Source organism: Crinia signifera, chromosome 1 (genome assembly GCF_055691185.1).
Source record: "Crinia signifera chromosome 1, ASM5569118v1, whole genome shotgun sequence".
NCBI classification, from domain to species: domain Eukaryota; kingdom Metazoa; phylum Chordata; class Amphibia; order Anura; family Myobatrachidae; genus Crinia; species Crinia signifera.
Window position 1 is genome coordinate 457311141 of NC_139217.1, and position 117711 is coordinate 457428851.

General features: G+C 47.6%; 1 protein-coding gene across 1 annotated transcript; it reads right to left on the reverse strand.

Moving 5' to 3' along the window:
• Positions 1-22120: 22120 nt before the first annotated feature.
• LOC146021482 (methyl-CpG-binding domain protein 2-like) lies at positions 22121-96514 on the reverse strand. Its single transcript, XM_083155200.1, has 7 exons — positions 96129-96514; positions 77155-77314; positions 55547-55684; positions 46943-47033; positions 32352-32529; positions 26373-26517; positions 22121-22606 (listed from the first exon to the last, which is right to left on the reverse strand). The coding sequence occupies exons 1-6, from the start codon at positions 96236-96238 to the stop codon at positions 26400-26402; spliced, it is 795 nt and encodes a 264-aa protein (XP_083011326.1). The 5' UTR covers positions 96239-96514; the 3' UTR covers positions 22121-22606; positions 26373-26399.
• Positions 96515-117711: the final 21197 nt, after the last annotated feature.

Genomic DNA, 117711 nt, shown 5'->3' on the forward strand with positions numbered 1-117711 from the left:
CCCTGTCACATGCAGCCCTGTCCTCACTGACACATCACTCATCTCCTGATATACTCTGTGCTGCTGAGGACTTTGCAGTCGACCATTAGCAGCCGACCAAGTCTTTGTCGATCTAGACATCACCAATCTTCTGTACCATAACCGGGTCACAGGTGGCGGGGACGATATTGGGTGTGGCAGCCAACACATCATCGACATAGTCGACATGGACACCATCAAAGTGTGCTCGCCATGCTGCGCTCAGCACTCATATATATTCTCCCACCACGCCGTAGTGGGGGATAGGACATGAAATACCGCCTGTCGGCACATGTTGGCTCAAAAAATGTTAAAAACTCTTGTCGACCTTCTCATTGTTGACCTAATGTTTGTGTTGACCTTTCAACCCTGTCGACCTTAGCAATGTCGACCTATGTGTCGACCTTCAGTGGTCTACCGGATTCTGTTTAGGTAAATTTCAGTAAACATTTACAGCTATTACATATGGATCAAACAACCTAGGAATGTACAGTAATTATTATTCAAGGAAAAGGTCGACATGGGTCTAGGTCGACAGGTCATTAGTTGGACAGGTCATTAGTTGGACAGGTCATTAGTTCGACATTGTCTAGGTTGGCAGCCAAAAGGTCGACATGGGGTTTTTCACTGTTTTTTGAGGCGATATGTGCCGACAGGCGGTATTTCATGCCCTACCATCCACTAGGGCATGGTGGGAGAATAAAATAGTGCCCGGCGCATAGCGAGCGCTGCGAGGGGATGCGGTGCACTTTAAACTGTGTCCATGTCGACTGTGTTGACATTCAGGTAAAAAAAACTGTGAAAAACCCCATGTAGACCTTTTCACTGTCGACCTAGACAATGTCGAACTAATGACCTGTCGAACTAATGACCTTTCGACCTAGAACCATGCTGTAGACCAAATGATCCCAACCCTTATTCAAGATGACATTTACATAAATTAGCATAGGACATACGCCATATTTCTGTTTGTGCTGTGATCTATCAAGCTTTCATTTTATTCCATTGAAATGCTAAGTGAATCCAAATGACTGTAATATGTTCTCAGTTTCTGGCTTCCTGTACTTTCACACATTCATCATTGGACCGATCATTTAGACAATTTTATTTGTGAATTCAATTAAAGGAAACCAAACAATTCAATTTCCTTATGTTTTCATTATTCTGCATTTAACATAGTGAGGGAAATTTACTCAAATGGGACTTCTACTTCACATGGGATGTTGCTCTGGGCAACCAATCAGATACGATCTATTATCTTCTAGAAGGTGTTACATAAATAAGGAGTAGATTCTGATTGGTTGCCCATAGCAATATCTCATGTGAAATAGAGTTCTCATCTTAGCAAATTTCCCCCATTTACTTCTATTTTGCTACTTAAATCCTAGATCCCACTGGGAAAATGGCCGCTGTACCATTTTCACGGAGACCAGCGCATGTGCAGTAGACTCGGGGCAGTGCTAATATACCCTAGTGCCCGGAGCCTACAGGGCTGATGGCTAGAGAAGGGGGCACTATCGAGTCTGCACACGAACCTCTCTAGTAGTGCCTCTGCATTGGTACCTTGGATCACATTTGCGTATACCCAGCATCTGTCATCGCACCCCCCACCCTCCCTGCCCACCATGTGTCCCCCTTCTTTCTGCCCAGCATACACCGCCCCCCATGTCATACCCTCCAACATGACCCATCCCATTAGGTACAAAATGCTCTGTTCCTGGACTTCCCTGCCAGTGACAGTTACAGATGTGAGCCTACAGCACAGTCCAATATTCAAAGAGGGGGGGTCACATCAACTCTCAGTGATGTTTGGGATGGCAGCTGGTGTGGCTCCCCTTTTTGAATATTGGACTGTGCTGCAGGCTCACATCTGTAACTGCCACTGGCAGGGAAGTCCAGGAACAGAGCATTTTGTACCTAATGGAATGGGTCATGTTGGAGGGTATGCCATGTATGCCCATCATCGGTCTGTCCAGCATCCATGTCCCCCTCCCTCTGCCTAGCATCTGTCCCCTCTCTGCCAAGCATCTGTCCTCCTTTCCCTGCCCAGCATCTATCCTCTCCTCTCCCGGCCCAGCATCTGGCTGCCTCCCTCCTATCTCTTTTTCCTTGTACCAAATCTATCATATCTTAATTCCTCACAACTCACTGTTCCTCTCACCTTTCCCCTTTCGTGCCTTCTCTCTCCTATTCCTCTTCTGTTCTCCTCACACGTTATGTAAAAATAAATACATTTTCCGCAGACTCACTAATTATATTGTGTCCTTTGTCCCTTTGACGCATAACGTCATTCAAAAGTACAGAACAAGTATTCCCATATAGAGGCACTAATGGACTAACAGTCCCACAATTCACATAAAGTCACTGATTTTCTTTCAGCGGGTGATCATTAGCAGAAAAACATAACTTTTATTAAATATAATTAGAAAAGCATGCAAAATATCTCAGTAAAGTGACAAAAGTGGAGTGAATTAAAAAGTGACTCTAGTGCTTTCTTATTACAATATCCTTCATTCTAACCTTGATTATATCCATATGATTGAAAATTCTAGTTAAAGACCATCAAAATGACGGCTTCTGCACTGTATTTTCCCTTTGACAGTTTTTAGCCCACAAACGCCCCACCCCTAGTCCCTATCTGCTCCTACCTCCAATCTCTGTCTTCACAGCTCCCTCTCTCCATGTACAGCAAGTTTGAAACAGATCAGTGTCCCTGCAAAATTTGCTTTCACTTTCGGTTATGACAACTTTTAGGACACAAATAAATAATTTGGTCCGTCTAGTGGCCACTAGTGGTCAGTGGTGGTACTTCACCTCATAAAGGTGAGGTGTAGTTCCCAACCTTTTTTCTATCCCGTACCCCTTGATTGGGCTTTTCATTTGTACCCCCTCCTCTCATATCGACAGTAGTTTCGAGTGGAGTGGAAGTGAGCGGTATATGTGTCCTTATATTAAGGAGTAGCGGAGGAGTAGTGTGTGGTCAGGAATCGGGTCCCTCTGGGTCTGCCTGCTGGCTATAGGATTGTAAGCTTGCGAGCAGGTCCCTCCCAGGGCCGGCGCCACCACTAGGCAGCTCTAGGCATTTGCCTAGGGCGCCGGCACCTGGAGGGCGGCAGTTCGCCCCTCACCCCCAGCATGGTGGGTTAGCGAACTGTGGTACCTGTGTAACTAGCGCTAGTTATTTTCTATTCACTGTAGGGACCCCGCCGGCTGCGGCCAGCTTGTGCACAATAACAGCGCCGCAGGTTCCCCCGGCGGCACGGACACCCCTGCACGCACCAGCACTCAGCAGGGCCGCCGGGGACGCAAGTTTTTTACACAGGTACTACCCCACCCCCCCCGGCACCGGGGCGCCATCACCCCGACTCGCCTGGGGCGCTCCGTTGCCTTGCACCGGCCCTGGTCCCTCCTATTTATTTATTTATTTATTTATTAACAGTTTCTTATATAGCGCACACAGATTACGCAGCGCTGTACAGAGATCATTTTGAACATTCACATCAGTCCCTACCCCAGTGGAGCTTACAATCTATATTCCCTACCACATGTACACGCACACGCAGACATTCTAGGGTTAATTTTTGTTGGGAGCCAATTAACCTACCTGTATATTTTTGGAATGTGGGAGGAAACCGGAGTACCCGGAGGAAACCCACGCAGGCACGGGGAGAATATACAAACTCTGCACAGTTAGGGTCATGGTGGGGATCGAACCCATGACCTCAGCGCTGTGAGGCAGTAATGCTAACCATTACACCATCCGTGCTCCTATCTGTAAATACCCGGTTTGTTGTATGACTGTTTCCAATTATAAAGCGCAACAGAATTTGCTGTACTGTAGAAGAAACGGTTAATAAATAAATAATACTGTCTCTGGGGTTCCCGCTATTGCCCTGCGCTTCCTCCACCCGAGTCAGCGTGGGACAGATGACCGCTGATGTCTGTGGGCAGAGCGGGTAGCTCCCAGCGGATTGCTGGTTGGACAAAATCAGAAGGAGATGCTGAAAATGCTGCAGAATGACCCCGAAATAACATGATTAGGTCCGTCTCCATGGCAATAGGAGACTTCTTTTTCCGCCATTACCATGCACCGGTCTCCCTCTGTGTCTGAGCCGCAGCTGGGTAAGCAGGCATGCTGTCCGTGCACCACTCTCCCTCTGCCTCTGAGCTGCAGCTGGGTAAGCAGACATGCTGTCTGTGCACCACTCTCCCTCTGCCTCTGAGTCGCAGCTGGGTAAGCAGGCACGCTGTCTGTGCACCACTCTCCCTCTGCCTCTGAGTCGCAGCTGGGTAAGCAGGCACGCTGTCTGTGCACCGGTCTCCCTCTGTCTCTGAGCTGCAGCAGGGGAAGCAGTCGCGCTGTCCATGCACCGGTCTCCCTCTGTCTCTGAGCCGCAGCAGGGGAAGCAGGCATGCTGTCTGTGCACCGGTCTCCCTCTGTCTCTGAGTCGCAGCTGGGTAAGCAGGCATGCTGTCTGTGCACCGGTCTCCCTCTGTCTCTGAGCTGCAACAGGGGAAGCAGGCGCGCTGTCCATGCACCGGTCTCCCTCTGTCTCTGAGCCGCAGGTGGGTAAGCAGGCACACTGTCCGTGCACCACTCTCCCTCTGTCTCTGAGCCGCAGTTGGGAAAGCAGGCACACTGTGCACCGGTCTCCCTCTGTCTCTGAGCCACAGCAGGGGAAGCAGGCACACTGTCCGTGCACCACTCTCCCTCTGTCTCTGAGCCGCAGCAGCGGAAGCAGGCATGCTGTCTGTGCACCGGTCTCGCTCTGTCTCTTAGCCGCAGCAGGGTGAGCAGGCACACTCTCTGTGTACCACTCTCCCTCTGTCTCTGAGCCACAGTAGGGGAAGCAGGCACACTGTCCGTGCACCGGTCTCCCTCTGTCTCTTAGCCGCAGCAGGGGGAGCAGGTACGCTGTCCATGCACCACTCTCCCTCTGTCTCTGAGCTGCAGCAGGGGAAGCAGGCATGCTGTCCATGCACCACCCTCCCTCTGTCTCTGAACCGCAGCAGGGGAAGCAGGAACACTGTCCCTGCACCACTCTCCCTCTTTCTCTGAGCCCCAGCAGGGGAAGCAGGCATGCTGTCCATGTACCGGTCTCCCTCTGTCTCTGAGCCGCAGCAGGGAAAGCAGGCACACTGTCCATGCACCACTCTCCATCTGTCTATAAGCCGCATGCGGGGGAAGCAGGCACGCTGTCCGTGCACCACTCTCCCTCTGTCTCTGAGCCGCAGCAGGGGAAGCAGGCACACTCTCCATTCACCGCTTTCTCTCTGGGGACCATTTACCAAATAATATTTGCCGGCATTGCCACAAATATTAAGGAATGTATCATGGAGGAACCACAACACAAATCTCTGATCCCTGCTGAGATCCCTCCTGCCCTGCTCGCAGCCTCATCCCCCATAGGTTTCTATGGGGGATACGATGCTGCCCGATGTAGCAATATCAGGCAGCATTGTTTTGGCACTACTTCTGTGGGCATTATGTGTACAAGGGGCACTGCTTTGGGCTTTGTGCATAAGGGACACTACTATGTGGGTTATTGTGAATCAGGGGCACTATGTACGGTGTAATGTTATTGTGCTACTGTAAGGTTTAATTGAACTGCTGGTACTATTATGCGGCTATGCCCCTTCCCTATGATACCTTTATTTGTGTGTGCTGTCCCTTTATTAAATATGGGAGGAAGGGCACAAATTCAAAGTTTGCAGGAGGGCACCAGTCATTCAAGCACTTGTCACAGGGACATACACCCTGAGCACGCAGGCAACTGACAAAGATCGAGGTGAGAGAGGATAGTGACAGGCAGTGGCTGGCTATACTGCATTTTGTGTCACGATCTGGGTAATTAAAGACTGTTTCTTACCACTCAGATGCCTTTCCATACTGGTGCTGTTCTCTGGGTTCAAACTCCATTTGCACTGTTCATACAGTGTGCAAGTTAAAGTGCTCCCTCTGGCTTCTCCGCAGTCTCCTTGCGCCTCTGTCACTGCCGTGGCACAGCATGCTCCACTCTGGCGGATGCGAGTCTCACCTCTCCATTGCAGTCCGCACCTCCCTTGATGTCACAAGCCGCAAAGTGCCAAATCTACCGTTGCTGAGACCTAGACCCGGTTCTGTCGATTAACTCTCTGTGTACCATTCCAAGTCAATTATCCTTCGGTCTCCAGCCAATTACATAAGCCCCTATTGATTGAAGTTTAAGACCTTGTGGCATCCTAAGTACCGTATGTACCTAATTCACTAAGGAAAAAATTGGCAACTATTGTAGGTAGAAGACCCTCCCGATGGTTCTAGGGATCTCATACAATTGTGTTGGAGTTCCATAACAAATGCTTAGTGTAATGCTGGATCTCTAGGGGTTTCACAATAATTTGCACATTTGCAATAGAAAATAATTGCTCAATATCCGCATTGTGTTCAGTTAATGTCCACCTTTCAATCAGGCCACCTATGTCCTGTGGAGTCCGCATTATACCCTGCAATAAATGTCTTGTTATGAATAAACTGTAACACTGCATTAGTAATCCATCAATTGAGCCAATGCAAATCTGCCTCCACACTTCAGTGATAGAAAGCTTGTCTGACCTTACTTGCTGCACCTAGCAGGATATAATGAGGACTATGGATTTATCGCTCGTGTACTGTCCTTGAACTTCAGGTCTATGCTAAACATTGATAATACCACAGTGCAGCGCGTAATGTCGGGAGAGCCTACTGTGTTTACAGAACAAAACGCATCAATTATATGTGTAGCCAGGCTGCCGGTAGCAGGACCAGAGATGTCACACTGGGTGTATATACCAAGGTTCTTTTGCAGTTTAGACACATACGGGCCGACGTAATGGCATACGAATTTGCCCGAGGTGCGGGATGCTGGATGATCTCAGACATTTTTTTTAAAGCGGCACTCAAAAGCATGCCTTGTAAATGATTGGCACTTTAAAGAAACATCCAATATCAGCCAGCATTCCACACCACGGACAAACATGGGCCCCATGGTATCAGAAGTACGGGCCGATTCAGCCCTGTCCTCGATGGAGGAGGGCTGCACAAGAACATAGGAAATAATGCGCATGTGCAAATCCCCACAGCGCTTTCGCCGGGTCCCTCGCTGCCTGGTCGACAGGTGGAGGGGGCATTTTGTAGTGGGTATCTGGCGTTTCATGGGCGCATGCACAAAAACTGCACGCCCACAGATACCATGGGAAGACCCGCTGTGAACTCCGGTGTGCCCGGTTTGGGCGGATGATGACGTCAGTGCCTCCACAAATTTGCAGAAGACCGGGCATCTTAAAAGTAAGTCCTGGCTTACTTTTATCTGCGGGCGTACGTAAGCAAATGTGTACGTGTACACATCCGCTTGTGCATTCGGCAGGACAGCGTTAACCTGCTCGCTTGGTGGCAATTATACGCTGCCAACGTGCAGCTCTGAATTGGGCCCTATCTTGGAAAAAAGGCAGAGAGTTTTGAGTTTATAAAGTATGTAAAAAATACAAAGAGTACTATAAAAAAATTCTTATGGTTAAAACTCTGGAGTAAAACGTCTATGGCAGGTGAGGCAGTGCCTCACCTGGCTACCTTTTCTGCCCCTCTCTTATCAAAACTCAGCGAATCTCCAGCAGTGTATACTGCTGCACATGTGTATAATGCCGGTATGTACCCCTGGGCTCATATATTGTGTGCAAATCTGGCTCTGGTACTTTCCAGGGACTCCTCAGCCATTTTCCTCACCGCACGTCCCTGGTCTACACATGCACCGTCTCAGTCCTTGCACAGTCCGTGGTATGTATGCGCGAGGCCTGCTAGCAAAGGAATGTCACTGTTTAATATTGTATCTATATATCTATACTGTACTGTATTATGCCAGAATGTTTCTGGAGTGTGGGAGGAACTGGAGCACCTGGCTGAAACAGAGAGACTGTACAAACTCCACACCTATCATACAGGGCTCTGGTAGCATTACTAACCACTAAGCAGCAGTCCTGCCCACTAGTGCACAGCGAGGTTCCGGCATGCTGTAGCATGCCCCCTTATCTGAATTACCCTCGCCAATGTTTGGAGCTCTGTGTCTATCACAATGTATACCGTGTGGAGCATTATCCTAAATTACATGTAATGCCTATTTTCTGTTGTCTTGCCTGATGCGCTGTATCAAGCTGTGTGCCTTTCACAATATATTCAGTGAAGTAAACAATAACATTTGTGCAGGAACAGAAGAGAAATAATGCTGACAGAAATACATTTCTAAATCTGCAGTAAGAGGCAGCGGAGGTCTGATGATACACAGCGAGCAGCATACTTAGGCCTGATTTCACCCTCAGCTGAGTTTCCGCACGATAATAATGCACTCTACTCGGATCATGACAGGTGTGACTGCAAACACTAAGGCGTCCTATAGAATGTTTGATTTAATCACACAGTGAAAAAAAAAAAGCTTCACACAAGACAAAAAACAACTACAAAAGCTAAAATGCAATGCACTAAGACTATCAGAGTAAAATAGTAACAAAGGTAAAATCAAGCTTCATTAAGAATCAGGGAAAGTCACCAAATGAAGCAGCATTTCACATTTCCATTTCAATGTGACCACAGGCTCTCGTATGTTTTCGGGAATTCCCAGGGTAAATAGATTTTTTACAACAGGGATGAAAAAGCTGAACATTGTGACACGTGAAAATTGTATTTCACTCTGGATTTTGCCCCTAAGCCGCAAATTCAGAAATCTTTCCAAACACGCCGTCAACGGTGATGAAATATATTTTAAACACGTTTCGTAATTTGCAGAAAACAATTAAGTGATTCAAGAAGAATAATGATGGAACAGCTTAAATCAAATAATATATTTTTTTGGCGTGTCATTCTGTGAAATTGAGCATTTTCGGATTTCATTTAAAAAAGAAAAAAAAATAACATTCGGTTCCCCGAGCTAAGGTGAAGATTTCAGTGTTGTTGTGTGCATTCATGAAACTTTTGTTGCAGAAAACCCAATATCTATCCCCATAAGACTCTTGGCAGGCCTGGTGCCTCATTTTCAATTTGTTCTCGGTCCTGAGGTTACTGAACTGAGAAGGCTTTAGATTCATAACTCTGAATTACAGGAAACATCCAAAAAGTGTTGAAATCCATCTTTGTGAAGATTATGGAGGCGCGGAACTGGCGGTGGCCCTGTGTTCAGGAATTGTGATTAGTGAAGAGTGAATGCCTTCCCGTACATGGCAGCATTGCAAATATTGTGCAAGGAGGACAGATTGGAGGTATTTGTAAGACCGTTCCTAAAATACACATTGCTGCAGGCTCCTACCGGGAGCATTGGCAGATTCAGCAGCTACAGTATAAGCAGGCAAATTTAATAGCCCCGTAGTAATGTACAATAAGGATACAGGTTACGCCTGTGTATATCCCTCCTCACCAAAAAACAGCGTGGGTCCAGGTTCCGTCATTTCCCATCTATACATGTGTTCTACTGAGAATAACAAAATGAAATAATACAGACTATATTATTATTATACAGACTGCTGCAATCAAAGTGACCAGATTGATCTTCAAAGTGGAAAATGTACTGCGGGTATAGGTCGTTATACTCTGCCCACTGCTTGTTATACACTGCCCACTGCTTGTTATACACTGCCCACTGCTTATTATGCACCACCCACTGCTTGTGATGCACCTCCCACTGCTTGTTATACTCCACCCACTGCTTGTTATTCACCTCCCACTGCTTGTTATGCACCACCCACTTCTTGTTATACACCTCCCACTGCTTGTTATGCACCACCCACTGCTTGTTATACACCTCCCACTGCTTGTTGTACACCTTGCACTGCTTGCTGACAGTGTGGTGTCGCTAGTGGACTCCTTCAATTTTTAGGAACCACAATCTCCCGGGACCTTAAATGGGGGCCCAACACTTATACTATTGTTGGAAAAGCGCAGCAGAGGCTATTCTTCCTTAGGCAACTGAGGAAGTTCAACATCCCACAGAAGCTTCTGCTCCTCTTCTACTCCGCAATTGTGGAGTCTGTACTGTGCTCCTCAATATTGGTCTGGTACGGTTCCGCCAGCGAGAGAGACAAATGCAGACTCAAAAAAGGTATTCAGAACTGCGGAGAAGATAATCAGGACGGATCTTCCCTCTGTCCAGGACCTGTACCTGTCCAGAGCAAAAAAGCGGGCAACGAAGATAGTCAAGGACCAACTACATCCTGGCCATGGCTTGTTTAACCTGCTGCCATCAGGCAGATGCTACAGGGCTATTCCCACCAGGTCCACCAGAAGCCTAAAAGTTTCTTCCCTCAAGCGGTTCACCTGCTGACACGTGAACTCATGAACACCTCACTGTCTAGTCGCGCCATAACCCTTTGCACATAATCTAACACGGTGTCCCCTCGGAATAACTTTCTATATGACTGTACATGTTCCCCCACCTGTTTATATTGTTTATTGTTTATACTATGTGCTGTTTACTTGTTACCCACCTGGCTGCTGCACAGCAAACTGAAAACAAATTCCTAGTATACACAAGTATACCTGGCCAATAAAGCTGATTCTGATTGTTATACTCCACCCACTGCTTGTTATACTTTGCCCACTGCTTGTTATACTCTGCCCACTGCTTGTTATACTCCACCCACTGCTGGTTATACTCCATCCACTTCTTGTTATACACCTCCCACTGCTTGTTATACTCCACCCACTGCTTGTTATACATCTCCCACTGCTTGTGGTCATTAAGGGCATCCAATAAAACATTTCCCTTAGCGTTAATACTTGACCTATCCTTCCAATTTATTTCCGGGTAGTTGAAATCAGCCATAATGATAATGTCCCTTTTACCCTCTGTACCATCCTATCAAGAGCTTTGGGAAAATGATTTTTCCAACAAAGAGATCCAAGTGAAGTGGGTCAAAATTTCCCAGATGACCAGTGTATGCTCCAATAGCATGAGACACAGTACAAACTACTTTTCAGGTGGTACAGATACCCTATTATTTTATACCTCTGCTGGAGGTGTGGTAAAAACCAAGGGACACTGATACACATATGGTGGAACTGCCCTTTGATTACCCATTATTGGGAAACTGTTATGCACCTGGAGATATTAGGTATTCCAGTTCGGGGACGGGGAAACAACGTGTGCAGCCACTAAAACAGCGAGACTCCCGGCTACATGCAGTGGGCTCCCTGCATTACCCGTGAGCCTCGCTGTTTGACGGAATCCTCGCTGTCCTCTGACAGCGACAGTTCCCCCGGAACGTGACATAGGGTGAGCGGCCGGCGCAGAGGTTAAACGATGAGGGTCGCCTGTTTTCAGCGATCCCCGCCATTTAACCCCCATCGCCGCCCGCATTGAATACGGGACAAGGACTTGGTACCTACAGAAACAGTTTGATTGATCATGGTAGTAGTGGCTGTTGCCTGTGTCAGTCCTGCCCTGGTAAATGCTACTGTGGCCTGTTACTTTAAATTAGAATTAAAAATGTTTAAAATGTTCTTGATATAAAGAATTGATAAAAATAGGAAACAATTTATTATTACGGGTCATTCATGGGGGGAGAAGTAAGGGGTGGGGTGGGGGCAGGGCACCTTAAGTGCGGGAACCAAGTCCCTCCTTCCCAGCCAATGCCATCTTCTCAGTGATATTTGGAAAGATGGCGCCTGTGCACTAGACAGCAAAGACTCTGATACAGTACCATCAAGGATCAGGGGCCATCTTCCCGAAGATATCTCTGGGGAGATGGTGCTGGATTTATGTTTATGTCTACCCAAGTATGCAGTGGTCTCGATACCACCCAGCATCAAAGGCCCGGAGAATTAGTACCCGCTCCCCCTGCCTTATGATGTCGCTGCATCTACACAGCAGCGGTGGGGGAATATCTGCCAACATCCCTACCACCCATCTGGGTGGGACAGAGACCTTAAATTCATATTATATGGCTATAGCCCTGATACATTACAAAACAGCCTATCCGGGTACATCCTACACGGTGACAGATTGGCACAATCTTCCCCGGCTGTCTGCTTGCACATCTGACAGGCACAGGCTCAGGCTGAGACGTTTTTGTGTGATCAGAAGTATCAGACACTACATAAGATACCGGGTTTGACTGAACTGCAGTAAGGATTGAAGACGCCATTGATTGGCTGCTCAGCTTGTCCCAAAGGCCTCTATTGAAGACACATTTTATAGGATTGCAGATGAAGATTGTAAACATTACGGCTTCCTATGAAATACACAGAGACTGGATACTGCTGGTGGGATATTGTGCAGATGTTTGGGTGTTACAGTATACTATCAGCCAAGAGGGAGGGGTGCCAGGGATTAGGCAGCTTCTACTGCACCATACTACTGATGGCCATGGTCTTCTCATTTATTTCTGCATTTTGTGGGAATACATCCATAAACCCGCAGGACAGTTATACAGAGATTTGCTGCACTGGAATTTCCTAAAAAAAACCTGAAATTCCAGATACTACCAGAAGCAGCGCTAGACAATGCAATGATGAGTGGGATGTTATAGATACGGAGATAGCAGAGATTGGGGTATGAGTACTATTATTATTCATTTTGGTACTCTTTACCTAGCACGGCGCCCACGATGTCCATCGCGGTCATCGGGGGTAAAAAATCGTGGCCATCGCATGCACTAAAAAACCGGGTGCGACGCGATGCCCGCGATTTCCAATATGGATCAATGTTAAAAGTGTGATTGGACGCGATTTTACTGTTCAATGCCTCAATGCCCGCGATTTTTCCATAGGAAACAATGTTAAATGGGCCACAGAGCCCTAATAGTCCCCCTGAAGTCTGAAATGGCCCCCACAATTGTTAACGTCACCCCACGATCAACGTGAACCCGAAGCGTGGCGAGCGCAGCGAGCCCGCGAGGGGCGGCGGTACGCGTCCTCCGACCTATTCATACCCCCACTATCCACTTCGGCGTGGAGTTGAGAATAGAATAGTGTGGCGAGCGCAGCGAGCCACCCAGCCCGAAGCGTGGTGAGCGCAGCGAGCCCCGCGTGGGGACGCGGATACCTGTGAAGCCCGCGAAGGGACGCGTTTACCTGCGCTCGCCACACTATTCTATTCTCAACTCCACGCCGACGTGGATAGTGGGGGTATGAAAAGGTCGGAGGACGCATACCGCCGCCCCTCGCGGGCTCGCTCGCTCGCCACGCTTCGGGTTCACGTTGATCGTAGGGTGGCGTTAACAATTGTGGGGGCCATTTCAGACTTCAGGGGGACTATTTGGGCTCTGTGGCCCATTTAACATTGTTTCCTATGGAAAAATCGCAGGGATTGAGCCATTGAACAGTAAAATCGCGTCCAATCACACTTTTAACATTGTTCCCTATGGGAAATCGCGGGCATCGCGGGCATCGCGTCGCACCCGTTTTTTAGTGCATTTGATGGCCGCGATGCCCGCGATGGGCGCCGTGCTAGGTAAAGAGTACCTTCATTTTTTATATGTTGCAACGAGCAGGGCCATCCTAAGGCCAAATTTTTGGGTACGTACCTATTGGCGCATGAACAAATTACGGAGGTGTGATCTCATGGGAAAAGCACAGTTGTAGTGCCCCATACACATTATGCCCACCATAGTAGTGCCCTTTAAATATTGTGCCCACTGTTGTAACAACCCTTAAACATTATGCCATCATAGTAGTGCCGCTTACATATTATGCACACGGTTGTAGTGCCCCTTAAACATTATGCCCACCATAGTAGTGCCTATTACATATTATGCACAGCGTTGTAGTGCCCCTTTAACATTATGCACACCACAGGAATGCCCCTTACAAATTTTGCCCACTGTTGTAGAGACCCCTATACATTATGCCCTTCATAGTAGTGCCCCTTACATATTATGCACACCGTTGTAGTGCCCCTAAAACATCATGCTCACCATAGCAGTGTCCCTTACATATTATGCCCAAAGTTGTAGCGAACCTTAAACAGTATGCCCATTATAATAGTGCACCTTACATATTATGCACACCGTTGTAGTGCCCCTTTAACTTTATGCCCACAATAGTAGTGCCCCTTACATATTATGCACACCATTCTAGTGCCCCTTAAACATTATGCCTACCATATTAGTGCTCCTTACACATTATGCCTACTGTTGTAGCTACCCTTATACATTATACCCATCATAGTAGTGCCCCTTACATATTATGCACTCATTGTAGTGCCCCTTACATATTATGCACACCGTTGTAGTGCCCCTTACATATTATGCACACCATTGTAGTGTCCCTTACATATTATGCACACCGTTGTAGTGCCCCTTACATATTATGCACACCATTGTAGTGCCCCTTACATATTATGCACACCATTGTAGTGCCCCTTACATATTATGCACACCATTGTAGTGCCCCTTACATATTATGCACACCGTTGTAGTGCCCCTTACATATTATGCACACCGTTGTAGTGCCCCTTACATATTATGCACACCATTGTAGTGCCCCTTACATATTATGCACACCATTGTAGTGTCCCTTACATATTATGCACACCGTTGTAGTGCCCCTTACATATTATGCACACCATTGTAGTGCCCCTTACATATTATGCACACCATTGTAGTGCCCCTTACATATTATGCACACCATTGTAGTGCCCCTTACATATTATGCACACCATTGTAGTGCCCCTCACATATTATGCAGACTGTTGTAGTGCCCCTTACATATTATGCACACCATTGTAGTGAAAGTTAAATATTATGCCTACCACATTAGTGCCCCTTACGTATTATGCACACTGTTGTAGTGCCCCTTACATATTATGCACACCGTTGTAGTGCCCCTTACGTATTATGCACACCGTTGTAGTGCCCCTTACATATTATGCACACCGTTGTAGTGCCCCTTACATATTATGCACACCACTGTAGTGCCCCTTACATATTATGCACGCCGTTGTAGTGCCCCTTACATATTATGCACACTGTTGTAGTGCCCCTTACATATTATGCACACCTATGTAGTGAAAGTTAAATATTATGCACACCTATGTAGTGAAAGTTAAATATTATGCCTACCACATTAGTGCCCCTTACGTATTATGCACGCTGTTGTAGTTTTTGTTACACTATTCCCACAGTTGTAGTGCCCCTTACACATTGTGCCCATCATGGTAGTGCCCGGCAGCAAGGACTTCTGGGAGTTGTAGTTAATTTGACTTTTCTTCACAGTTCTGTAGTGCAGTACGGTGCGGGACATGACACGGAGGTACCAACACCAACTCTGCCTGCTCTGCGAATCTCCTGACAGGTGGCTTTATTATACATGTCCCTGAGCTCTCCTGTATGCAGCACCCTACTCAGCTGCGTACCCAGCGTATGTGTAACATGGGCCCTGGCAATAAGATTGTGGCTAAAAATGTGGTTCTACGTATCCGTATTTTTATAATTTACAGATGTGAGGGTTACGCCCCACAGGACAGAAGCTGCGTCATTGGCACCGCACTGGAATGCAGAAGAAATCTATTCTGCAGATTTGTATAAATCCTTTATTTGAGAATAATATACCAACGTCAGTCATTCCCCCGGCTTATTTCTTTTACGCTAGTGAACAAAACCCTGAGATTGCATTATAGGTTATATTTCTGTCTTCTAAAATACATGTAGCAATCAAAGAAATTAGAGGGTATAAGGATTATAAATCAAGAAACTACAGGAACGGATTTTACAGCGCCGCTGGTATCAGTGTAAGCCGGAGTCAGTAGAAAATAGGAAGAAATTCAAGATCCAAAATTGCAGATTGCAAAACAAAAGACTTAAAAATCTGGAGAGTGCCATCGAATAATTGTGCTCGGTATTAATAAACGTCCTTAAGAGATGTGCTTCATTCGGTCTTTAGAACAACACAATCTATTAGGAGTTGGGGGGGACTTATGCAGAGGAAATGAGTCTGGTCTCTGGGTGAAAGCTACTTTAACCTGCAAAGGACATGTGGTGTGATTGAAATGTTAACATGCCCCATCATTCAAAATTAGGCACTTTAAAAAAAAGTTGGGTGATACTGCCATCTGCTGGTCAAAAAATATAATTGCAAGGTTTCACTTAAAGGAAAATAATGACATTTACTGCAGCTCTTTTTGTGGAGGAACACAAATATTAACTGTGCCACAATGAAATGAAAACCTTTTTTTCTCATGGCCGTTACTTGAGGTAGCTCTGCGGCGTACAGCATAATTCCTCGCCGTCGTCCAAAACGCTAATTAAAATTCACAGTTAGATTAGGCTGCCAGCGCTGAAGCACAGACCTTGTAGTATAGCCAAAGACTCTGGGTTTTCGCGGTTGCCATCTGCTCCTTACAACTGGCCACTTTGATACTGACCTACAGCTACAGAGACATAAAACTTTCCATAGTGTTTCTACGTTTTGATGGCGCAGGCAGATAAGGGAAAAATGCTGTTTCTTTGATGCAGGACTTAGATTGGATACTCAGGCTTAGCGGGGGATAGGGATCTGTGATTGGTCTGTCGTCTGGATTGCCGCATAATTAGCGCAGTGGACAGATGTACAGTATTAGACTGCTGGGATGAAATGGAAAACTTTCAATGGAAAATATATTCGTACAGACAGGAAGTGGTTTCGCTAAATTAACTGCCAGATTCTAATTTCCATCATTTTCTATTCATGGTTTCATTTTTTTATGGAGTATCTGTGATATTGTTATAATACTTTGTATGCTGGTGACAAGTCACCTTATTCGTACAAATATATCAGCCTTTCAGCCCTCCAGCTGTTGTGAAACTACACATCCCATCATGCCTTGCCACAATTTTTCTATTAGGGAATGCTAAAACTATGGCAAGGCATGCTGGGATGTGTAGTTTCACAGCAGCTGGAGGGCCATAGCTTGGACTTGCCTGCGTTAGGAGGTACACCTTGACACTACAGATCTGAGACGCATTTGAATTTATTATCACCAATTGATAACCACAGGTCTGAAACTGTTTTTACGATAAGCATAGAGTGATAGTCCCATTGTTTGGACATACCCCAATATACATCTACAAGTGACTAACGAAACGCCCCTGGTGAAGTCTCCACGGAGATGAAACGCGTAGGGTACATCTGTGTTTCATTTCAACCCTTAACTGGAACAGGGGCTGAAGAGCTATTCATTGTGTAAATAGGATGACAATCCTGATTTTATGAGAAAAAGACTTTAATAAAACATTCATATGGACTATTACACGTTTGATTGGACTACAATATTCTTATTTATTAATATTAAGGCTTCTGTAGGTCCTATTTAACAGATCTAATGATAGGGCACCAACCTACCATTGTTGACTTGTGGCCACAACACCGGCACTGGATTACCAACACTGCTCTCAATGCCAATACTAGAAACCTGAAGGATGGCATCCCTACTGTAAGTCTGCCAGGGTGGGATAGGGTTGGGGAGGAAGGTTAGGGTTAAGCATTTTACTGAGGCCTGTCAAAACTGTCAGCACACCTGTGCACATACAGTCATGGATTAGTGGTGATGGTCACACAGAGGATTTAGGTAACTGACAGGTAGCCAACGTGGGGGGGGGGGGGGGAGAATGAGTGTTGGTTACACAAATAAAGGCCCGTCAGAATCTTTTCAGGGTGTGCCAAAATCAGCCGCATTTGGACTAGCCCCGGGATCTGAAGCCAGACGTTCGGGGCTTGATTCCGAGGTGCAAGCACGTGACCAGTTCTGGGTCCAGACAGAAAGGGGGCCCAGGACCGGTGTTTAGAAAGTAGAATTTGTCATAAACAAAGTTCCCATTTCCCTTGAAGCAGTGTATAGAGGTCGTAGTGCGGCCAGTGCTGCAGACACCAGAGGTCTCACCAGGCATTACAGGTGTTAAGGGGGGCCCTGCCTATTCTGTCAGTTCGATTTGGGTGGGGTTTTACTTCAAAGTGAGATCTATATTGCAGTGTAGAAATAAAGCAGCCAGTATTTTCCCTGCACAGAAACAAAATAACTCACCCAAATCTAATTCTATCTGCACATGTTACATCTGACCCCCTGCAGTGCACATGGTTTTGTCCATTTGAGAAGGAATTTGATTCTGAGAGTGAACCAGAATAAGACCCATTGTCTATAAGCTGCTAAACAAGCTATGGGTCTATAATAAATGAAATGTATTTATACAGAAATGACTGTTAAAAAAACAAATGGTATGTTCGCCGAGCACAATCCTCTTCCCCCAGCCCCCAGTGGTTACTGCCGCAGCTGCAATCTATCTACTGCATTACACCATTGGATAGGCTGCGCTCACCGGGCAGTAATGGAAACGCTGACACTGCAGGGTGTATCATAAATATACCTTTGTTTTATATTTATTTGTGGTCAATAAATCACACAGAAAAGCAAGGACCTGGATTTAATCAGTGGTAATAGACCTACAACACATATAAGTCACCTTATGTAGAAGTCCTTTAGTTGTGGAACAGATGGGTGTGGATAATTACGTGGACATGATTTGGGTCGACCACTGAAAGTCGACACACTCAAAATCTCGACAGGGTCATTAGGATGACACATGCATCGTGTCGACATTGGGAAGGTCGACATGGGTTTTTCTCATTTTTTGGGTCGCGAATGTTGACACCAGTGGCGGAACTCCCAGAGGCAATGGAGACATTGGCCTCCGGGCACCAGCTAGTAAAGGGGCACATGCTGTAGGGCTGACTTAAGGGCCATTCATTCTTTTCACTCACCGCCCGTTCCCTGGCCAATCAAGTCCAGCGGAAGTGCTAGCGGCCAATCACAGCGCCAGCTGCTCTGTCAGTCCTGCAGTAGTTTTAGACAGAGCAGCGCTGGCTTTGTAAAGTAGCTCTGATGCGGCCTGGCTGTGACTTCAGGTGACGCGGCACCACAGCATCCTGCCTGCGCACACAGTGCCCCCAACACAGCACTGAGGCAGTGGGCACTGTAGGGACTGCTAAGGAGGGACTGGGAGATGTTTTTCTTCAGATCCCAAATGGTTAGGTATTTTTTGCGGAATGTGTTTTGTGTTTAGAACAGTGCATTTTTTGTGGGGAATGATGTGTTTTTATTTTGTGGGAATAATGTGATTGTTTTGTGCGGGAATAATGTGTTTTTATTTTGCGGGAATAATGTGTTTTTTCGTGGGGTATAATGTGGTATTTTTTTCTGTGGTGGATAATGTTTTTCTTTGGTGGGCGTTAATGTGATTTTTTTTCTCTGTAGGGGATAATGGGGGGGGGGGGGCAATTTATTTGTGGCGCATGCCCACAGTTTGTCATCTATTTGAGCTATTCAATTGCTTCTGCAATCAGACACCCATTAGCCGCTTACATCATTTTTTTTTTTCCGCAAACCTCTGGAGGTGCAAGAAAAAAAAATTGTCCATAGTTTAGGCGCCCAAGGCACCCAAATCATAACTTTAGACACCCAGTCAAGATCTTTAGATGGGTTTGCATGGCCAGTCCCAGAGCTATCAGGAGCATTACCTACTAATGCTGATCTGAGACAATTATACCCCTTTCACACTCGCAAGAATATCCCGGGTTTTTGAGCATCCCGTGTTGATCCCGGAATCTACCCAGGTCAGGACCTGGGTAGAAATCCCGGAATGCTCATCCCAGGATATTGCTTCTAGACCCTTTCCCACTGCGCGTTCATGTGCATCATACCCGGGATATTTTTGCGAATGTGAAAGGGGTATTATTGATACATATCTATTTGTATAGAGGCCCAGCAGTTGGCGTGCATCACAATAGAATTGAAAATGGGTGCAATAACTATTAATATTAACTTTTAGGGCTTTTTATCAGAGCCAGTCCCAAAAAATGAAGATTCCTATGAGCTTAACGATAATCACTAAGATCATAAGAAGTAATGTGATTGATCACATTGCAATTACATCACTTTGCCCCCTACGCGGAGGCTGGGGGCACCACCATCTTTTTTGCCTCCAGGAGCCTGGTAGGAACTTACGCCACTGGTTGACACACACACAGTCGGTGCTATGCGTCCACTCACCATGCTTCGGGCACACTATTCAATATTCTAAGCCCATTTACACCTCACAGTAGGTAATTACTAAAGTGCCCAGTTACTGCCGTCTGAAGATTGGTGAATTGTTAATAAATTGGATTCTAATTTACAGTGCAATATTCTGACATACTCTCCTTCCAAATACTACTGTTCACCTCTGTCTGACCACGACTTTGTATATATATATATATATATATATATATATATATATATATATATATATATATAAAACTTTGAGAGATGATTTGAACCTTACCTAGGTCTAACGTATGTCGGACATAAGGGATAATCTAAAATCTGTCCGTAGGAGATAATACTGTATCCAACATTCACCAATCCTTATTAATTCTATATATGTATGTAGTAACTGAGCCCTTTAGTAATTACCTACTGTGAGGTGTAAATGGGCTTTGAATATTGTGTACCCCATTAAGCAGTTATTGCGGGGTAGGAGAGATCAGTCTGGGTATGCAGCATAAACAATTCACACTGGGCGAAGGGTAGTGATCCCGTCACCTGCCTGATTGTTTACCGTTGCGACCGCTCCAAACTACAGCCGCTGATCACCTGCTGCCGGAGAACGTGTGAGGTGTGTGCCCGTGCATGGCCTCAGTATACAGGTTGCTGGGTACTTCTGGGGTGTGGTGACAGACGTCAGGAACCGTACTCTTCAGCAGAGGGTTCCGTGTACAGCGCAAACCCGGAAACACACAGTTACACTATTACAGATCAAAATGCATTTGTAAGTGGGGAGGGGGTACTGGGGTGTGCACACGGAGTGAGGATTTATATCCTTTTTAATTCACCGAGTTTGTGTCTATGTGTGTATGTTTTGTGTCTTCATTTCGCAACCTTTTAGAATAATTTAATAAAAGTTAAATTTTTTAAAGTAAACTCTTCAGGTGCACCGCCCAGAGACACTCTGCTCTTTTTTTCTCCATTGTTGTATTTTATACACAACCTATCCAAACGTATTGAATAAAAGTGGTTCATACACTATAACTGGTGCTTAATAGGCAGTAGGTTACCCCACCAGGGCCGGATTAAGGGAGGGGCGATAAGGGCGGCTATTCCAGGGCCCCACAAATTCATCAAAGCCTCCTACTGCTCTCGAGTCAGCCGTTGGGACACCCAGTGCGCAGAACCCTTGCTCAGGCCAAACTTTTCCTGCAATATCAATAAGATGGATCCTGAAGAAGATGCCCATCTCCTTCTCACCCCGGCATCCACTTCAACCATGGTCCGCACGGCAGCAACGGGATACGGTCACTAGGTCTACAAGCATTGGGTCAACAACCATTTGGTTGACATGCATGAAGGTCAACATGGGGTTAGGTCAACAGGGTCATTAGGTCAACACTAGCATTTGGTCAATATGGGGGAAGGTCAACAGTCAAAATGGGGTTTCTTCACGGGCACAGGTCGGCCAGGCCAGATATGCCTTTTTCCATCACACCGGCGAGTAAGTCCAGGGCTAAGCAGTCTGCGATGACTGGGGCCCAGTGTAAAAATCATTTGATGGTGAGCCTCTTATGATGGGTTTTGGACATATTCCCATGGCTGCGAATAAATGTGCAGTCGTACACATACAACCGCACAGCCTACATTCATTTGCAAGGCGGGACTTCACTCTAGCGGGGCGATGACTTCATTGAACGCTGGTCGCTGCAAATTCGTAGCGGTGTGATCAAGTCTGAATTGGACCTATAGTCAGAGATCATAGTTAACAACTACAAGATGGGGTGGTATTCAATTGTTATTTTGCACCTGATCTCACATCTAGAATGATGGGAGATCGTAGGGCGATATTCAATTGATCATATCATGCTCTTTGTGGCCAGGTTTAGCCAATCAGTTGTGCATTTCAGCTCAACACCCCCCAGGGACAGCAAGCTGAAGTGCTGGTGAAAAACAATTGAATTGTGTCTACGTTACCTCTGAACTGCACGAACGATAGATAGATAGATAGATAGATAGATAGATAGATAGATAGATAGATCTTTTCAAACCAAATATATCAAGATGATCAAACTCACAGGACAAAATCATTGCTTATTAAAAGGTCTTTATATATATATTTTTTTTAATTTAAATATAATGCGGCAATAAAAGTACACAATTCTATCAGCTGAGGTATAAAAAGGGATTTAAATAAACTGAAAAATATCTATAAACGCCAATCAGAAATTCAAGAGACATTATTGGTTTATCACACCAATAATAATAATAAAAAATATGTGCTCAAAACACCAGCTGGCTCTTTCCTGATATTTAAAACATACGTTCGATTAATAACAATAAAAATAATAATAATATTGCTTTACATTAAAAAAGTCAGACATTCGGCAGACAAAATAAAGACGGTTTTTCCTTTCAATAATAATATAGATCTGTACATCAAAAATAGAATTCTAGGAAGGCATCGGATTGTTGCTATAGACAAAAAAAAAATAAAGTCCTATATAAATGTCCTATATAAATGTGCTTCATCGGGGAACGTAAGACCACGGGATCGGGGACGTTTGTTTTTATGGATTTATTTTAAACGGTGATTGTACCTAGAAGAGAAAATAAATAGAAAATTATATTGTAAGATTTTAGTAAAGAATAACAAATTCAACAAGCACAAAACTGTGGTGTGATGGTTTGGCATGCAGGGTTAATACTGGCTGCTTTTGCATGTAGCCCGCAAATACTGGATAGATTTATTTTCTAGATTTACATAGAAACATAGAATTTGACGGCAGATAAGAACCACTTGGCCCATCTAGTCTGCCCCTTTTTTAAACATGTTACCTCAAACCATATTTGATCCTTATTTTTTTGTAAGGATATCAATATGCTTATCCCAAGCATGTATAAATTGTACTACTGTATTTGCGTCTACCACCTCTGATGGGAGGCTATTCCACTTACAGTATCTACTACTCTTTTTATGAAGTAATTCTTCCTCACATTTCCCCTGAATCTTCCTCCCTCTAGTGTCAGTGCATGTCCTCGTGTTCTGCTGCTCCTCTTCCTGCGAAGAATGTCTCCCACCTGTACCTTGTTAAAACCCTTGATATATTTGAAAGTTTCTATCATGTCCCCCCTTTCCCTTCTCTGCTCTAAAGTATACATATTAAGAGCTTTTAGTCTTTCCTGGTACGTTTTGTGATGTAGGCCATGCACCATTTTAGTTGCCCTTCTTTGTACAGTCTCTAATGTATTTATATCCTTCTGGAGATATGGCCTCCAGAACTGAACACAATACTCTAGATGAGGTCGTACCAATGACCTATACAGTGGCATTATTACTTCTTTCTTTCTACTGCTGATACCTCTCCCTATGCAACCAAGCCTCTGACTTGCCTTCTTCATTGCTTTGTTACATTGCCTACCTGCCTTTAAGTCCCCTGAGATAGTGACACCTAGATCCCTCTCTTCCTCAGTAGTTTCCATTATAGTGCCATTTATACTATATTTAGTCTTTGGATCTTTGCAACCCAAGTGCATGATTTTGCATTTTTTGGCATTAAACTGTAGTTGCCATGCTCTTGACCATTCCTCTAATCTACCTAGATCATCAATCATTTGTTTTACCCCTCCTGGTGTGTCTACCCTGTTGCATACCTTTGTGTCATCTGCAAAAAGGCACATTTTACCCTCAATTCCATTTGCAATATCACCAATAAAGATATTAAAAAGCACCGGTCCAAGTACAGATCCCTGGGGTACTCCACTTGTAACCTTTCCCTCCTTTGACTGTACTCCGTTTACTACAACTCTCTGTTTTCTGTCCTGCAACCACGCTCTTATCCATTCAACTATCTTAGAATCCAATCCCAAGCTTTCAAGTTTATTTAACAGTCTGCGATGTGGGACAGTGTCAAAAGCTTTACTAAAGTCTAGATAAGCTACATCTACAGCCCCACCTTGATCTATTACTTTAGTCACCCAGTCAAAAAAGTCAATAAGATTTGTTTGACATGATCTTCTCCCAGTAAACCCATGCTGTTTTGGATCCTGTAAATTGCTGGTTTTGAGATATTCTACAACTCTTCAGTTGGAACTTTGAACGCTCCCCACCCAAATCTAAGTAGTATATATATTAAAGCTTCTAAGCAAGCTAGCAATCAGATTCGTATTATCATTCTTTAGGGTGCAACAGGCAAATTGGCAGACAGAATGTGATTGGTTGCCACTGGCAACATCGCCTTCTTTTATTTTTAGAAGCTTTCGTAAATGTAGCCCTAATTCTCTCTGCACGTGTTACATCTGCCCCACCTGCAGTGTAGCATGGTTTTACCAGGTACAAAGGGTCTGATTCGGACCAGATCGCTGGTCTGCGTATACTCGCTGCCTAGCAAACAGGTAAGCACCGCTCGCCGAACTCCTGCCCCCCAATGCCCCCTTCCACCCCACGAATCCCCTCGCTAGCATGCAAGGGGGTGTGTGTACGCACACACCCCCCCACGCATGAGGCCGCCTGGCCCAAAAAATAATTTGATGGTCGACTGCCGTTCGCTTTATTATGCCCGCAGAGCCACAAAAAGGGGCAGGCGCTGACATCAGGTGACGAGTCATGTGACGTCAGCCAGCCGCCCACCCCGAGCAGGCATCGCCACATCTGTGCAGGGAAATGCCCAGCGTTCGCCTGCTGCTGCCCCCTTCCCTCCCCTCCTCAAGCCAATGGCTCGGTGAGTATGAAACGCGTCAAAGCTGTTCGCTTTTGGGGTTGCGCATGCATATATTAGTGCATGCACCTGCGCAGATCCACGAATACCAGGCAAGGGGATGAATTCGGGGCCCGAACAAACCGGTCTGAATTGACTTCTAATTAAGTCACATACAGGTGAGAATCGGACAGATCCAGTACAATGCGCACATCACCATTACACTCACCAGGAGAATGGCGGCACACATCACCATTACACTCTCCAGGAGAATGGCGGCACACATCACCATTACACTCTCCAGGAGAATGGCGGCACACATCACCATTACACTCACCAGGAGAATGGCGGCACACATCACCATTACACTCTCCAGGAGAATGGCGGCACACATCACCATTACACTCACCAGGAGAATGGCGGCACACATCACCATTACACTCACCAGGAGAATGGCGGCACACATCACCATTACACTCTCCAGGAGAATGGCGGCACACATCACCATTACACTCACCAGGAGAATGGCGGCACACATCACCATTACACTCTCCAGGAGAATGGCGGCACACATCACCATTACACTCACCAGAAGAATGGCGGCACACATCACCATTACACTCACCAGGAGAATGGCGGCACACATCACCATTACACTCACCAGGAGAATGGCGGCACACATCACCATTACACTCACCAGGAGAATGGCGGCACACATCACCATTACACTCACCAGGAGAATGGCGGCACACATCACCATTACACTCTCCAGGAGAATGGCGGCACACATCACCATTACACTCACCAGGAGAATGGCGGCACACATCACCATTACACTCACCAGGAGAATGGCGGCACACATCACCATTACACTCACCAGGAGAATGGCGGCACACATCACCATTACACTCACCAGGAGAATGGCGGCACACATCACCATTACACTCACCAGGAGAATGGCGGCACACATCACCATTACACTCACCAGGAGAATGGCGGCACACATCGCCATTACACTCTCCAGGAGAATGGCGGTACACATCACCATTACACTCACCAGGAGAATGGGAGCACACATCACCATTACACTCTCCAGGAGAATGGCGGCACACATCACCATTACACTCACCAGGAGAATGGCGGCACACATCACCATTACACTCACCAGGAGAATGGGAGCACACATCACCATTACACTCTCCAGGAGAATGGCGGCACACATCACCATTAAACTCTCCAGGAGAATGGCGGCACACATCACCATTACACTCACTAGGAGAATGGCGGCACACATCACCATTACACTCTCCATCAGAATGGCGGCACACATCACCATTACACTCTCCAGGAGAATGGCGGCACACATCACCATTACACTCACCAGGAGAATGGCGGCACACATCACCATTACACTCACCAGGAGAATGGCGGCACACATCACCATTATACTCACCAGGAGAATGGCGGCACACATCACCATTACACTCACCAGGAGAATGGCGGCACACATCACCATTACACTCACCAGGAGAATGGCGGCACACATCACCATTACACTCTCCAGGAGAATGGCAGCACACATCACCATTACACTCACCAGGAGAATGGCGGCACACATCACCATTACACTCACCAGGAGAATGGCGGCACACATCACCATTACACTCACCAGGAGAATGGCAGCAGACAGGTCGATTTATGTCCAGACGGCGATCTCTGTGTTATTGGCGGTCTCAGCAGCACGCGCCAGGATGTCGGCCATTAGAGCCTCTTCTAATGTCTTCCGTACATGCTGGACTCTCTCTTCTTGTTTTCTAGAACATACAGAATAAAACACGAGTCAGGAGACATTGGGGGTGATTCAGGTTGGTTTGCAAAAGCAAACTCCTCCTTTAATGGACAAAACCAGGTTGCACTGCAGTTGGGGCAGATGTAACATGTGCTGCAGAGAGAGTTAGATTTGGGTGAGTTATTTTGTTTCTGTGCAGGGTAAATCCTGGCTGCATTATTCTTACACTGCAATATAGATATAGGTTTAAAGTACAAACCCCACCCAAATCTAACTCTCTCTGCACGCGTTACATCTGCCCCACCTGCAATGCAGCATGGTTTTGTCCATTAGAGAGAGAATTTGCTTTTGCGAGTGAACCAGAATCAGGCCCCTTGTCCCCTTTGGCCCAGTGGGCTTGGTCTTGACAGTCATCAGTGTAATAGATTAGTAAAAGAAGAAAAATAAGCGCATAACACAGGGGGCAGATGTACAAAGCCTGCTGAAGTCATAAGGTGGAGGGTGATAATGCAGTAGCCAATCAGCTCCTGTCATTTTTTAAACTCAGTCTGTCACATGGCAGTTAGGAGCTGATTGGCTGAAACCAGACAAAGTCAAGCAATATGGGGCCTGATTCAGACAGCTGGGAATTTGCAGCCAGTCAAATAATCGAAAGGTTGCGCATTGGCAGGGTCCGCGGTGCGAATACACGGGGTCCCCCTGCTTATGGACCATGGGAAAGCTAGCCCTCACTGGCCGTACACAAGGTGATTTACAGGCCTCGGGTGTTATGGTGCCCGGCCGCTAGGCAGGAGGATCTCTGACCTCTGACCTCATCAGCGGCCTCCTTCTCCCACGGCCTTCGCAGCGCCCAGTGAGTCTAGACTACAAGTGTACGCAGCTTTAGCGAGCAGGTTTGAATGACCCCATAAGTAACATGTTCGGCCTACTGGCATGGAATAACATAAGACTGGCTTGAGTACAGATTTGTAACCCGGTGGTGTAGACAGGCCGCAGATAGAGAGATCAGTCACTGGCAGAGGTTGCTGTGACTTTGGGTGACACGTCTGGGTTCTTGGCAGCACAAGAGACAGGAAACAGCATGTCCAGGGGAGATTGGCATCGCTGCCCTTTATTGTATTGATTGATTGATCTGCCTGCACGCGAGGCATCTGCATAAACGGCTGCGCTTACACTGTCCCGGGTGTGTCGGGGGGTAAAGCGTAACCCTGAGGAAACGGTGATACAGGATACATTACATAGTGTATACCCCCAGGATTACAGGGACTATAACTACATGCAGTGCTGGACTGAATCCCACAACAATTACATAATAAATATATACGTCATAAAGTCATTTAATAGCGGCAATTTGGTGGGATGCGACGATTACAGAATAGTGAGAATCTGCGCTAGGATAACCTTTGGATTTTCAAACGAATTAATTTTTCTTCTTTACAGAATTGTCCGGGGGTTATTCAGACCTGATTGAACGGCTGCAAATTTGCAAGTGAGCGATTACCGATATACCGCACATGCATATAGCCCGTAGTACGCATTCGCAAGGCCATCCTGCTGCTTTTTTTAAATCGCGGGCTGTGCGCAAGTTGACAAGAAGCCAGCGTTTGGGGGGTAGTATCTGTAGGTTTTTGGGAGTGTCCAGGACTTTGAGTGGAGGGTGTGTGATGTCAGCTCCAGTCCCGGTCAGTCTGTTTCTATGACAGCTGCTGAGTAAGTCCTGGGCTACGCACAGACTGCACACACTGGGGAATAAATATATGGTGAGCGGCGTGCCCAGGTGTGTGAGGGGAAGTCATGTGACATCAGCTCCGCCCCCGATCAGCCTGATTCTATCACAGCTGCTGAGCAAGTCCTGGGCTACGCACACACTGCACACACTGGGGAATCATTATATGGTGAGGGGTGTGGCCAGGTGTATGAGGGAAGTCATGTGACATCAGCTCCGCCCCCGATCAGCCTGATTCTATCACAGCTGCTGAGTAAGTCCTGGGCTACACACAGACTGCACACACTGGGGAATCATTCCATGCTGAGGGGCGTGACCACGTGTGTGATGGGAAGTCATGTGATGTCAGCTCCAGCCCCGGTCAGCCTGTTTCTATCACAGCCGCTGAGTAAGTCCTGGGCTACGCACAGACCATACCTCCCCACTGTCACGATTACAGCGGGACAGTCCCGATTTTTGGGTCCTGTCCCGCTGTGCCACCCGTGTCAGGCATTGTCCCGCTGCGGGGGGTGGCAGTTGGGAGACCCCCCAATCTAATAGAATAGTCCGCCCCCTTTTCGGACGCTGTCCCTATTTCATCAGCACAGAAGTTGGGAGGTATGACAGACTGCGCACACTGGGAAAACGATTAGATGGAAGCAGCTTGCAAATGGATTTGTAAGTTAATCGCCGATCCAGCTAATGAATTTGCAGGCTTGCACGGGGCGTGATGGCACTCTGACTGGGCGGGGTATATCTGATCGCTCTGATATTTAGCAGAGCAGGTCTGAATAACCCCTATAGAGCATACACACTGAACAATATGAACATTACTTTACTACATATACCCCTATGAATCTATACATGAAGTGCTTCAATGTTCCAATACAAGCTCTGTTCTGCTCCATATACAGACTCAGCCGCACACACAATATACAAGTTTTATCATCCTTGTCGTATTGCGACTAAGATGCATTTTTGGCACAGACGCCCACTGCTTGTAAAGTTGCCCAGGGTCTGGCGGCTGGCATGGGAGTTGAGCAGAAATGAGCAAGTAACTGTGCACCTGAGCAAAACCATGCTGCACTGCAGGTGGGGCAGACGTAACATGTGCAGAGAGTGATAGATTTGTGGGGGTGGGAGTCTAAGCGGAAATTTAAAGTACAGTGTAAAAATAAAGTTGCCCAGTATTTCTGGGCTACATGCAAAAACAGCCTGTATTTACGCTGCATTTGGCATTTTCTGGATGTTCTCCGGCCGTTGGGAAGCAGGGCCTCTAATCCTTGTCACCGCACCGCCGAATAAGTCCTGGCTTAATCAGCGATGCGATCAGGGGGAAATCTATTCTGCAGGGGGGGCATAGTTTGCCTTATGGCCGGTCTCCAAATATACACAGACCAGCGATCAAGTTTGAATGAGGCCCTTGGTTCTGTTATCCAGGTGTTTATTAGTACAGCGGAATATGTTATTATTTCAGACACGCATGTAAAATCTGCTTGTACATCAAGTCTGCTAACGCGCTGCTTGTTCGGGAGAGAAGTTTTGGCTGACACGGAATATATATATTTATTTTAACAGAATCTCTTTATTTAGAGGACACATGGGAGATTTTTTTTTTTACCTTCAACCCAAAAGCATTTTTACAGCGTCTTTATTATCACTCTCAGCTCATCCGACATAAAACTTTTCCAATCCCACTGGTGTTTATATATGTAACGCAGCCGGATTCTTTGTCTTCAAGTGGTATAAATCTGCCATCCGTTGTGTACGGAAACAACGGAAGGGAACCACTGTGCAAATGCCCCAGAGATTCCTTACACAAATCTCTGGCTACAGGAGACTGATCACTAACATAACAGTTTGCACAGCGGAGCATAAAAGACATCTGCTTCCGAGCAGATTACACAGGGCTGTATACGCAGGCTAAAAACTTTTAAGATAAGAAAAGAAAGGCTGTTTCTAGGTCTCCTGCGAGATCAGGGAGGACTATGGGAAACCGCTGCTGCAGCGTACCGATGTGTTCTTATACATTATTGGCACAGCCCCTATCGGGGCGAGCAAGATCCTGGGTGGGTCATTTACAAAAAGCGGCAATCTTGCACTAAATGTGCATCTTGTTCCCAGAAACTAGAAGTAACAGAATTACTTTGCTAGAGTACAGTGATCAATTTGATGTTCGGTACTTTTACGAATAGGGATGGCTATTGACCATCGATGATTCGTAATCATCAATGGTTTATGGCCAATGAAGAATACTTTTGCAATCAATGGGGGAGAACCAGTTGGTTTCCCTCCATCGATGGCAAACCATAACTGAATTTTTTTTATTTTCCCCAATGGGCCGGCATCCAGAGCATAGCCCCGCCCTGACACCTGTGAAGCTCTGCCCCAGGTTTTGATTGGTCCATGGACCAATCAGTCAAAGGAAATGGATCAACATTGATAGTTAAAACCATCGATGGTCGGTTACACTATCGCAATCGATGGCAATCATTGATGGCGACCATGCAGATGGCCATCCCTACGGTAGAGCTCGTCAGCGTCGTTGTCGTTTCTAAGAGTGGGTAAGGCTAGGGTATGGGTGTGGATTTCCCGGCCTATGTACCATGTATTTCTGACGCAGCATCGGATCACACAAACCTGCAGGAGGAGTCTGCTTACGCTGCGGTACGAACTGCGCCCATCTCTAGCCAGTCATGTACCACATCTCTATTCAATGACCAATGATCTGTCAGAACGGCAGCAAGGGGAGGGGACAGGATTCTGGTCCAGTCACAAAACTCCTCCTGTAGCAGAAATGACTTTCAGCATATTCTCACTGCGCTGGGAACACACAGATTTTGTTAAAGTTCTGTTTTGCGCTAAAGTTTCAGAGGTGTCGTTTAAATGTAAATGAAACTTCAAAAAATGTTTTATCACCAGGATTAAATTTAGATCCATAATTACATTACAGTTTAGATTTGTGTTCCTTATTCAAAGACTTGCAGATGACAGGCATCTATTGCAACTATATTCTATTCAGATTTTTATTTACAGTATATGGAGCTTTTTTCAAGTAAGATTCAAAGCAAACATGGTAAAAAAAAATATATATAACTGACATAGAAGTGGTAAGGAAACAGAAGCTTACTGTAGAGATTAAAAAGGTTTAATTATATATCAAGGTGCAGAAGACTGAGCAAGTAATAACGGTTTTAAATAGATGTTTTGACTTTGAAATATAGAAGAGAGTATTTAACTTTATTTTTATTGACAATTACTTCAATAACATCTTGCTTATTTTTAGTCTTTAATTATTTAACCCTTTGAGTGCCAACATCTGTGCGAGCGATGTGCAAAATATCCGCTAAAAATACCAGCGTCGTTCACATTTGTTTTATAAATTCAAATAAGAAATGTTGGGTAAAAAAAGATTATATTTCCTATATAAGGTAACATTGCAGGTCATTACGATGAATACAAATATTTGCCTGGCAACTGTCACACGTATATTGACAAATTCACTTGGCACTCAAAAGGTTAAAGAGCGAATTATTTTTGGGTGGTCTGAAACACACTTGTCTCAGATGACTTGGGACCTGTGCTGCTGAATGAGACATAACAAACTGATCTACCTGTTTAAATAACCTTTTCAGTTGGAGACTTGGGGGGGGGGGTTAATTCAGAACTGAATGCAATCTCTCACGAGCAGGGCCCCCTCACCTCATGTGCTTTTTGAAGAATTTATCTCTGCCACTGTTATAATGGCATCAGCCTCCACTAACACTCAGGCACGCCTGCAGTTCCCCAGACACCCCCAGCGTTTTTTTCTGGCACGCCTGCATTTTTCTTAGCACTCCCACTAAACTTTCGGTCTCCGCCCCCCTGAGGCCTACTTCCTGTCAATCACCTTGGGAAAGGTGTGTGAATAGAAAGAGTAGCATCACAGCACTGCCTTGAGCCTGCACACTGCGAACCATATGAATGCGTAGTGTATCAATAATTAGCCGCTGAGGGATCAGGTCTGAATCGGGCCATTGGGATCAGCACCGCTGTCAGACACTTCCAGGAGCCTCACTGACTTCTTCCGTTCACATCATCGTATAGTCAAGCCTGGCGATAACCTGTCCAGACCCGCATGGGACAAACCGCACACATGCACCTCAGACACTCACCGGATATCCTCATCCGTGACGATAAATGCTTTGCAGAGCGGTTGTGACGTGTTCAGCCAGACGGACGGGTTCTTCTCCACCGCTGCAGACAGCTGTCCTGTGATTGGTGCAGAGCTAGTGTGCAGCGCGCTAGCAATGGCGGAAAGAAGAGTGTTCTCACTGCTGCCTGGGCCAACACCTGCCGGGGAGAACACACAATTACTGGTCAGCCCTACAAGTGCGCAATACGTTATGAACACACCATATACAAATATGTTTTAATACTGAGGACTTTCTTCACGGAACGGCTCAACCAATACAAATGGTTCATTACAGTAACATTGATATTCGGATTCAGTTCTTGATGAGGAAAACACAATATAAGTACAGTATGTTATGTATCCCATCCTTGCTGGCGGGTCGCCAGAACGTACGCGCTGGCGACCCGCCAGCAGCCTCGCCAGCGAGGAGACTGAGACGCACGTGCGTCTCACGCGCACGCGCGTCTCAGTCGCTGGCGCGACGGAAAACCCTGTCCGTCTCCGCCTCAGGGAGACGGACAGGGTTAGGGGGGGTTAGGGGGGGTGCGGGCAGGCGGCGGGGACCCCGGGTTACCGCCGGCAAGCCGGCGGGGACCCGGGGGAACGGATCGAAGCGCCGTCGGAAGGGGACGCGCGCGCCTCTCGTGCGCGCGCGTCCCCTTCTCACCATCGCCATGGCGCTGGCGGGGGATGGCGGCTGGCGACGCCAGCGCCATCCCCTGCAAAGATGGACCCTGACCCTGTAATTTCTAGAACACTGAAATGCAATATACAGCCTGTATTGCACCTTACACTATCAGGCGGTATCACATGACGAGCGCCTGAGGCCTCTAGGCAGCGGAGGGGGCCCAACAACTGCCACCAACGGATATTCCAAACAGACTCACTGGCAGTTGATGCGACTCCCCTATTTGTATTTTGAACTGTGTTGCAGCCGCTACTCTGGCGCCACCACTAGAGGAGATCTTTTCATGGGATACATGGTTATGCCCGCATGGGAACGCAGGCGTGACGAAGACTACAGGGGGCTGGCAGCTGACATCACATGACGTCACAGCCCGCCCCCTGTTCGGCAATCTCCGGCACAGTTAAAACTCGGATCGGACTGACTTATCTGCGAGCGGGCAAAACATTTTTCCATAGTCAGAGACCACCGGCGGATATTTCACCTGTATGGCCGCATCTTAATGGACTTGTCAGTGAACGCATCATCCGCGTGCAAATGCAGCATTCGCTATTTGAAGGGGGGTCGGCATTTGCTTACCTGGTGGGCAGCATTAACCGCTCGGTAAGCCACAAATTTAACGCTGCTAACGCAAGCTGAATCACCCCCTAAGTGCCCATTTGTGACAAGCTACAGAAGGAACCTGCAGGTATTATTAGATGATGCTATTGTTACTGTGCAATATAGATCCATGATTGCAGAAGTGCAGCAGTAACTGGTGTGGGCGGAGCGGTGTCTCCTGTGTACTGGACTAATGATGTCATGTGTACTGGACTAATGATGTCATCTCGTGTCTCATGTGTACTGAACTAATGATCTCATCTCGTGTCTCATGTGTACTGGACTAATGATGTCATGTGTACTGGACTAAATATCTCATCTCGTGTCTCATGTGTACAGGACTAATGAGCTCATGTGTACTGGAATAATGATCTTATCTCATGTCTCATGTGTACTGGAATAATGATCTCATCTCATGTCTCGTGTACTGGACCAATGATCTTGTGTGTACTGGACTAATGATCTCATCTCGTGTCTCATGTGTACTGGACTAAATATCTCATCTCATGTCTCATGTGTACTGGAATAATGATCTCATCTCATGTCTCATGTGTACTGGACCAATGATCTCGTGTGTACTGGACTAATGATCTCATCTCGTGTCTCATGTGTACTGGACCAATGATATCATCTTGTGTCTCATGTGTACTGGACCAATGATCTCGTGTGTACTGGACTAATGCGCTCATGTGTACTGGACTAATGATCTCATCTCGTGTCTCATGTGTACTGGACTAATGATCTCATCTCATGTCTCATGTGTACTGGAATAATGATCTCATCTCATGTCTCATGTGTACTGGACCAATGATCTCGTGTGTACTGGACTAATGATCTCATCTCGTGTCTCATGTGTACTGGACCAATGATATCATCTTGTGTCTCATGTGTACTGGACCAATGATCTCGTGTGTACTGGACTAATGCGCTCATGTGTACTGGACTAATGATCTCATCTCGTGTCTCATGTGTACTGGACTAATGATCTCATCTCGTGTCTCATGTGTACTGGACTAATGATCTCATCTCGTGTCTCATGTGTACTGGAACAATGATCTCATCTCGTGTCTCCTGTGTACTGGACTAATGATGTCATGTGTACTGGACTAAATATCTTATCTCGTGTCTCATGTGTACAGGACCAATGATATCATCTTGTGTCTCATGTATACTGGACCAATGATCTCGTGTGTACTGGACTAATGCGCTCATGTGTACTGGACTAATGATCTCATCTCGTGTCTCATGTGTACTGGAATAATGATCTCATCTCGTGTCTCATGTGTACTGGACTAATGATCTCATCTCGTGTCTCATGTGTACTGGACTAATGATGTCATGTGTACTGGACTAAATATCTCATCTCGTGTCTCATGTGTACAGGACTAATGATCTCATGTGTAGTGGAATAATGATCTCATCTCATGTCTCATGTGTACTGGAATAATGATCTCATCTCATGTCTCAATGTGTACTGGACCAATGATCTCGTGTGTACTGGACTAATGATCTCATCTTGTGTCTCATGTGTACTGGACTAAATATCTCATCTCATGTCTCATGTGTACTGGAATAATGATCTCATCTCATGTCTCGTGTGTACTGGACCAATGATCTCATGTGTACTGGTCTAATGATCTCATCTTGTGTCTCATGTGTACTGGAAGAATGCACTCATGTGTACTGGACTAATGATCTCATCTCGTGTCTCATGTGTACTGGACTAATGATCTCATCTCGTGTCTCATGTGTATTGGAATAATGATCTCATCTCGTGTCTCATGTGTACTGGACTAATGATGTCATGTGTACTGGACTAAAGATCTCATCTCGTGTCTCATGTGTACTGGACTAATGATGTCATGTGTACTGGACTAATGATCTCATCTCGTGTCTCATGTGTATTGGAATAATGATCTCATCTCGTGTCTCATGTGTACTGGACTAATGATGTCATGTGTACTGGACTAAAGATCTCATCTCGTGTCTCATGTGTACTGGACTAATGATGTCATGTGTACTGGACTAATGATCTCATCTCGTGTCTCATGTGTACTGGACTAATGATGTCATGTGTACTGGACTAATGATCTCATCTCGTGTCTCATGTGTACTGGAATAATGATCTCATCTCATGTCTCATGTGTACTGGACCAATGATCTCGTGTGTACTGGACCAATGCGCTCATGTGTACTGGACTAATGCGCTCATGTGTACCTCATGTGTACTGGACTAATGCGCTCATGTGTACTGGACTAATGCGCTCATGTGTACTGGACTAATGATCTCATGTGTACTGGACTAATGCGCTCATGTGTACTGGACTAATGCGCTCATGTGTACTGGACTAATGATGTCATGTGTACTGGACTAAATATCTCATCTCGTGTCTCATGTGTACAGGACTAATGATCTCATGTGTAGCGGAATAATGATCTCATCTCATGTCTCATGTGTACTGGAATAATGATCTCATCTCATGTCTCATGTGTACTGGACCAATGATCTCGTGTGTACTGGACTAAAGATCTCATCTCGTGTCTCATGTGTACTGGACTAATGATGTCATGTGTACTGGACTAATGATCTCATCTCGTGTCTCATGTGTATTGGAATAATGATCTCATCTCGTGTCTCATGTGTACTGGAATAATGATCTCATCTCATGTCTCGTGTGTACTGGACCAATGATCTCATGTGTACTGGTCTAATGATCTCATCTTGTGTCTCATGTGTACTGGAAGAATGCACTCATGTGTACTGGACTAATGATCTCATCTCGTGTCTCATGTGTACTGGACTAATGATCTCATCTCGTGTCTCATGTGTATTGGAATAATGATCTCATCTCGTGTCTCATGTGTACTGGACTAATGATGTCATGTGTACTGGACTAAAGATCTCATCTCGTGTCTCATGTGTACTGGACTAATGATGTCATGTGTACTGGACTAATGATCTCATCTCGTGTCTCATGTGTATTGGAATAATGATCTCATCTCGTGTCTCATGTGTACTGGACTAATGATGTCATGTGTACTGGACAAAAGATCTCATCTCGTGTCTCATGTGTACTGGACTAATGATGTCATGTGTACTGGACTAATGATCTCATCTCGTGTCTCATGTGTACTGGACTAATGATGTCATGTGTACTGGACTAATGATCTCATCTCGTGTCTCATGTGTACTGGAATAATGATCTCATCTCATGTCTCATGTGTACTGGACCAATGATCTCGTGTGTACTGGACCAATGCGCTCATGTGTACTGGACTAATGCGCTCATGTGTACCTCATGTGTACTGGACTAATGCGCTCATGTGTACTGGACTAATGCGCTCATGTGTACTGGACTAATGATCTCATGTGTACTGGACTAATGCGCTCATGTGTACTGGACTAATGCGCTCATGTGTACTGGACTAATGATGTCATGTGTACTGGACTAAATATCTCATCTCGTGTCTCATGTGTACAGGACTAATGATCTCATGTGTAGCGGAATAATGATCTCATCTCATGTCTCATGTGTACTGGAATAATGATCTCATCTCATGTCTCATGTGTACTGGACCAATGATCTCGTGTGTACTGGACTAAAGATCTCATCTCGTGTCTCATGTGTACTGGACTAATGATGTCATGTGTACTGGACTAATGATCTCATCTCGTGTCTCATGTGTATTGGAATAATGATCTCATCTCGTGTCTCATGTGTACTGGACTAATGATGTCATGTGTACTGGACTAAAGATCTCATCTCGTGTCTCATGTGTACTGGACTAATGATGTCATGTGTACTGGACTAATGATCTCATCTCGTGTCTCATGTGTACTGGACTAATGATGTCATGTGTACTGGACTAATGATCTCATCTCGTGTCTCATGTGTACTGGAATAATGATCTCATCTCATGTCTCATGTGTACTGGACCAATGATCTCGTGTGTACTGGACCAATGCGCTCATGTGTACTGGACTAATGCGCTCATGTGTACTGGACTAATGCGCTCATGTGTACTGGACTAATGATCTCATGTGTACTGGACTAATGCGCTCATGTGTACTGGACTAATGCGCTCATGTGTACTGGACTAATGATGTCATGTGTACTGGACTAAATATCTCATCTCGTGTCTCATGTGTACAGGACTAATGATCTCATGTGTAGCGGAATAATGATCTCATCTCATGTCTCATGTGTACTGGAATAATGATCTCATCTCATGTCTCATGTGTACTGGACCAATGATCTCGTGTGTACTGGACTAATGATCTCATCTTGTGTCTCATGTGTACTGGACTAAATATCTCATCTCATGTCTCATGTGTACTGGAATAATGATCTCATCTCATGTCTCGTGTGTACTGGACCAATGATCTCATGTGTACTGGTCTAATGATCTCATCTCGTGTCTCATGTGTACTGGACTAAAAATCTCATCTCATGTCTCATGTGTACAGGACTAATGATCTCATGTGTACTGCAATAATGATCTCACCTCATGTCTCATGTGTACTGGAATAATGATCTCATCTCATGTCTCGTGTGTACTGGACCAATGATCTCATGTGTACTGGTCTAATGATCTCATCTCGTGTCTCATGTGTACTGGACTAAATATCTCATCTCATGTCTCATGTGTACTGGAATAATGATCTCATCTCATGTCTCGTGTGTACTGGACCAATGATCTCATGTGTACTGGACCAATGATCTCATCTTGTGTCTCATGTGTACTGGAAGAATGCGCTCATGTGTACTGGACTAATGATCTCATCTCGTGTCTCATGTGTACTGGACTAATGATCTCATCTCGTGTCTCATGTGTACTGGACTAATGATCTCATCTCGTGTCTCATGTGTACTGGACTAATGATCTCATCTCGTGTCTCATGTGTACTGGAAGAATGCGCTCATGTGTACTGGACTAATGATCTCATCTCGTGTCTCATGTGTATTGGAATAATGATCTCATCTCGTGTCTCATGTGTACTGGACTAATGATGTCATGTGTACTGGACTAAAGATCTCATCTCGTGTCTCATGTGTACTGGAATAATGATCTCATCTCGTGTCTCATGTGTACTGGACTAATGATGTCATGTGTACTGGACTAAAGATCTCATCTCGTGTCTCATGTGTACTGGACTAATGATCTCATGTGTACTGGACTAATGATCTCATCTCATGTCTCATGTGTACTGAAATAATGATCTCATCTCATGTCTCATGTGTACTGGACCAATGATCTCGTGTGTACTGGACCAATGCGCTCATGTGTACTGGACTAATGCGCTCATGTGTACCTCATGTGTACTGGACTAATGCGCTCATGTGTACTGGACTAATGCGCTGATGTGTACTGGACTAATGCGCTGATGTGTACTGGACTAATGATCTCATGTGTACTGGACTAATGCGCTCATGTGTACTGGACTAATGCGCTCATGTGTACTGGACTAATGCGCTCATGTGTACTGGACTAATGCGCTCATGTGTACTGGACTAATGCGCTCATGTGTACTGGACTAATGTGCTCATGTGTACTGGACTAATGCGCTCATGTGTACCTCATGTGTACTGGACTAATGCGCTCAAGTGTACAGGACTAATGCGCTCATGTGTACTGGACTAATGCGCTCATGTGTACTGGACTAATGCGCTCATGTGTACTGGACTAATGATCTCATGTGTACTGGACTAATGCGCTCATGTGTACTGGACTAATGCGCTCATGTGTACTGGACTAATGCGCTCATGTGTACTGGACTAATGATCTCATCTCGTGTCTCATGTGTACTGGACTAATGATCTCATGTGTACTGGACTAATGCGCTCATGTGTACTGGACTAATGATCTCATCTCGTGTCTCATGTGTACTGGACTAATGATCTCATCTCGTGTCTCGTGTACTGGACTAATGATCTCATGTGTACTGGACTAATGATCTCATCTCATGTCTCATGTGTACTGGACCAATGATCTTGTGTGTACTGGACTAAATATCTCATCTCATGTGTACTGGACTAATGCGCTCATGTGTACTGGACTAATGCGCTCATGTGTACTGGAATAATGATCTCATCTCATGTCTCGTGTGTACTGGACCAATGATCTCATGTGTACTGGTCTAATGATCTCATCTCGTGTCTCATGTGTACTGGACTAAATATCTCATCTCATGTCTCATGTGTACTGGAATAATGATCTCATCTCATGTCTCGTGTGTACTGGACCAATGATCTCATGTGTACTGGACCAATGATCTCATCTTGTGTCTCATGTGTACTGGAAGAATGCGCTCATGTGTACTGGACTAATGATCTCATCTCGTGTCTCATGTGTACTGGACTAATGATCTCATCTCGTGTCTCATGTGTACTGGACTAATGATCTCATCTCGTGTCTCGTGTACTGGACTAATGATCTCATCTCGTGTCTCATGTGTACTGGAAGAATGCGCTCATGTGTACTGGACTAATGATCTCATCTCGTGTCTCATGTGTATTGGAATAATGATCTCATCTCGTGTCTCATGTGTACTGGACTAATGATGTCATGTGTACTGGACTAAAGATCTCATCTCGTGTCTCATGTGTACTGGAATAATGATCTCATCTCGTGTCTCATGTGTACTGGACTAATGATGTCATGTGTACTGGACTAAAGATCTCATCTCGTGTCTCATGTGTACTGGACTAATGATCTCATGTGTACTGGACTAATGATCTCATCTCATGTCTCATGTGTACTGGAATAATGATCTCATCTCATGTCTCATGTGTACTGGACCAATGATCTCGTGTGTACTGGACCAATGCGCTCATGTGTACTGGACTAATGCGCTCATGTGTACCTCATGTGTACTGGACTAATGCGCTCATGTGTACTGGACTAATGCGCTCATGTGTACTGGACTAATGCGCTGATGTGTACTGGACTAATGATCTCATGTGTACTGGACTAATGCGCTCATGTGTACTGGACTAATGCGCTCATGTGTACTGGACTAATGCGCTCATGTGTACTGGACTAATGCGCTCATGTGTACTGGACTAATGCGCTCATGTGTACCTCATGTGTACTGGACTAATGCGCTCATGTGTACAGGACTAATGCGCTCATGTGTACTGGACTAATGCGCTCATGTGTACTGGACTAATGCGCTCATGTGTACTGGACTAATGATCTCATGTGTACTGGACTAATGCGCTCATGTGTACTGGACTAATGCGCTCATGTGTACTGGACTAATGCGCTCATGTGTACTGGACTAATGCGCTCATGTGTACTGGACTAATGCGCTCATGTGTACTGGACTAATGATCTCATGTGTACTGGACTAATGCGCTCATGTGTACTGGACTAATGATCTCATCTCGTGTCTCATGTGTACTGGACTAATGATCTCATCTCGTGTCTCATGTGTACTGGACTAATGATCTCATGTGTACTGGACTAATGATCTCATCTCATGTCTCATGTGTACTGGACCAATGATCTTGTGTGTACTGGACTAAATATCTCATCTCATGTGTACTGGACTAATGCGCTCATGTGTACTGGACTAATGCGCTCATGTGTACTGGACTAATGCGCTCATGTGTACTGGACTAATGCGCTCATGTGTACTGGACTAATGCGCTCATGTGTACTGGACTAATGCGCTCATGTGTACTGGACTAATGCGCTCATGTGTACTGGACTAATGCGCTCATGTGTACTGGACTAATGATCTCATGTGTACTGGACTAATGCGCTCATGTGTACTGGACTAATGATCTCATCTCGTGTCTCATGTGTACTGGACTAATGATCTCATCTCGTGTCTCGTGTACTGGACTAATGATCTCATGTGTACTGGACTAATGATCTCATCTCATGTCTCATGTGTACTGGACCAATGATCTTGTGTGTACTGGACTAAATATCTCATCTCATGTGTACTGGACTAATGCGCTCATGTGTACTGGACTAATGCGCTCATGTGTACTGGACTAATGCGCTCATGTGTACTGGACTAATGCGCTCATGTGTACTGGACTAATGCGCTCATGTGTACTGGACTAATGCGCTCATGTGTACTGGACTAATGCGCTCATGTGTACTGGACTAATGCGCTCATGTGTACTGGACTAATGATCTCATGTGTACTGGACTAATGCGCTCATGTGTACTGGACTAATGATCTCATCTCGTGTCTCATGTGTACTGGACTAATGATCTCATCTCGTGTCTCGTGTACTGGACTAATGATCTCATGTGTACTGGACTAATGATCTCATCTCATGTCTCATGTGTACTGGACCAATGATCTTGTGTGTACTGGACTAAATATCTCATCTCATGTGTACTGGACTAATGCGCTCATGTGTACTGGACTAATGCGCTCATGTGTACTGGACTAATGCGCTCATGTGTACTGGACTAATGCGCTCATGTGTACTGGACTAATGCGCTCATGTGTACTGGACTAATGCGCTCATGTGTACTGGACTAATGATCTCAGGACAAAGCACTAAAAGATGTAAGTGGTGCACAGTAGATGTTCCTGCATACACCTATTCTCAAATCACGAAATATAGCCCGGTGTAGGGTGCTCTGCCACTTAGCTGCACCAAAACACAAATCCTATGTACCTAATAAACAATAAGTGATCAGAGGCACAGGGCCTAATTCAGACCCAGTCACAGATCTCCGAAAATCGCAGATTGGAGCTCAGGACCAAAAACTGGAATAAAAAGTATAACTGAAGAAGAGTCTACAATCTAGGGTACACGGTGAAATAACAGGTCCAATGTAAGTGACCCGCTCCATGCATCAGTATAGAAGATGTCACTTTACATCAATTCCTTTGCTACAAAAATACCTATACTTGTACAAACTGTAGGTATCCTCCAGAGGCGTAACTATAGCACCGCAGCCCCCGCGGCCGCGGGGGGGGGGGGCGCTGTGCATGTGTGGGCGCCGGGGGGCTGTGGTGCTATAGTTAGCCCCCTCCCGTCCGCCCATCTGCCGCCCGCCAATCCGCCGCCTTACCTGACTTCACTGGTCATTCTTCTGCTAGTGAGACGGACCACAATAAAATGTCCGCCCCATATAGCAGACCGTTCTCTGAAACTGTCTGCTGTATGGGGCGGACATTTTGTGTTGGTCCGTCTCCCTAGCAGAAGAATGAAGCCAGCAAAGGAGCCGGGACGGGACCAACAAGACAGGTAAGGCTGCGGGCGGGGGGTGCGGCGGGGGGCGCCCCCCATTAACGGCGGGGGGGGCGCCCAATTCGTAGTTACGCCACTGGTGTCCTCAAACATCTAGCCACATTGCTCCATGCAGAGCAGGATGTCCATTGCCAGAGAACTGCGCCAAGTGGTGTAGCGTCTTTTTCGCTTGATTGTACATCATAGCCCCAATAAAATGTGCGTTATGAGACTGCGCTGATTAATTTGATATTTGACACTTGTATATCTGTTTGTTACTGAGCCTACATCTGTAATTGAAGGATTGGGCCCTGATTCTGGCTCCGGACTGAAGACAGGGTGGGCGGCTGACACATTTACATGGGAATGCCCAGCTTATGCATAGGGACGCCCATGAGACGCTGGGCATTCCCATGTTGGAGCACTACCATTAAGCTCAGTGAAGTGATAATGTGGCTGGTTTTTATCACCGGCCAATCAGCTCCTAACTGTGAAATTACAGGCTTGGTTTGAAAAATGACAGGTAGGAGCTGATTGGCCGGTGATAAAAAAAAAAACAGACATTTTATCACTTCACCGAGCTTAATAAATCTACCCCTTATTGCCTGGGATTCGGTATGAAATCCCGAAGGTCAAAATCCTGACAGGGTCAAAATCCCAAATGGGTTAAAATCCCGACAAGGACAAAATCCCGACATTTAAAATCCCGACAAGGTCAAAATCCCGACATTTAAAATCCCGACAAGGTCAAAATACCGACATATAGAATGTACAGGTAAAACAGTCAGGATGACTTTCGGTCAACAGGTCGCGAGGTCGACATGGTTTTTTTCACTTTTTTTTTACCCGAATATCGACACAGTCGACATGGACACAGTTGGAAGTGAACCGCGATGCTTCGGAAACGGTGCCTCGCTGTGCTCGGCACACTATTTTATTCTCCCACCACGCCCTAGCGGATGGTAGGGCATGAAATACCGCCTGTCGGCACATGTCGGCTCAAAAAACAGTGACAAAACACATGTCGACCTCGCGACCTGTCGACCGAAAGTCATGTTGACTGTTTCACCTGTACATTCTATATGTCGGTATTTTGACCTTGGGATTTTAAATGTCGGGATTTTGTCCTTGTCGGGATTTTGACCCTGTCGGGATTTTGACTGCATTCCATCTCCATATGAAAGATCACTGTTTGACTCTGGCGGCTGATGCCTGGGAAATTTCCGTGGTGATTATACCATAGTCATGCTTTGTATGAAAACTAGTGAAGTCCTGGTGACCATCTTAGCGGGCAATTTACCTCCTTTCTAATACCCCTTTCACATCGCACTTTTAAAACGGTATATTGCCGTTTTTTTTCCATTTTAAAACGTTTAAGGCTGCAATGTGAAAGTGCCAGAGTTGATTTACCGTTAAAGTTAACCGGTATTTCAACACGGTTAAAAAGCAGAGTCCTACACGTTTTAAAGCCGTTTTTTTGGCAGTTTGAACAGCTCTATTTCAATGGCTTGAAACGTGTCCCTTGGGGGTTAAACGAGTTGAATGTTTGAATGGTATTAAATGATTTTTTTAAACGGTTTTCACCTGCAATGTGAAAGGTCTCAAGGCTCAGACCCGTTTTAAAGTCCCATTTAAGAATACCGTGTCATTACCCATTTCTGCAATGTGAAAGCAGTATTAATATTCTGGATACCATGTTTTAACATTGTTATTGTGAATCAAATCTAAACTTTTCATATTATTATTATTAAACTGGACTTCACTATTATTTGCTTTATGCTTTGTGTTTCTCTTTGATCTAGAGGAATGTATGGTTACAAGTTGACCTATAGGGAGAAATTTAACAGAATGAGAGCTTTGTAAGAAATCTCCAGTTTTTGTAAAGCGGCAATCATTTACACTGCAAAATCAAACTGGTTTTGTTGTGTAAATGATTGCCGCTTTAAAAAAAATATATGGAGATTTCTTCCCAAATCTCTCACTGTCATCATAATAAATTTCCCCTATAATCTGTGACTAACAGGGTGGCGCCACACTATAGTGATTGTCTAGGATTGCCCTATTTTTGAATTTCACCTGTAGAAAGGCTGCCATCCGGTGTGAATACCTTGTGGGTTTACAAGTATTTTTTTTTTCACAGCACCACTAATATTGTTACTGTAACTATATCAGCGGTTCCGCAAATCAACAAATCCCTGGGTTAAACACTCGTTCAGTGCCGCCATCGGGACATACTTGCCTACTTTTGAAAACTAGTTTCAGGGAGATTATAGTTGTCAATAGAATTTTGCAAAGCACCCCCATTGAGGGGGCGTGTCATGCACCACCCAAAGGGCGTGTCTAGTTCCATATATGGAGAGATTCTAAAAAGAGATTGTGAACGTGGCACCTAGAAGCGTGGGTGTGTGCTGCTACATCTGAGAGGAATCTTTTAAAATGACTTATATCTAAATGTAGATGAGAACCCAAAGCAGTTAGTAAGAGATACTATACTTGGTAATGTGCTGGGAAATGGTGCTGATGATTCAATGCAAATGTATCTATCTCTCATTCCTTTTTTCCCAAAAAAATTTAACAGTGTAATGTGGGCTAGGTGACATGAGGGAGATTGGTAGACTAATGAGGGAGAGAGGGAGATTGCTGCTATGTCAGGAAGTCTCCTGCCGAATGCAGGAGGGGAGGTAACTATGATGTAACAGTGTAATTTGGGCTAGGTGACATGAGGGAGATTGCTAGACTAATGAGGGAGAGAGGGAGATTGCTGCTATTTCAGGGAGTCTCCTGCAGTATGCAGGCGGGGAGGTAACTATGATGTAACATTGTTATGTGGGCTAGGTGACATGAGGGAGATTGCTAGACTAATGAGGGAGAGAGGGAGATTGCTGCTATTTCAGGGAGTCTCCTGCAGAATGCAGGAGGGGAGGTAACTATGATGTAACAGTGTAATGTGGGCTAGGTGACATGAGGGAGATTGCTAGACTAATGAGGGAGAGAGGGAGATTGCTGCTAAGTCAGGGAGTCTCCTGCAGAATGCAGGAGGGGAGGTAACTATGATGTAACAGTGTAATGTGGGCTAGGTGACATGAGGGAGATTGCTAGACTAATGAGGGAGAGAGGGAGATTGCTGTTATGTCAGGGAGTCTCCTGCAGAATGCAGGAGGGGAGGTAACTATGATGTAACAGTGTAATGTGGGCTAGGTGACATGAGGGAGATTGCTAGACTAATGAGGGAGAGAGGGAGATTGCTGTTATGTCAGGGAGTCTCCTGCAGAATGCAGGAGGGGAGGTAACTATGATGTAACAGTGTAATGTGGGCTAGGTGACATGAGGGAGATTGCTAGACTAATGAGGGAGAGAGGGAGATTGCTGTTATTTCAGGGAGTCTCCTGCAGAATGCAGGAGGGTAGGCAGCTATGGGGTATTGCAGTACGCTGGCTTCCCGGCATGGTTACTGCAATGGTGCCGGGCACCTGTAGAAGTCAGTAACCCAGAGATAACCTTACAAGCCCATTTATCAATGCTTTTTAGCTATTTAAAGCTTGTTGCATTGTAATTGTATGATGTAATAGTGTAATGTGGGCTAGGTGACATGAGGGAGATTGCTAGACTAATGAGGGAGAGAGGGAGATTGCTGCTATTTCAGGGAGTCTCCTGCAGAATGCAGGAGGGTAGGCAACTATGCATCGGGACCCACCACACACGCAGTCAATGACAATATTTTCAGGTTTGGCTGCATGTTCAGGTGATGGGAGTTATAGTTAATGATCCACGAGAGTGTGCGTCATAATGAGGGTACACACTGATGATGTATCATTTAACGAAAATGCTAAATTATGGGGAAAGTGTCATAAATAGTTAACAGAGGAAAAAAGTGTCTGAACTGAGAAAGAAAACCACAGTGCTTGATACACAGCAGGCGTCTCGCACCCTGTGTTGCAAATTGGATAGGTGCATAAGGATACGTCTGTATCAATAATAGAACGTAATGCATTAGCTAAAATCAGCATAGAACTCCACATTCTATTTATAGTCTAGCAATAGATTAGGTAACCTACATCCGTGGCGGTACTAGAGTCATACCTTGCAGGCCCTTAGGAAGTTCCATAGACTTTAGAACTTGTTCCGTTACATCTGATGCACAGAGTCCCTCTAGTCTCTTCTCCCAGAACAGCTAAAATAAAATATAAAGATCATTTATTTTCCAGGAACCTCAAGGAGTCTTAAGTTTTACTTTAGCTAATTACCTAAACAAAAGTGTCTCACAGAACATGCGGCATGTGTCATCCTAGAACATTCTTATCGCAACGTCCGCCAAGCCCTGGTAACTGTGTAGCAGAACTGTGTGGGCCCCATAGCAACATTGTAGGGGCCCCTGTCGCAATGCTTCCATATCTCTAGTGCGACAGATATTGGTAGCAGGTCACTTACACCCCCATAATAGTTCCTTCGTTCTTTGTCTGAACCAATGTAGTGCCCTAATTTATATTATGCACCACAGTAGAGGCATAGTTTGTTTTATAAACCATAGTAGTGTCTTGGTTTCCATTATATCGATTATGTGACATTGTAGGGCTGTAGTACACATTTTGTCAAACAGAACCCCCAATTCATATTATGCCACAATATATTGCCTCCACTTTATATTGTGCCACATTACAGTACTCCAGTACATATTATATAACATTTGAATACCTTCCCGTTTATTTTATACCACATTACAATGAGCATGTCCAGAGCCAGAACTAGCTATAGTTATATATAGCTATAAGTTTGTAAGACCCCCTATGGGCAATGGTGAAAATACATGGAAAGGTGGCCCCTCTCAACTCTGGGCCCCTTAGTAGCTGCACTCCCTGCACCTATCGTAGCTTCACCCCTGTATATCACACATGTAACTGTGACAGGGAAGGTGGCCCCTCTCATCTCTGGGCCCCTTAGTAGCTGCACTCCCTGCACCTATGGTAGCTACACCCCTGTATATAACACATGTACCTGTGACAGGGAAGGTGGCCCCTCTCAGCTCTGGGCCCCATACCAGCTGCACCCCCTGCACCACTACACCCCTGTATATAACACATGTAACTGTGACAGGGAAGGTGGCCCCTCTCAGCTCTAAGCCCCATAGCAGCTGCACTCCCTGCACCTATGGTAGCTACACCCTGTATATTACACATGTAACTGTGACAGGGAAGGTGGCCCCTCTCAGCTCTGGTCCCATAGCAGCTGCACTCCATGCACCTATGGTAGCTACACCCCTGTATATAACACATGTAACTGTGACAGGGAAGGTGGCCCCTCTCAGCTCTGGACCCCATAGCAGCTGCACTCCCTGCACCTATGGTAGCTACACCCTGTATATAACACATGCAACTGTGAGAGGGAAGGTGGCCCCTCTCAGCTCTGGGCCCCATAGCAGCTGCACTCCCTGCACCTATGGTAGCTACATCCCTGTATATAACACATGTAACTGTGACAGGGAAGGTGGCCCCTCTCAGCAACAATTTTATTAAATTAAATTCAGTGTACTCTTTTGGCCACTAGATGTCGCTGTTGCACATGCAAAGTGTTTTGGAGGACAGCTACTGTATACTGCATGTAGCCTGTAAACACCTGTAGGTTATGAAACAGTATTCTGCAAGTTTGATACTTTTTAGGCATTCATTAAGCATTATACATATAGGCAATGTTCAACGGGTGTGGATCGTTTTATCGACCACACTTAGGTCGATAGTCATTAGGGGTCGACATGCAACTAGGTCGACAAGGTTCTAGGTCAACATGGTTGAAGGTCGACACGTGTCTAGGTCGACATGGAACAAGGTCGACATGGGTTTAGGTCGACATAGCGTTAGGTCGACAGGTTGCAAGGTCGACATGTTTTTTTTTCACTGTTTTTGACCCGAATATCAACACAGTCGACATGGACACAGTTGGAAGTCAATCGCAGCCCCTCGCATCGCTCGCAATGCTTCGGGCACACTATTTTATTCTCCCACCACGCCCTAGCGGATGGTAGGGCATGAAATACCGCCTGTCGGCTCAAAAAAACAGTGAAAAAAACCATGTCGACCTCGCGACCTGTCGACCTAACGCTATTTCGACCTTGTCCCATGTCGACCTAGACACCTGTCGACATTCAACTATGTCGACCTAGAACCCTGTCGACCTAAGTGGGGTCGATAATATGACCATATACCTGTTCAACAAAACGCAGCCAGTCTATTGAGGCATGAACTCAGCCAGTGGTATTACTGGTAATTGGTAAAGAGACAGGTGAATATTGATTCAGGCAATAATGTGAGAGTTGGGTGCAGTGTAACGTGCACCAAGATAGGACGACAGTGACTTCTCCAAGCTGTTCTGGCTGCACCTACTCTGTAGAACACCCTCCCTCACACAACACTGTCCTCTAGCATCCAAACTGAAAAAAGTCTGTCAGCTTATTGCATTCCAGAACCACCCGAATAACCGCGCACTGTTCTACCAAAGCAGCTCCCTCCACACCAGCGTTTTTCAACCACTGTGCCGGGCACACTAGTGTGCCTTGAGCTGTTCACAAGTGTGCCCCCAGATCTAGAGATGCCCAAACCAGTTTACAGCCACCACCAGTTCAACTGTTATTTACTGGTCTCTTCTTTACATGTAAAGGGCCAATGTATTTTATTTTTGTTACCTGTGGGGACCAGTGTGATTGTTTTCTATATGGGGGGCCATTAGGTTGTGTTTTTTTTCCTGTGGGGGCCAATGTGTTTTGCCCTGTGGGGACCTCATGGTGTGCCATGGCAATTTTAAAATCTTATTTAGTGTGCCGTAAGGTAAAAAGTCCACACAGAACTGCCCGCTGACCCCATGCCAACACTGCTGCCAGCCTTTGCAGTCTCTCTAGACCAGAGGTTCCCAAACGTGGTGCCTTCACTCCAGGTTTACGGATATCCATGCCGACTTGTGAAATAAGGCCACGCCCAGTTTCCGTCACTGTGGGGGCATGGCCAGTGGCTCTGGGAGCAGCTGGCCACGCCCCCAGCCCCTCTGCCTCCAGGAACAGATGCGGCTATTGAGTCTATTCACCGCAGCGCCTGACAGGGGGATTTCCCAATTGCCCCCACTGCGGGACACTGCCAGCCCTGGGCAGGATGCGGGACAGTCCCCCCAAAATACAGAAAAATCGGGACAATTGGGAGGTACGATCAAAGTTAAAGTAAAAACTGTCACAGCAGTTTTAAGCCCACAAACGCTCCACACCCAGCCCCAGAACCTGTTCCTTCCACCAAATCTCTGTCTTCTCAGCTCCCTCTCCCCATATCCAGCAAGTTTGGAACAGAAACCGTGTCTGTGCAAAAATTACTTTCGCTTTCTGTTATGACATCTTTTAAAGGAGTAATTTAGTCCGTTGAGTGGCCTCTAGTGGTCACTGCAGGTACTGTAGATGAATCTCATCCTCATGTATCAACTACCTACTGTATATAGAATGTGTGAGCAGGGCCCTCTTACATCTGTCTGTAACTACAGTAACTGTAAAGTGCGCTGGAATATGTTGGCACTATATAAGTAAAGGTTAATAAAAATATAAGTTAGCTTAATGTTTGTGATCATTTAGATCAGTGGTCGCCCACCCGTCACTCGCGAGCTACTGGTAGCTTGCGGTAGCGATCCGAGTGGCTCGACCACTCTGCGCCCACCTGCCCGTCCCTCCTTCGCCCGCTGCCTTCCCCAATCCCCTGAGACAGACGCTAGAGGTAATATCACCTCTAGCGCCTGACAGCGCGCACAGCGCTAGGCGCTCCCGCTGCAGCACTATGCTCACTATCAGATGCTAGAGGTGATATTACCTCTTGCGTCTGCTGTCCCCCCCCCCCGCTCAGCCGCCCGTCCAGTCATCTCTGCAAACGGACACTCCGCTTCCTAACAGCTATTCTGCTCCCCCCACAGGCTACGGTGCCTGGACAGTGCACTCCGCTCCCCCGCAGCAAGAGGTTAAAACAGCCACTGCCCAGACCAGCAGACAGGCATCAATGACAGCTGCTGGGCATCCTCCCTTTGTCACTGTAAGTGTGTGCACTACATGTTTGGTGTCACATGTGTATGTCTGTGTTCTATATATGTGTGTGCATTTATGCATGTATATATGTATGTATTCTATGTGTGTATATATGTATGTGTGTAGTACCATAAAAGTTAAATACGTTTTGAGGAGCATTTTTTTTTTATGTTTTTAGAATTTAGATAATGAAAGGTGCAAGGTTGGTGAGGGGGACGGAAAGGTACAGGGGGGACAGAGAGATGCAGGGGGTACAAAGAGGTGAAGGAGTAATGTGTGGACAGAGACATGCAAGCGTTACTAGGGGATGGAGAAGTGCAGGGGGGGAAAGAGAGGTGCAAGGGGGACGGGGGCTGAAGGGGTGCAGGGTGGACGGAGATGTGCAAGGGTGATGGGAGTGCGGAGAGGTGATGGGGTGACATAGTCGTCCCACCTCGACATGCCGTAATCTGATCAATACTGTATTGTGTTGAAAAATGTCTCTATGGTCCATAAAGAAATATTTCAACACAATGATTTGATTACACCAGACTCCAGAGACATATATCCCCCATGCCACCATAGTGGAAAAAATGGGGGACATGGCCTCCCAGGAGTACCACGGTAGTAGGTCATGCCCCCTAATTTCGGGCAGATGTCCCTTCTCTAACTCCAGTGTTGGGAGGTATGTATGCGGCATATTGGACATTGCAGTGTGGCATATTGTGTCAGGGGCATTGTGGTATGTGGCATACTGTGTCAGGGATTACAGTGGGTGGCATAATGTTTAAAGGGAATTTATTGTTTATTAGGCAGATTTTTTTTTTTTTTACTTTTACTTCAGGCGGTTTATGTTGTCTCGAGTAGCTCAGGCCCCAAAAAAGGTTGGAGACCACTGATTTAGATCCTGCGTTCTGGATAAACCGCAGTGATATGCAACAACTATCCAATCCCTCCGAATATCTGATAGGTGGGAATCGGATTGGTAGATTTACATCCACACACACTGCATTAGGAGCTCATGCCACATGCCACATAAGCTGATCGGATCAGGGTTACTGCCAGCCACTTATAAGAACCGGACCGGCGTCTTCGGGGAAATAACCTGCGTGAGAAACAAACTTCACAGCGATACAGTGTTTCATCAACCACAAAGGGAGAGATCAGAGAGTGTGTATAGCCCGGGGGGGGGCTTCCTGCAGGCGTGTCTGTTTGGTAAGCCACAGGATTCACAAGCGCCCGATGCATTGCTAACCAATGGCTTCCCTCCCGGCTCAGTATAGCCCTTTATAAAACCGGTATGAGTCACAGGATCGACTAAAAGAAGGTCGACAGTAATTTGGCTGACAGTCATTTGTCGACACACTTAAAAGGTCAACATGGCTTAGTTTGACAGGGTTAAAAGGTCGACGTATGTCGTAGGTCTATGTCAAGATACGTCGACATGGACACGGTAAAGTGAATCGCGTCTCGATCACATGGCTCCTGTGCTCCAAGCACAGTGCCTCAGTACACAAAAACTGGCGTCGACCTTTTTTCATTTCGACCTTTCTCACGTCGACTTATTGTATAGGTTGACCATTTCACCATGTCGACAGTTTCCATGTGCCGACCAATAGTGGTCAGCCTATTTATTGTCGACCTGCCGAGCGCAATCCCGTATAAAACAGTGCCCTAAGTTTATGATCACTATGGAGGCGACTGCAATGAGAACCGTTCTGGGGAAAAACAGAACTGCATGAAATCGCCTGTTGAAAACTCAGCCACACACTGCTGCTAGGTTGGGTATAAGGAATGGAATATAGATAGGGATGCTGCAGAGTTACTGAATTACAGTCAGTCAATAGGAGCGTCCAGTGTGGGGATTGTAATCCGGCAGCGTGATTATTCTGCAATCTGCATTAAAATCATTAGACGGAAGAAATTATACATTTATTACAATGCTGTAACCTGTAGCAACCAGATATAACAGAGTGAGGAGCAGATCAAATCTAAAGAAGTCAATCACCCTGTAAATCGGGCCCCCCGAATTTGCGTGCTCATTGTCGTCAGTAGGCACTTGCACCAGGCCATACTTGTTCCACAGAGATCTGTCTGAACACAGGTGGATTTATGCTGACATGGCCCGCAGCTGCGTCGGCACACCCTCACTGAACTTTGCCTACGCCCTGTAAGTTCCAGCCTGCTCCAGGCCCTGGGTTCGCGGTTGTAATAATTCCAGGCATGTTTTAATTTCCGGGCTACAGTGCCACCTAGGGGCTGTGACAGGTTACACAGCAACAAGCTAAGAATGATAGAACATCGAACAGCCATAAGGTATAGGCTGCACTCTGTGGGGTATATCTAATATCATGGGAGTGCTATTGAAGATGGGATGTTGCCCATAGCAACCAATCAGATTCTACTCCTTACTTATTTAGCACCTTCTAGAAGATAATAGATAGAATCTGGTTACTATGGGCAACATGCAATCTTATTAAATGTACCCCTATATTTGGTAAGGTCTACAACCAAGTGAGCAAAAGGAGCTTGCCCAAATCTAACCATAACCTCCCTCCCCTGCAGCAGCCTAACCCCAACCTCCCCTCCCCTGCAGCAGCCTAACCCCAACCTCCCCTCCCCTGCAGCAGCCTAACCCCAACCTCCCCTCCCCTGCAGCAGCCTAACCCCAACCTCCCCTCCCCTGCAGCAACCCAACCCCAACCTCCCCTCCCCTGCAGCAGCCTAACCATAACCTCCCTCCCCTGCAGCAGCCAAACCCCAACCTCCCCTCCCCTGCAGCAGCCTAACCATAACCTCCCCTGCCCTGCAGCAGCCTAACTCTAACCTCCCCTCCCCTGCAGCAGCCTAACCATAACCTCCCCTGCCCTGCAGCAGCCTAACTCTAACCTCCCCTCCCCTGCAGCAGCCTAACCATAACCTCCCTCCCCTGCAGCAGCCTAACCCCAACCTCTCCTCCCCTGCAGCAGCCTAACCCCAACCTCCCCTCCCCTGCAGCAGCCTAACCATAACCTCTCTCCCCTGCAGCAGCCTAACCATAACCTCCCCTCCCCTGCAGCAGCCTAACCCCAACCTCCCCTCCCCTGCAGCAACCTAACCATAACCTCACCTCCCCTGCAGCAGCCTAACCCAACCTCCCCTCCCCTGCAGCAGCCTAACCCCAACCTCCCCTCCAGCAGCCTAACCATAACCTCCCCTCCCCTGCAACAGCCTAACCATAACCTCCCCTGCCCTGCAGCAGCCTAACCATAACCTCCCCTCCCCTGCAGCAGCCTAACCATAACCTCCCCTGCCCTGCAGCAGCCTAACCATAACCTCCCCTCCAGCAGCCTAACCATAACCTCCCCTCCCCTGCAGCAGCCTAACCATAACCTCCCCTGCAGCAGCCTAACCATAACCTCCCTCCCCTGCCCTGCAGCAGCCTAACCATAACCTCCATGCCCTGCAGCAGCCTAACCCCAACCTCCCTTCCCCTGCAGCAGCCTAACCATAACCTCCCTCCCCTGCAGCAGCCTAACCATAATCTCCCTCCCCTGCAGCAGCCTAACCATAACCTCCCCTGCCCTGCAGCAGCCTAACTATAACATCCCTCCCCTGCAGCAGCCTAACCCTAACATCCCTCCCCTTCAGCAGCCTAACCCCAACCTCCCCTGCAGCAGCCTAACCATAACCTCCCTCCCCTGCAGCAGCCTAACCCCAACCTCCCCTCCTCTGCAGCAGCCTAACCCTAACCTCCCTCCCCTGCAGCAGCCTAACCCCAACCTCCCCTGCAGCAGCCTAACCATAACCTCCCCTGCAGCAGCCTAACCATAACCTCCCCTGCCCTGCAGCAGCCTAACCATAACCTCCCTCCCCTGCAGCAGCCTAACCCCAACCTCCCCTGCAGCAGCCTAACCCCAACCTCTCCTGCAGCAGCCTAACCATAACCTCCCCTGCAGCAGCCTAATCATAACCTCCCCTGCAGCAGCCTAACCATAACCTCCCTCCCCTGCAGCAGCATAACCTCCCCTGCCCTGCAGCAGCCTAACCATAACCTCCCCTGCAGCAGCCTAACCATAACCTCCCCTGCCCTTCCGCAGCCTAAACATAACCTCCCCTCCCATGCAGCAGCCTAACCATAACCTCCCTCCCCTGCAGCAGCATAACCTCACCCTGCCCTGCAGCAGCCTAACCATAACCTCCCCTGCAGCAGCCTAACCATAACCTCCCCTGCCCTTCCACAGCCTAAACATAACCTCCCCTCCCCTGCAGCAGCCTAACCTCCCCTAGAGCAGCCTAACCTCCCCTGTAGCAGCCTAACCATAACCTCCCTCCCCTGCAGTAGCCTAACCATAACCTCCCCTGCAGCAGCCTAACCATAACCTCCCCTGTCCTTCCGCAGCCTAAACATAACCTCCCCTCCAGCAGCCTAACCCTAACCTCCTCTGTAGCAGCCTCACCATAACCACCATCCCCTGCAGTAGCCTAACCATAACCTTCCCCGCCCTGCCACATACTAACCCCAACCTCCCCTGCAGCAGCCTAACCATAACCTCCCCTTCCGCAGCCTAACCATAACCTCCCCTGCCCTTCCGCAGTCCAACCCTAACCACCAGACACAGCCTAACCGCCCCTGCCAAAGCCCAGTATATCCTACAAGACAGAAGTTCTGACTGAAGTCTTCTTACCTGGCGAGGCTGCTCGATGACGCGCTGGGGGTCGGATTTCACTTTATTGTTAGGGTGGTTGGTTATTTTGGTAACTGGTTGCTTGAAGATGGAAGCCGTCTGACGAATCGGTAAGGACGTGTTCAAGTCTGGTTTACTCTACCAACAGAAGAAAAAAATAATAAATTAAATTACAACTGAAGTCTAATGTTGCACAATAATAAATATACTGTTTACTAGAGTTATCCCAACAGGCACGTTCTCTCTTACTGTACATATAAAAGATCCCTATGAGTATCCTGGCATAACCTCTATATTGTCATTGCGCGTTCCTAAACACCATATAATTAAAAGAATAATGCAACAGTAAACTTTTTTTTTACCTAATTAAAATCAAGACACTCTGTATACTAAAATTCACCGGCATAACAGCCAATGGGGCAGCTGTATTAAGCGTTAATAAGAGATAAATGCAAGGGTGATAAAGAGAGGTAAACGTCCAGCCAATCACATCCCAACTGCCATGTTACAGGCTGTGTTTGAAAAAAGTCAGTAAGGAGCGGATTGGCTGGACGTTTATCTCTCCTTATCACCCTTGCATTTATCTCTTGTTAAGGCTTAATACATCTGCCCCGTTGTTTGCAAACGGATCTCTGCCTGAATTGGCCGGTTCCTGATATTTGATAGATAGGTCATTCTTAACCTTCTTTGGCACCAAGACAACTAATTACGCACAGCACAAATTCTCCAAACTGTAACTACGGAACTACGTATTGCAATCATGCCAACGTGTACTGGCTGACATGGGAGGACGATCATTTGTGACCGGTCACAGGTTTCTCGTTTTCACACTTCATAGAACTTGTCATCACATAGAGAGGAAGTGATACCACAATGGGCACAGAGCGCGCCCCCAGATTACTCAAACATGTAACCAAAGCAGCTCTGGTGGGTGGCAGCTGCAAAGATCGCCACGTATGGCAGGACTCACAGTAACAGGAAGTATGGCAGGACTCACAGTAACGTAACAGGAAGTATGACAGGACTCACAGTAACGTAACAGGAAGTATGGCAGGACTCACAGTAACGTAACAGGAATTATGGCAGGACTCACAGTAACGTAACAGGACTCACAGTGACACGCCCACGAGTCCAGCACTGCGGCTCGACTCGATGGTGTGCTCAACAGAACCATCACATCACCCACAGTCTTCAGCCACAATGTCTACATTCATTATATCGCCATTGTTGTAATGCAGACATTAAAAATGTTGACATGGTCATGATGTTAGCATTGACATATGTGGACACGAATATTATGACGACCATGTTAGCACGTTGACACAACCCTCTTGGACATGTCGACATTATGACTGTGTCAAATTTTCAACGTTGACATTCTATCCATGTCAACATGTGTCAGGTGTAGATATGATGTTAACATTTAAGCATGTCGACATCATCCATGTAATTTTAAATGCCGACATACTGACATAGTGACTGCGGTACTTGATTCCTAGCACGGCGCCCATCGGATCCCATCGCATACCTTAACTTAAGGAATGCGATGGGACCCGACAAACCCGATTTCGGGCTTTTTACAGCTTTCCCGACAATTGTAAAATCGGGTCCATCGCATGCCATTATAATGGCATGCGATGCGACCAACGCGACCGACCCGATTTAACATTGTATGTCATGTTAAATGCGGGTTTAAAATCGGGTCCATCGCATGCCAATATAAGGGCATGCGATGCGACCAATGCGATGGACCCGATTTTACATAGGAAACAATGTTAAATGGCCCCCAAGATTTTTATTGTATACCCACCCTGATGGGTAATTTGTATGTCAAATGCCCCCCATTGTTAACGCCACCCCACGATAAACGCCAACCCGAAGCGTGGCGAGCCCGCGAGGGGCGGCGGTACGCGTCCTCCGACCTTTTCATACCCCGAGGGGACGCGTAATACCTCGGGGGCGAGGGGACGCGTAATACCTGTGAAGTAATGCTCGTCCGCTCGCCACGCTTCAGGCTCGGTGGCTCGCCACACTATATAGAATCAACTCCATGCCGACGTGGATAGTGGGGGTTTGAAAAGGTCAGAGGACGTGTACCGCCGCCCCTCGCGGGCTCACTGCGCTCGCCTCGCTTCGGGTTGCCGTTCATCGTGGGGTGGCGTTAACAATGGGGGGGCATTTGACATATAATTTACCATTAGGGTGGGTATACAATTAAAAATGGGGTCTGGGGGGCATTTAACATTGGCGTTCCAATGTAAAAATCGGGTCGTCGCGTCGCATAGCATGCAATGCGATCAACCCGATTTTTCCGACCCGATGCCTTACAATTATAATCGGTGGCGCCGCGCTAGGAAACAAGTACCGTGACTGCATATGGCATCTTCGTGCACTGCCCATGTACACCAACTCGGGCACAGCATCTGGACATAGGGCTTAGCGGAGAGCTGGTAGGAACCAGGAACCGTTCCTGGCTTCTTATTCCTTTTTTTTTTCAATATTGGAAATGCTTTGAATTACAAAGAACAATAATATATAGGGGCCGATCGTATTAACGATTGCGAGTTTTAACGCTGAAAATGGCACCCGAATTAACCCTAACTCGCACCCTTCACAGGGCCGAGTTCGCTAAAAAGTGCTCGCACCCGTATGGAGGAGCAAGCACCGTTCAGGGATAATAGGATAGACCCCTAGAAAGAACAATGTCAGAAATAGTTGTGGTCCTAAGAAAATGAAACATATCGTCCTTCCCGCACGGATTTCATGTAGCCACAATCAGACTAGGGACTAGAGGCAATTCTGTGGCACGAAGCAGAAAAGGTCTAATGGCTCGGTAACGTCAATAGTCCCAAACACGTTGGATTCTTGTGAGTAATCCGCCCACTCCACGGGTGCCTGTGCAATAAACCACGCATGGCCTACGCATTTAACCAGCATCTGGCATGTTCTGAGCTACTCACGCTATGGAAAATACAGAGCCATAAAAAGGATTTAGCCTCAAATACATGTTCACGTTTCGCCGTCACAGTTTTGGAATTTAAAAGACTGAAGAAAAAAGAAGAAAAAAAAAAAGTTAATCTTTATGGGCATCCCTATAAACATGCTGGGTGTTCCCCTGCTAAAACAGGAGAGACTAGGCCTGCTTGTAACGGACGGCTGACATCACATGATGTCAGCCCCTCCCCCCCCCCCCGAATTCACTCTCTAACGTTGACCTGGCACGCCTGTGTTTCCCGGACACTCCCTAATGTTTACCTGGCACGCCTGTGTTTCCCGGACACTCCCTAACGTTTACCTGGCACGCCTGTGTTTCCTGGACACTCCCGTACGTTTACCTGGCACGCCTGTGTTTCCTGGACACTCCCGTACGTTTACCTGGCACGCCTGTGTTTCCCGGACACTCCTTAACGTTTACCTGGCACACCTGTGTTTCCTGGCCACTCCCTAGCATTTACCTGGCACGCCTGTGTTTCCTGGACACTCCCTAGCATTTACCTGGCATGCCTGTGTTTCCTGGACACTCCCTAACGTTGACCTGGCACGTCTGTGTTTCCCGGACACTCCCTAACGTTTACCTGGCACGCCTGTGTTTCCTGGACACTCCCTAACGTTTACCTGGCACGCCTGTGTTTCCTGGACACTCCCTAACGTTGATCTGGCACGTCTGTGTTTCCCAGACACTCCCTAACGTTTACCTGGCACGCCTGTGTTTCCCGGACACTCCCTAATGTTTACCTGGCACGCCTGTGTTTCCCGGACACTCCCTAAACGTTTACCTGGCACGCCTGTGTTTCCTGGACACTCCCGTACGTTTACCTGGCACGCCTCTGTTTCCTGGACACTCCCGTACGTTTACCTGGTACGCCTGTGTTTCCCGGACACTCCCTAATGTTTACCTGGCACGCCTGTGTTTCCTGGCCACTCCCTAGCATTTACCTGGCACGCCTGTGTTTCCTGGATGCTCCCTAACGTTTACCTGGCACGCCTGTGTTTCCTGGACACTCCCTAGCATTTACCTGGCACGCCTGTGTTTCCCGGACACTCCCTAACGTTGACCTGGCACGTCTGTGTTTCCCGGACACTCCCTAACGTTTACCTGGCACGCCTGTGTTTCCTGGACACTCCCTAACGTTTACCTGGCACGCCTGTGTTTCCTGGACACTCCCTAACGTTGATCTGGCACGTCTGTGTTTCCCGGACACTCCCTAACGTTTACCTGGCACGCCTGTGTTTCCCGGACACTCCCTAATGTTTACCTGGCACGCCTGTGTTTCCCGGACACTCCCTAAACGTTTACCTGGCACGCCTGTGTTTCCTGGACACTCCCGTACGTTTGCCTGGCACGCCTCTGTTTCCTGGACACTCCCGTACGTTTACCTGGTACGCCTGTGTTTCCCGGACACTCCCTAATGTTTACCTGGCACGCCTGTGTTTCCTGGCCACTCCCTAGCATTTACCTGGCACGCCTGTGTTTCCTGGACGCTCCCTAACGTTTACCTGGCATGCCTGTGTTTCCTGGACACTCCCTAACGTTTACCTGGCACGCCTGTGTTTCCTGGACACTCCCTAACGTTGACCTGGCACGTCTGTGTTTCCCCGACACTCCCTAACGTTTACCTGGCACGCCTGTGTTTTTAGTAGCACTCCCACTAAATGGGTGCCGGACGACTCACCAATAGTAGGGATCCCGACAGTCATTATCCAGACGTCAGAATCTCGACTGCTCCCTCGTGGGGGTCCACGACCCCCATAGAGGGAGAATAAAATAGGTGGCGAGTGCAGAGAGCCCGCAAGGGGCTTCATTGTGCTCCCCACGCTGTGCAGTTGGGATTCCGACGTTGGGCTAATGACTGTCAGAATCCCGACTGTCAGTGTGTTATACCACATTCCACTAAATGAATGGTTTCTACCACCAGACGCCTACTTCCTGTCAGTCACCGTGCGAATTACGTGCGAATAGAAATAGTTGGATGGCCTCGCGCATTCGAATTCTGAGCTGTACGCATACGCAGTGTATCGATTATCGGCCACCATCAGGTAGTATAAGTATTAAATCGTAATTGCAAGCTCAGTAGAAAGCTCATAAGGCACAAACTTTGTCAGTGAAAGCCACCAGCTTGTGGATCAGTTGTGGTTAGGTCATTGGTTAATATAATTACCCGTCCCCCTGACGTCCAATAGCATGGTGGAGACTAATAATGTGAATGAAAGCATTACACTATATAGCGGCAGGCCAGGCCACTGTACAGAAGTGGGGAACGTGGTTAGCATTACAGCCTCACAGCTACAAAGTCATACAGAGTCCAACTCTTACACAATCTGTGTGGAGCTTGTATGTTCTTCACATGTTTGCATGGATTTCCACACACACTCCCAAATATATACTGGTAGATTTACCCTAGCATAGCTGTGTGTCCATATGGTTGGGAAAATATGGCCCAATTCAGGCCTGCTCACTAGGCTGCGTACATTCGCAGATTGAATGCTCCACTGGGGCAATGAGCAATAGGTGTGCGCTATACAAACATAAGAACTGTATCCACACTGCCCGCTCCCAGGTATTTCACCCCCAGACATCCAGGATTCAGCTGGACAGAATGGGAGTAGGTTTTATTTATTTAGCTCCAACATTTCCTATGCGCAGAGCCGTGGGAGAACCCCCATGTTCCGCTGTCCTTTCCCAGCAGCCCACAACCAGACACAATACCATGGTACATAAATTACGCTGAGGCATGGAAGGAATGCGGCCTGCTACAGATGTCCTCACCGCACACTGGCACAGCTACCTTCACAGGACGGCAACAGTGTACATAACACAGAGCTGCAGAAAGTGATCTTACCCAGCCACCAGCTGAAAAGCTGAGCTCCTGCCAGGGAATTACAGCTCAGTGCAATACAGCACAATCTGGCATGGGCTGCTGGATGCTGGCAGCAGGGGAAAGTCTCGGATCACCCCACAGAGGAAAAGACCTTCCAACAGGGACCCAGCAGCTGGTAGAGGTCCAGCAATCCATTCCTGTCGAGCTGTGGCCTTTAAATCCTTGACTGACAGCTGCAGCGCGTGCTGCCCAGCGCTGACAGGTCATTGTGGTACTTGTAGTTCCACAGTGGACACCCCGGCACACCGCTAACGAACGGGGCTTGAACCCGGCACACCGCTATCATAGGGGGTGTCCCAAATGCAGACGCTAAAATTTAGACGCTTTAGCATCTAAATTTACACTCCCTGCAAACCCTATGTACCTACACCCTACTAAATCTAGACGCTTTAGTGTCTAAATTTAGGTGCACCCTACTTAGCGGTTTGCAGGGAGTGTAAATTTAGATGCTAAAGCGTCTAAATTTTAGCGTCTTTATTTGGGACACCCCCTATGATAGCGGTGTGCCGGGGTCAAGCCCCACTCGTTAGCGGTGTGCCGGGGTGTCCACTGTGGAACTACAAGTACCACAATGACCTGTCAGCGCTGGGCAGCACGCGCTGCTGCTGCCAGTGCTATGCTGATAACGTACATTACATCTAGAGCAGCACGCGCTCAGTAAACACAGAGTCTGGCAAGCTGCCAAGTTTCATGAGAGACTGTGCGCGCGGTGGCGCCGTGAATCTACACAAGTACCATTTTACCTAAGTAAGGTGAAGAAATCGCTCAGATCGTGCAGCAAAATCTCCCTGTGTGTAGGCCCCATATTTGTGCTTGTTCTCTGGAGTATATTAAAGGGGCCTACACGCATAGAGATTTTGCTGAGCGATCCGAGCAATGCTAGATTGCTCACATCGATCAGCAAGATCGGTCAGCGGCGATCTCACTACATTTGTCCAGCATGCTGGATCTTAAACGCCGGGCAATAGCGACACGCAGGGCTGTACATCGCTATCGCTATGACACGGAGTGACGTAGGGGCCTTTTCAAAGCTATTAAGTCAAATTAAGTCCAATCGCTTAGAAAATGTCCCAAGATCACCCCATGTTTAGGTCCCATTAACAGATCAGAGTTCAGGGATTATTCCAAATAGGTTTCTTTTATACAAAGGTTCAATCTGGACTTCCCACATCATCCCTAAAGGATTGCCATACAGAATCCCACACACATACACACCCATCAACTAATACGGAACACCACATTAACACAGACTTGGACCTTCTACCAGTCACACAATGCTCAGATCAGCTTGTGACAATGCCCCTTTTCCTCTAGCAACAATAACCCAGGATTTTGCGCGGGGACGCGCACCGACCCGGGTTTTTTGCTAGTGGAAAAATCCCAGGTCTACTTTCCCAGCAATCCAACCCAGGTAAGTACCTGGGTTTGGACCCAGGTGTTGGGATCATTTGGTCTACAGCATGATGGTCGACATTAGGTTGACACCATTAGGCCGACATGGGAAAAGGTCGACATGAAACAGGTCGACGTGGGAAAAGGTCGAAAGGTCATTCGTTTGACAGGTCGTTAGTTCGACAATGTCTAGGTCGACAGGCAAAAGGTCGACATGGAGTTTTTCACAGTTTTTTTACCTGAATGTCAACACAGTCAACATGGACACAGTTTAAAGTGCACCACATCCCCTCGCATCGCTCGCTGCGTTCGCAATGCGTCGGGCACAGCGCCTCGCTGCGCACGGCACACTTTTATTCTCCCACCACACCCTAGTGGATGGAAGGGCATGAAATACCGCCTGTCGGCACATGTCGGCTCAAAAAAACATTGAAAAACCCCATGTCGACCTATTCACTGTCGACCTAGACACTGTCGAACTAATGACCTGTCGAACTAACAACCTTTTTACCTAGAACCATGTCGACCTTTTCCCATGTCGACCTAGACCCATGTCGACCATCATGCTGTAGACCAAATTACCGCATTCCCGGACCCAGGATGCTCGGATATCCATGGACATACCTGTCCTTCGATGCCTTGTTATAAAGTGCTACAGGCTAGAACACTGTGCCGACTCCACTATAATGTGGCAGGACGTACAGTATATACCCCAGTACAGCAGGGTAAGCACAGCAGTCTCATACAGACACAGGTCTGCAAGCCCATTACCATTTCCCCCGGGATCTGTGAGCATGAGCGATGTACATAATCTACAGAGTGCAGCCATAATCTGCAATCACCATTGCAATTAAAGTGAAGGACCGGCTAATGTGCAAGTTGAATAATATATGTATAAAATGTAATGTTACGGGAAACCATCAGAGCGGAAGAAGATACTATCACAGGGGAGCGATGTTCTGCCTGTGCATAGCAGGATATGTGTCAGTAATGCTGGCCGCAGCCTGTTGTCTAGGACAACTTGGTCATATTAATGTGAATACTAGGGGGTGACAATTCTGTCACCTGAAGATGCAGCCGCGCACCAGCACTAAGCTCCCATGTAGATACAGGACAGCAGTCAGCAAACTGAAGCTAAAACGGCAGACAGCAGAGGAAATGGGCAGCGCCAGTTCTAAGGGGCCCATTTATCAACGCGTTTTAGCTATTTAAAACTCATTGCATATGACAAATGGCTCTCCAGCCAATCAGCTCCTAAACTGTCATATATTTGAAAAATGTAGTTGGTAACTGATTGGCTGGGGCACCATCATATGCAACAAGCTTTAAATAGCTAAAACGCATTGATAAATGGGCTTGTAAGGTTATCTCTGGGTTACTGACTTCTACAGGTGCCCGGCACCAATGCAGTAACCATGCCGGGAAGCCAGCGTACTGCAATACCCCATAGCTGCCTCCCCTCCTGCATTCTGCAGGAGACTCCCTGAAATAGCAGCAATCTCCCTCTCTCCCTCATTAGTCTAGCAATCTCCCTCATGTCACCTAGCCCACATTACACTGTTACACCATAGTTACCTCCCCGCCTGCATTCTGCAGGAGACTCCCTGAAAAAGCAGCAATCTCCCACTCTCCCTCATTAGTCTAGCAATCTCCCTCATGTCACCTAGCCCACATTACACTGTTACATCATAGTTACCTTCCCCTCCTGCATTCTGCAGGAGACTCCCTGACATAGCAGCAATCTCCCTCTCTCCCTCATTAGTCTAGCAATCTCCCTCATGTCACCTAGCCCACATTACACTGTTACAGTACATCATAGTTACCTCCCCTCCTGCATTCTGCAGGAGACTCCCTGATATAGCAGCAATCTCCCTCTCTCCCTCATTAGTCTAGCAATCTCCCTCATGTCACCTAGCCCACATTACACTGTTACAGTACATCATAGTTACCTCCCCTCCTGCATTCTGCAGGAGACTCCCTGATATAGCAGCAATCTCCCTCTCTCCCTCATTAGTCTAGCAATCTCCCTCATGTCACCTAGCCCACATTACACTGTTACAGTACATCATAGTTACCTCCCCTCCTGCATTCTGCAGGAGACTCCCTGATATAGCAGCAATCTCCCTCTCTCCCTCATTAGTCTAGCAATCTCCCTCATGTCACCTAGCCCACATTACACTGTTACATCATAGTTACCTCCCCTTCTGCATTCTGCAGGAGACTCCCTGACATAGCAGCAATCTCCCTCTCTCCCTCATTAGTCTGGCAATCTCCCTCATGTCACCTAGCCCACATTACACTGTTACATCATAGTTACCTACCCTCCTGCATCCTGCAGGAGACTCCCTGAAATAGCAGCAAATTCCCTCTCTCCCTCATTAGTCTAGCAATCTCCCTCATGTCACCTAGCCCACATTACACTGTTACATCATAGTTACCTCCCCGCCTGCATTCTGCAGGAGACTCCCTGAAATAGCAGCAATCTCCCACTCTCCCTCATTAGTCTAGCAATCTCCCTCATGTCACCTAGCCCACATTACACTGTTACATCATAGTTACCTTCCCCTCCTGCATTCTGCAGGAGACTCCCTGAAATAGCAGCAAATTCCCTCTCTCCCTCATTAGTCTAGCAATCTCCCTCATGTCACCTAGCCCACATTACACTGTTACATCATAGTTACCTCCCCGTCTGCATTCTGCAGGAGACTCCCTGAAATAGCAGCAATCGCCCTCTCTCCCTCATTAGTCTAGCAATCTCCCTCATGTCACCTAGCCCACATTACACTGTTACATCATAGTTACCTTCCCCTCCTGCATTCTGCAGGAGACTCCCTGACATAGCAGCAATCTCCCTCTCTCCCTCATTAGTCTAGCAATCTCCCTCATGTCACCTAGCCCACATTACACTGTTACAGTACATCATAGTTACCTCCCCTCCTGCATTCTGCAGGAGACTCCCTGACATAGCAGCAATCTCCCTCTCTCCCTCATTAGTCTACACAACACTTTTATTGGCAAGCTGCTCAATCAGAGGTAATGTCATAAACCGCTGAGCGCCTGATGCCCCTCACCAGTCAACAAACCTTGAACCCAAAGCACCATCTCCTCCCCTTCTTTCCCCTTTTGTAACCTTCCCCTTGTACCTGAAATAACCAGTCGGAGTATAGTATTTTTGGCGAATTAAATGGTCACAATTTATTAACTTGATTTCAGATTTACTGTTACTTAATTTGGGTGGCAAAGATAGCACTGCGGTCCACCAGCCCTTATCAACTGAATCATGTAACCGCCTGGGGGGCCGAGATCCCCTTCTCGCAACTGACGACCTGTACCCGTGGGTGATCCCGTTTTGCCCCCCGACGCCAGGCCTGGCGCCCACCTTGGCTGGCCCGCAGTACTTCCGCCCCCGACGCCAGGCCTAGCGCCATACCATGGCTGGTCCGCAGTACTTCCGTCTGCTGCTTTGCCTTCTTGAAGTTGCTTAATGTTGTTCCTTCTTCCTCTTGTGGTGGGTGGGTGGGATCCTTGCGGGGGGTTGCTTCTGAGTGTAATGACCCCCTTCCTGCAAATTTACTGTTACTTAATTTGGGTGGCAAAAATAGCACTGCGGTCCACCAGCCCTTATCAACTGAATCATGTAACCGCCTGGGGGGCCGGGATCCCCTTCTCGCAACTGACGACCTGTACCCGTGGGTGATCCCGTTTTGCCCCCCGACGCCAGGCCTGGCGCCCACCTTGGCTGGCCCGCAGTACTTCCGCCCCCGACGCCAGGCCTAGCGCCATACCATGGCTGGTCTGCAGTACTTCCGTCTGTTGCTTTGCCTTCTTGAAGTTGCTTAATGTTGTTCCTTCTTCCTCTTGGGGTGGGTGGGTGGGATCCTTGCTGGGGTTGCTTCTGAGTGTAATGACCACCATCCTCCCCCTTCCTTAAGTATGGCCTATCCACTGGGGAGGGGCCATTTACCTTTTGTTCTTCACCTTATCTTCCCTCTTGCTTTAAGCTGGCACCTACCCTACCTGCCTTCCCCCCTGCAGCAATTATGTCTCTTTTTTGTGGAGCACAGGCTGAGCGTTTATACTCATTCGTTGCTATTTGCAGCTCATTCTCTTTAAACCGCTGAGCGCCTGATGCCCCTCACCAGTCAACAAACCTTGAACCCAAAGCACCATCTCCTCCCCTTCTTTCCCCTTTTGTAACCTTCCCCTTGTACCTGAAATAACCAGTCGGAGTATAGTATTTTTGGCGAATTAAATGGTCACAATTTATTAACTTGATTTCAGATTTACTGTTACTTAATTTGGGTGGCAAAGATAGCACTGCGGTCCACCAGCCCTTATCAACTGAATCATGTAACCGCCTGGGGGGCCGAGATCCCCTTCTCGCAACTGACGACCTGTACCCGTGGGTGATCCCGTTTTGCCCCCCGACGCCAGGCCTGGCGCCCACCTTGGCTGGCCCGCAGTACTTCCGCCAACGCTAGGTCCTAGGACCGTAGCCCGCCACCCTACCGTGACCCTACCTCGCCCTGGACTCTAGTCTGATGGGTTTTTCTGTCCCCTAATGCCTGCTGGTGTCCTAGTCCCCAGCTTACTCTCTGCCCAGATGGCTGTGACCGAGCTATGTTCTTGTCCATACTGTGCTCTGACCTTTGTTGCCTGTTGTTGTGGTAACACCTCGTCTTCACAATCTGCCATAAGTGATGAGAACAGGTTAAACCTTGCAGCTGAGCCTGCGGTGCTGCCTCCCTAAAGGCTTCGCATTTTCCCCTGGAGAGGGCATCGGCTACTTTGTTGTCTACACCTGGCACGGAAGTTAATGTTGTGTTGCAGACACCCCAATACCAGGTGCCTGATCAGGTTAATCGCTGGCGGGGAGGAGGCCTTTCCTTGTTGACCACCTGCACTACCCCAAGTTGTCACACCAGAAAGTTATCTCCTTGTTGGCTAACCTGCTGTCCCACAATTCAACTGCTACTATTATTGGGAACAGCTCCAGAAGCAGCAAGTTCTTAGTCAGCCCCTCCTCTGCCCAGCTCTGGGGCCACAGCGCCGCGCACCATTCTCCCTCTAGGTCAGGGGTGGGGAACCTTTTTTGTGCCAAGGGCCGTTTGTATGGGGAAAAAATCCTTCGGGGGCCATATGTAAACATTTCCCTTACAAATTGTCCTGCTGCAGCCGTCCCACACTCCGGCGGCTGCCGCTGAATAGGACTGACAGTCTCCGACTGCTGTTGAATAAGAGGAATCTTGCGAGGACTACCAACCTCTTGCGAGAATTCCCCTGTACTTGACTACCGGCAAAGCCGCCGGGCAGGTGAGTGGGCCACTCAGACCGACTACGGGGGCCGCATACGGCCCCCGGGCCTGAGGTTCCCCACCCCTGCTCTAGGTAATCTCCGAAGCCCCATGACTCTGCTGCGTCCGTGTATAGGTGTAACTTCTTGTTTGGCATAGGTGGTGCCAGCCGGATCCTTACTCCATTGACTTTCTAGAAAAAGGTTTCCCACATGAGCATGTCTTCTCTAATCTCTGCTGTTACCTAAGTGATGCCCCTTTTTGTCCCCGCTGTGGCCCTTTCCAGTTTGAGACAGAAGATTCTGCCCATAGGGATCATCCTGCACGCAAAGTTTAGTGACCCCAGCAATGATTGGAGCAGTTTTAGTGTCAATTTCTTTGCCCTTGCGTGCTCGCTAATCTGCCCCAGGAGGTTGGACACCTTGTCTTCTGGTAACCTAAACGTCTTGTCTAAGGTGTCTATTTCAATGCCTAGGTAGGAGAGCCTTGTTGTTGGTCCTTCTGTTTTTTCGGTTGCTATTGGTACCCCAAATGTGTGGAATAGCGCCTGGGTGGATTTGAGCAGCTGCTCGCGTCTATCGGTATTAGCCTGGCCAACCATTAGAAAGTCGTCCAAGTAGTGTGCCATTGTCTTACTGCCTGTTCCTGCTTCCACGCACCAGTGCAGGAAAGTACTGAATTTTTCGAAGAAAGCGCATGAAATGGCGCAGCCCATTGGTAAGTATAGGTCAATGAAATAACTGCCCTCAAATTTGAGGCCCATGAATCTTTGACTCTGGGGGTGAAGCAGAAGGAGCCTGAATGCTGATTCGATATCTATCTTCCCCATAAGGGCCACTTCCCCGCAGCTGCGCACTATTTTGAGCACGTCCTCAAAAGACTGGTAAGCCACGCTGCACTGCTGCTTTTCTATAGCATCGTTTACCGACCCTCCTGCGGGGTATGACATGTGCTGTATTTATATGAATTTCCCAGGTGTCTTTTTTGGTACTACCCCCCAAGGGGGACACTACTAGCTGCTGTAAAGTGGGTTCCTTTTCCAGAAACTCTGCATCTTCTTTGTTGTGGTACCATCCTAGCCATTTTTGCATGTTTTTAGTTGTATCGGGGTTGCGGCCTTACTTATTGCGCTGATCTCATTCTGTTTTAGGCACTGTGTAACCCCCTGATCTCTTGTAGCATTCCTTTGCTGGGTGCCCTTTGCCGCAGTGTCTGCATGCGTGCCTGTATTTGCAGTACTGGCCCCTGGTGCTGTATGTGCTGTTGTATGTGAAGCATTATTGGGGACAGCTCCAGTAGCAGACCCTCCTCTTGCCTGCATGCCGGGTACCTCATACCTCCTCCATGCTGGCCTTAACTTGTTCTTTCCTGGGGCCCCATGAATGGCCATGCTAGCTTCACCCCTCCTTCCTGTCAAGGAAGAGTACTTTTGCATACTACGCTTTCTGCATTGTCGTAGCACAGTGTCCGTCCAGGTCATCAGCCTGCCCGCCTCCTCCGATCATTAGGCATCTGCATGTGGAAGAAGAAGGGTTGCACTGCGAGGTGACATAAAGCATGTTAGTTTGTACTGTGTGTAAATACGTTGGACCATGCAGCCTCCCAAACCTGAGCAATAATCCTATAATGCCACCTCCATGCATTCTCCTTTTTCCGTTTCTTAAACTGCCTCTATCCATATACAAGTGACTGAATTTGCGCTGATAACTACCCCCATGGAATTTGTAACGTCCCCTTAAGCCCCATTGGCATTAGACACTTCACTAAGCTTGTTCAGTAAATAGTTCATTACCTTTGTTCTAAATGACCATGATAGAGAACTTGTACTAAGCTTAAACAGAGAACCCAATTTCCTAATGAAAATTGGGGTTGTTAAACTGCTAGCATGTTGTCGAAGGGGCTGTTATCCCTCGTATTTGCATAAAGGTTAGAAGTATTAGCCACCACATTGCTGGCAGGTGCACTGCGCATATGTCTGCTTGCACCCTTCTGATACCTGTCATTATTGCAGCTATGATGGTTTACTACCCAAGTTACATAAAATGACATAGTTTTTCTTATAATTATTGTGCTTTGCTTATTCCATGTCAGAATTTCCAGCACATTCCTCCTAATTGGCAAGCTAATGCGCACTGAGCAGTTACCTGTACTGTGCAGTTTATTTATTGATTTATTAACAGATTCTTATATAGCGCAGCAGATTCCGTTACAGTGTCTTATATAGCGCAGCAGATTCCGTTACAGTGTCTTATATAGCGCAGCAGATTCCGTTACAGTGTCTTATATAGCACAGCAGATTCCGTTACAGTGTCTTATATAGCGCAGCAGATTCCGTTACAGTGTCTTATATAGCGCAGCAGATTCCATTGCGCTTTACAATTGTAAACCGAGATAAAACAAACTGGCTAACAACAGCTAGACTTGGAGGGAACATTATGCGTACACCCATTTTTATTTATTTATTTACTTATTTATTTTGCCTTATCTGTTAAAGGATCCATCTACCTTTGCACCCAGCATCAGTAATATTTCTTCCATGCGAAGGCCATGCATGTACCGCAAACTTAGTTGCTATCAGAACTATGGTTCCCTCCCTGTGCCCTTATTAATAATACCCATTAGATATTGCGCAGCGCTTTACCGAGAATATTTGAACATTCAGTCTAATACTGAAGTAAAATGCTAAACATGCACAAACATAATGAATTCACTTATTGATATCATGTACTACCATTATGATTGTACATATAACATGTAACAATGAAGTTACTATTTTGTATGCAACACCATGTTATACTTCTGAATGCAGCTTAATTTAACCTGATACAATATATCATTCCCCCATTCAGCGACATCTTTCTAATACTGTATATTATAACCCTATGATGCCTTGCACGCTGAAAAATGTGCCACCATATTAATACTCCTGCCTTATATTGCATTATATTAACATTATAAATATACACTTGCAACCATGCATTCCCATATTTGCATTCTGCCTCTCTTACATTATTGATTAGCCATATCTTAATAACGCTGCTACGCAATATTATATTATGTTACTGAAAAAACAATTCAGTTCTTCCAACATTTATCTGTACAAAACTATGCATTTGTTTTCCATTGCTAGGCAGCCTGGTTCATGGTTCATGTTGGGAGGAGTAGATGCAGGGTGAAAGGCGATATCATCTCTATCAAAGAAAATCCCCCCTGCTATGTCATGTAAACAAGCCCTCAGTAATTTCATTAAGGGGGGGTGGGGGGGGGGGATCATGAGACTTGTTTTAAACTTGCTTGTCTCCATTGGGCCTAATTCTCTGCTGCTTTGCTAAAGGTTGCAGGGAGTATAATCTTAAATCCCTTATATATATAAAGTACTTATATTTTGGCCTTGTCCCTTGTAGTAACCTCCTATTAAGCAGCATTGAACTACTCCTGCCCTGAATCCCAACTGTACTGTTAGGTAATTGGTGTACAAACCCTATAAGGTGCCTTTATTCCTTAGGGGAAAGTTGCCCAAACAGCATGTGGTATTACTGAGAGAGGACAGATGCTTAATAAGAGAGCAGCAATGGCAATAATGCCCACTGTGACCAGGCAGAACCAGAACCTTTGTGACCAGGCAGAACCAGAGCCACTGTGACCAGGCAGAACCAGAACCTCTGTGACCAGGCAGAACCAGAGCCACTGTGACCAGGCAGAACCAGAACCTGTGTATGCTGCATTGACTATTGAATTCATAACATACATTGGGAGTTTGTGACGGGCGACTATAGAGGGTGGCAGGGTGCCGAATAGGAGATTAAGTAAAATAATAAGAAGGAATACTTGTAAATAAATAGATACTTAGCATAATTTCTGGTTCCATTTCTTGCTGCTGGATGATCCTTGCTGGGGTTGCTTCTGAGTGTAATGACCACCATCCTCCCCCTTCCTTAAGTATGGCCTATCCACTGGGGAGGGGCCATTTACCTTTTGTTCTTCACCTTATCTTCCCTCTTGCTTTAAGCTGGCACCTACCCTACCTGCCTTCCCCCCTGCAGCAATTATGTCTCTTTTTTGTGGAGCACAGGCTGAGCGTTTATACTCATTCGTTGCTATTTGCAGCTCATTCTCTTTTCAGGTGCCAACAGGGAGGGGTAAATCTGGTTAGGAAAAAAAACCTATATATATATATATATATATATATATATATATATATATATATATATAAATCTGCAGATATATGCAACCAAGATCTCTGTATTATCTGATTATTATATGTATATTTTTCATTCAGTGTGCAATTGGGATACAAACTGTTTTTTTTCCCTAACCAGATTTACCCCTCCCTGTTGGCACCTGAGTGACACACCTCTGATTGAGCAGCTTGCCAATAAAAGTGTTGTGCAGTTGAGAGAGGCATAGATGGGTCAGCATTAGGAGGGATTGCTGACACCTGAGTGCCATTGGAGAAGCCAGGGGTATCTCCAGGTAAGCTGGCTCTCAGATGTTGTAAGCCATTATCATGTGGCCTTACACTGGGCTATTAAGCCCAGACATATATGTTATTGCGAATGGGATGGGATTGGGAGTGTGGTGCCCCCTGTGTTGGTAGGGCTGGTCTGCTCCAGGGTAGCACACCCTAACACTTTATTAACATTTATGTTTTCCCGATCACATTGTATGTATTATTTTAACCACACCTTCACCTCCTTACATAGCACTTATGTGCTTCTTATTAACACCTACTAATTTTCATTTGTGTGCTGCCCTGGAGTAGTCAGCCTGTGCCGGCATATTGGGGGCCCACACCCCAGACCCATACCCAGTGTTAGGGACCCCCAGTGACAGAGATGCCTTGACGTACGGCCTGGGAGCTTAGCCCTATATCTGCAGATATATGCAACCAAGATCTCTGTATTATCTGATTATTCTATGTATATTTTTCATTCAGCCCTCATTAGTCTAGCAATCTCCCTCATGTCACCTAGCCCACATTACACTGTTACATTTATGGGGGGAAAAAGGAATGAGAGACAGATACATTTACATTGAATCATCAGCCCCATTTCCCAGCACTTTACCAAGTATAGTATCTCTTACTAACTGTTCTGGAGCTCATCTACATTTGGATATAAGTCATATTAAAAGATTCCTCTCAGGTGTAGCAGTACACACCCACACTCCTAGGTGCCACGTTCACAATCTCTTTCCACAATCTCTCCATATATGGAACTAGACACGCCCTTTGGGTGGAGCATGACACGCCCCCTCAACGGGGGCATTTTGCAAAATTCTATTACCAACTATAATCTCCTGAAACTCGTTTTCAAAAGTAGGTAAGAATGCAAATACCCTGACAATAACCATACTCCCTGGGCACACGTTCTGCATGCCATACGCACCAGCTACAGTCTGCTGTAACCTGACTGGGGAATGTCACAGGTAGCTGGCTGGAGCTTTGTCACGTTACTATGCAGAGAAGGATGAACACAACAGTGGTTGCTGAACCTCTCCACAGACTTCCATCACACCAGTCACACTCACCATCAGGGCACATGTGACTGGCATCCTAATAAGCGGACAAGACATTTAACGATCTCTGTGCCCAACTTTTCTTTTCGCTAGGAAAGGAGTGCATCTCGTATTAGGGTTAGTAGATGGCAGTTGTTTCAGCAAACTTCGAGGACCTTTCTATAGTGGACTAATGTTTTGACACCATGGGGCACATTTATCAACCTACAGTGATGCCGGCGCAGTGACATTGCATTGCGGTATTGTGAAATACCACCTAGATGCTTATGTCAGTGCCGCCTGCTGATACAGGTGACTACAATAGAGGACAAGTACAGGGTACATAACCAAAGCTGCATCAGCAGAGGACACTGACATAAGTATCAGGGTGGCAGAACACAGTGACTTACAGGTGACTACAATAGAGGACAGGGTACATAACCATAGCTGCAAGTCACTGTGTTCTGTCACCATGATACTTATGTCAGTGCCCCCTGCTGATGCAGCTGTGGTTATGTCCCCTATACTTGTCCTCTATTATATTAATCTGTAAGTCACTGTTTTTGCTTATTTTCTTATGTCCTCTGTAATGGGGCGCTGCAGATCCCTTGTGGTGCTATATAAATAAAGGACAACAATAGTCTATGGGGGGCCTTTACACGAAGTCCCAAACCAAGACAAACACAAACAAACCTCCACAGACACACACACACATAACTTAATAATTAACTTAATAAGTATTTAATTCAAAAATGGTCTACATTGAATATTGAACGATGTTAATGTTCTTATTAAAGTTATTCCTGGGAAGAGGCTTAACAAGTCCATCACACCGGAGTCACATCTGATTGGAATAAAAATGACACAATATAGACAACGCCAGTCAATAGGAGAGAGATTACATCACCCGTACTATTCCGTGCCTGGCTCTAGAGGCCTGGCAGGATGCTACCAATGAACGTCACAACTATGCAATCATAAGGGAGTATGGGCTGTGGCTGTTCATGTTTATCTCTTCAGAGAATGAATCTACTTACGTATACTGTATGACTATTGTACAGTGGTAAAACAGAATATAGCGATATCTCAGGTAAGAACACTTTCCCTGTAGATTTAATCCTGCATAAACTTCCCCAAAGCGAAGTAACGCCTAAAACTTAGGTCTTTGGGGGTTATTCAGACCTGATCGCAGCGGCGCAATTTATCGGCACCCCGCATTCAGATAGCCGCTGCCTAGACAGAGTGAAATCCTGTGCAAGGCTTCGAAAAGGTCAGTGATCACCGCTAAATCCATTCATCACTCGCCATCGAATCATTTTCCCATAACGCAGAACCTACTCAGCCAGTGCAATAGAAACAGACTGATCGAGGCCGGAGCTGACCTCACTGACCCGCCATGAAGATGCCTGAGCGCACATGCGTTTTTCATGACACTCCCAGATAATGGCTGGTGACCACCCACAAACGCCGGTATCCTGTCAATCAACGATCCAGCAATAAAATCCAGCGATAACATCAAAGACAGTGGATTTTATCGCTGGATGGCCTTGTGCACGCACCCTACGAGCCATACGCATGTGTAGTTGTTCGATTATCGTCCAGTTTGTGAATTTGCAACCCAGCGATTGTGCCTGAATAATCCCCTATGTTACGGAAGAGGATCCACCCCCAGATGGATCGGACTCACCGGCACGGTGGCGTGTTTGGCTGTGTAATAGTGTCGAGAGCCGTCTAGTGAGACCACTTTTACAGTTCTCTTTTGAAGACGCTTATTTAAATATTATTTCCCAGTAAGCATTGCATGAATATCTTCATTATACTGAACATTACTAATTGATCAGGAGGGAGGGGAGGGTAATTGCTGAGAAACACCCTCAAAAAATAGTAAAAAGAGAATACTGGGTACTTGTGTATTATCATGGCGCCCGTTAAGTAGTTAACGTAGTGTCCTATTCAGCGTAGTAGGATCGCATCGCATGCGATGCGATGGTACTTGTGCAGTTTCACGGCACCCCTGCCCGCTGATCGCATTGCACGCAAATCAAATGCAATGACATGCGGTGCGATGTAATGCAATTTAGCACACCCCCACTATCCACGTCACCTCGAAGCGTGGCGTGCAGATGCGGTACGCATCCTCCCGACCTGTTCATACCCCACTATCCATGTCGGTGTGGAGTTGATTTTATAAAGTGTGGCAAGCGCAGAGAGCCACCAAGCTCGAAGCGCGGTAAGCGCATCGAGCCCCACGAGGGGACACGGATTACTTGACGTGTATTCCACGTCACTTCGCTGCGCTCGCCACACTTTATAAAATCAACGCCACGCCAATGTGGATAGTGGGGGTATGAACAGGTCGAGAGGATGCGTACACTCGCCACGCTTTGGGGTAACGTGGATAGTGGGGGTGTGCTAAATCGTATTGCATTGCATGCGATGCGATCCGCGGTGCCGTGAAACTACACAAGTACCATCACATTGCACCGCACGCAAATCGCATGCAATGCGATCCGACTACGCCAACTACCGACTATCGATGGTCATCCATTTTCTTTGACTGACTGGCCCGTGGGCCAATCAGAATGTGGGTGCAGGGCTTCAAGGTTGTCGGGGGCAGAGCTATACTGGTTCTCCCCCATTGATGGCAAAAGTATTTGACATCGGCCATAAACCATCGATGATTCCTACTCACTTCTGTATATTCCCTCATGGGAACCTCAGTAGACCCCACTGTAAACGGTATCCGGACAACGGGTAGACAACAAAAAGGTTGACAACCATAACGTCGACACCATTTGGCCGACAAACAAGAAGGTCGACATGCAAGAAGGTCGAAATTCAAATAGGTCGGCACAAGCATTAGGTCGACATGGGGAAGGTCGACAGTCAAAAGGTCGACATGATGTTTTCCACTTTCTTTGGAGCCGACATGTGCCGACAGGCGGTATTTCATGCCCTACCACCCACTAGGGTGTGGTGGGAGAATAAAATAGTGTGCCGAGCGTAGCAAGGCACCGTGCCCGAAGCATCGTGAGCGCAGCGAGCCATGCGAGGGGACACAGTGCACTTTAACCCGTGTCCATGTCGACATTCGGGTCAAAAAAACAGTGAAAAACCCCATGTCGACCGTTGACCTTCCCCATGTCAACCTAATGCTTGTCCCGACCTTTCTGCACGTCGACCTAATGGTTGTCTACCTTTTTGTTTTCTATCCCTTGTCCCACACCCCTGTAAACAGTAGACCTAATTTTAAGGACTACAACATACAATTCTCCGCTACAATCAACAGCCGTCAGCCGAGCTGGAGGTCAAGTCCAAGGTCGGTGTGGCTTAGACGGATATGTCAGTATTTCCTGGAAATGAGCTAATTACTTATATCAGTTACCGAAGTTAGTGTCCGCTTTTTATCTGTTTGCGGTTTTACAGATTCCTGTGGTTATGTGGGGTTGTCATAGCCACATAGCATCACAGAGACGGATCTTAGCGTCATTTTCAGGCTAGAAAGAGCTTTGTAGGACTGAAAAGGTCATTGGAGCTTCTAACAAACCTTTGTTTGATTGAGCGGGTCATTTCTTAGTCTCTGTCTGTTCTTCTGCAATTTAATGGGCATCATCTTTCCCGTTCTGAAGTCAAAACTGCTGAGGTCAACAGAGTTCCCCAGGTACCTGGCCAACTGAGGCTTGCTTCTGAACTTCTTACCGCTTGGACTAGAAAGAAGAAAATACTTTAGTAGAGTTCTTTCAAAGAGAGCGGGGACTTCGCTTCAGGAACGAGTCCTGCCAACTGTAAGAATTATTTATGGATAGGTTCAAATAAATAATATTCTTTATGATGCATCTGCTTCATTATGTGCTGGAAGCGGACCAGGTCCTTCAGCCTCTCAAATTTAAGGCCGCACAACCTGACGTTAATGTTTAATAATTTACAGGCTTTTATTTACTCCGCTATGTAATTTATCACGTCGAGTTCTACCAGGTCCAATGGGAAGAGGCAGCAAAGCACAAAGGATGTAATTTAAGGAATCTTATTGGTTGCCAAATGCTTCATATTCACTCACTATATAAAAATACGGGATGCGGTCATCTATTAGAATGCACTTAGGTCTACAGTCATTAGGTCGACCCCACTAGGTCGACTGGCAGGAAGGTCGACCTGCCTTAAGGTCGACATGGGCCAAGGTCGACATGACTTAAGGTCGAATTTGCATAAAGGTCGACATGAGGAAGGTCGACTGGTCATAAGGTCGACATGGGTTTTTCACTGTTTTTTGAGCCGACATGTGCCGACAGGCGGTATTTCATGCCCTACCATCCACTAGGGCGTGGTGGGAGAATAAAATAGTGTGCAGAGCGCAGCGAGGCACCGTGCCCGAAGCATCGCGAGCGATGCGAGGGTCCGATTCTCATTGCCAACTGTGTCCATGTCGACTGTGTCGACATTCGGATAAAAAAACCAGTGAAAAACCCATGTCGACCTTATGACCAGTCGACCTTCCTCATGTCGACCTTTATGCAAATTCGACCTTAAGTCATGTCGACCTTGGCCCATGTCGACCTTAAGGCAGGTCGACATTCCTGCCAGTCGACCTAGTGGGGTCGACCTAATGACTGTAGACCTAAGTTCATTCTGACAGATGTCCCGATTCCAAAAATACACAGTCTGCACTTACGATTTATACCAAGGACTATAGTGGTTTTCAGCACAAGGCAAAACAAAGGCATGGGTGCCGAAAGTAATGTATATATATTGATCACTACGCCACGTGACAAACCTGATGTTCACTCTAAGATTTGTTTTACAAGTCGCCGCTCCCTGCTTGTCTTTATATTTTTACTTCAAAATCCGCCCTGCCCTTTAAACTGGTCTTACTGTGCATCCCTAGCAACGAACATGTAGATAAGCAGCACTTATGTGGCATAATATGTAATAGGCATTGTGGTGTGTGGCATAATGTGTAATGGGCATTACGGTGTGTGGTATAATATGTAATAGGCATTACAGTGTGTAGCATAATGTGTAATGGGCATTACGGTGTGTAGCATAATGTGTAATGGGTATTATGGTGTGGTATAATATGTAATAGACATTTACAGGGTGTGGCATAATATGTAATAGGCATTATGGTGTGCGGCATAATATGTAATAGGCATTACAGTGTGTAGCATAATGTGTAATGGGCATTATGGTGTGTGGTATAATATGTAATAGACATTACGGGGTGTGGCATAATATGTAATAGGCCTTATGGTGTGCTGCATAATATGCAATAGGCATTACAGTGTGTGGCATAGTGTGTAATGGCCGTAATCCTGGTGCAGTGTGCACTTTTCTATATATATAATTTTTTGTTTCTAATTTAAATTTTGAATGTAAAATGTGCCCTCCCACTTGAAAAATGTGCTCTGCTCAGTGGCGTAAACACACAAGTAAAAAATGTTCAAAAAATGGGTGGGACACATGGAGAAATTTAATACTGCTGTGCATTAATCTGATGATGCCAATGACCCACTGGTGCAGTAAGGTTTGTACAGGGACACGCACAAGTCTGCGCACAGGCAAATATGTGCGTTTAGTTCTGTGCATGCAATTACTGCCGACTTGTGTCGATGCGTTGCCTTAGGTAATATGCGAGATGGTGTCACCACACCAATAACGACCACAGAGGACACTGCATGGTAGAACACGGACTACAATACTGTGTTGCGGTGGAAGGCCAATGACTGGTGGTGGTAGTGGTTGGCTAATATATATTAGGAGTAATCGGCTTGTACACTTTGAGGGGAATAGATATACTGTGGTGGCCCAAGTGCTGGGGTAGTTTTTAGACAGTAAATGACCAATGGGATTTACTTTACAGGTAAATTTACCTGTATAAAACATGGTGCACAGTGATCCAGACTGACCAATCACTACACACCGTGGCTGACCATGACCAATCACTACACACTGTGGCTGACCCAGTGTATGAACACGAGCCACCAGTAACTGCTACTGCATTGCATGCATAGAGCTCCAGTGCTATTCCCTGCATTGTACTCATTTCTGCACCCATACGTTTGGTGTCCCAGCTGTCATCCCTATCAGTGCGCGCCTGCGCCGGTCCTAGCCTTGGTGCACAAAATCTCTCCAAATAAAGGTGTATTTACACCAACACTCCAATCTGCAGGGTCACAAGTCCATTCATATGCCCTTACGGAGTGCTGCCTACATCCACCCCAGATGTGTCCCTTCTGCCGCATGCAGAGATATGACTGAATGGGATATGGTCTAATCATGTCACAGAATGCGTTTGAAAAATGTCAGACAGGAGCTGATTGGCTGGCTGTTTATCACTCTCTATTGTATCACTTTTGAAGCTTAGAGAATCTGGCCCCCTGTTTGCTTTTCACTGGGTCAAAGTAATCCTATTGACTTGTATTTAACACAAACTAGGTGGAAATGAATGAATGCCCCCCAAAATCAGCTATTCAGTGTGACCCCCCTGTACATCGGGAACCGCTCACAGAACTGCCACCACGTTCCCCTCATTGCCATTCAAATATCTCAGCAATGTCCATACCCACATTGCTACATGAGCCAGTGCATTGCCGCCTGCAGCGTGGCAGGAATAATTATCCCACCAGTGACTGGCATCTCAGACATTTAGCCGTCTGAGGGCACGGTGCCACCTTCCAGCGCACAGGCTCTCACCACTTGTACATTCTTGCTGCTTGCAACATATTTATTACACAATATCCTATGTCCAGCGCTGCAGATCTCAGAGCTTGCTTCAGCTTGGCATCGCAAGACCCTGGAGCTCAGGCAGATGACACAGACAGACACATGTAGCCGACATCCCTGGTAGTAGTGATCGTACTGCAGACAGGGGACTCATTAATATGCAGCAGTCACAGTGGCACAGCCTTGCACAAGCCCTGCCACATTTGCAGTAGCGATGTCGTACGTGCTGCATGTGCTCTTCTATTTTTCTTAGGCAAACACTGCCATTAGCCAGGCCACAGTATGACTCATAGACCCGTCACACAGATCACTGCTCCCTGCCTGAAGGCGCGGTGCTGACAGGGTCACGGTAAAATCATCTAGGGCTAGTGCCAAATGCACAACAGGAGCTCTCTCCCAGTACACTAGTGGAACGCACTATAAAATGTCCTGGATATATTCCTATATATATTGGGTGGCACTCGTGGATTCTTCCAGCTAGCTGGCACATTTTATATCAAATATTAGAATTGTGGGATAAAAGTGACATCATCACGCCCATGCGCGTCACTTATGTACAGTGTATGAGGCTATGAATGACGGGCTAAACAGAAGGCATTCTAGCACAGTGTGGTCTGTATTTGAGCACAGATATGCAGACCAGACCTGTGCTATCAGAGAGCTCCACCCACGCAGGGAGGAGGAACTGCACAGGTTTTGAAAGATGCAGGGTGCTAGAATGACCACTAAAACATAAAACTATTTTGTTCCTTGAGCTTGACCAGGGTGTGTTATCCAGCCTGTATAATGTGAAGGATCAGGCCTACATGGAATAGCTGCTAAAGAACCACCATCACAATAGCACAATGACCTTCCCCATGGTGATAAGCGATCACCTGCTGAACGAGGTCAGCGGCTCCGTAGGAAACACACGCGATGCAAACAGCGGCCTTAGGGTCTCATTCTGAGCAGCACGCAGGTGGAGGGTTGGATTAGTGTTAGGCTGCATGGAGGGATGGAAGGGAAAGGGTAAGCATACCTGACCACTATTGTGATTCCCCCATTGGGGTGCCGGTACTCTGACCGCTGGCTGTGGGCCAGCAGTCACTCAGAAGGGAATGCTAAAGGTCCCCATACACAGGTCCAATATGCTCTGATTTTATGTGATTCTGACGGTTCAGGACAAGAAATCGGGCCAAATCGCATATGTTTGACATCCGAATTGACCTGATGCCCATGTGCATCGAGTCTGAGTCGGAAGCACATTAATCATCTGTGCAGACTAATGTATGCGGCCTTTATACTGGGTGACAGTGGAAAGCACTAACTCAGTCGCAGGTAAAATATCTCACACAGGTGGCGCTGTTGTGGTGGCACCTGTGTCTGACATTCACTTTTGAACCTGGAAGTGCAGAGGTCCATTGGTAAATGGGCGATTGGGGTGTGCGAATGAGAAATGAGAGCAGGCCTGGAGCAGGGATGGAAGATGGATAGAAGTGGATTATTGTACCGCCATCACATAACACTGGTACGTATACTCGCACTACCACAGGTTTCAGGGAACTGAAAGGATTCTTACTCGTGAGTATTGAATAAGCCAATAAATGGCCACCGCCTCGGTGGAAGACGCAACCAGAAACTACGAGATTTAACGGTGTAGGTGGCAGGTGTACTTCAGTTATACATTAACTTCATCATAGTTTATAGAGTAATTTGTTTATGAGGCACCTGACACAAAGTTAAAACAAAATGGCTGCAGCGCCGTGTTTAATGATGTTGTGAAGTAAAATGAAGTGACGCATTCAGTTGTAAGCTCACTGCTTCGCAAACCACCAAACCGGCCTGGAGCTGCGTAACACCCACAGGCATATAAAGAAATATGTCACCTAGCCAGCCACGCGTGTGATAGGTCATCTAGCCAGCCAGGCGTGTGATAGGTCATCTAGCCAGCCAGGCGTGTGATAGGTCATCTAGCCAGCCACGCATGTGATAGGTCACCTAGCCAGCCAGGCGTGTGATAGGTCATCTAGCCAGCCAGGCGTGTGATAGGTCATCTAGCCAGCCACGCGTGTGATAGGTCACCTAGCCAGCCAGGCGTGTGATAGGTCACCTAGCCAGCTAGGCGTGTGATAGGTCACCTAGCCAGCCAGGCGTGTGATAGGTCATCTAGCCAGCCAGGCGTGTGATAGGTCATCTAGCCATCCACTAGGGCATGGTGGGAGAATAAAATAGTGTGCCGAACGTAGCGATGCACCATACCCTAAGCATGGCAAGTGCGGCACCGTGTCCTAAGCATGGCAAGCGCAGCGAGCCATGCGAGGGGACATGGTGGTACGTTTCGGTGTCCATGTTGACACAACATGTGCTGACAGGCAGTATTTCATGCCCTACTATCCACTAGGGTGTGGTGGGAGAATAAAATAGTGTGGCGAGCGTAGCTAGGCACCGTGCCAGAAGCATGGTGTTTATGTTGACTGTGTTGACATTCGGGTGGAAAAAAAAACATGTAGCCTTTTTCACTTTCGACCTTACCGATGTCGACCTTATGACCATATCGACCTTACCCATGTCAGCCTAATGACCCTGTCAACCTAACGTATGTCGAGCATTAGTCATGTTGACTTTAAGCCATATCGACCTACTTGCTAGTGACTAAATGATCCATACCTGAAATAAGAGACGGTTCCAAAAAAACAATGCTCCAATCAAATAAGGGTTAATAAGAGTACCGCAGTGGATCATTGGGTCGTCGAAACTAAGGTCAACAAGCATCAGGTTGAAATTGGCCAAACTGCTGGGTCACCGTATCTTACAGCCCACCAGGGACCTTGCATTCTGGTGGAATCGATGCAATAATGAATACAGTATCTATCCTTATGTATCAATGCCTATTTCCCTATAGATTGTAAGCTTGCGAGCAGGGCCCTCCTACCTTCTGACTGTCTGTAAATACCCTGTTTGTTGTATCACTGTCTCCTTTTGTAAAGCGCAACGGAATATGCTGTGCTATATAAGAAACTTAATAAATAAATTGGGAAGGTTGACAGTCAAAAGGTCGACATGGGGGTTTTCCACATTTGTGTCCCGAAAGTCGACACAGACACCGAGGAAGTGCACTGCACTGTTGGCACCTGTCGGTTCAAACAATGCGAGAAAACCCCATGTCGGCTTTTGACTTACAACTTACATAATGACTGTCAGAGAGTGCCCAAGAGACAGGTCAAGGAGCAGGTACAGTCATTTTTCCAGCACAGCCTATAACATGGCAGTTAGGAGCTGATTGGCTGGTACTTTATCTCCAACCATTTATCTCTCTTTAAGGTTTAAGCTGGGTACACATTATACAATGTGTACCCAGCCCGACATTGGCAGCAGCTGGACTAGGCATCGCCAGGTGCATACACACTTGCTGATTAGGGCAGCAACAGAGTGACGGCGGGGTCATGCTGCAAGGCCCTCGCTAATGACATCGTCCATCAGGCCCGCATGTAGGGCCGACGGAGGATGCTGCAGACGACCCGTGGGATCGCGCATCAACCAGGATATAGTGGGTACACACTGGATATGTCGGAGGGATCCGCCGGATCAGACCACGTATCGTCTAGTGCGTAGCCAACTCTAGTAAATAGATTCCCAAGGCACACATACAGGGGGTTATTCTGGTTCACTCCTTCTGACAAATTCCTTCTTAGATGGACAAAACCATGTGCACTGCAGGTGGGGCAGATGTAACATGTGCAGAGAGAATTAGATTTGGGTGAGTTATATTGTTTCTGTGCAGGGTAAATACTGGCTGCTTTATTTTTACACTGCAATATAGATCTCACTTTGAAGTAAAACCCCACCCAAATCTAATTCTCTCTGCACAAGTTACATCTGCCCCACCTGCAGTGCACATGGTTTTGTCCATCTAAGAAGGAATTTGTGAGAAGGAGTGAATTAGAATAACCCCCACAGTGTCCATGTCGACAGACACCCAAAAACAGTAAAAAGTCACGTCAACCTTTTTGATTTTGACTTTATCCATGTCGACCTATTGACCATGACGATCTAAGGTATGTCTAACTTTTTCAGGTGTCGACAAACAGTGGTTAACCTATTGACTGTCAACCTTATTACAACCAGCCCTATGGCCCATCCCCCTGCCTGACCCCTTGGACCAACGGAAAGCTGCCAACTCCTACTGCAGCAGCGCTGGATCCCTGGGAAGGAACCGGCAAAGTTTCCGGGAAGTTTAGATTTAATGATGAACTGGCAGCGGTCACGGCAGCATTGCTGGAATCACCCCGGGATCCATGGGGCACTGCACACTACCCTGTATGTACGCACAGAGCTGCAGCAGCCACTGAGGCGAGTGTGTGAGTTGTACTGGGCGTGACTCAGACACACGGAGATGGAACATCTTACATGCGTGATACTGAACTGCTGTCAAACGTAGGGCCTTATTCAGGTTTGTACTGTAATCGGACGGTGTACATACAGATCCTATACATGTGGGCCTGCGCGTGTGCAGAATGGATCTTATAATATCGCTCCCAGGCCCCATTATCCTCAGCAGGACTGTCATGCTGCCACGTGTTTCGGTCAGAGCAGCAGCAGCAGCAGGCATGGGATGTGTCACTGCTGCACTGTAGGTGTGCCAGGCCCAGAGACTGACTCATCACATGCAGATTTCCTGGATCCTGCGGCCAGTCTGAGCAAGCGTCAGCTCATTTGTTACAGGACACGGACATTAGGTCGACCACTGAAGTTGACACATGAAATAGGTCGATAGGGTTGGAAAGTCTACATGAGTTTTTGAAATATAATTTTTTAGCCGACATGTGCCGACAGGAGGTACTTCATGCCCTAACATCCACCATGGCACAATGGGAGTATAAAATAGTGTGCCGAGCGCACCACACACGGAGCATGGGGAGCCATGCGAAGGGGCACGGTACATTTTGACATTAGTCCAACCCTGTCGACATTAGCCATGTCAACCTATTTCATGTGTCATACAAAGCAATGTTGACCTTCATTGGTCGACCCAATGACCCCTAGCCTTTGTTACTATGGGAACGACTGATACTGGGAAAGCCGCAGACGACACTGTGGCAAAAGACAGTAAGACGGTCGCAGAATCGGCCCCAGACACCGGTAAAACGCATTCATAACAGTTGTACAAACGGATTCTATTACATTTTTTTTAAAGAGATTCAGGTCCCATTACAGATCAGGAGGAGAGGGGGGGGGGGTTGTTACACTGCTGCCTGGTGTCACCTCCCAACACTGCCCCTCTGCACAGGAGCAGGGGGATCACACACACACATCTGTGTCAGCACAACAGTAATAGAGCAGGTACTGTATCAGCACATTATACACAATACATTACAGGACGGTGTGTGTGAGTGAGTGTGTGTGTGTGTGTGTGTGTGTGTGTGTGTGTGTATGGGGACATTTGTATACCAGGATTTACACATACACTGCATTTTCTTTTTCACATGCCAACATTACAAAGCACAAATGAGCAGTAGCCCATGGCAACCATCTCAAATGAACGGTGACCGATGGCAACCGATCACCATCCAGGATCATTGATCCGGTACTGGTTCCAGAAATCCGGGGGGGGGGGGGGGGGAGCTTGGGTCCCCCGATATTTCTATACAGGGGACAAAAGGAGTAGGGCCCCCCTTTATTTTGGAAACCAGCACCGTGCTCAAACAGCCATCGGGTCATGCCACAGCCGGGGGACAGTTTTTATATTAGGTACCCCGGCCAAAGCATGAGCACTCTGGTTGGTCATCCCAGGCTGGGTCCCTAGGGGAGTGGGGACTCCACCCAATAAAGGGTCCCCCATTCAAGGGGAACCCCTGGGACGGGCTGAAGCCCAGGGCTGTCCCCACCACCCCTGGGCTGTGGGTGGCGGGATGATTGCAAAAAAAAAACATTAAATATTGTAATTATTGGTGTCCAGTGTCCTCAGCAGCCTCATAATGTGCTTCTGTCTGAGGATGCTGCTGCCCCCGCAGGGAGGGAGAGGGAGGGATGAGGAGGGATGGATGACCTGGCGGCCCAGGCTGTGGTGATAGATTTCTCCGGCGGAAGGTGCGTCGGGATGCGCACAGGAACGCGTATTGCATCGCCTCTCTTGTCATGTACATAAAATCTGGGCACAGGACATGCGACTTAACGCTGAAATCGCATGTAAATTGCCCAGATTGCATGTAGTGTATAACTTGGAATAACAGCTGCTATAGTCAAAGGGATCATTAAATAGTTACTAATAAGTCATCTGCCTGCATCTGCCCCATGATGCAACAGTGACAATTATCCCGGCACATGTGGCAATGCGCAGCCTGGGTTACACAAGCGGTCGGGGGAATAAGATCATTACACTTCTCACCTAATAGCAGCAGCTGAGTCACAACCAGAACACATTATCCGCCCCCTCCCGGGATGATCAAGGGGAAAGAAACAACTAAATCGCTCGGCGTGTAGCACTACCACTGTACACTGCGGGTTTGTAGTGTGCACAGTCACTGGTAACTGGACAGCTTCAACCATGTGGTGGCGTTACCCGTAGCAACCAATTAGGTTCTGTCTATCATGATCTAGGATGCAAAGGATGAATAGAATATTTCTATGGCTATCATTTATAGAAGCATCTATAGAATGTAAGGACTGGCGAGCAGGGCCCTCTCTCCTTATGTTTGGTTAGGTAATTATACATTTTTGAGTTCATATGTTCTTTCCATGGGATTAAGTCTAATTCCAATTTCACCGGATTCCAAAGGATCAGGCCATGAAATCGGTCCAAATTTATTTATTTATTATCAGTTTCTTATATAGCGCAGCATATTCCGTTGCGCTTTACAAAGGAGACAGTGATACAACAAACGGGGTATTTACAGACAGTCAGAAGGTAGGAGGGCCCTGCTCGCAAGCTTACAATCTATAGATGTATGTCATCCGATCCGATGTGAGGTTCCGTGCGTGTGGAATCAGGATTGGAGGTCGTACGGGTGGTTTTAGCACCCACGATGTATCGCATCCGATGGGGGGGGGACTCCGAAGCTGGGATGGGGGAGGCTGGGAGCTGGCGGGGGATGCAGAGAGTCGGACGGGTGGCGATGCAAGCCGGGGGGGGGGGGGAGCAGAGAAGCGGGCGGGTGGAGACGCAAGCCGGTAGGGGGACGCAGAGAGGCGAGTGGGGGAAGCCGGGCGAATATAAAAAGCAAACAAACATATAAATGAATGGGCAGCCACCAATTGATTGAGAGCTCTCTCAGCGAATCAGCAGCCACCCAAATGGGAGGCCACGGATTGGCTGAGAGCGCAATCCCACCCCCTGCAATGCTGTGAATGACTTGCACATGGATGGGGGATGGATCATTAGGTCTAAAGCAGCTATGTCGACAAGCATTAGGTCGACACCATTAAGTCGACATGAAGAAATGTCAACATGTGTCTAGGTCGACATGGGCAAGGTCGAAAGTCAAAAGGTCGACATGGGTTTTTTAACGAATGTCGACACAGTCAACATGGACCCTGAACCGGGGCACTGCGTCTGCTCGCCATGTTTCGGGGGCGGTGTCTCGCTACGCTCAGCACACTATTTTATTCTCCCACCAGGCCCTAGTGGATGGTAGGAAATACTGCCTGTCGGCACATGTCGGCTCAAAAAACAGTGAAAACCCTAATGCCGACCTTTTGACTGCGGACCTTGCCCATGTCGACCTAATGCTAGTGTGGACCTAATGTCATGTCAATCTACACCCAATTCGACCTTTCTGCATTTCAACCTAATGGTGCCGACACAATGCTTGTCGACATAATGACCGTATCCCACGTGGATCTCTGATCTCCAGCCAGCTGCAAAACCATCATCATGGAATGATTTCCCAATCTGTGCAAGTGTGCGTAACCCTGACCCTCCCACAACTGTGCGACACAATCAGGCTGATCGAGGCCAGAGCTGACGTCACAGACCCTCACCAGTCCCAGAAAAGGACAGGTTACCACCCCCAAACGGCAGCTTCCTGTCAACCAAATTGCAAGGAGATTGCGAATAGATTCAGCAATAATTATTTTTGCTGTCTGGTCTCACATATGCCTGTGAAGATCAGTATCCATGCACAATCATGTTCAATAATCGATGGACCTTCGAATTCGCAAAACAGCAATCAGGTCTGAATAACCCCTATATTGCAACTTCCTGAGAAGTCCAGTGCGGCATTTGCGAACATGGGCGGAGATTGGGTGAGAACCAAAATCAAATGCAAAATGAGGCTGGGTTGTGGGCGTGTAATGGGAGTGCTGTGGGCGGGTCGCTGCATGTAAATGAGTTCTCTCACTCAGAACACTGGTCAGTGGCCAGATCTGTTGAAACTTGAAAGTGTCAGAGATGTATCTGTGTGACCCAAGACCTACGTGAGGCGGCGAACCTGCAAGTGGCGTTTAGTCCACATGCAACGCAGTAATATCCACAGCGCTGTGTGTGGACAAGAATAAGGTCCATAGAAAAGGGATGGCAATCGGTGCAACCAGCCATCGATCATAACAAACTATGTGATGGATGACCATCGATAGTTTTACCTATCGATGGTCATCCATTTTCTTTGACTGACTGGCCTGTGGGCCAATCAGAATGTGGGGTTTTGCTCTGCCATCAATGGAGGGAAACCATCTGGTTCCCCCTCCCCATGGATGGAAAAAGTATTCAACATCGGCCATAAACCATCAATGATTTTGAATCATCAATGGTCGATGGCCATCCCTAATATAGACGGGTGCCGGACGGCTCCCCAACAGTCGGGATTCCGACAGTCATTCCTCCGACGTCGGAATCCCGACTGCTCCCTCGTGGGGGTCCACGACCCCCATAGAGGGAGAATAAAATAGGTGGCGAGCGCAGCTCGCCACCGTGCCCGCAGCGTGGCGAGTGCAGCGAGCCCGCAAGGGGCTTCATTGCGCTCCCCACGCTGTGCAGTCGGGATTCCGACGTCTGAGTAATGACTGTCGGGGAAATATACCACACCCATATAGACAGAGGGAGCTGTGAATACAGGAATTTGAGGTAGGAGCAGATAGGGACTAAGCTGACATTTTTTGACGGGCTTTTAACTAGTAATTCATATTTCTTTCAATTCACTGGTTTTAGACTGTAGTATTATATTGTACTGTACTATATTGTAGTATTATATTGTACTGTACTATATTGTAGTATTATATTGTACTGTAAGTGTACTGCTCATATCACTATGTAAATAAATGGGGGGGAGGGGATATCAATTTGATGCCAGGTTGCATTGGAACTTCTTGCCCCTTAGCCCATGATGTCACACAGAAGCGGTAGAGTTGCCAATGCCTGTAAGCACAGAAGCACCTGCACAATCATAAGGCTGCCGTTTCATGCTGCAGTCTACATATCTGAAGCTGGCTGCAGGGTGCCGCCGTCTACATACAGTATCTGAAGCTGGCTGCAGGGTGCCGCAGTCTACATACAGTATCTGAAGCTGGCTGCAGGGTGCCGCAGTCTACATACAGTATCTGAAGCTGGCTGCAGGGTGCCGCAGTCTACATACAGTATCTGAAGCTGGCTGCAGGGTGCCGCAGTCTACATACAGTATCTGAAGCTGGCTGCAGGGTGCCGCAGTCTACATACAGTATCTGAAGCTGGCTGCAGGGTGCCGCAGTCTACATACAGTATCTGAAGCTGGCTGCAGGGTGCCGCAGTCTACATACAGTATCTGAAGCTGGCTGCAGGGTGCCGCAGTCTACATACAGTATCTGAAGCTGGCTGCAGGGTGCCGCAGTCTACATACAGTATCTGAAGCTGGCTGCAGGGTGCCGCCGTCTACATACAGTATCTGAAGCTGGCTGCAGGGTGCCGCAGTCTACATACAGTATCTGAAGCTGGCTGCAGGGTGCCGCCGTCTACATACAGTATCTGAAGCTGGCTGCAGGGTGCCGCAGTCTACATACAGTATCTGAAGCTGGCTGCAGGGTGCCGCAGTCTACATACAGTATCTGAAGCTGGCTGCAGGGTGCCGCCGTCTACATACAGTATCTGAAGCTGGCTGCAGGGTGCCGCAGTCTACATACAGTATCTGAAGCTGGCTGCAGGGTGCCGCCGTCTACATACAGTATCTGAAGCTGGCTGCAGGGTGCCGCAGTCTACATACAGTATCTGAAGCTGGCTGCAGGGTGCCGCAGTCTACATACAGTATCTGAAGCTGGCTGCAGGGTGCCGCAGTCTACATACAGTATCTGAAGCTGGCTGCAGGGTGCCGCAGTCTACATACAGTATCTGAAGCTGGCTGCAGGGTGCCGCAGTCTACATACAGTATCTGAAGCTGGCTGCAGGGTGCCGCAGTCTACATACAGTATCTGAAGCTGGCTGCAGGGTGCCGCAGTCTACATACAGTATCTGAAGCTGGCTGCAGGGTGCCGCAGTCTACATACAGTATCTGAAGCTGGCTGCAGGGTGCCGCAGTCTACATACAGTATCTGAAGCTGGCTGCAGGGTGCCGCAGTCTACATACAGTATCTGAAGCTGGCTGCAGGGTGCCGCCGTCTACATACAGTATCTGAAGCTGGCTGCAGGGTGCCGCAGTCTACATACAGTATCTGAAGCTGGCTGCAGGGTGCCGCCGTCTACATACAGTATCTGAAGCTGGCTGCAGGGTGCCGCAGTCTACATACAGTATCTGAAGCTGGCTGCAGGGTGCCGCAGTCTACATACAGTATCTGAAGCTGGCTGCAGGGTGCCGCCGTCTACATACAGTATCTGAAGCTGGCTGCAGGGTGCCGCAGTCTACATACAGTATCTGAAGCTGGCTGCAGGGTGCCGCCGTCTACATACAGTATCTGAAGCTGGCTGCAGGGTGCCGCAGTCTACATACAGTATCTGAAGCTGGCTGCAGGGTGCCGCAGTCTACATACAGTATCTGAAGCTGGCTGCAGGGTGCCGCAATGGGGGTACTGCTTGCACACCCCAAGTTCATGCACTTGCACTACTGGAATGCAGGTTAGATGTTTTCATCTATTTACTACCATGGTAACCAGTTATTTGTGTAGCCGAAGCCAATGACATTTCCTGCTCCTGTGACATCACTGGCCCTATGGGAATGAATATGACTGCACTGTCAGGAATATGGGTTCAGCTGACACAATGGACTCTGGACCTTATTCTGGTCCACACGCAAAGCTGTGAAACTAGCAGCTTTGCATGTGGTCTAAACACTGCCTGCACGTACACCCCCCCCCCCCCGCCCGCCAAGTTCCCCCGCACGCGTGCGAATGGATGTTTAGCATGCACTGCACCCCCCACCTGCAGTCGTTAAACATCGATCCTTCGTGCGAACACGCGGGGTGCGATCAAATCAGAATAACCTCCTCTGTGTGAAGGTTACAGGTCTTCCCAGGTCCTTACAGGGAAAAACGGTGTTTTAACATATCTTATAGCTTGCTAATGTGATCTGATTGTTCGTATTTACCATTTTACCTTGGTTGGTTTCTCAAGGCTGCTATTAATGATTTATAATTGTGCCACATCATAGGTTACCATGGCAGCAACAGTCACATGGCACGCGACGTATCAAGAAGAGATTCACTGGAACACCAATGTTCTCTCTGTGACAACCCCGCTGCCATCACATGACACGCAGATATCCGTAGGCCTATGTTTGTGCGACGGTAGCCATTTTTTGCCACTTACATAGAGATTTTGAAACGGAGATAATGACTTTTAGATTCTTAGACAGAGAACATCTAAGAACAAATTAAAAGGTGCTTAACTTGTGGTTTATTAATAAAAATTAAACACATTTAATGTAAAACTGGGTAACGCAGCGTGAATGCATACTCAGCTCAAACGACTGGAAGGATGGGATCGCAGTTTGAGTGACGGAACACGGATGCATCGTATTGAAGGCACATCATCTCCAAACGCCAAGAAATCCACTGGTCAGGGCCCCTGCTGGGCTGCTCCCAGCCACCGTCTGCCCCGGTACCGCTGTCGTGGCCACCCAAGAGCAGACGGAGGAGGTGGCACCTCCTCCCAGCAGACAGTAGGTCACTGTGATTAGCAGGTATGGGCTCTCCCATTGATCTAAATGGGTCCCGATTCTGATGACCCATTAACACTGCCCCTAAACACGTGTCTGACCAGTGTTCAACCCACAGCATTTGCCGGGCAATCCCAGTCTTTGGACCCGGGTTATTTTTAAGATGGTTGTTTACACTGAGGACCTGACGTGGGTCGACACCCGGGAAATTCGGTGTATGAGGGGTATAAGTGGACACATCTGTATATACTGTGACAGCTGCCTGCTAAAGTCACTGATGACTAATACTGTTATACTGTATAACAGGAATGGGGAACCTTTGGCCCTCCAGCTGTTGTTGAACTACACATCCCAGCAGGGCCTGCTACAGTTTTGCTATTTATCCCCCCTGCAGCGCCACAGGCTGCATCCCCCATAGGTTTCTATAGGGGATGCGAAGCTGCCCGATGTATCAACATCGGGCAGCCTGGCTTCGCACCCCTGGGTTATCGTCATTCTGATATGGAGATAACCCATTGTAGCCCACACCGGCGGCAGTGTGGTCAGCAGGGGTCAGCGCATAACCGCGCATGCGCAGGCCTCCCCCGGGTTCCGGCTCCGGGCATCGCAGGGATGGGCTCTTTTCGGTGATATGATCACATTGTCTGTAATATTCCACTCAGATCGCATATCACCTAAACCTGTTGCAGGGCATGCTGGGATGTGTAGTTTAACAACAGCTGGAGGGCCAAAGGTTCCCCATCCCTGCTGTACAGTATGGCACTGTCTGACACACTCAGCATAGTTGCTAGGCCATCTACACCACCCTACTACCTTCATCCATTTGTCTTAACCTAAACTTCTTCCCTCACGTGTTTTTCCTTCTTATGTCAGCCATCTTTGATGGCACCAAATCCTGTGGTTTTCTGCCCCCTGATACTTATGTCAGTGCCGCCTGCTGATGCAGCTGTGGTTATCTGCCCTGTACTTGTCCTCTGCTGTAAGTCACTGTTTCCTGTATTGCTTATTTCTTTATGTACTCTGTAATTGGGTGCTGTGAATACCTTTTGGCACCATATAAATAAAGGTTATTAGTAATAATAATAATAATCACTGCTTGGAAAACAAAGTCAAATATCTTAGTTAATAATGTGTTCAACAGCCCCCAGATCTACCTTTCCACAGAGCTTATAACTAGGGTTACCACCCGTTCGGGATTACTCCAGACAGTCGGGTAATTAAAACCAGCAATCTACTAGCTGCCTATTCCCAGACATTGTATAGCCCGGGAACACCACCCCTCCAGACTTCGGTCTTAATTACCCAACCCCCCCCCCCCCCCCCCCCCCCCCCCACAGTCAGGATTCCGACGTCGGAGTAATGAATGCCAGAATCCTGACTGCCGGTGAGTTCTCCGACACCCCTGCTACCAGAGTGCCACAGCCCCCAGCTCTGTCCTATCATACAGTACAACAACCTCCTTTACTTACCACGGCTACTGAGCTCCAGAGCACCCCATCTTTCCCCTACCAAAGCATGGCAGAACCCCCAAGTTCTCCCTTGCAGCATAGTATCAAACCCAATCACTGTACGACCACCAAGTGTCCCCAGGTTTTCCCTGCCACAGCCCCCCCCCAGCTCTCCCTGCCAAGCAGCACCCCTGGATGTTATCTGCCATACAGCACCCCTATATATTGCCTTCCAACCAGCACTCTAGATCTGCCTTGACACACAGTGCCCCAGCTCCCCCACTGCCACTACGCCCCCCTGGCTGTTCTCTGCCATGCCCTCTCGTCTGCCACACACAGCCCTAGCGCTACACCCCCAGTTTTTAATTTGTCATATGGTGGCCATCAGCTCATGCCTGACACACAGCAATGTAGCACCCCCCAGATCTCATCTGCCACGCAACTCTCCCAGCTGTGTCCTGTCAGTGTCCCAGCCCATCCGGAGACACAGCACAGCAGCCCCCCACATATCCCCTGCCAAATAGCACCCCCAGCTCTCATCTGAGACACAGCACCCTCAACATTAGTAGCACCGCATTACCCTCAGTGCCACACTCTCCCCGCCATAAACACAAACACAACCTTCCACAGAATACAGCAACCCCACACCCAGTATCCAGGTGGCTGACAGCATCTACAGTCAATAGGCAAAAGGTCGACACCTGAGGGGTCGACATCACTAATGGGAGATGTTGACAATAACACAAAAAAAAGTGAAAAACTCATGTGAACCTTTTCACATGTCAATCTTGTGCATGTCGACTAACACAGACACTGTCTGTGAGCTATAGCGCCCCCTGCACTCCTATGACAAGTACTGCATGCTGGCACACCATCCCAGTTACAGCCAGTACCACCACAGTGCCTGATACCTAGACAGTGTTAGGTACTGGGCTGGCACCGGGGGGGTATCAGTTACTGGGCTGGTAACAAATAGGTATCAGTTACTGGGCTGTGCCATCCCAGTATCAGATAGCCAAGCAGTGACGGGACTCGGTCACTAGGTCAACCCTATTTAGGTCTACACGCATTGGGTCGACCACTGAAGGTCATGCGGGACAAAAAAAAAATCATGTCATCCTTCTGACTGTGTCGACCTTCACATGGTTGACCTAATGCGGGTGTCAACTTTCCAACCCTGTCGGCCTTAGCCATCTCAACCTACTTCAGGTGTCGATCTAAGCCTACTGTCAACATTCAGCGGTCGACCCAATTACCCACAGTGATACCCCGGTAGTTGATACTCAGCCAATGCCAACCCAGGACACGAGAGCCCAGCAATTGTCTGCCCACTACATGATACTCAGCCACCCCAGTACCAGATACTCAGCCAGTGCCAGCCCTGCACCTGATACTCAACCACTGCCAGCCCATTACTTGATACCAATGCCACCCCGGTACCAGATACCTAGCCACTGCCAGCCCTGTACCAGGTACCCAGCCACTGCCAGCCCTGTACGTGGTACCCAGCCACCACCAGCCCGGTACCTGGTACCCAGCCACTGCCAGAGCCGTACCAGATACCCAGCCACCGCCAACCCTGTACCAGGTACCCAGCCACTGCCAGCCCTGTACGTGGTACCTAGCCACCACCAGCCCGGTACCTGGTACCCAGCCACTGCCAGAGCCGTACCAGATACCAAGCCAATGCCAGCCCCGTACATGGTACCCAGCCACTGCCAGCCCTTTACCTGGTACCCAGCCACTGCCAGCCCGCTACCAGATACCCAGCCACCACCAGCCCGGTACCAGATACCCAGCCACCGCCAGCCCTGTACCTGGTACCCAGCCACCGCCAGCACAGTACCAGATACCCAGCCACCAGCCACTGCCAGCCCTGTGCCTGGTATCCAGCCACTGCCAGCCCTGTGCCTGGTACCCAGCCACTGCCAGCCCTGTGCCTGGTACCCAGCCACCACCAGTCCAGTATCTCGTACCCAGCCACTGCCAGCCCGGTACCAGATACCCAGCCACTGCCAGCCCTGTATGTGGTACCCAGTCACCGCCAGCCCTGTGCCTGTTACCCAGCCACTGCCAGCCCGGTACCAGATACCCAGCCACCACCAGTCCAGTATCTCGTACCCAGCCACTGCCAGCCCGGTACCAGATACCCAGCCACCACCAGTCCAGTATCTCGTACCCAGCCACTGCCAGCCCGGTACCAGATACCCAGCCACCGCCAGCTCTGTACCTGGTACCCAGCCAACTCCAGCCCTGAACCTGGTACCCACTACCCAGCCACCGCCAGCCCTGTACCTCGTACCCAGCCACCACCAGCCCAGTACCTGAAGTAGTAGACATCGCTCTTCCCTGCGCTCAGTCCGGACTTCCTAATGACCTCCTCCTTCTTCCAGCCCGGGGGTAGCGCCGGACACTCCATCCTCCGCTTCTCCATGCACCGGCTTGTGCCCTATACCATAGCCCGCAGCAGCCTCCCTGCCCACCCGCTGGCCGCCTACTAGCACTGGCTGACTGCTGCGAGCTGTCAGATGATCTTCAGGCAGCACAGCGCCCCCTGGCGGCGCTATTCCCTTCCGCAAACTAGTCCCGGCGTGACAAGCTGCAGAGCGATACACTGACCCCCGGGAGCTGTCAGGGAGTCAGTGACCCGCCCTGTGAGGGCTGTGGTGGCGGGTAGTAACATCCCATGATAGTATATAGTGCCGCTGCTGCTGCTGCTGCTGCTGCTGCTGCTGTCCCCCCCGGGCAGTCACACATGACACAACACAGTCTGCAAAGTTCCAAGCAAATGTCAACTTTCCCTGTGTGACGAAACTACAACTCCCAAGAGCCTTCGCTGCTGACAGGGCTGTGTGTGATGCTCACGGGAATTGTAGTTTTACCGAACATCGCACACCTGTGCTCCTCCGCATGACCGTTCTATACTGTAATAGTGCATGGCGTAGGGATAGACACTGTTATCGGAGGCGTAACTATGGACAGTGTAACTATGGAGGGTGGTGTCACGCTGTCAGGAGCAGTGTCCCCTCTGGGGTGTGGGTTGTTAGGTCTACACCGACTAGGTTAACACCACTAGGTCGACAGGCAGCAAGGTCGACATGGGTCTAGTTCGACATGACATTAGGTCGACACAAGCATTAGGTCGACAGTCAAAAGGTCGACATGGGGTTTTTCACTGTTTTTTACCCGAATGACGACACAGTCGACATGGACACAGTTTGAAGTGCACCGCATCCCCTCGCTGCGCTTGCCATGCTTTGGACACGGTGCCTTGCTACACTCGGCACACTATTTTATTCTCCCACCACGCCCTAGTGGATGGTAGGGCAGGAAATACCGCCTGTCGGCACATGTCGGCTCAAAAAACAGTGAAAAACCCCATGTCGACCTTTTGACTGTCGACCTAATGACATGGTCGCTTCGCTCGCCACGCTTCGGGCTCGGTGGCTCGCTACACTCGGCACAGGTTTATATCCAACTCCATGCCCACTTGGATAGTGGGGAAATGAAATAGGCCCATTTTCCCATAGAATCCTATGTTAAAATGGACTCCATTTTAACATTGAATCCGATAGAAAAATCGGGTCCATCGCATAGCATACGATTTGGTCGCATGCGATGCGATGGACCCAATTTTTTTATCGGGCGTCCAGATACTACATAAGTACTGGTGAGTTTGTAGAGGTTCCACAGCATTAAGTACAACAAGGATCCTCATAGACATCCTTGATTTTTTGATAGGCAGACTTGGTGGCACCCCCCTAGATCCCGGCGCCCTAGGCAGCTGCCTAAAGCTGCCTAGTGGTAGAACCGGCCCTGGATATATGAGGTGGTCTTAGGAAACATCCTGCCTACAGTGATTTACCAAATACCCCAGGTCTCCCATTAAATACATAGAAATGTGACAAAGAGCTGGGCCGGGTGTGGTATCCTGTTCCGACAGTCGGGATTCCGACAGTCATTAGCCCGACGTCGGGATCCCGACTGGCCTGACTCAGACAGCGTAGCCAGCGCAACAAAGCCCCTTGCGGGCTCGCTGCGCTCACCACATATTCTATTCTCCCTCTATGGGGGTCGTGGACCCCCAGGAGGGAGAATAGCCGACGGCCGTCGTGTTTTAACAGTCGGGATCCCGACGTCGGGTTAATGACTGTCGGGACCCCGTCCGGCACCCAACTGGGCCATACCCTGACCCAACCAGTGACCTCTGGGGTTATTCTTGTTCACTCCTTCTGGCAAATTCCTTCTTAGATGGACAAAACCATGTGCACTGAACGGGGGGGGGGGGCTGATGTAACATGTGCAGAGAGCATTAGATATGGGTGAGTTATTTTGTCTGTGTGCTGGGAAAATACTGACTGCTTTATTTTCACACACCAATATAGATTTCACTTTGAAGAAAAACCCCACCCAAATCTAACTCTTTCTCTACCCCACCTGCAGTGCACATGGTTTTGTCCATTTGAGAAGGAGTGAACCAGAATAACCCCCCTAAACCCAAATGTATTAAATCTTTGCTTTTTAAACTGGCTACAGAGAACACTGACATTGGAAAATAAATACGTATAATAAAGTTTTTGTGTTTTTTTTTTAGCTAAACTGTTTATACTTTATTGATATAATTGTGGAACAGTTCGCTACAGGAATACATTTAGGCACGGGGACCGATGTTGAAGCACTGCACATGTGCAGGGCTTCTGTGCGGGCACCTTCGCCAGCCTGCACAGTCAGCATGGCGCTCGCAGTGCGGGGGCGATGGGGCATGGGAAAGCTTAGCGTTTTATGGGCGTCCCCATGCAAACGCTGGGCATTCTCATATAACTGCATCCGTGACGCGGCTGATGTCACATAAGGGGCAGGGCGGGCACTCTGGGAATTGGTAATCTGCAATCTTCACAGCATAATGAGTCAGCCTGAATAAGGCCCTTAATACAATCAACGTATGCGTGCAAAGGTAAGAACAACTAGAGAGAGGCCCTTATTCTGGTCCGATTGTCCCCGCAGGGTGCGTGTACCCACGGCAAACAGATTATTTGCCGGGTGCACGCACTCAGGACAGCGGGTGGGGGTTGAGCATATGGGAACACCCAGCGTTTCATGGGCGTTCCCATGACAACACTGGGCATTCTTATGCTAATGAAGCCAGCCATCCGCAAGGCGGGGTTTGGTGGACTTGCAAGGATGCGAATTCGCAGCCTTGTGAATCAACGAGAATAACCCCCAGACATTCATGAAAAAGTTCTATTAAGCTTTAACATATTTGCCCACTACCCAGCGGCGTAGCTACGTTTTGGGCGCCCCCCCCGCCGCCCATTCAAACCCCCCCAATCCCCCGCAGCCTTACCTTTCGCGCTGGTCCCGGCGGCTCCGTTCTTCTGCTGAGGACCACCACAAAATGGCCGCCCCCATACAGCAGACAGTTTCAGAGAACTGTGTGCTATATGGGGGCGGCCATTTTGTGGTGGTCCTCAGCAGAAGAACGGAGCCGCCGGGACCAGCGAAATAGGTAAGCCTGCGGGGGATTGGGGGGAGGTGTAACTATAGCACCGCAGCCCCCGGTGCCCCCATATGCACAGCGCCCCCCCGCGGTGGTGGGGGCTGCGGTGCTATAGTTACGCCAGTGCCACTACCCCAGAGTATTCGGGAGACTCACAGGGGTAGGTTTACCAAGACTAGTTCTACTGAAGATAGGAAGTTGCCCTTAGCAACCAATTAGATTTTACTTCTTTATTTTGCACCTTCTAGAAGATAATACATACAATAAGATTTATACTACAGATGTCAGGAGGATGTCCCCAATGGATTCGGTATGAAATCCCGACGGTCAAAATCCCGAACAGGTCAAAATACTGACAAGGACAAAATCTCGACATTTAAAATCCCGACATGGTCAAAATACCGACATATAGAATGTACAGGTGAAAAAGTCAACATGACTTTCGGTCGATAGGTCACGAGGTCGACATTGGTTTTTTCACTGATTTTTTTACCCAAATGTCGACACAGTCGACATGGACACAGTTGGAAGTGAACTGCAGCCCCTCGCATCGCTCACTTCGGTCGCAATGCTTCGGGCACTTTTTTATTCTCCCACCACGCCCTAGTGGATGGTAGGGCATGAAATACCGCCTGTTGGCACATGTCGGGTCAAAAAACAGTGAAAAAACCCATGTCGACCTCGCGACCTGTCGACCGAAAGTCATGTTGACTTTTTCACCTGTACATTCTATATGTCTGTGTTTTGTCCTTGACGGGATTTTGACCGTCGGGATTTTGACTGCATCCCGTCCCCAACTCCTCAGAGGGCACAACGTTATGTCAACAGTTTTTAGGTCAACACAAATGGTTGACATGCACTAGGCCGACAGTACTTATGGTCAACAGGTACAGAAGGTCGACATGGTCAATAGGTTGACATAACAATGATCAACACACAAATGAGTGACAAATGTTTTTGGGCCAATTTCAAGTTATGTGACCACCAACACTATACACGTGCAGTGGCGGATTCAGGGGGGGGGCACCCGGGCACGTGCCCCCCCTGTCATTTATTTTATAGCTGAGGACCAGGGCTTTCCAATGAGCCCAGCCCCGTGTCTCTAGCCCCCCGGGAACCGGAGATATAGCTTGGCAAACCTGTAACGTTTTTTCCCCTTAGGATAATATGGGACCCGTCAATTCCGACCCCCACCCGGTTCCGACGGCTGCCAGTTCCCGCCCCGGCATCACAAAAGCTTGTGGTTGATTTCATTCAATTCCAAATCGCTGGGCCTTCAATATGATACCAGGCTGGTCCAAATCGGTTAATCAGTTCCAGAGATATTGCGTGTAAACCGATTTCTTTATTTTTGAAATGTAATTTCATGGCTGTTCATGTTTTTGAGGGCAGATTACTCTGGAACCAAACGTTTCAGTTTCACTGGACCAAAATAATTCAAAGCCCACTCAAAAGTTCTTCAATATGATACTGGTCTCATGTAAATGGGTCAGTTGGTTCCGAAGATATAGCCGGTTAAATGAGATAACTGGTTAAAGGGGGGAGGGGTGGTTTTATCTCCCCCTCACACCAGAAAATGCAGGGACTAGGCTGGTGTAAAAGGGGCCAACCTGGGAATGCATTTTCTGGTGTGAAAGGTGTATTATTTCATATAGCCGGGACCTGCAGTGCTCTGAATACAGCCAGGCTCTGACACTGTCAGTGGCTATCACTTCTGCCTGGGGGCTGTCCCCCATTTACCGCGAGCATGTATTCCCCTTGGCAATGAGCATGTAATCCCACATGGCAATGAGCATGGCACCTCTGGCAATGAGCATGGAACCCTTGGCAATGAGCATGTAGATAAGCAGCACTTATGTAGCATAATCTTTAATAGTCATTATGGTGTTTGGCATAACACATAATGGACATAATGGCGTGTAACTTAACGTGTAATGGACATTATGGTGTAAATGTTTAATGCGCGCCTTTGGTGGACAATGTCCCTGTTTATGAAGTGTATTGTGAATTTTGGCTCAATCCATGTGGCATTATGTGAATTTTGTCTCCAGCCGTGTGGCATTATGTGAATTTTGTCTCAATCCGTGTGGCATTATGTGAATTTTGGCTCAATCCATGTGGCATTATGTGAATTTTGGCTCAATCCATGTGGCATTATGTGAATTTTGGCTCAATCCGTGTGGCATTATGTGGATTTTTTCCCAATCCGTGTGGCATTATGTGAATTTTGGCTCAATCCGTGTGGCATTATGTGAATTTTGACACAATCCATTTGGCATTATGTGAATTTTGCCTCAATCCGTGTGTGTTATTATTTGAATTTTGGCTCAATCCATGTGTGTTATTATTTGAATTTTGGCTCAATCCATGTGTGTTATTATTTGAATTTTGGCTCAATCCATGTGGCATTATGTCAATTTTGTCTCAATCCGTGTGGCATTATGTGAATTTTGGCTCAATCCGTGTGGCATTATGTGAATTTTGGCTCAATCCATGTGGCATTATGTGAATTTTGGCTCAATCCATGTGGTGGCATTATGTGAATTTTGGCTCAATCTATGTGGCATTATGTAAATTTTGGCTCAATCCATTTGGCATTATTTGAATTTTGGCTCAATCCATGTGGCATTATGTGAATTTTGGCTCAATCCATGTGGCATTATGTGAATTTTGGCTCAATCCATGTGGCATTATGTGTAAGGGGCAAGTATAATGGGGTCTAGTATTTTGTTGCATAATGTGTAGAAGTTGTATATGGTGTTGTACACTGCACTCAAGGACACGCCCCCTGTTGAGTGGCCACACCCCCTTTTCCAGAGTGCGCCTTCGGCGCGCGCACAACTACATCCTTCACTTTTGTCGCCATGGTGGGACTGCGTACTTTAAATGCCAGGGCCTATTTTTAATTCCATTCCCACCCTCTCTCTGCCGCTCTCTTAGCATGAACACTGGCACCACTAACACCGCCCCTCCCCCACCCAAACCCTTTTTTATCAAGGTGCCCCCCCTGTCATTTTATCCTGGATCCGCCCCTGTACACGTGTACCCTTGTGGGGTTGGTACTCTAACCAGGCTTCGGGCAAGGTGTCCGGTTACTATACCCGGTTGATATTCATGCATATAGTAAATCAATAGCCCCAATTTGAATTTTGGACTGTGCTGCTGCTGCCCCGCCTCTGGAGCCTCCATCGGGTACAGGTGTGTTGCGGCCCAAAACTGCATCTAAAGACACAGATGAAGTGGGTCCGGCGACCATGTCTCCACAGACGTTCTACGGCATTAGCAGTCGCTCTTCGTAAAAAGACGCAGTCGCAACTTCATCTGCGCCCACCACTGAATCAGGCCCTCAGTCCCAGGAAAGGAGAACATAGTGCCATTCTAAAGCCCTAGAAAACAAATTATGGATTTAAATCCCCTTTAGAATCCGTGACCTCACGTATGGTATGCGCCCGCAGGTATAAAACGGCGCGTCATTGCGCTACGCTTCCTCTCTTCGCTGCTCCGTAGTATGATTTCTTGCACTACTTTATCTGAAGCTTATGTTGAGTACCAGGGGCGATCCCTGCTACAGAAGGGTTAACCTCCAATCACATGCCTTCATCCCGTCACATTTCCCGTAAGGCTTCCCCCGCTGGTGACCGGCAGAACTATCTGTCTGGCCTTCAGCCTTTGTGACTCACTGAGCAGTTCTGAAAATCTATTTCACTTTTTATTTCAGCTTGTAAAAAGTCCAAAGGCTATTACGTATATCGCATGACTGAAACTACAGGAGGAAAAGGAAAGTTACATATCGACGCAACGTTTTCCAATAGCGCAAGGCATCGGCCGGATCAGCGAGAGACGGGCTCAGACACAATGGCGCAAATCAGTTATTTTATTTAGGATTTTCCTGAACTATTACGGTGTCTCCCAAACCAACAACTTACGGACTGATTCAGACCTGCTTGCTAGGCAGCTTATATTCGGAGCCCAGCGAATGATCAAACGATATTTCCTCTGTTTGCAGAAAAAAAAGGACTTGCTTTTATACAATGATTGCCGAATTGGGGGAGCCCTGGAGAAACCGTTCAATGGTCCCCGACCATCTCCAGCACCAGGCACATTTATTTTATTATTTATTTATTTGCAGTTTCTTATATAGCGCAACAGATTCCGTTGCGCTTTACAATAGTAAACAGTGATAAAACAAACTGGGTAACAACAGACAGACATGGAGGTAGGAGGGCCCTGCTGCAAGCTTACAATCTATAGGCACATGCGAGGGGGTGTGTTCAGGGCTACCACCAGTAATGTTGGGGTCCGGGACTGACCTTCAGCCCCCCCTCCCCCCTCGCGCGCCGGCACCCCGCCACCTCGTGCGTGCCGGCACCCCACGCACGGCGACGCCCCGCCTCCCCCCCCCAATTACTATTACTTACCAGTGGTGGCGGCGGCGCAACATCTCCCAGGCTCAACATCTTCGCAGCATTTTCTCCCTCGGCCTCCTTCATGTCAGGAGTCGGGGCTCGGAGCACTCAATGCACAGTGCAGCCTGCAGAGCGCCGAGCGCCTCTGTATACTAGGCTCGGCGCTCTGCAGGCTGCACTGTGTATTGTGCGTGCCTGGCTGCCGGCGCTGGGTGGGGGATGCATTGTGCGGGGGGTGGTGCAGTGTCACTGTGGGCAGCTGCCCGGGCCCCTCCAGAGGCCGGGGCCCAGGACAGTTGTACCCCTGGCACCCCTCTGTCGGCATCCCTGGGTGTGTTTTCATAACACATCCCCTCGCAACAATACATCGGCAAGGGGGTGGCGATACGGCGGGGCGTCGCAACAACTGCTCGGTAAGTTTCGAGCTTCAGAGCTTACTGATCATATCAGAATCAGGGCCCTAGTTACCTACATGAATAATATTATCAAATGTGAGTTTTTCTTTAAAGCCACAGGCCCCTCATCCAGCGTCACCTCCCAGATCCCGCTCATGAATGCATTATCCCGGCTTCCAGGCGTAGGATGATTGCATTCCCGGGAAAACTGCTGTGCACGAGTACATGAGACAGATCCACTCTGAGAATTGGATTACTCAGTGCAGACAAGCCCAGACCTCTTCTGATGACGTGGGTACTGTAATTACAGTGTGGGAATCACAGTGACCCACCCAAGGACTTATCACTCTGTGCCTGGTTACAGTGGCAAATATCTCCCACACTCATAGGGGTTACGGGCCTAATGCTGCCCATACACTTGTGAGATATTGTATACAATCATTCCATTTCGACCAATTCTGGCCGATAAATGGAATGATTGTATGCATTTTGAAGGGAGGGGACAATCCGGGGGTGTGGGGCGGAGTGGACGCATTCAGCGGTTTGGGGAGAGGGGCCCTAGGGACCGCTGGTGGCGTACCTGCGTCTCATATCTGGGGGCGGAGGAGTTGTGTAGCGCTAGCAGTAGCGCTTGTAGGCTGCGGGAGTCAGTGGTGGCGGGAGAATTGTTTAAAATACTGGGCTTCCCTGTGATTGGTTGAGAGAGCTCAGCCAATCACAGGGCAGTCCAGTGTTTTAAACAAATCTCCCGCCACCGCTGATTCCGGCCGCCCGCAAGCGCTATTGCTAGCATACACTACTCCGCTGCCCCCTGCCTGCCCTCTTCCGAAAGATGGCATGCGACATCGGGTGCTGACTTTTGCACCCAAAAATCTGATCGTACTTAGATGTCACATCGAGTCCCATCGCATAAGTGTATGGGCACCATTATTCTAATTGCCTCGCTGGGTGCGAGCAGACATGGCCGTCCCGTTCACACCTAGCGTGGGGCGGCGACAACGGGCTGAGTCAATGGGAATGCCCACTGTTTTATGGGTATTCCCATGCTAATGCTGCCGTGGCGCAGGTGCGGGTGGCGGGAAGCTGATGCCAGCGGATGTCAGCTGCCGCCCTCTTCCCGTACAGGGAGCACGCCAATGTCAGACACCTGTCTCTGGTGTCTTATATCTGCGAGTGCTGAAGAAATTATTCGATGGTCGGCGACTATCAAATGATTAGGTTCCCGCACCCGAAACTCGCAGTCCTGGGGGGGGGACTAGCGTTTCATCCACATGCAGCGCTGGTGTATTAGGTCTCAGTGGCATAGCTACGTTTTGGGTGCCCCCCCCGCCGTTAGGGGGGGCGCCCCCCCCCCGCCGCCGTCCCCGCCGAGCACCCCTACCCCGCCGCCCCGCCACCCATGCAAACCCCCCCTCAATCCCCCACAGCCTTACCTATCGCGCTGGTCTCGGCGGCTCCGTTCTTCTGCTGAGGACCACCAGAAAATGGAGCCCCATACAGCAGACAGTTTCAGAGAATCCCCCACAGCCTTACCTATCGCGCTGGTCTCGGCGGCTCCGTTCTTCTGCTGAGGACCACCAGAAAATGGCCGCCCCCATACAGCAGACAGTTTCAGAGAACTGTGGGCTATATGGGGGCGGCCATTTTGTGGTGGTCCTCAGCAGAAGAACGGAGCCGCCGGGACCAGCGCGATAGGTAAGTCTGCGGGGGATTGAGGGGGGGTTTAACTATAGCACGGCAGCCCCCGGCGCCCCCACATGCACAGCGCCCCCACTCGTGGTGGCGGGGGCTGCGGTGCTATAGTTACGCCGCTGTTAGGTCTACAAGTCGATGGTCTGCAGGCAAACCACTATTGTGGTTGACAGTCAGGAGGTCAACATACATTAGGTCGACGTAGAAAAAAGGTCGACATGCATAATGGTTGACATGAATTTTTCATGTTTTTTACAGTGTCAGTGTCGGCAGAGGTCGACATGGGCACTGTATAGCTGTGCTGCGTCCCCTCGCATGGCTTGGTGAACTCGCCATGCTTCGGACACTATTGTAATCTAAAGCAGTGGTTTTCAACCTCGGTCCTCAGGAGTCAGGACCCCAACAGTTAACAATTTCCCGGTCACCCGGCAGGTGCACAGGTGCACGCATTAATCACTGATCACAGGTGCAGGTAATTATTTCACCTGCAAAACCTGCACTGTGTGGGGGTCCTGAGGACCGAGTTTGCGAACCACTGCTCTATGCTATGCCCACGTGGATGGTAAAGTAGTCACAATTTCTTTTTAACCTTTTTTTCATGTCAACCTTTTGACTGGCAACCTAGACACTGTAGACCTTATGACTGGATATTATCCCGGGTATAGGTCATAGGGTCGACTCCATTAAGGTCGACATACGTTAGGTCGACCACTGAAGGTCAACAGGGTTGAAAAGTCAACACAAGCATTAGCTCAACAATGGGAAGGTTGACAGTTAAAAGGTTGACATGAGTTGTTGCATTTTTTTGTCCCGAATGTCGGCATAATCGACATGGACAGCGTCTAAGTGCACAACGCTGTAGTGGATGGTTTGAAATACTGCACATGTCGACTCAAAAAAACATGAAAAACATGTCGACCATTTGTCTGCCGACCTTCCCATTGTCGGCCTAATGCTTGTATCAACCTTCCAACCCTGTGGACCTTAGCCACGTCGACTATTCCATGTGTCGACCCAAGCCCTGTCGACCTTCAGTTAGTCGACTTAGTGTCCTTATCTCTCAGGGTATACGGTCGTATTATCGACCACACTTAGGTCAACAGTCATTAGGTCGACACCATTGGGTCAACATGCAACTAGGTCGACAGGGATCTAGGTCAACGTGGTTGAAGGTCAACAGGTGTCTAGGTCAGCATGGGACAAGGTCGACATGGGTTTATGTCGACATAGCGTTAGGTCGACAGGTCGCGAGGTCGACATGGGGTTTTTCACTGTTTTTTGAGCCGACATGTGACGACAGGCGGTATTTAATGCCCTACCATCCAATTGGGCATGGTGGGAGAATAAAATAGTGTGCCGAGCGCAGCTAAGCGAGCGATGCGAGGGGTTGTGGTTGACTTCCAACTGTGTCCATGTTGACTGTGTTGACATTCGAGGTAAAAAACAGTGAAAAAATCCATGTCGACCGAACGCTATGTCGACCTAAACACATGTTGACCTAGACACCTGTCGACCTTCAACCATGTCGACCTAGAACCCTGTTGACCTAGTTGCATGTCGACCCAACGGTGTCGACCTAATGACTGTCGACCTAAGTGTCCACACCCATCCAAAAGCACAGACCAAACCAACATAAGCGTTGGGTCAGCGTTGCCCAGGCTGTTACAGTACGTACAGTACAGTGTAGGTTAGGAGTGGGCACAGTACAGTCAGTACAGTACAGTGTAGAAGGTTAGGAGTATGCACAGTACAGTCAGTACAGTGCAGAGTAGACAGTTAGGAGTGTGCACAGTGCTGTCAGTACAGTTTGCAGCAGTAACATTGGCTGATGGCTGCATAGGACAATGAACGTTATACACAAGAGCTGTAGTACGGAGGAATAGGTGTGGTATAGGGTTCCGACAGTCTGGATCCCGACAGTCATTAGCCCAGGGTTGCCGACCCTCCCGGAATTTCCGGGAGTCTCCCGAAAATCGGGTACCCCCTCCCGGCCCCCGGAAGGGTGGGCAACCCTCCCGGATTCAGGGGGGCCCCCGCTGACCCCCGGATTGCGGCATTAAAATGCCGCAATCCTCGGGTCTCAGAGGAGGGGGCGGAGCTAAAACGGCAAAATCGCGTAATTTTAGCCCCGCCCCCTCCACGGAGATCACTGAATTCACTGCTTTAACAACATGGGGGCGGGGCTTAGTGATGTCACTTGTAAGCCCCGCCCCCTGAGCGGCTGCTGAAACTCTCCTCTCCGGGCTTCTCCCGGAGAGGAGAATCTTAAAGTCGGCAACCCTGCATTAGCCCGACGTCGGGATCCTGACTGGCCGGACTCAGACAGCATGGTGAGCGCAACAAAGCCCCGTGCAGGCACGGTGGCTCGGTACGCGAGCCACCTATTCTATTCTCCCTCTATGGGACTAGTGGACCCCAACGAGGGAGAATAGCCGGTGGCCGTTGGGAACACGGCTGTCGCTGTTTTAACAGTCGAGATCCCGACGTCAGGTAAATGACTGTCGGGATCCCGACTGTCGGGACCCCGTCCGGCACCCGGAGGAACGACCTTCGGCGTTATTTAGGTGCTGGATATATTCTTGAGGGGGATGATCCAGGAATCCCAGAAGGACCTGTTAGTGAGTTAGAACCATTTGTACGGCTGATACATGACGTCAATCACTGTGGTCAGGCCGCGGAGAGAGGAAACGGTGTGGTTTACTGCGGCTTACAGATGAAGCTTCGGCAGCTGCGATGAGTAAGACGAGAAGGGATTTTAGAGAAGTGATGGAAGCAGCTCTGTAAATTCGGAGATGGGCCCTAAAGCTCTGGAAGGGGCTTATTCTGAGTCGCACGAAGTTCGTACGCAATGCTGGTGATGAAGTGGCTGAGTGCATAGCTTGTGCTATGATTACTTTTATATCTATTTTATGCTTGTTCTTTATCATATCTTCCGAGTTTTACCCTTTACCTAATATTGGTTCTTACTCACATTTGCTTTTCCTTTATTGTGTTTATCTAATGTCCATACGTTAATGTTAGCATGCTCCTTAGCCCCGTTTGTCGCAGCACGTGAGAACACATTAGTTATCATTACTATGACAAGGACCCTTCAGCTGATACGCTGGCGAGAGAGCCTAGCATAGTGCCAGTGGCGTAACTAGTAATCTTCCGCCCTCTCACCCACCACATATATACAATTATAAAAAAAAATGGGCCTACATGTTCGTTGCCAGGAATTTCTTGCTCGTTGGCAGAGTTTATTGCTCAATTTTAGGAGTTGCTTGCTCGTTGCCAGGAGTTGCTTGCTCGTTACCAGGAGTTGCTTGCTCATTGCCAGGGGTTTCATGCTCATTGCCAGGGGTTACTTGCTCATTGTCAGCAGTTTTTTGCTCATTGGAAAGGGTTTCTATGCTCGTTGCCAGGGGGTTTCATGCTTGTTACCAGGGATTTCTTGTTTATTGCCAGGGCTTTCTTGCTCATTGCCAGGTTTTATTGCTCATTTTCAGGAGTTGCTTGCTCGTTGCCAGGAGTTGCTTGCTTGTTGCCAGGGGTTTCTTGTTGGTTGCCAGGGGTTTCTTGTTGGTTGCCAGGAGTTGCTTGCTAGTTGCCAGGGGTTTCATGCTCATTGCCAGGAGTGGCTTCCTCAATGCCAGGGGTTACATGCTCATTGACAACAGGTTCTTGCTCATTGGGAAGGGTTTCTATGCTCATTGCCAGGGGTTTACATGCTTTTTGCCAGGGGGTTACATGCTTGTTGCCAGGGGGTTACATGCTTGTTGACAGGTGTTTTTATGCTCATTGCCAGGGCGTTAAATGCTCATTGCCAGGGCTTTCTATGCTCGTTGCCAGGGGGTTAAACGCTGGTTGTCAGGGGGTTACATGCTTATTGCCAGGGGTTTCTATGCTTGTTGCCAGGGGTTACATGTTTGTTACATGGTCACAGCATGCCAGCGCTCCCAGAATCCGACACTTGTGGGTAGCTCTGTACATGGTGCGCTCCCGGCAGATGTTAGAGATCACATGTAATAAAGTTTGGTTATTCTACTATAATCTGAATGTTTCAATTATTGAATGAAGTCTCATCACTTTACTGCATCAGAGGTCCCAGGAGCAGCAGAGAGGCTCCGATCAGGAGACCCAGGGGAGGCGGGTATGATTATTATTTTTCACACAGTGGGCAGCTTTTGAAAGTATGGAAAATGTGATCTGGCTACAAAAAAAAAGCGAATGAAAGAGTTTGGAGCAATTTTTCACTTGATACTAAAATAATGCAAAAAGGGTGTGCAATATAGCACAAGTGTTAGCACTACATCTACGGTGCACGCACCCTATTGTACACCAGTGCTGCCTTGCAGTATCCTGCCAACACCAGCAATCCAGCAGTTGTGCGCAAGGCTGGACGGGCCCCGGTAAAACTTGGGGTGTGGCTAGGCCACCTCTCCCGTTTTTCCGGGAATCTCCCGGATCCGGTGGCAACCCTCAAGAAGGCTTTTTCAGTTTCCCGGATTCCGGGATTCTCACGGAATTCGGGTGTTTGAAAAAGCCTCCATGCTCTTCTCCGCCGCCTGCCGCTCGCTGCGTAGAGACAGTTGCGCGCAAGATGATGGTGTCATCATCATCTCGCGAGCCTGTCTGCAGGCCCGCTGCCCACCGCAATCCGCCCTCCGCCCACCTGCGGCTGCCAGGCCAGCCAGCCAGCCAAGCCCAAGGTAAATTAACAGCCAGCACATATATATATATATATATATATATATATATGGATGGACAAAAAAGCAGGCACTCCAGGGACTTGATGTAAATCGTGTATTGAAAAAAATCAACAATAAACAAAGCCAACGTTTCGAGGCAACAACGCCCCTTTGTCAAGGCAAAATCAATGGTGAAAACACAGATTGCTGTGTTTTCACCATTGATTTTGCCTTGACAAAGGGGCGTTGTTGCCTCGAAATGTTGGCTTTGTTTATTGTTGATTTTTTTCAATACACGATTTACATCAAGTCCCTGGAGTGCCTGCTTTTTTGTCCATCCATCCAAATATTGCTTAGCCGAGCACCAGGGCGGCTGACCCAGGAGAGGAGAGTGCCAGTCCGTCGACCCACTATATATATATATATATATATATATATATATATATATATATATGGCACTGGCTCCAGGAGACCCCGTGATCTTTGGTTCAGGTTACATTGAGAGGCTGTATAAATCTGCAATTGTGGACAGAGGAATACCATATTGAACATTGCCACTGTACTTGTGAATCTGTCTACTATTATCTGGGTTTAGAGACCATTTCTCACCCAATTGAGGCTGTATAAACTTACAATTGGGGACAGAGGAATACCACATTAAACATTGCAACCACATTTGTGAATTTGTCTGCTATTACCGTATATACTCGAGTATAAGTCGACCCAAATATAAGCCGAGGCATCTAATTTTACATAAAAAAACTGGGAAAACTTATTGACTTAAGTGGGACCCTCACTCGAGTATAAGCCGAGGGGGGGCTTTTTCAGCATAAAAAATGGTCGGAAAAAGTAGGCTTAGACTCGAGTATATATGGTATCTGGTTTGGGCGATCACTTTCACCTAAATCGAGGCCGCATAAACCGCTTACTGTGGACAGAAGAACAACATATTGAATACTGCCACTTTATTTATGAATTTATCTACCATTATTTGTGAACTTATCTGCCACTATCTGGTTTGAGAGACCACTTTTCACCTAATCGGTAGCCTTAAAAGTTTTGTATAGACCACCATCTTATGGTTAGAGGATACACCTCCATTCACAAACTGTGTAGGAGGCACCTTCTTATTGGATTGATTCATTGCCCCTGATGAAGTCCTAAGGGACGAAACGCGGATCTCCACTATATGTGGCACTTTTGGAAAATCCGAAATTGTGAAATTAAACCTTATTGCTGGATTAACTGCCAATAAATATATACTTGTTTTTACTAATTTTCATTGATTTATTGTATGTACAGCCACTTAGTGGTAGTTTTAGTATAGCGCACCCCTATTCTCTCTCTCTATATATATATGTATATATATATGTATATATGTGTATATATATATATATATATGTGTATGTATGTATGTGTATGTATGTGTGTATATATATATATATACATATATACACACACACACACACACACACACGTGTGTATATATATATATATATATATATATATATATATATATACACACACACACATGTATATATATAGATGTAATGGGCAAAAATCAGTTGTTTTTAGCTATTACAGGGGCCATGCCCACTGTATAGAATAGACCCCGCCCCTTCTCCGGGAGCGCGACTTCGGCGTGCGCATAAATGAGGGTGAGGGAAAAGTCTCCAGGGATCCAAGATTAGTGAGGTGGCAACCCTAGGTGTGGCCTAATCACAGAGGTTTAGCCATTCCCCCTTTTTAAACAACCCTGAAAAAAATGTACCTTGCAGATTCAGGGGAGTACTATCAGTAATACCCCTTTAAGACATACTACCCGGGATTTTGGCCAGGTTTACCCCGGGATTTTCAACCCAGGTCACTCCCGGGATTTTAGTAACAAACCCCCTTTCACACTACACCTCAAATCCAGGAAAAACCCGGGTATACTCCTTTCACACATAAGCCAGGCTTTTCAAGCATTTCAGTGTTTCACGCCCCAGCAGCAAAAAACAACAACATCACATGTTTAAAACTGAAAAACCCGGGTAAACCCATTCAGACATAAGCCGGGTATTATACCCGGGAGTTAAATACCGGGAAAAACCCTGGTCAATTGCAGGTGCTCAGTATCCGGGAGTGAAATCCCGGGTATACCCTTTCAGACATACGCTAGTCCCGGGTTTGGGCGCGTTCATGTGAAAAAACCCGGGCTTTTCGCGTATGTCTGAAAGGGGTATGAGAGTGCCCCCCCCCCAGATTAAACAAGACAGCAGCCCAGCATACAGCACCATGTGTTGCGCTAGAGAGAGAGAGAAAGCCTGCAGCTCCCGGCTGGATCACATGTAAGAAGAGGCGGGTCAGAAGGGAGTGTGGAGTGCAGCGGCGTAACTATAGCACCGCAGCCCCCGCCACCGCGGGGGGGGGGGGGGCGCTTTGCATGTGGGGGCGCCGGGGGCTGCGGTGCTATAGTTACACCCCCCCCCCCCAATCCCCCGCAGACTTACCTATCTCGCTGGTCCCGGCGGCTCCGTTCTTCTGCTCAGGACCACCACAAAATGGCCGCCCCCATATAGCACAAGTTCTCTGAAACTGTCTGCTGTATGGGGGGCGGCCATTTTGTGGTGGTCCTCAGCAGAAGAAGAACGGAGCCGCCAGGACCAGCGCGATAGGTAAGGCTGCAGGGGATTTGGGAAGGGGGGGGGGGGGGGGTTTGCATGGGCGGCGGGGGATTGGGGGTGCTTGGCAGGGGGGCGCCCAAAACTTAGTTACGCCACTGGTGGAGTGACTTATACCCTGTCCTTGCCCATTCTGCCTGCAGACCAGCTCCGGGCAGACTGGGAGCATGATAGAAGAGAATAATTATTCTGAATAATTAGAGAGCGCACTAAATTATTATTCGCACAATGGTGTTTATTAAAAAAATACAAATAAATTAAAATATGCTCAAATCGCTTAAAATAAATAATACATATAGATAATATTACACAATTTGTTCCACTAGTACCTGACAACAGTTTATACTGTTATTAATAATAATAAGTATTAACCTTCCGTGTCCTGACACTTTGAAGGGAAAAAAAAGCAAAACATAGTTTTGCTATTCCATCGATGGAGGGAAACCATCAGCCATGAACCATCGATGATTTCGAATAATTGACGGTGGATGGCAATCCCTACTTCAAACTGATCACGAAATTCTTTCCTTGGAGTTGGTACCTGCCAGCTAAATGGTGACCTGCGGCGACCCCTGGGTGCTAATTCCAACAAGCGGGACCTCCGAGAGGTACAGCCTGGTATTTTGGACTGTGTACAAGTGCTTTCCGGCTGGGGCTCAGTAACTCCCAGCAGCGGCGCTTGTATCTGAGCGCTACGTCGGTTAGATGAGACGCTTCCCGTAACATCATAGCCGCACTGTTGCCTACCATATGCACGTGCTCCCGGCAGTGGGATAATCACAGCTCCACGCCGGTCAAAATACCGATTTTGACCTTGTTAGGATTTTAAATGTCAGTATTTTGACCATCGGTCAATGGTTGTCGGTATTTTGAGCGTCGGGTTTTTGACTGCATCCCCTACCGGTATATAAGTGGGTAAGAGCAATTGGACATTATTATATAAGTAAACCACCGTTAATGACAGTATAAATTGTGGTCAGGTACTAGTTGAACAAATTGTGTAATATTATCTATATGTATTATTTATTTTAAGAGATTTGACCATATTTTAATTTAATTGCATTTTTTTAATAAACACCAGTGTGCGAATAATTCAGTGCGCTCTCTAATTATTCAGAATAATTATCATCTTTGGTTTTTACTTGGGATATCCTTTATCCCTTTGGGAGCTGCCATATTGGATAATTTATTTGTTCGGAATTCATTTTTAGTTAACTGCGCCCGATGTTTAGTATAATTGGGAGCATGATGACCTGGTTTGAGGTGAATCACATCACCGTGACCCTCGTTCCTGACTGCACAGTTCCGGGAATCCTGCCATTGTACAGTGTGACTCATCTCACACCTCCCAGCTGGAGCTTCCCCTCCAGGATTTCCCAGAAGACTGCAGTAACACAATGTACAGTGGAATTGTTTTTACAAATTTAAATTACCATATTTAAAAAGGGTGCGGATTATTAGATAAAGAATGTCTAGAGAGAGAGTCAATAGGTCTACGCCAAAAGGTTCAAAATGTTCTTCAAAATATCGACAGAGGGAAAGGTCGCTGGGGCCAAAATGTCAACATGAAAAAAGGTAGCCACAGGAAAAGGTAGACGTGATGTTTGAACTTTTTTTTGAGTGGCAATGTCAACAACGGTCGACACGGACCCCCAATTAATGTAGCGTGTACCCTCACATGATGCGCTGCACTCATGTTTCGGGCTCAGTGCCTTACTACGCTGGTCACACTATTATATTCTCTGGGAGGCAGCGGAGTCATCTGTCGCTGGGCTCCTGCTCCCAGGGGGAACCTCTTCTACACTGTAAGTTTAAATCAGTAAACTGAAAGCCATTGATATCGCTTCTGCGGCTGGCTCCCACTCTTAGCAGGACCTAAGACGTCACACCCTGTATTAGAACCCCTGACCTGTTCCACTAGAAGCAGACACCTTACTACACTACATAGCTTTGCCTCCGCCGGTCTCCAGTCTTCTGCACACCACAGCGTGATCCAGCATGTGCAGCTTTACAGGGACGCGTGTTGTCGGGACGGATGTCCGGCGGAGCTTGTGCCTGGTATGGTGTAATTACGCCACATGGTAACCACCCCTCACTGTTCTTTTATTGGTACGAGCAACTTTTGTACTGTACCCAGGATCTGTTTGCAGTGGTCCAAATAAATAACTTAATGCACTATGAAGCGCTTCTTCTTCCCGTGCAACCGGGACAAACTTCAGGAAATGGTACAGAGGACACTTGAGTTACAGCACAGCTTAATAAACAGACCTTTGTATATGATGTATTACTGAAATAATTAATCCTTTTTTTTTTCTAATGAGGCAACCAACAATACCAGTTTGTAGCTGCTGTGATAAGAAAAACACCACAGCGCCACCTACTGCCCATACTAAGAACTGTAATTATGCTGACGCAGCCTGTGCTATTTGGAGAACAAATAAATACTGTAATTGCAAAGGCACAATGACAATGGTCTGTATATGTAGAAAAAACCTGGGTACTTATGTAATATCTGGGCTCCTGTTTTTCTTATGAGACCGCGTCCGCTCGCCACGCTTCGGGCACGGTGGCTCGCTGCGCTCACCACACTGTATAAAATCAACTCCATGCATAGTTGGATAGTAGGGGTATGAAAAAATGGGGTGCATTTAACATGGGAGCCCAGATAATACATAAGTACCGAAACCTGGCGTTCGCACAGAGGGCCCAATTCAGACCTGATCGCTGTTGTGTGAATTCAAACCGCAGATGAATATTGTTTGATCATGGGCCTGGTGATTGACAAGTAGACGTCTGGGGGTGGTAACCGAACGTTTACTGGGAGTTCCAAGACAAAGTCTGGAAGTGATAGGAAAAAACCGCTAGGCGTGCTCCGGAAAATGCAGGCGCGCCAAAGCCTATGAGAAGAGGGTGCGTGACATCAGCTGTGGCCTTAATACAGCTACCGCGTAAGAACCTGGCTATGCTGGGCCTGCTATAAGCAGTGACCAGTGTAAAAGGCATTCAATGGTGACTGTCTAAAGATGGCCATACACTGCTGCGATGTCTTGCACAAGTGTACGGCCAGCCGATGTGCAGCGGGGACGAATTCGATCCATCACAATTTTTTGTGACAGATCACATGCAACCCTGCTCATCGCCTGGCATCACGGATTTCACAATATGACAGCAGCCCCTCAGTCGGAAGTATTTCTCTGCACATATATAATTTCATACACATACTTGGGAGCAATGCGCTCCTCGCACAGCCGAAATGGACTAATATCCCTTTCACATTACAGCTAAAACACGGTATATTTTTAAAGGGGTTTAAAACGTTTCTAGCTGTAATGTGAAAGGTCCAAGGTGAATTTACGGATTTTAGAATACCAGTAAATTCAAAACGGGTAAAAAGCAGAGTCCTACCCGTTTCATTGTGTAGTGTGAATGGCTCTGAAACGGTATTTACAAGTCATGAGCAGGTCACAGAGGGTAATAAGCCCCGTACACACAGGGGGATATATCGCTTGCAATGAGTGATATATCGCTCAGTGTCCTGTTTGCATCAGCGACCAGAGGTGGTCGCTGATGAAAAAGAAAACTGCCGGGGGGAGCCTGGCAGTGGAAATCAGCTGGTTGCAGGAGCATGTTCCTGCGACCAGCGATCACTACGGGGGAGAAAATGGAAGCGCGCACCCGGCGATATATCGCCGGTGCACACTCCCATCGTGCAGCAACTATATTTCCCGCGATATTGGACAAAATTGCCCCCGTGTGTACACAGCCATTGGCTATCTCCATTGTGATCTCACCAGGCACAGGCAGGAAGTAAACAAAGGAGTTCAGTCTCCCTGCATACTGCGCAGAGAGGAGACTTTTTTATACCAGTGCATACGGAATGCGATGGTTTCCAATTTTAAGTGTACCACATCCCCTCGCATCGCTCGCAATGTTTCGGGCACACTATTTTATTCTCCCACCACGCCCTAGTGGATGGTAGGGCATGAAACACTCAAAAACTCATGTCGATCTTTTGACTGTAGACTCAACGCATGTGTTGGCCTAGACCCCTGTCGACCTTCCTGTATGTCGACCCAGCGGTGCCGACCTAATGACGGTCAACCATCTTATGGTCGACCATTCAACCGTATCCCGTGCATACTGTGCAGAGAGGAGACTTTATTTTTTCCCTTATTTATTTTACCTTACTTTATTTTTACCCACCCCGTCCTTTTATGCTGTAAAAAACCTCATATGTGAGCAGGTGTCCCAGAAACGTCCATTTAAAATGACATCCACTGTTTACTATGGGTGAAATGGGTTGAATGTGAATGGTACAAAAACGGTATTGAAACAGCAATATACCAGTTACAACATGCAATGTGAAAGGGGTTTAACTGGCTTTAGACCCGTTTTAAGAAATGTTTACAAAAACAGGTTGAAAGCAGGTTTGCAATGTGAAAGCAGCAGAAGATGGGAGTTGCTGTGGGCAACCAATCAGAATCTACTTATTTATTTAGCACCTTCTAGAAGAGAATAGACTATCTGATTGGTTGCCCATAGCAACATAACACGTGAACTAGAACTCCCATCTTAGTCAATTTC

What these genes read in the sequence shown, in the direction of transcription:
- LOC146021482 (XM_083155200.1), bottom strand. Translation starts at nt 96,238, where the DNA reads ATGGAGAAGCGGAGGATGGAGTGTCCGGCGCTACCCCCGGGCTGGAAG. An exon ending in ACCCGCTCAATCAAACAAAG is followed by an intron (nt 55,685 to 77,154) that starts GTTTGTTAGAAG and finishes TTCTGTTGGTAG; the next exon opens with AGTAAACCAGACTTGAACAC. An exon ending in ACTTCCTAAGGGCCTGCAAG is followed by an intron (nt 32,530 to 46,942) that starts GTATGACTCTAG and finishes TCTCCCCGGCAG; the next exon opens with GTGTTGGCCCAGGCAGCAGT.